Genomic DNA, 144,179 nt, shown 5'->3' on the forward strand with positions numbered 1-144,179 from the left:
GCTCATCTGCTTGAGCATGACACATCTTGTCATGTCGATTCTTTCACTAAGGGGCCGGAGAGATGGCTCAGTGGTCAAGAGCACTGGCTTCTCTTCTAACTCATTCCCAGTACCCACATCAGGTGACGACAACCACCTGTTTGGTTTTTGAGACAGGATCTCTACACAGGCCTGGCCATCCTGGAACTCAGAGATCCGCCTGCCTCTGCCTCCCGAGTGCTGGGATTAAGTGTGTGCACCACCACACCCGGCTTCTGACAACCACTTGTAAGTCCAGCTCCAGGGAGTATGTATGACACCATCTTCTGGCCTCCATAGGCACTTGCACCACGCTCACATAGTATATGTATACATATACATGTTTTTGTTTTGTGTTTTTTGTGGATTTGTGTGTGTGTGTGTGTGTATGTGTGTGTGATTTTTGGTTTTTGGAGGCAGGGTTTCTCTGTGGCTTTGGAACCTGTCCTGGAACTCACTTTATAGATCAGGCTAGCCTCAAACCCATAGAGATCTGCCTGCCTCTGCCTCCCAAGTGCTGGGACTAAAGGCATGCACTACCACCACCACCTGGCCACATACAAGTTTTTTTTTAAAGACTTACAACCCAACATGCTCTCCATCCCAATGGCCAGGGTCACATGATTCCCTGTCTTTGGCACAGGTCATTCCAAGTGCCCAGCATGATCCTGTGCAGCTTTGAGAGAAGAAACCAGAAACTACCAGGAAGCCCATGCAACACAGTACTCATGCTCCCAAGGACCAGGATGAGGGCATGTCTTTGGGAAGCCATCATTCCTCCATGGCAGTGGGATGGGTCCTATGAATCTATATGTATCATGTGCTAAATCTCTCTCGGCTTCACAGCACTGAGGTTTTTCTCTGGGTCCCCAAGTCAGTGCACCGAGAAGTCCACTATGGCCTGTGATGCTCCCTCTATTTGGAGGGAGGGTCCCCTCGCCCTTACCTTCTCCTGTGGTTAACTTGGCTTCCTTCCCCAACATTGCTTCCCCGGTCTCCGTGTGTGCTAGGTAGCAGAACCCTGGGAGACAAGGGGACAGACACCGTGCTCTGCGTTGCTACTCCAGCATCTGTGAGAACCAGGAGTGCAGAGGTCAAACTTCACTTTCTTAATGGAAATATAGCACCCCACCCCCACCCCCACCTTTTTACCCCCCACCCCCCGTTCTGTTGGATTCCACCAACCCTGTCCATACATATTCAGTGAGTGCCAGGGAGGCCCTGGCTCACTCACCACACAGAGAATTACTGAACCTGTCCCACACACTAGGCACTGGGAATCCACAACAATCCTGGAGCTGATTGTGTCACATGGAAGAAAAAACCCACACAAGATTAACACGGGGGCTTGGGGACCCAGGGAACGGTCCTAAGCTGACAAACGCTGTGGTTGCCTGGGAGCTCACCAGACACCTGTAGCACGTGAGCATGCCTGGGTGTGCTGCCTCACATTTACCCTAGAAAAATGGAAGTTATATGTGTAACTCCTTCAAATTTCTACCAGAACACAATACACATATATCCCAAAAATCTGAAAGCAAGAAAAACGATAAAGCACAAAATGAATTCCACTAGTAAGTGTAATTCCACTGGTAAGTGCAGAGGCACATATATGTTAACCATTATGTACAAGTGTGTGTGTGTGTGTGTGTGAATGTGTGTGTATCTGTGTGAATGTGTGTATGTGTTTATGTGTGTTCATGTGTGCATGTTTGTGTGCCTGTGTTTGTATGTGAGTATATGTGTGAGTGTGTGTCTGTATCTGTATGAATGTGTGTAGTGTGAGTGTGTACATGTGTGTTGTGAATGTGTGTGTGTGTAGGCCAGAGGACAAGCATGGTGTTATTTCTCAGGTGCTATTGAATCCCTCCATGCACGTTTTTAGAGGGGAGATCTGTCATTGACCTGGTGATTGCTAAGTAAGCTAGCCTCCCCAGCAAGCCCTAGGAATGGATCCTCCTGTCTCCATTTCTTCAGTGCTGAGATTCCAAGCATGCCCACCATGCTCATGGTATGAAACATGAATTCTGGGATTTGAACTCAGCACTTGACTAAGTTATCTCCTTAACCCTCTTTTCTTTTTTTCCTTTCTTTTTGAGGCCAGCTATGGTCCTAGGTCATCCTTGAAGTTGCCAGGTCTTCTAGGAGGCTGGTCTTAAACCACAGTTATCATCCTGCTTCAGCCTCCTGAGTGCTGGGATCACAAGCATGCCTAGCTGAGCCCATCGTAGAGTGCATGTGGTCATTTGCGTCCATCCAGCCACTCACTACTCTAACAAGTATTGCCATGTGATGGGGGTATGCAAACGCTGGGAGAGAGGGCGCTCAGGCCTGGGAAGTCTTTCTGAAGGAGCCAGTGACTGAATAGTTTATTAGTGGGGTAACAGCTAGGAGACAGAGGGGCAGAGGGAGACAGAACCACATGGCACAGTTGGAGTGGACACAGCATGGTGCATGGAGACATCTGTTGCTGGTTTAACACATAGCGCACAGAGAGGAGCAGCAATGCCGCCACACAGGGGTGATCTCACCAGCATGGGCACCCAGCTTCACAAGCTCCGGGACTCTAGGCCTGACTACAGGGAGCCAAGACCTTGGCAAGAAATCAGAGTTACTTTCAGGGTCTTTTCTACCAAACAGGTTTTTAGAAGGTTACTTTAACATTTGATAAGCCATATAGATTATCACTTGCTACTGTGCCTGACCAAACAGGAATTCCTCTGTGCTGGGCCTTTATGATTCCACAGAAAGGGACAAGGCTGAGTGGGAGAAGAGGTGGGGGGGCAGGAGTGGGAGAGGCTGCTGATGCTGCCAACCATGAAGAAAAGGTAAGTGTACTTCAGCCAGTGTATGGAAAGGCCAGATAGCTCCCAACTGGGACACAGCTCCTGGAACACTGAAAGAAAGCAGCCACTGGGCAGAGAACATGCAATGTCTTCAAAATACTGCAACCTGGGTCCCACTCTGAGCAGAAACTCTAAACATACCCAGAGCTGCAGTACCCAGGCAAAGATCCCAACACGAGGTTCTGAGGGTCCACCTTTGAAGCATGGGTCAAGGACCAGATGGTTTGGAGCCTGAAATTAGGAAATACATCCAGAAGGAGGAGGAAGAGTTAAACTAGAGTGCTGGAAATCCACAGGGTAGGTAGGATGTACCTAATGCATAACATGTGTCTGGTGACGCTAACACATGTTTGTTGACTGAATGACAGAAGGAAGGAGAGGACAGTGGTGTTAATTCAAGAGAGGGTCACAGTACCTATTGGATTTAACATTCAAGAGATCACCTTGTATCCCAGGTGGGATCCGTTGCGGGTATTGAGTGGCAGCAAGTGAAGGTGTGGGTACAAATGATGGATAGTGACGGAAGAGGACAGACTGTCCAATCAGAAGTCTGGCCACACCTTAGAAGCTACATCCCAAACACAGAGTGTGCTGCTGGAAGTTGCTTCCCATGTAACACGTTGAAAAGCGGGATGTGAAATTCAATTCCAACACTTTATATATTTGAAGCATTGAGAGCCGAGTTAAGAAAGAGAAAGCGTTCATGCTTTGGATTGGGATGACAATAGCTCCATTGGTAAAGTACCCTATGTGAGTCCTCCAGAATCCATAAAAAAAAAAAAAAAAAAAAAAAATGCTAATCGTGGTACTGCTCACTTGTAACCCCAGAGCTGCTAAAGATGAGGCTAAAGGTGGATTCCTAGTGGGCTGCTTTGCTTAGTCTATTTGGTGAGTTACAGGCTAATGGGAGACCCTCTCAAAACAAAACGAATATCAACTACCAAAACCAGGTAGATGCCACCTGAGGAATGATGGCCTGTATTGTCCAAATGCTTGAATTCATGTAAACACATACCACACACATATATGTATATAGCCAGACTTCCAGGGGTGATCCTCAGACAAGCCCACTGATCCCATAAATATTCATGGGAATGTCTCTCAGTGAATCAGGGACTGCCTGGTACAGGAAGATGTTAGTTATGATTATTGTTTGGTTTTATGAGATATGCACTGATTATGTAAACCAGGGTGGCCTTAAACTCTCCTTACTTCTGTGGTAGCCTAGGAGATAAGCCATTGTGACTGGCTTAAAGGGTCAGTTATTCTATGTTAGACGTGGACTGAAGCAAACTGAAGCAAAATATCTTTGGAAAGAGATAACAAACACAGTGTCTGAGTTGTAATCTTTCTCACCCTACAATATTTTTTCATTTTCTAAATGTTTTTTAAAACATGTATTACTTTCATAGTATGAGGAAAAAGTTAGGTCTACCTAAGGACATCTTTAAGCTTGGTTGTTCAAGGAAAAAGAAAAAGCGGGCATTTGAGTATGTTTTGCACTATTGTCATGGAATATTATGGGCTGTGAGATTTCCAGGGCTGCGAAAATACTGCTTGATGTGGGATAATGATCTTGTTCACTGTAAAGATTTGCAATTCCTATTGGTTTGATAAAATGCTGATTGGCCAGTAGCCAGGCAGGAAGTACAGGCAGAGCTACCAGACTAGGAGAATTCTGAGAAGAGGAAGGCAGAGATGATGTCTCCAGCCAGACACAGAGGAAACAAGATGAGAATGATACACGGAGAAAAGGTACCAAGCCACATGGCTAAACATTGATAAGAATTATGGGCTAATTTAAGTTGTAAGAGCTTGTTAGTAAGAAGCCTGAGCCATCAGCCAAACGGTTTATAATTAATATAAGCTTCTGTGTGCTTATTCGGGACTGAATGGCTGCAGGACTGGGCAGGATAGACACTTCCATCTATAATTTCTTCCACTTATAGATCCTGAGAGCTCAAGATTCAGAGTCCTGAAGCAAGTCAAAATGGAAACCAGGATATGTGTTACTTTGGAAAAGATGTTTTGCTTTTGTTTCCTCAAGAGAAGAAAATCTATGGATATGGATTGATAAAGATTGGATTCAAACAGGAGAGACCTCTTGGTTAGGAAAGGTAAAATTACCTCAAACAGTTTGGTCATTCAGTCTAAACTAACTTATAAGACTAACTTATAAGACATAACCTGTCAAAAAGGAAACTCCCCAAAGTTAGGGTTTGGGCATGGTTTTGTTTTTGTCTTCCCAGGAGAATAAAAGCATCCAACTAAGGAATCTCAGGACCACTGAACAAATGAGACATGTGAAGAAGAAGAAGAATGAATCATCCAGACAAAATGTCCCAAGAAAAAGAGTAATTTGGCTTAATGATCTAGCACATTTCCAATAGGAAAATTTCTTAAATCTTCCCAAATGTTTGTTTCTGCTGTAATATAAGACAAAATTTTCTTTTTGTAGTCCCAACTCAACTAAAATTGAAAGCTGGCTTGGAGGTAAAGCATGGCTCTTTCTTCTCTAAATCTAAGCATGCTTGTTAAAGGAAAATCTATAGTCTTTGTCTCATGTCAGAAGAGCTGCCTGGTATTGGACAGAAGAAAACAAAAATTAAGGGACTATTCTATTGCCTTTAATCTCATAATCCTTTGGTTTTATTTTGACTGTTTAAAACCTTTCTTAATGTATAAATATTATCTCAAAATTATATATATACATACATAGATACATACATATATATATTTAACTTTCTGTCATATTAGTGGTTATATTGAGTACTAATTCTAGAAATAGACTTTATCTAGCTTCCTGTACATGATTTCAGGTTTGAGTCTAAAGCAGGTAACCAGGAATCAAGCTTGTGTACCTTGGATGTATTTAGTAGTTTTTGGTCCTTTAACCTCTCTGAGATCTACTGCATGCGACATTTAAAATGTGTAAGTTTTCTACAGTGAACCTTGACCATTCCTAACAGAAACATTTGAAGCCTCCAAAGGGACAATGGGGCCCTACAATGATGATTCCATCTGAATTGTGGTACTGCCATTAAGCTGACAAACACCACCCAAAGATCAGCTTTGGACTACAAACTGCTCAGGACAATTTCAAGGCAGTTAGCTGAGATGGTCCAGCTTCACAGCCTACTTCAGCCAGGACTTTAGATAAGCCCTGGAATTTTCTATCACACTGAGACTGCACAACAGCTAGCTCTCCCAGGACTTGACCATTATCTCAATTTTCTCAGGGTCCCCTAAAGATGCTGTCACCCCCAGACAACAGAAAGTAATTTTAAGAACACAATGTTCACATTCCCAAGAGGTGGGATGGGTAGTTTTGGTTATTATGTGGGTTATAAATATTTCTCTTTTAGGAGGGTTGGTTGTAAATTGTTACTGATCATGTAAGGGAAGAAACTAAGCAAGTGAGGCTAGATTCAATAGTCTCTTTCTAAAAACAAAAAAAGGGGGGATACATAAATAGTAGGTTAAAAGGGTAGATTACTGAATCTACTTTAAACTAAAAAGCAACTATTAACCTCAAATATTTTACATTGGTATGGTATGATACAAATTTAAGGTTATTTTGTTATTATATGTTTTACTCTTGTTAAAGGTGTTGTACCTATGTAACTTATTTAAAAATGTCATGTATAATTAAGAAATACAGGTTAGTAGTATGTCAAATATATAACAATCAAACTTGTACTCGTGTTAGGTATATTTTCAACATTAGACAGAGATATATTTTAGATAGGTGGTCTTCAAACACTTTAGAAACCTACAGAATATGGCATTTAAGAAGTTTTAGTAACATAAGGCTTCTCATAACAGTGAGACACGTCTGCCCCTGGCAGCACCAATTTGCTTCAAAAATGAATGATGAGCATTGAAGAACCTCCATATGGAATTTGCTTTCATTGTGGCAAAGTTAGCCACTGGACAAGAAACTGTCCTTCTTGACTGCTGACAGTATGTTGTCCAAAATGGATAAGCAGGACACACACAAAAATGGTGACTACTAAATTTTGCTAAGACAAGATAGGACAGTCCTTCAAAATTCCTGCTTCACAGAAAGGTCTGTCAGATATTCTAGGCCTGTAACCCTAAAATGGGTGCCCCAACATTACAGAAGAAACTTGGGTGACTGTGCAGGCAGCCAGATGTTTCTGTCATTTCTATAGTTTTACAATTTGTTTACTCTACATTTCTTGTTTACTCAAGCAATATTATATCCTCCTCGGGTGTATGATGAAGTAGAAGACAAGACAGTTACAGTTACAGTTTTTGTTGTTACCAAATTCAAAATAGAAACTCACAAAAGAGATGTAAAGTGTATGAGTTTGAAAGATATAAAAGCTTAAGTTGTTTAAGAAAATGTTTTGATGTCTAAAAAGATACTTTTTGTTTGCATACAAGTTAGGATAGAAAGTGAGTTAGGTCAAAACTTTGAACTCACCAGGAGAGGATATGTAATAGAATATTGTCTCAGAATTTTCCGAATGCAAATAGACTGGACATTGTGAATGTAACTCTTACCTTATAATTATTCTTACTGTGTATAGTTTTATGATGTTACAGTTAAAACCTTTCCTTTTTTACTTAGACAAAAGGAGGAAATACTGTGGGAGATTTTGATCACACTGGATACTCTCAAGACTGCCAATAACATGCTTTGAATCAGAGGGCGAAGCTAGCTACTAGCTGACCAAAATTAGCCACAGGGGTTTTGGAGGACTGAGCACATCCAAAGAGACATGGGGAGTAGGAAGGAGACACAGAAAGGAGGTAGGGAGAGACTGAAAGGTTCTTGGCCCTTTTGGGTTGAGGAAGAAGAGAGAGGAGGTCATGTGTCACTTCTCTGCCATTTCTCTGATCATTCAGGTTCTTACCCTGATATTTGACTCCTGAGTTTTTATTGATGAGGAATAGATAAATGCTCTGCTTCTTTTTCCTCATTACTTACAGAATACGGTAATACACTGCGACCCTTTAATACAGTTCCTGTCGTGGTGAGCCCCAACCATAATATTGTTTTTGTTGCTACTTTATAACTGTAATTACTAGTGTTATGCATCACAATATAAATATCTGTGCTTTCCAATGGTTTTAGGTGACATCTACAAAATGGTTGGTTGTTCAACCCCTGGGTGGGTCGTGACCCACAGGTTGAGAACTGTGCTCTAGATGTTTCCATAATCATCTCTACATACTTAAAGATTAGCTTATTTTTATTCATGTGTGTTTTTCCTGAATAGATGAATATGGGCTGCACATGGTGCTGTTGGAGACCAGATCCTCTGGAACTAGAGTTACAGACAGCTGTGAGCCATCATGTGGGTTCTATCCTCTTACAAGAGCAGCCAGGGCCCTTAACCCCTAAACTGCTACTCTGGCCCCCAAATATTTAATATAGTGCCTTACCCTTATAAAAAAATGGGGGGGGGGGAGAATCAGTTTTTGGTTTTTTTAACATTTTTGAGCCGATAGGGTTAAAAGCCCCAGCCAGCTCTTGATAACAGGAGACACAGCCAGGCAAGAGTATCAGGCAACAGATAAAGGTTAATGCTGTTTCCTTTTATCATGGTTTTAGGAAAGAACCTCAAAGGGATTGAGGGTGACAAGCTAGGGTGGTATATGCATGAAGTTCGGGGGTTCAGCTGGCACAGAACAGCTGTATTGACTGGGCAGGAAAGAAGCCATGGTACAAAGGGTTCTTTTGTGGGTACAGAAATGGCTGGGGAAGAGCTTGACTGAGCTCTAATGTTTCTCACAGATACTGTGCACGGGGTGCTGCACACAGCCATCACAGGGCATGAAGAAGGAAGCCAGCCCATAGCTGCACTGCCTGGTGGCCTCCAGCGCCATGGCCTGGCGGGTGTCACCTCCAGTGCAATAGATGCATGCATGGTTGTCCTGTGGTTCTGGCATGCTGGTGGCCTCACGGATTTGCTTCCTGGGTGAATCCCACCTCTCTTCACAAGTACAGAACTCTCACTGGGGTTGGTAGGCCCAGCCCAGCCTTACTGTCTTTTTAGTTCACCTCTTTAGGTGTTAATTTATCTAATTTGCAGTGGGTTTCCTAGAACTCCACGGTACCTGCTGAGGAACTTGAGAAGGCTCCGTCTCCCTGGGCTCTCTGATACCTGTGCTCTTTGATCCTGACAGAGTCATCTCGGGACACAGGGCTTGCCTTGGAGCTGCCTTCCTGAGGACTTTTGGCTGGGGGCCAGCATTATCCTTGGTCTGCACGGTGCACATGTGCTTCCTCCTCTGCGGCTCTGAGCACTTGAATTTACTGGAGGGGAAGCACCTGTAATCCCCGTTTGGAAAAATGTCTGCCTAATGGCAATTCTCCCGGATACGACACTCTTGACAATGGAAGGCGCAGTGGGATTGGGTCTCGACAAAGCCTGTTTCATGTGCAGATACAATCAGAGATTTGGCCAGCTATTTGGAAATGCTGGGTCCTCCAGATAGCTTAATCACTGAGGTAGCGCTTCTTTGACTTTTTATCAAGATCTCCGTCTCCATTTGCTACCACCAGGCCTCCTGCCATGCTTTATTCTGAACCCTGCCTGATACCCAGGGTACATCCTTAGGCACCCTCCATAACCATACTCCCCCTTCTTCCTTCTATCAGATTTCTAGTCCTGGGTCCACCTCCCAAGGGCATGGAACCCCATGTAGGTCTTCATCACTGGCTCCAGCAGGCCTGTGTGGGTTGGTGAGGCAAAGACACAGTCCTGGTGTTACTGGTGATCACAGGGACAGGAAGAGCGGGAATGGCCCTGGGGTGGACAAGGTACTGGCTCCTGACAAGAGGCTTGAGCAAATATATAAACTTGCTGAGTGTAGTAAAAGCAATTCTCTAACTGTTGGGGTTAGAAATAGTGAAGAGAGGAGGCTAAGACAAACCTGTGGTACTGGGCTGAGACTGGACAGGTGTGTGTGAGTGTGTAAGAGTGAGTGTTGTGTGAGTATGTGTTTATGTTTGTGTGTGTGAATGTATGAGTGTATGTAAGTGTGGTGTGTGTGTGTGCTGGAGAGTGAGAGAGTGTGTTGTGTGGGTGTCTGAGTAAATGAGAATGTAAATGTCTATGTGAGTGTAGTGAGTGTGAATGTGTGACTGGCTATGTGTGAATGTGTGCTCTCGTGTGTGTGTGTGTGTGTGTGTGTGTGTGTGTGTGTGTCTTATTACATAGGACCTAAAGGCTACTACAAGATCTTTATGTTTTACTATAAATTAAATGGAAACCATTTTTCATATTCCTAAGCAAATGTTAATTTTAATTATCTTTGTGACATTTTAAATATGATTTTACCAATTTAACTGTACTCTTTGTGAGTTTTTGGCACATGTGGAGATGTGTTGAATCTATCATCTTTTAGAATATCTCCATGGCCTGCTCTGATTCTACTCTGTGAAAAACTGGGAAATGTGAACTGAGAGATGGGTTGGAAGACAAGAGTCTAAGTAAGAGAAAATGATGTCTAGATGGGCTTAGAAAATATGAGGGGTGGAAACATTCTGAATGTATATTGAAAGAATAGCCAACAGGTTTTTCTGGCAGTTTGGCTGTAAATTGTGACTCCAAGGTTTGGCCCATGGGATGTCTGTGATAGAATGAACAGGGGTGTGGAGGGAGCAGGCTTGTTGGTAGAATATCATCTCAGATGCCTCGAGCTTAAGATTGTAAGAGATATTTAAGTGTCGATGGGGGATAAACAACTCTGAAATGTCCAGTTTATGGAACAGTACACCAGGAGAGTTCTGAGTGAGGGGATTTGGGGGCACACACTAGACCCAAAATAAGCTTAAGCATTTCTAACGAGAAGGCATGGTAAGACTTCCTGGATTCTTTATGATGGGAACATCCAGAAATATTTCTAGGATTTACACTGAGTAGTTACCATGACCACAGGACCTCAGGAATATCCCTCACCACATGATCAGCTGTGACTTTGAATTTGCTTTTTACTGAGTCTGCACACTTTACCATAACAGGCCCATGCAGAATTCATCAGTCATGGAGGTAATGACCACAGAGTCAGAGAGTCAGAGCTTGAAGACATCAGAAGTCATCCCATTACAAACTCACACTGAAGTTCTTCAGTCACATCCAAAGGATAGTGTCTCACATGCTTAGGGCACTCTTTCCTGCATGGGTGGCTCAATTAAAAGTTTTGTCTCACTGGGCAGTGGTGGGGCATTCCTTTAATCCCAGCACTCAGGAGGCAGAAGCAGGTGGATCTCTGTGAGTTCAAAACCAGCCTGATCTACAAAGCTAGTTCCAGGACAGCCAGGGCTACACTAAGAAACCCTGTATCAGAAAAAAGAAAAAAGAAAAAAAGGAAAATTCTATCTTGCATAGGACACAGGCCCACTGTCTTAGTAATGAGTGAAGAGATACTATGACCACTGCAACTCTTAGAAAAAAAAGCATATAATTGGGTGACTTACAGTTTCAGAGGTTTAGTACATTATTATCATCATGATGGGACATGGTGGTGTGTAGGCAGACATGGTGCTGGAGAAGGAGCTGAGAATTCTACATCTTAACGCAAAGGCAACAGGAAGTAAACTGAGACACTGGGCATAGCTTGGGCATATATGAGATCTCAAAGCCCACCCCCACAGTGACACACTTCCTCTAACAAGGCCATACATACTCCAATAAAGCCACACTTCTTAATGGTGCCATTCCCTGTGAGCTTATGGGGGTCAATTAGAGCCAAACTACCACACCTACCTTGCTATAGTTCTTTTGTTTGCATCTAAGATACCTGAATAAATACTGAACTACATTTAGTGAATGAGATACAAAGTACAAGTTTCAACTTGACAGCAAGGTTTTCATTACTCCATGGAACCAGTCAAATGGTTTAGGTTTCAAAACTTAAACTCTTTTGTGCTTCACTAACCCTTCCCAATCTCTCTGTCAAGAGGTTTCCTGGATGTTGGAAAAGAAAGTAAACCAAATGGGCGTTTGTTTCCCATCAGTGAAAGCAAAGTGCTTGGGAGAGGTGCTCTGTGCTATTCTTGTCCTTTGTTAGTGGCGGGTTGCCAAGAACAAGCAGAGGCGTTTTCCTGTAGTCAACACCAGAGTTCAAAGATCAGGATTGGTGGTGCTGGATCTTGATGCCGGAGAAGGAAGACTGAGGAGTAGGATTTAGAATCTGGGGGCTGTCAGGAGGGTTTTAGCTGCAAGTCCAGACCCCTTATCCTTCACATCCCCGAGTCCTCTTCCTCCCAGGCCAAGGACTGTGGAGCGTTCATCCTTGTGCCAACAGGAAGTAGACAGCAAGCCTTCGTGTGAGTCTCGCAGCATCTTTCTTTCCCTGTGATGCTGGTATTCTGAATCCTAAATGCAGAGGGCAGGCTCCTTTTGGCTGCGTTCCTCTGATGGAAAGACATACCTAAGGGTCAAAGTTAACTCAAAGCATTTGGGGACTGTCCCAGATTCAAAGGTTGACGACACTTTAGAGGAACACTGCTTCTGCAGACTCAGAGTTCTGCGTTCCAGAACTTTGCCTGTGGGACCCAGGAGAGCAGGGATTAAATGAAAGCAATTTGGGGAATAAGCCATCATGAGGTCCTGGATTATTTTAGCATTTGTGTTTTCATTGGTGATCCACTGCAAGTGTGAATTCAGAGTGCCTTTTAAAAACTAATGTATTTAATGCATATTTCAAAAATCAATATAAAATACAGATTTCTCGGTACTTGAACATTTTGCTAACTGACTGCTGAGCACTTTAAGAGAAGGGGCGTGGGGCAGATGTTTGGCTGCTGACACCTGAACACCCTGTCCTTAGTGTAAGGACTGTATTGACAGTCTTCTTGCCGAAGAGGATAACACTGGGCCTGTCCAATCTTAGCAGATCCCCAGGGCTGCTGAGGGAGTGAGCTAATTGCAGTGTGTTTAGTAATCACTCAATAAAAGCCCTCTGGTGGCGATTTAATGTACCTGGGCTGTGTGTCGTAGCATGGGTCATGCAATTGGGTCACCCTCCTGCCTGCTAATCTCGCCTCTGTCCTCCCCAGAAGCTTCCTGCTTGTGCCCTACTAGGTTCTGTGGGCGCCAGTCTGACCTTCTTAGATTTGCTTTCTACTCTTTTGGCAGGCTGTGGAGCAGGTGTGATTCCCTTTGTGTTTGTTTAGAAATGCTCTTGACCGCTGAGAGGACTCAGGCCTCCCCAAGAGTGGTTTCATTTGCTTCCGTTCCCTTGTGGCTGTGTTTATGACTGTGTTTATATGGTGCGACTTCTTGGAACTGAAGTGTGTATTCTCTGGAGACATGAGCACTGGGTAGACATAATGACATTCCTTGGGTTTGGAGGTCTCCAGAAAGTAGCAATCTCTCCCCAGGCAATTTTATTATTAAATAATAATAGGATTTTATTATTAAAACTAGAAAAAGGGCCAGTGACACAGCTCAGCAGGTCAAGGGGCTTACTGCAATTTTGAGTTCAATTCCCAGAATCCACATGGTAGAAACAAAGAACCGATGTCCATATACTGTGCTCTGGCCATGTGAGTGCTGTGATACACATACCTCGCTCACCAGACATAAAATAAATACATAAACTAGAATGAAGATAAAGGGGACATCTACTTGTTCTTCAGAAGAAAAAATTCTTTTGGTTTTTAAAGACAGGGTTTCTCTGTAGCTTTGGAGCCTGTCCTGGCACTCACTCTGTAGACCAGGTTGGTCTTAAACTCACAGAGATCTACCGGTCTCTGCCTCCCGAGTGCTGGATTAAAAGCATGCACCACCACCACCATGCAAAATTCTTGGTTTTGTTTGTTTGTTTGTTTGTTTTTGAGACAGAGACTCAGATGTCTCAGGCTGGCCTTGAACTTCTGATCCTGGGACTATGGGTGTTTACCGCTGTGCCTGGTTAATGTGGTGCTAGGGGCTGAGCCTAGAACTCCACACATGCTAGACAAGTACTGTACCACCTGAGCTATATCGCAGTCCCTGTGAGAGCATCAAATGCACCTTCACTGCACGAATGCAGGGAGGAACTAGCAGCTCTGCCAGCCCAGCCCAGATCACCGTTGTCACCTCTGCACACCGTCTGCTTCACACCTTCTGGTGCAACACAGCCAACAAAGTGGTTAACCTTCATTGACACTTAGGCACATTCCCGTGGGCGTGTTCCTAGGAAGCTTTAACTGGAGAGACAGGACTCAACATGAGTGGGGGCAAGCACCCTCCCTCCAGCTGGGGGACCAACCTGAATGAATGAAAAGGAGGAAGTTAGCCGGGCACCAGCACTCATCTTCCCTGCCTCCTGACTGTGGATGCCTTTCCCACCAGGATGGGCTGTATGCCTGGAAGTGTGAGCAGGTATAAGCCCTTCTTCCTTTAAGTTGCCTATTGTCAGGACTTTGGTCACACAATGAGAAGAGCAATTTAATGCAGCAGGCTAACCCTTGCTTATGTAAATCTCTCTCAGCTTTTGAATGCTTAATGTTTATTAGGCTAAGGTGATGGTGGGTGTGGTGGTTTGAAATAAAATGTCCCCCAAAGGGAGTGGCGAGGCATTACTAGGAGGTGTGGCCTTGTTAGAATAGGTGTAGCCTTGTTGGAGAAGGTGTGTCACTGTGAAGGTGGATTCCAGCCAAGCCTGGTGTCTCAGACCACTTCCTGTTGCCAGTGAGTTAAGCACCTCATCTGCCTGCACTCTGCCATATTCCCAGCTGCCAATGCTCCTCACTGTGATGATAATGGACTAAACCTCTGATCTGTAAGCCACCAAATTAAATGTTTTTCCTTTATAAGAGTTGCCTTGGTCATGGTGTCTCTCCACAGCAACAGAACCCTGACTAAGACAGTGAATAAAGTCCCTATCTCAGTAGCTCACAGTTTGGGGATTAAAGCAAGGTCAGAAACAAAGAACTGTCATATTTCAAGTTCTATTGGAATGAAGAAAACAGAGTACTATGGCTTAAGCAATGAAATCAAGATATAACAGAAGTGTGCCCAGGAATTAAATGTACTTCCAATGAGTCATCCATTCACTGAACATTTGCTGCCTGCTTCCTAGATGCCTGCAGCTGGGCTCAGAACAGAGAAATGCACGAGAGTGAACTTCAGAGAAATAAGTTCACAGACCTCCTGCTGTCGGCTCTGTGCCTGAGCCTCACATTCCTCATCCAGAATGGGAGAATTCCATGCGGTTCTCTGATCTCCACACACATATTCATGCATACGAACATACAATATTAATTACAAAGAAAATTAAAATGGAGAAAATAATGTCTAACATACAGGATTGTTGGGAATGGCAGTTCTATTTTAATGTTTATTTGTGAGGAAGCACACACTATGGTGTGCACATGATGGTCAGAGAACAATTTTGTGGACCTTTGCAAGGGTCCCAGGGATTAAACTGAGGCCCCTAACCTTGCCAGACAAGTACCTTCACTTTACTTGCTGAGCCATTGCTCCAGGCCTAGCTCCATCTTCCTGAGGAGTTTCCACATAGCGTATGGCTCTCTGCACTATCAAGAGTGTGAGCTACAGTGTCACCACCCAAAGTGGTGACTGTTGTGTTCCGTGTTTGTCTGCTTGTTGGATTGACTGTCCTGACTCACATTGGGTTTCAAAATCTGTAAACTCAGTGCCCTCATTCCAGGGGCCTCCAGCAGGCTGAGTTAGTTCTCATTGCCCGGATACGGGGCGGGTGCCACTGCTGGTCAAGCTCGCTCCTCCAGGTTCGTAATGAGTTCCTTTAGTTTCCATTCCCACCCATGCCCATGCTCTTGAACTTGCCTGGCTCCTGCCTCTGCTCTCGTTGTCCAGGTCAGCACTGGTGTGTCTGCTTGCCACTGGCTTCCTTCCTGACTTTACTGACCATATCCAAAGCCCACATCTGTTTTGTGGCTTGATAGATACTGCATTATCTGTTTTAGAGGTCACCACTAATCTCCATCTTTCTTGCCTTGACACAGCACTTCTTATCTTCTGCCCCAACCAGACTGTGTGTGTCCCCGCCCCGGACTCATTCAATATGCACTGGAGTCTGAAAGTGCACGGGGAATATGCAGATGCATGGCATGACCCCTTCTATGAGACACTGGCACTGTCTTGTCTTCACAAAAACTGCTATTGTTGGGTCTGGTGGCATATGCCTTTAGTTCCAGCACTATGGAGGTAGAAGTGGGCTGATTTCTGAGTCTGATGACAGCCTGGTACACAAGTACCAAGCAGAGATTCAGTGTATCTATCTTCCAGAGAAGAGACCTGAGAAGACCTGGCCTGGACTCAGAGAGATGGACTTATGCAAAGAGTTCCTCAGGTTGGCTCCTTGCCTCAAGTTCTCTGCTTGGATAGGGATTTGACCAAGAGTTTTAAAATCTCAACAGTGGATAAGTTATGGAATATTCATCCATGGGATATTATACCTCAATTAAAAGACAAATACCTTTCACAGAGCCTTGAGACAGTAATTTTCACTACTGGGAATTTATGAACCACACATGTTCTCCTAGAAGTTCAAAGATGTCTGTACAGGGAGGTGCCCTGAGGAAGTGTTTCTACTAGTTAAAAATTAGAAGACGGAGCTGGGAAGATGTGATAAAACCTGCCACCAAATCTGATGACTTGAGTTCAATCCCTGAGTTTCACATTATGGAAGAAGAACCATTTATCTTCTGAACTGTACATGTGCACCATGCATGTGCACATGTGTGTGAGTACACATGTATCTGAGCATACATACGCATATTCACAGTATCTGAGTACACACACACATGCACATGTATCTGAGTATACATACACGCATATGCAAGAGTATACACACTCAAATAAATAAATAAATGGAATCTTACAAACAATGTGCTCCATAAAAAGAGTGATTTGGCACTTGTCTGTTTTAATTGTGAGGCACATGGCACTTTGTGTGAGGTATGTTCTCTCAATCTTTCTTTATGTGGGTTCCAGGGATCAAATTCAAGTCACCAGGTTAACGTGGAACCTCCACCCACCCACTGTCTTAGTCACTGTCCTATTGCTGTGAAGAGTCACCATGACCTAGGTGATGATTATAAGAGAAATCATTTAATTGGGGGTCTTGATTACAGTTTTAGGGTGTTGGTCCATCATGATGGGAAGCAGACAGGCATGGTGTTGAGCAGTAGCTGAGAGCATCACACCCTGACCTGCAGGCAGAGGGAAAGACTTGGCTTGGTGTGGGCTTCTCAAAACTGACCCCAGTGGCACACTTCCCCCAACAAGGCCACACCCTCAATCCTTTCCAAACACCTCCAATAATCAGAGACCAAGCATCCAAACCTATGAGCCTATGGGGGCCATTCTCGTTCGAACCACCACACCCACCAAACCATCTTGTCATGTTTTTTTAGGTGAAAAAGCATAATGCCTACCTATGTAGAAAGTGATTTCTCCAGTCAGTCTTTTCCTCTTTTGGAAAAAGAACACATTCTTATAGCCATATATGCACAAACACTTTTTATTAAGAATTAAAAACTGCTGTTGGAAACAGGGTAAATGTATCTGGAAAGGAAATACCATATTATATTCATTTTAGAATCTTCACTGGGAACTTAATTTTAGTATGATGGTTCTGGGATTGGATCCAAGGTCTTGTGCATGCTAGGCAAGTGCTCTAACCACTGAGCAACACCCATAGTGATTACGTTACTTTTATACTAAAGATACATGTTCACTGACATACAGTTGCCATAGCAACACATGATAGACTAGGTGACTCCAACAAAAGAAATTTATTTTCTCCCAGATCTGGCTGAATATCCCACATTGTGGTATCAAGATTGTTGGTCCTGTCTTACAGATAGGTGACTATGTTCCCTTCAGAAAAAGAGTAAAACAAAACTCTAGTCTCTCTCCCCCAACCCCTCTTCTTATGGGTCCCTTGATTTCAGCAACACTCTTAGAAATGTATTTATCCTTGAAGACTTCCTAAAGATCCTGTATCCAAATACACAGTGGGATAGATGTAAGCAGGTCTACATGTAAAATGGACCATCACAGAATACAACTCTGCCTGGGTACATTCATCACTTTCACAGTAACTGAGAATTCAAAGCTTGACCAGTAGCTCAGTGTAAGCGGTCTGGCATGTCTGGCTTGTTCAGGGTCCTTAGTTCAATTCCCAGCACAAGAAGGAAAAGCAAAGCAAAGGTCTGGAGAGATGGCTCAGTGGTTAAGAGCACTGACTGCTCTTCCAAAGGATTGGAGTTCGATTCCCAGCACCCACAGGGGAGCTCACAACTGTCTGGAACTCCAGTTCCAATGGGACCTGATACCCATGGCAGAACACCAATGCACATAAAACAGAATAAGCAAAATAAAAAGTAAAAGACAAAACAGAGGAAAGTGAATTTTTTTGTTGTTGTTTTGGTTTTGTTTTTCAAGACAAGGTTTATCTGTGCAGCCCTGGTTGTCCTGGAACTAACTCTGTAGACCAGGCTGTTCTGGAACTCAAAGATCCATCTGCCTCTGCCTCCTGAGTGCTGGGATTAAAGGTGTGGGCCACCACCGCCTGGATGAAAGTGAGAACATAACAGCTCCAATAGTTGAGTATACTTAATTTTTAAATTTCTATTTTTAATTGTGTGGGTGTGAGAGTGTGTGCACCTGTTCCCATACCTGTGTGTAAGTGCCCACAGAAGCCAGAAGAAGAGCTGGGGTCACATGTAAATGTGAGCCGCTGGCTGGCTCCTATGGGTGCTAGGAACCCAACTCTGCTTGTCTGAATGAGCTGCTTTCAACTGCTGATTATGGGGCTGGAGAGGTGGCTCAGCAGTTAAGAATGCTTTCTGTCCTTTCAGAGGACCTGCAGGGCTTGAATGACAACACCCTCAATAAGCTCCTGTGTTTGAATACTCTGTCCCCAGTTGGTAAAACTGTCTGGGGAGGACTGGATGATGTGTCGCTGGAGTCCAGCCTCGGAGCTTCAAAAGGCTGGAGCCTTCCCCACTGCACTATCTTCTCATGCTTGCAGATCCAGGTGTAAGCTCTCAGCTGCATCCTTGCTCCGCCCACGGTCAGGGGCGCTAACCCACTGGAACTGCAAGCAAGCCCCCAGTGAGATGCTTTCTTCTATAAATTGCCTTGGTCAACTTATAGTGTTTAGTTACAGCAGTAGAAAAGTAACTAAGACAGGACCCAAGTTTGTTCCCAGCACCATGTCAAGTGGTTCACAACCACCTGTAACTCTAGTTCTAGGGATTCTGATGCTCCCTTGTGGCTTCCATGGGCACACACGGACACATAGTCACAAACGAACACATACACATAAATAAATATAGATCTTTTTTTAAGCCAAAAACTTTCCACTCAGATCGGAAGAAACCGGTGACAACTTTTAGAGAATAATTTTCCTCCATGAAATAAACCTCACTTGGATAGTAAGTCACTCTCATTTTTTTTTTTCTCTCTCTCTTCTTCATTTAAAAAAAAAAAAAAAAGTTTTCTCCTTTCTGATAAGTTTCTTCCAAGAAGGGAAAGGGTGAATTTCAGGTCATTTGTCCACCCACTTCCCCACTTCCTTCCTCCTCACGGTGGACCTGCCTGAGACCAGGGGAGGACCAGGGCCTCACGTGGGGCTTGGCGCTTTTGTTAAACTGCCTCAGAGGGGTCAGATCTGTGTAAAGACCTATTGATTTCCGTGTTTTTTTTTTTTTTTTGTTTGTTTTTTTTTAATCCTTAAACAAACTGTCTCCCAAGGAAAAGGAGGGGGATAGAGATCCAGGGTCATGGACAGAGAGGGTGGAGGCAGCTGGATGACTTCCACGAGTAATTTAATAGGAAGAAAGCCTTCAGACTCAATTCTCTCCTGCCTTTCCCTGTGCCAGGACCACTTATCTCACAGCAAGAGGCAAGAAAAGGAGACTCAACAACCACAAACTGCTGGTCTGCAGTTATTTGTTTGTTTTTGTTTTTGAGACAAAGTTTCACCTGTAGCACTGGAACTCCCTACCTAGACTAGGCTGGCCTGGAACTCTGAGGGATCCACCTGCCTCTGCTTCATCAACCGGGGGATAACAGGCATGTGCTGTCATGCCTGGCTTCTGCTGGGTTAATACAGGACAAGGGGGACACAGAGGGGCCCTTTCATGTTCCACATGCAAAGACACACTTGTACTCTATAAGAAAGACTGGATGTGTTCATTATTACCTCTCTCTCTCTCTCTGCTGGTGGTGGTGGTTCCAAGTTAACTTCCAGATGCCACTGGAAGAGTACAAGGCTGACAGCATCCTAAACTAATGAGACTACATTTCATTTAGAAAGCCTCCCTCGCTCAGACATCCAGAGAATGAAGGTGGTCACAGGAAAGGCAAAGAGACTTCACAAGTCTCAGACTCGTGGTGACCACCTGAGCGAATAGAATGGCTAGAGATGACAGAGACACAGGCAGTTCTTTGTGTGTGACAGGGTCACTCTACATAGTCCTTGCTGTTTTGGAACTCTCCATGTAGACCAGGCTAGCCTGGAATCCAGAGATCCGCATACCTCGGCCTCCAAATACTGGGATCAAAGGTGTGTGCCATACCCAGCTCTGAGGCAGCTCTTTAAGGACTTGGCCTACAGCTTCTCAACCCCCTACTGTTTGAGTATAGCAGCCCAACCTCTGCTCACTAGTTTTTGTGGTGACAGCTAGAGAGTTACAGTTTACCCAAGCTGCCTGCTTCCAGAGCTGTGGGACCCCATGAACTGGCCCATCCCGTCCCTCAGTACTCCCTCAGGCAGAACCTGAACACCCTGCTCCTCCCAGCTCCTCCCATCCCTCCACATGACCCCCTACTCCACACTCCACCCTCATCTTCTCCTGGGAAACTCCCTTCCAGGCCCATCTCTTCCATGAAAACATCCCCAAGCATTGATACTCTAAAAAAAAGGGGGTGGGCCTTAAGATGACTTTAAAAACAGTAATGTACATGGGACTGTTGTTATCATCACTGATATGACGGATGCTCACATTCAAGCCCAGTGGCAGGCCCAGGTGAAGTCACAGGTCACAAACTGTGACCTAGAACAGAGGCTGGAGACTGGGACACCTGCCACCTCCTGGGCCAAAGCTGAGCCAGTCTAAACCAGCCCCAGGGTAGTAGATGTGATGTGAAATAGACTTCTGTTTGCATACCCAATCCCAAACTGTTTTGCTACCAACACTTAAGCTTCCCATGGGGAGGTCGGCCTTCTCTGCCTCTGCTGTCCCCCCTAACTGCTGTCCCCAAAACAACTGTCACAGCTTTTCAGAGCACAGCAGGGCACGCAGTTTGTGGTCTCAGGGCAGAACCCAGGCATTCATCTGGTGGGCTCCTGAGACCCACACTCATTGTGTTCCTGTGGAAGTCGCCGGAGCTGTGAGTTACCAGGGGCTGGCAGTGTAAAGATGCTTGTACAATTGTTAGGATCAGAAATCGGTACCCAGCCCCCATGTAAGGAGCCAGGCAGATTGACCTGTAACCTGTTCCTCGAGGGGTGGTGACAGGAGGGTTGCTGGTTTCTAGCCTAGCAGAGAAAATATGAGCCCTCAGTTCAGGGAGAGAGCTCTGCTCAAAGGAATGGGCAAAGAGTCATAAGATAACAAATACCTTCTTCTGGCCTCTATGTGCACACAACTGCAATACACATGTGTGCACACACATAACCACACACATCAATCACAACACACACACAACACAATACACACATACACAACATATACACAACAACACACACAACACAATACACACATACACAACAACATACACACAACACCACACACATCACAACACACACACAACACAATACACAACAACGTACACACAACATCACACACACATCACAACACACACAACACAATACACAACAACGTACACACAACATCACACACACATCACAACACACACAACACAATACACAACAACATACACACAACAACACACATCACAACTCACACATAACCACACACACATAACAACACACACAATAACATGCACACAACAAACACGCAAAACACACAATAACACACATACATAACAACATACACACAACACACATAAGCACACACACACAACACACATACATAACAAATACATATATAACAACACACATACAACATACAACACAACAGCACATACAACACAACAGCACACACAACAACACACACAAATAAACAATTTACCTTTAAAGAAAGGTTAAGAGTTAGTGAGATAAACCAACGTCCAGAAAAGTTTTAGAATTAGATGCCAAGTAGTAACCCTGATACTTATCTGTACAGAAGGAGGAGGAGAAAATATAGGGAGGGGGGGGGCAAGCTGAGGTGGGTCCCCCGAGGGTGCCCACACTCGGGTGCCTCTGTTTCTTTCCTCTGAGCAGTACCATTGGATGTGCCTTGTCCTTCATTCTCAGGACCTCTCTCTGTTTTACCCCCATGTTACAGATTTCTTAAAAATATCTGTTCCTAGATTTTTATTCCTCCTAGCCAAGGAGACAGGAAAGGTAACTGATTTCTGATCTTGGCTTCATATTTTCATCTGTGAAATGAAGGGTAATAAAACCTACCCTGTGTGACGGAGGAACTATGAAGCTAAATGAGACATAGAGGAAACATGAGTTGGCGTGGTCCTAGAAGAAGCCGATTGACTGGGAAGGCTTCCGGCAGGGTATTATTTTGAAGTTGGGATTCCTTTCCTGGGGCATCCTGTACTCAGGTGACATAGGACATGGAAGACAGAAGACTGGAACTGTAACAGGTGGAGCCATGCTGCCCCAGAAGTCTCTCCCAAGGCTCCTTCCTGTCTCCTGAAGCTGCTGGTGATCTTGGGTCACCAGCCTGTGGCTTCAGCCACCTTCTCCCTTATGCATGCCTGCCCCTTTCAAGACAAGAGTCTCCTGGGTTGGTGGTATCACTTATTCCCATGTGGCCTTAAGTCTATGTTATATGCTCTGGTCATCCTTCCAGACAAAGTCGTGTTCTGAGGAGCTGGGCTTTAGGGGTGCAGTGTAGCTTTGGGGACACATTCAGAACTCATACTGTCTGGGAGGATGCTCACCTGTTCTGACTTTAGGAAAAGCAATATTTTCCTTGCCTTCCAAGAAGAAATGCTGAGGCACAAGCAAGGGGGACTTGCAAGGGCAGTGTGCTGGAGGGGGAAAAGCAGCTGGTTAATAAATACGTGAAGTTCTTGGCTCTTGAGATGGGGTCCTTTGAACAGGGCCAGATGGATGTGAGAGGCAGCTGCATGAAGCACTTGCTGCTGGAGAGTTTGCTGTAGAGTATGATGCTCCCCAAAGAGACACAGGCTCCGAAACTAACCTTTGGGGGACTGAAGCAACACTGGTCCGATGGGCGCTGGGCTCCACTCTGCACTTTGCCTGAACATACTGGATGGGCCCAAATTGAAAGGACACCAGTGTGATGTTTTCCTACGCACACCAGTGTGGTGTCTTCCTCACAGGCCTCTGCCTTCCTCACAGGGGAACCTTCCAGTTTGCATGCTGACTCAAAAGCTAAATGCAGCTGCTATCAGTTCTCCAGAGGACTGGGGCAGAACAGCGTACAACAGGCATTCTTCTCAGGCCTGGCTCTGCCTCCTGAGTGCTGGGATTAAAGGTGTGAACCTGTTTTTGGTTTGTTTGTTTGTTTTGTTTACCATACATCTTTTAGACTTGGCATCTCTATGGTCCTTAGCTATAGTTTGAATAAAGTTGTACACCTCCAAACTTGAGCCGGGAGTCTGATCTCCAGAACTTTTGTTAATGGTATTAAGAGGGTGGAAACTTCTACTGATTGCTGTCTTCAGAGGCTTTGGGGCTGTGATTGCGCTGCTGGGGTGTGGCTGACTGCCCTTAAATGGAGACTCAGAGCTAAAGAAGCCCCTAAAGACTAACTGAGTGATAGGCATGCCGTTTCTGCATATGGGTAAAATGTCCCTGTCTCTCTCAGAAAATACATATAAATAGCACCTTTCTCTGCCTGTTCACAAGCCTGCCTGACAAAAATTGTCTCTCACCTCCAGGTGTGGAGGCTCATAGTTGGAATCTATCACTTAGGAGGTTGAGGCACAACGATCACAGTGAGGTTCCAGACGAGCCCAGACTACAGAGTGAGATCTTATCTCAACACACACACACACACACATGCACTCCCCCCACATATGAATACACATACACAACACATACACACATTCATATACTCACACACATATACATACCACACACACATTCACACCACATGTATATGTGTATATATGTATATATATATATACCACATACACAACACACTACACACATATACACTCACCCCCCACATATACATACACAGCACACACACACACACACACACACACACACACACACACACACACACACGCTCCAAAGAGACTGTTATCATTTTAGAAATCACCAAGTCTAAATCCATGAGGTCCCTCTTGGGTCTCCTTTCTTGGAATGAGTGCCAGGGGATAGATAACATAAGCCTTCAGCTGTATCCAATATGAGGGCTTGGGGTCTTGTTTCACTTATCTAAGCTCAATTGAAAACTATTTTGTGTGGCATGTACATGTGTATGAATGGATGTGCTCATGCCACAAGCACATGTGTGGAGGTCAGTGGACAACTGTGTGGAGTGAGTTCTCTCATTACACATTTACATGCCAGGGATCAAACTCAGGTCTTCAGGCCTGTGCAGCCATCACTCTAACAGCTAAGCCATTTGTCAGCCCCTCCAAGGCCATTTTGTAACCAACTTCAGTTTCACATTGTTAAGTCATCATCTCCGCTAACTCCTTTATCAGTCGACTCCCAATGGCAGCCACTCCTGAAAGTGCTGGACAAACCTTAGTGTTTTAAAGAAGACTGCTCACTCTCCATAGTTGCCACTGAGTAGTCTTCACAGGCAGCTTTTGTCTCTGGTATACCATGCTCAACAAGAGTACAACAAGTGCTGAACCTATGAGAGAGCCACAACACAAGCACCACAAAACAAAACAAATGAGAGAGGGCACACAGGCATCAAACAGAAGGGCCAGTGCTGCCCCTAAACCCAATGCTTCGCTTGAGCTTGGTAAGCACTTCAACCGGCTTTAACTACAAAGCTGGGGTCCAGATAAGCCCTTCTCTTCCCAAATCCACACAAGGCTTTCAAAACTCCTCTCTTGGACATTGCATATTGCCTGACCACCAAATGGGGGCAGTGCATGGAAGAAGGCTAAGGACATCTTAGAGAATCAGAGAGGCTCTCTTTAGTCCTTAGGGAGAACTTGACCCTGAGTTTGGACTGAGGGCTAGGATGAGGACAGAGGAGGCCCTCAGCATCTTAACAGACCTTTTCATTGGCACAAGGAGAGAAGACTTGACACTTGGCCTGTGGTGGGAATGATAAGGACAAGCCCTTCATTGTACAGATATGGTAAGAGTGTGCTTTCACAAACTTTGATGGTGGGGTCAGTTCACAGATGAGAAAATTCTTTGTGTTCTAGTGCTGCACTGGAGACTATGAGACATGGTAACAATCATATTTGCATATTCAAACATTAGAAACATACAACAAAAACACCAGGTAATAGAAAAATTTAGTTCTAGTCTAATCTCCACTGTCAATTAGACCACGCATGACACTGGGCAGAGTCCATGCATACTTTACCCACTTCCCTCCTATAGTAATGCCTTTCAAAACTACAGTATATTGCAGTCAGGATAAGATGTACTTGACACAGTATACAAGCCTAGTTAGGTCATTCCAATTTTATCATGGCTGTGAGTCTATATATCCATGTCACAGTCAATGTACACAGTATATCCATCTCACATGGTCTCTCTGATGGCTTCATAATCACACTTAGCTTGACCTCCCTTACAGATGTGTCATAAAATGCCATTCCCCAAACATTTGATGGGGGCTGGAAACATAGCTCAGCACTTGCAGAGCTTGTAAGAACCCTGGGTCCGTCTCTACACAACAAAGAGAAGCTAGCAGAGAGCTGTTTTTAGATAAGATTGTACAGTGCATGTACTTTTTGGAATTGTCTTTTCAGGTTGGACTGTTTTTCTGAAAATTCATCCAAACATCTGTGTTCATCAACAGCTCATTGGTTGGTACACACACATCAGTTTGTCCCACACTCAGCTGCTGAGTGACACCTGGGCTGTTTCCAGGTTTGACACTATTCCGAACAAAGCTCCCCTGAACATCTATAGTCAGGTTTTTATGTGAACATTTCTCTGGGACAAATGCCCAAGAGTACATTTGCTGGTACTTGGTAATTGGACATGAGGTTAAAAAGTGCCACATTGTTCTTCAGAATGGCCACACCCCTTCGATGCTCACTCTTGATGTCTAACTTACTCTCAAGTCTTCACCTGCCAAGTGTCGATGTTATTTTAGCTCATTATGGCTTCGGTTTACATTTCCCTACTACTGACACTTAATTGCTTTCCGTCATCTTCAGCACAACGTCTATTCATAACTTCTGCTGTTTTCTAGCTAGACAGTCTTTAAAGTGTTGGGTATTAAGAGTTCTTTGTATATTTCAGGTTCTAGTTCTCTGTTTTTCAGGTCTCTAGTTCTCTTGTGCTTTGCCAAGTTGTGTGTGTGGTGTTCACACACATGAAATTGATGCCAGGCGTCTTTCTCTATTCCTTTCCTCATTTGGAGACAGGGTTTCTTGTTGATGGAAGTTTCTGTACCAGCCCAGTCCTGCAGCCATTCAGTCCCAAATAAACACACAGAGGCTTGTATTAATTATAAACTGGCTTTCTGCTCAGGTTTATTACTAACAAGACCTTACAACTTAAATTAACCCATAATTCTTATCTATGTTTAGCCACGTGGCTTGTACCTTTTCTCAGGAAGGCATTCTCATCTTGCTTTATCTGAGTCTGGCTGGCTACTCCTTATCTGCCTTCCTCTTCACAGAAGTCTCCTAGTCTGGTAGCCCTGTCTGTATTTCCTGCCTGGCTACTGGCCCGATCAGCAATTTATTAAATCTTTACAGTGAACAAGAGCATTATCTCACATCAGTTTCTCACTGAACCTGGAGCTCACTGACTAGATCGGCTGGGCAGTAAACCCCCAGATCCTCCTGTTTCCACCTCCCACAGTGATGGAGTTACAGGTGGATGCCACCACACCTGGCATCTTATGAGGTTGTTGGGATCTAAACTCATGTCCTTAAACTTGCACAGCAAGCACTTTAACCCCCAAGCCCTTTCCCTAGCCCTGCAGTCTTTTCACTCTTCACTCAAACCAAGTGTCCTATTTGACAGGTTAAATTCACCAAGCTTTCCATTTGTGTCTCATATTTTGGTGTTGACTCTGCCTATCCCCTGAGCCCAGGCATTTCCTTATACTTTTTTTTTCTCATTTTAGTTTTTTGAGAGAAGGTTTCTCTGTGTAGAAGCCTGGCTGACTTGGAACTCATTTTGTGGATAAGCCTGGCCTTCAACTCACAGGGATCCACCTGACTCTGTCTCCTGAGTGCTGGGGTTACAGGTGTGTGCCACCATATCCAGCTTCTTATATATATTTTTTCCTCTAAATTTTTCATTACTTTACATTCTGCCTGTAAACTCATGATCCTAATCAAATTCATGTAATGTTTTAATTTCAGATCAGATAAACTTATTTTCCCAGGGTAAAGAATTCTAGTGTCAGCAGGGCCAGCTGGGAGGCAGCACGTGGGAGGCAGAGGCAGGTGGATCTGAGTTCAAGGTCAGCTTGGTACTCAGAGAACAGAGCTGTTGGTGAACCCTAAAAGGACGGCCTCAGATAAAAGCCCAGTGTCATCCACCAACCCACCAAGTGGCTGACTTGCCTTTTGGAGGCCCAGTGTTATGCTGGGAACTGCTGGGCAAAAGTATCTGCTTCTGGCAGGTGGGACAGCACAGCTGCAATTGCTGGGTGAGTGCTTCTGAGTAGGAGCCAGCACCACTGTGGCTAGTGGGACAGGAGAGCAGACACCAAATTGAGTCCTCCAGTCTGCTTGGTCCCACAGCAGATACTTCCTAGTGGGTACCATAGAGATGTCCTCACTTCAAACTGCATTTGCATCCCTCCTGCAGACATCCTTGTGCCTTTCTAATCTTCCCTCTGCCAAGTCCTCAATCAGTGACCCAACCCCTTCACAATTGTCAATCTTTTTCCTTTAAAAAATTATTTGTATGTTTGCCTACATGAGTTTATGTGCACCCTATTAATGCAGCAGCCTGGAGAGACCAGAAGAGGGCTTTGATTCCCAGGAACTAGAGTTACAGGCAATTGTGTGGATGCTGGGAACTGAACCTAGATCCCTTTGAGAGTGGTCAGTGCTCTTAATCTCCGACCCATCTCTCTGGATCCCATTTCTTTAGCTCCCTGTGATTTCTCTTTCCTTATCTATGAATGGTAGCCATGAGGCTCAGATGTCCCCTCACCCTTTCTCCAGGGTCCATCTGAGAGTCAATCCATGTGAGGCCTTTTCCTCCCCCAGTTCTCCCATGGAGCTTTCAGGATCCAGAGATCATCCATGTAGCCATAGGTGTCAGCTGAGGGAGAGGTGGTGTAGCTCTGGGTGTGTGGAAGCTTTGCAACCTCTTCTGGTCTAGCCTCAAAGCTGACACTGCATCACTATGTACTGTTGGTGGAAGCCATGATAAATCATGGTGAAAAGAACGAATGGGAGAACAGCATGTGAAATAATACATGAAACTGGAGATGCTGAGCCATCTTCGGAAAATACTGTCTGTCACAAGGTCTCTCTACTCTGGTTAGTCAGAACAATGCTTCCAGCCAGTAAGTTCTCTGGACTGTTTGCTACTCAGCACTGTCTTCCGAGGTTGCTTTTTGGCTTGTGTGTGGAGTTTCACTCTGTAAGCACAGACCGGCACTCAGTCACATGCAATGTTTTACATGGAGATCCTTCTCCAGGTCATTTCCTCCTCTTTGGCATTTTATCTAGTAAATTCCAGATGATGTGACTTCTCTAAACTTTTCTGTTGTTTCTCAAACTCAGTAAAACTTTGATGTTTGGGTTCTCCGTTCTGGCACTGCTATCTGGAAATTAGCTCCACAGCTGTACTGTGTCTTCATCTGGCTCCCTCCCCTCTTGTGCAGCAAGAAATTCTTGTTTCCTTGACTCACTTTCACAGCTATTTATGAAAATGAGTCCTGTATTCCTTTGTTGATAGAGCAGAGCTGGAATTCTGAAGGTAGACCAGTAGGATATGATTGTTGGATTTGGGCTGTGAGAGACATACACTGGAGAATGATCAAGTATTTGGTCTGAAATTCGGAGGCTAGATCAGCTTTTTAAGGGTTTAGTTAGCTGCTGAATATCCAAGTGGGAATGCCTACTGCTTAGGAGTACCTAGGAGGGACAGGGACTAGACCACCTAGCAAGGAGTAAGGTCACTACTAAGGTCAAGAGAGCAAAGCCTCCTCGGATAATTTCATCTCATTTGATACTCCAGTACCAACGCTGTCCTGAAACTAGTTCCTCTTGGCTTTGGCCCTTGGCTTCTGTGACACTCAGGAGAATGATAATAGGCATCAAATTTCCTAGGCTCCTAGCTCTTTCCCCAAACATTTTTGTTTTGTTTTGCAAGACAGGGTTTCTCTGTATTGTTTTGGAGCCTGTCCTGGAACTCACTCTGTACACCAGGCTGGCCTCGAACTCATAGAGATCTGCCTGCCTCTGCCTCCCTAGCTAGTGCTGGGAATAAAGGCATGTGCCATCAACGACTGGCTTCCTCCACATTTTCTAAGTGCATTGATGTCCTGCCTGCATGTATGCCTGTGTGATGATGCTGAATCCCTTGCAATGGGAGTTACAGAGTTGTGAGCTGCTATGTGGGTGTTGGGAATTGAACCCAGGTCCTCTGATAGAGCACTAAGCCATCTCGCCAAAACACCCCCACTCTTTTTTTTTTTTTTTTTTTTTTTAACATGATAGGGTTTCTCTGTGTAACAGCTAGCTCTAGCTGTTCTGGAATTTACTTTGTAGACCAGGCTGGCCTAGAACTCAGGAGATTGGCCTGCCTCTGGCTCCTGAGTGCTGGGGTTAAGGTGTGCACCAACTAGCAAGCTCCTAGCTTTTTATCCAAAGAGGACAACGAGGGTGAGCAAGCAAATTACAATCATACAGGAATGTCATTCCTAAATTGGCTGCCTGGAGGGAAGCAGAGCCTGCAACTGAGGCTCCTGCTGCCTAAGGGAACACAAATGTAAGTCTGTAAATCAAAGGCTTTCTTGGAAGCACTAATTCCCACTGGACACATCCAAGGCATACCAAGGCCCTCACTGGTTTTCAGTACCTGAAGTGCTTGTAAGCTATTACAAATCCTATTACGTTGCTGTTCAGTAATTCTTATAAGTGCTGGAGGTGTAGCTCAGTGGCAAGTACAAGGCACTGAATCCTTCAATGCCGAGCAATGCAGAGAATAAGGAAGAATGAGAACTTCAAATAATCCTTGGAAAATTGTGTTTGTGCATTTTGGAGGAGGCAGTAAGGGAGAGATAAAACCAGGTGTCACACACAGGACTTGTACCCAGGTGATGAATAAGGGCAGGTGAAGTGGAAAGCCTTCCAATCAAGGCATTTTGTAATAAGCCATTGCTACTTAGTCCACAAAATTGGTTTGATTACAAATTTACAATGTGAAAAGAGAAAAGGACATGTGGCAAGTTAGAGAAATCAAACAGAAATGGATACAAATGGAACATTTCTGTATCCTTGAAATTCTTTCCTGGCTTAGCTTTGAAATTAAGCAAGCCTCTCTACTTATAATAGTGTCCTTGGTTGTATTGATGCCTGCTACAAGTACACTCAGAGCACAATATGCTGCTAATTTTCCTTTTAGCATGTCTATGTATGTAGAGGGTATACATGTATACATTTTCCTATGTGTGCATGCACATGTATGTATAGAAGTACACGGGTGACATCAGTAATCTTCCTCAATCATTCTCTACCTCATTCTTTGAGGCAGGATCTCTTCACTGAACCCACAGCTTTTCCATTAGACCAGCCTAACTAGCTAGATTGCTCTAGGGATCCTGTCTCAGCCTTCCTAGATTTGGATTGCTACAGGAATGCCACATCCAGCTCACATTTGCCAACAACCCAGCAATTGTGTGTGTTCTGGGGATCTGAACTCTGGTCCTTATGCTTGAAGCACTTAATTCACTTAATCCTCCTTCCAGCCAAGTAATTTTTTTCAAGATTGAAGTTTATCCCCCAGCATTCTTTAGTAACCGCTACACTAGCATGCACATTCAAATATTGTCCCACATAAAAATAAGGTTTTCTATAATTTCAGACAACAAAATGGCTATCCTAGACTTGGCATCAACATTAGTCAAACATCACATTCACTTCAAGTTCAACAAAATGTGTTCAGCCTGCCTATAACATTTAACCAGTATCTAAAGGGCAAGCCCATCAAGAGTTTTCCTAGTTCATTATCAGTGGCCCCTCCCCATACTCATGGTGAGATGTTATTTCCACTTTCTACTTGTGAGCTGGTTCTGTGAGACTACTTGGCCTTTGCTTTGTGAGCAGTTCGAAAGGACTAGGGGGAAGCACAAAAACAGCCAAGAGCACCCACCAGTGTATTGTAAGCTCTCAACAAACACGTTGACCAGATATGTGATCTATTTAAGAATATGGTCACAGGCTACTATCTTTTTTCTTAAGGAAAAAAGTGTGTTGAGAATACACATGAGGATCAGTTCTCATTTCACCAGGAGGGTCTTAGAGATGGACTCAGCGAGCCACCTCATTGCCCCCATACACATGCTACTAGAGCATGTGTCTAAGTATGAAGCCACACACTCACTCACTCAGTAAATATACCTATCTTCAATATCCTCAAAGTCTTAGTGCAGTTTTGATAAGGAATAGGGGGGAAAAAAGTCATGGGCCGGCACCCTTCTCAACACAAGGCTGCCACAATTTGTTATCAATAATATGTGCAGTCCACATTAATTATTCAACTACTGTTATGATATGTGGTGCCAGGTGGGACCTTTGGCAGATCCCGTGGCAGGTGAGAAAGACCTACAGACAAAACTTACGTGGAAAGTTTATTGAGGGGAGCTAGGGGAGTAAAGGAATGGAAAAGAGGAGAGAGAGAACATTGGTTCCTCAGAAAAATGGCAGTAAGAAAAGAGAGGAAGTAGGCGGAACTTGTCTCATAAAAGGACCTTTACACCTGTATACAGACCTCAGGGTACTGTCCGACATTTGTGCCAGGTCCCCAAGGGATCAGGGCCAGATTTGCCTGGATTATAACAACTACCACAAAAGAAACTGGGAGGTGGTGGCACACACCTTTAATTCCAGCACTTAGAAGCCAGAGGCAGGTGCATCTCTTGAGTTCCAGGCCAGTCTGGTCTATACAGTGTGAGTTCCAGGACAGACAGATAAGGCTAGAGAGAGAGAGAGAGCCTGTCTTCAAAAACAAAACAAAACAAAAAAAGTCAAAAGAAACTATTATCAACATAACCACACTGCTTGGAATATATCCAAATGGAAAAATTTGGGATGAAAATGCTTATTTAGACAAAGAACTAACTACTTTACCCATGCTTCTTTACTAAATGCTGTAGTCACTGTTCTATTGCTGTGAAGAGGCACCATGACCAAGGCAAGTGTTAACTGGGGGCTTGCTTACAAGTTTCAGAGGCTTGGTCTATTACCATCATGGCAGGAAGCTTAAAAGTATACACAGAGCTGGAGCAGTAGCTGAAGGGCTCTACATTGTGATCCACAGGCCAAGGGGGAAGGCAGGGAGACACACAGGTCCAGTAACACATTTCCCCCAGAAAGGCCACACCTCCTAGTCCTTTCAAACAGTTCTACTCCCTGGGGACCAAGCATTCAAACAAGAGACCATGGGGGCCATTCTTACTCAAAACAGAAATCAAGTAACCCAATACACCTTAAACATCCAAAGTCTGAGGAAGACATTTATTAGAACCTCTTGCAGCTTGGATTGCCTTTGTAAACAAACATTTTACTCCATAAACAAGCAAAAGGTACTCTAGATTACCACTCCTTTTTGTGTAGATTGCTTCTAGGTCAGTGTAAAAAGCTTGGGAAAGGACACCAGACAAGATAAAGGGCTAATTATTCAGACTCAGCTCAAAGTCTGACACTAAATAAGGCAGGGATAATCACTCTGTTACACGTGACCTTTGACACCCACTGTGGCACTAGTTTCCCAAACAGAGCCTGCAATTTCTGACAGCCACTTACCCTGGCTTCACTACACAGTACTGCCAGATACGGCCACAAATCACCTGTTTAACTGACTACCACCACTGGCTCTCAGAGCAAGAGGCATTAAACATTATTGGAAGGTATGTACCATTAAAAATACCCTCCTACTGCCTAATAGTCAACAAGCAAATACCACTGCGGATTCCTCAATACTCAGCTTAAGCTTCGATATGTGTGCTTTTGATTGCAACCTGCAGAGAAAACCAATGCTTATTCCTTATCCAGTCCTGCTTGTTGTATAAGCTTAATTTACAACCTCAAAGGAATTAAAGCTTTCAATAAAAGATTTAAAAATCACAAAAATAACGTTTAACCAGCCCTCAGGGATTTGAAAAACTCTTTCCTAACTAACTGTAAGGATACACCTTCCCAGAACATAAGGTTTCTTTCCAAGAGGCTTCCAAGGAGGCTATAATGACACTCATTTCATGAGAACTGCCATAACACGTAGCATTTAAGGAAAAGAAAAGTTAAAGCACTTTGAATACTATTTAGTTAGCTGACACATCCTCTGCACTAACCATCTAGATAAAGTGTTGCCTTTTTATTTTTTTTCTTTTTGCTTACCAATATACTAGAGAGCCAGAGTTTTTTTTTTTTTGTAACATTAAAAATATCAAGGTTTATTTTCCCTGGTTCTGGACTTTCAGTTCAGAGCTAATAGCTGTCATAAAAATACCAGTAAGAAATTATCTTAAAAATCTGATGACATAAAAAGGAAAAAGTCACAAACCCTAGAGAACTGAAAAATATATCTAAATGCCCCAGTTTCAGTGTATAATTACTGATTTTATAAAGCATCTCTCTCAAGAAAGTGCTCAACAACTCTCTATCCCACCCCAAGAGTGATGCTGGTTTGTGATAGACATCTGTTTTTTTTTTTTTTTTAAACAAACAAAACAAATACCCCATACATGCAAAACACTGGACCTCCAGCTTTCATAGAAATGGTCCATTTTCTGTTGTTTTGTCCTACTTTCCCAATTAGATGACATTGATCACTGTATTCAAAACAATCATGACTTCAACTCAAGATACCATGTTTTAACAAGGAAACAATGAATACACTTATGTCAGCATCACATTTTATACAAATTGAAAAACACACACACAAAAGCATAGTGAACAGATTATATATTTCACATAAGAACCTGCTCACTCACTGAAGAGGATGTCTTCAGACTGCAGACAAACCTCCACAGACAGGTCCTGTGCTGGACTCACAGACACTCTTCACTATGCACAAGTTTAGGATAACAAGAGGCACGCCTTGCTTTCTGCTTCTATGAGCAGGGTGTCATTATCACAGACTGCTAGAAAAGACTACAGATGACAAACCATCACATGAAATGGAAACAGCATCCACCCCAGGAAGGTGTACCCTACACAGTGTCATCTGACTAGGTCTGCTATTTTCCAAAATGAAAAGATGATCATTTTCTTAAAGACCAGACTTATAAAGTCACTTTCTGCCCATCTTCGCAGACCCAAGTTCAGCGAGCTTTCTGATTAGAATCTATAATTCAGTCGAATGTTCAGGACTACAGAAGTCATCTTGAGACTTTCTACGAAAGTATGTACAGATCTTCCTCATGGAGCTGGGAGTAATGGTGACCTAGAAGAAAATAAAGAGTTAGAGAGACATCCCAAGTTAAAGTTCCAAATTATCTCACCAAGTGTCTAGGTTATACCTGCCAATCTTTTGAACAAATCAGCCCTCTCAACTCATAAGACAGCACTTTGACATTGTTTTTCAATAAAAGAACATTTTTCTGATAAAGAAACATTAGTTGTATATGGTGGCACACTCCCATAATCTCAGCACTTGGGATGCTAAGGCAGGAAAGGTCCCAAATTCAAAGCCAGTATGGAACACACAGTGAGAACCTGCAAGACAATAAAATGTAAGAAAGAAGAAGAGCCCCAAATGATTAAGATTAGTACACTAGTCTTACATTATTAGTGAAAATAATTTACACCTCACCGCTGGTCATAGGGGTCAGGTAAGAACCATGGGAGAGGGATGCCGATGACAAATTTTTTGGCCACGAGCAAAGAGCACTTGCTCTTCTACTTTTGAGAGGAGGGGAAGGAAATTTTTCCTTCTCATTTTCTGTAGTAAAATTTTGTTTCAGCTTGCACAGTAAGTAGCCTTTATATATTCCTCAATCCCTTAGCACAGGCTAGGCTAAGGCCATTAAATGGGCAGGACACTCAGCTCACTAGTACTGGCCTAAGGATACCTAACTTCTGCTCTTAATTATGGATGTATTTCCATCATCTTCCTCAATTCAGAACAAGCTTTGTGGGCCACAGTGGAGCTGAATGCCCTTCTTCCCCATAACTGCACATAGAGTAGCAGCAGCACTCTATCCCTCTGTGGTGTCCATGGCTCACCGAATGCTCAGCTACTTCTGTCTCCACCATCCTAAGTCATAATCTCATTTAAACGTCATGTCAGTCAATGAAAAGCGAGTCTTTTAAAAAAGGTAAGAAACATCACACTGAACTGCTGAATGTTAGGAGAGCAGACACAAGTATTCAGAATATTGGTGTATGCAAGACAATCACAAACTTGGGGAAAAGCCATAAAAATTAAGGAATCTGTAATTTAATTTAATTGCTTTGAAATACCTAAGCTTCATTTTGACCATAAAATGCAATTACAAGTCAAAAATCTACTTATAGATGTTGGCAAGTCTCCCAAGAATATCAACTATAAAAAAAAAGTCATAATGTCTAACAGAAGAGATATTTGTGAACTGACACCCTGGATGGTGAAAGAGAAAGGCTTAGGTAAATCAAGCAGGAAGACTGAGGAATATGAGCAGATGAAGGGTTTACTGGAGTAACAGGGCGGTCAATTAATTCAACACAAAATTTCTGAGTCCCCTTCAAATAGGACATCCATACATCCATCCTCCCACACTGAAGGCTTACCGGGCCTGGTGATGTCTTTCCACTCTGTCTCCTGGAACTGGGTGTCTGGGATGATGGACTTCGCGGTGATGAAATTTCAGCCTTCCGTTTGGCTGCCATGGCCAACAACCAGTTCTTATTTTCTGGGGAGCTATTCTCTTTGCCCACCATCTCAGACCCTTCTCCACAAGGCTGTAAAGGAAGAGGCAAGGTTCCACAGCCTTCTGAAGTGTAAGGACCAACAGGAGAAGGAGGCTCCAAGATGCCTGCACCAGTGCCTTCAACCTCACTTGATTTGGTAGGACCTGTAGAGTCCTTGCTAAGGGTTTCCTGGTTGCTGGCAAGGCAGCACAGATCCAAGTGAAGACTCTCCACTTGGCCATCAAGCTCAGTGACACAGTTACAACTCTTCACACACTTTTGCTTCACACTCTCCAGACAGCTTGAATCTAGACGCCTCTTCACTCTATTTCTAGATTCAGAGGAAGCATCTGCTTGTGATGACTTCTGGCTCACAGGAATGAGGGCTTTTCTTGGAGACGAGCCCTTTGTCTCAGAAGCAGGTGGAGTCACGGGTGGTGATGAGGAAGGTGTTCGGGTTACCCAGTTTCTAAGAGACATCTTGAAGGACGAGAGTGGCTTAGGAGACACAGATGAGGTGGGGCCTCTTCTGCCAACTGGAGACCGGGTCTTGGCAGGAGTGGATTTGACTGAGAGCGTGGGGGTATTTGAAGGAAGAGGGAGGTCTCCAGAACAGCTTGGAGTACAAGCTGCTGATGATGGAGAGGAAATGGATGGACTGCTCTTGGCTCTGGGGGCTTTGGCAGGAGTAGTCTGGCTACTTGCTACCATTACTGAAAATGAAGAAGAACACAAAAATCAGAAAGAAAATGATGCAAAGTTCTTGAGTGCTTGCTTACCAAGGGAAATCATATCTAACATGATTTAAGAGTTGATTTGCCAGTAAGTAGGTACTCAAAAAAAAAAAAAAAAAAAAAACCCCAACAATCCATTTCTACTATACCCTCCTAACATTTGTCCTACCTTTCTCTAATCCCTTGCTCCCTAAACACCCTGAAGTAAACATATATTTGTAAAACCTAGGAAAGAAAATCTTTAAGGCACTAGCATACCACTCCAGTTTCCATGTGTGCAAGTGTGACACAGCTCTAACATGTTATACAAAACTGATATCAAAGGGCATAGTGTTTCATAGTCTTTTACATCTATACTTTTTATTGTATGAATTTGAGGATAAATGTGATACTCTGGCATATGTACATATTATAATAGAATGACTAAATAGATCTGACATAATTGATCACCTCATAATAAGTATTTAAAAATATATACTAATTAGTGACAACATTGCTGTATGTTTATCCAAAACCTTTTTTCATCCTCATGTATGCATACACACAAAATTTTATATCCTTCAAATAACATCGCCCAACTGGCCCTTCTCGCAAACTCCTAATGGCCACCATTCTACTGTATATGTCTCCTGAAACAGTGTCTAACATGTAGTCCTGGCTATCCTCAAACTCAGATATCCACCGGCCTCTGCCTCCCAGACTTTGGGATTAAAGGTGTGCATTACTACACTCAGCTCTTTAAAATTTATGTGTATGGGTGTTTTCTTGTATGTATGTTTGTGAGTCCCATGCATGCATCCATCCAGGTGGAGAATAGAAAAAGGTGTCAGATCAGATGGCTGTTAGCCAACATGTGGGTGCATGGTGGGTGGGTGCTGGAATTTGAACCCAGGTCCTCTGGTAAAGCAGCCAATGCTTTTAACCACTGGGTAATCTCTCCATCCCTCTGTTGTGTTTTGGTGTTTTCTTTTTTCTTTTTTAAGAGATGGGGATCCTGAGTTGGACAAATGGTTCAGTGGCTAAAAGTACTTGTTGCTCTTGCAGAGCACCTGAGTTTGTTTCCCAATATCCATGTTGAACCCATGTCTGGCAGTTTATGACAGCATGTAAATCCTACTCTAGGAATCTGACACTTTCTTCTTGCCTACACGGGCAATGGCACACATGTGGCATACACTCACACACAAATAGATAAAAGTAGATCTTAAAAACAAACTTAAGTTCCTTATCTTCATGACAGAAGTACTATGGACAGGGCCTCAAGCCTCTCAGGGTGGTTCTGAATTCTTGATTCTCCTGCCTAACTCCAGTTTCTTTAAATTCAGTGTTTTTGAATTCTACATAGAAGAAATATAGAGTATATATACTTCCTCCTTGTGCTTGATTTCTCTCTTTCCTTTTCAAGACAGGGTTTCTCTGGGTATCAAAACTCTGGCTGTCCTGAAACTTGCTCTGTCGACCAGGCTGGCCTTGAATTCAGAGATCCACCTGCCTCTGCCTCCTGAGCGCTGGGATTAAAGGTGTGTGTCACTACCACCACCATATGGCAGTGCTTGGCTCTCTTAATGACCTAAATTTATCCTTTATAAAGGCTGAACAGTCCAGGTATCATAGAATATACCTGGACTCCCAGCACTTATGTGCTGAGGGTAGGAGGATTATGAATTAAGTAAAACCCTGACTCAAAAGTATCTGGTCTCTCATTCCAATCTAAAATTTGCCACTAAGCAGTATTCTACTGCTTATACCCAAGCTTCTTTATTATTCCTCTGGTGGTCACACTTCTACCAATTCTGTACTTGGACATTAACACATAACCCACAGTGGCTATGTACATGCACACGCCTCTTCCACACACTGACCATCTCCACTAGCTACACACTCCAGTGGGACTGATGGATCACATCAAAATTGTTTTTAATTTTCTGAGAAAATGCTGCACTATTTTTCTAAAACAGTGGAAATAATTTATAGGAATACCTGCAGTGTAGCTCCTCACCCATTCCTGTTACCTTTCCTGTTTACTTGCTTTGGGGCAGGGTCTTACCATGTTCTCAGATTGGCCTCAAACTAGATACTTTCTCAGGCTTCTAGGATGTCAGATGTCTAACACCATGCCTTTTTGATACTGGTCATTCTAAGAGGTGAAATGACTGTCACTGTGGTTTGAATTTAAGCCCTCCTGTTTATTGGTGGTATTTGACATTTTTCTACATGCCTTTTGACAAACTTTTACCAACAGCTTTTGCTCATTTAAGATTTTCTAACCTTATAAAAGAATTAACATGAGATCCTGTCTCAAAAGGAAAAGAGAAGAAATATAACCTACCTTTTACTTTATCACCAACACATTAACAGATCTCACTGACATTTCTGGCTGCACACTAAGGAACTGATGAAATACAGCATGTAACACGCACCACAGTGCACTGCAACAGGAATGCAGGCTATTAATGGCATTTCATCCCTATGTGACAATGCCTTTCCTGTAAACACTTGACTAATTTGAAGGTAAAGAAGCCCTCACATGGTTCTCAAACAGAAACACATAGACCTAAAACTTGGCAAATCACTCAGTATGTGACTTGGGCATAACTATCCATCCAACATATCCTTCCACATCTGTTAAATGAAAAAATTTTCCCTACAAGAAGTGATCCTATTGCGATTATTAGGCCTCAATGACTTTCCAGATTAATTTAAAAATAGCTACTAATTTCCACAAGTCAAAGAATACCAAAGAACATTCAGAATCCAATGACTGCTTTTGGAAAGCAATCAAGCTTGTGGAGAGGTCTCCTCTGTGTCCTTATTCCATTCACACCAAGTCTTTCCTGAAAATTCTTACAAACTTTATGCTTCAGCCAATACTGTATTTTCCCAGTTATTTTCGGAGCTTTCCAAATTAAATAATAAGAACCATTGACAACAGTCTTAATTACTGAATTGCATCTATACAAAGTGAATTTTGATGGACTGACAGTAAATGCCAACTGAGTTGGAGAGATGCTCAGGGTGAGGAGCACTGACTGCTTTTGTAGAGGACCTAGGATCAGTTCTGAGCATCCACATAACATCTCACAACTGCCTGTAACTCCCAGAGCACCCAAGGGCCCTCTTCTGGCCTCTTGAGGCACTGCATGAATGTAGTACACATCTCTATAACTGTTTTTCAGGATTCAGGTGCACTGCACTCTCCAACTGTGCATCACAATACTACCAATACATTAAACGACCTACCATTTTCTATTTCATTTAGGAACACCAGTCTTTGACAAGCCATGTGTGAAGTCTGATCACACATGGTGGATTGAGCTATTGCTCAAAGCCTTTCTTTTCTCCCGGGGCTTTGGGTAAATTGGACAAGGTAGATAAGAACTCTACCATCATGCATGGAGCTATATCTCTGTCCTGACAACAACGCCTCACTCTGCCTTTTTTTTTTTTTTTTTTTAAAGATTTATTTATTATGTATAGTGTTTGCCTGCACATATCCCTGCAGGCCAGAAGAGGGCACCAGATCTCATTACAGATGGTTATGAGCCATCACATGGTTGCTGGGAGTTGAACTCAGGACCTTTGAAAGAACATAGCCAGTACTCTGAACTCCAGCCCTCACTCTGGCTTCTTCAAGATAGTTCTTTGAAAGACTTATAGAGTACACTACTCTTCAACCTGTAGCTTCTTTCTGTTCAAAGGTTAGCCATTTGGTCACTACGTTTTCAGTCTTACGCTTATTACTTTAAGATCCTGCAATAGGCAGGGGACAACTTATGGCTTTCCTCAACAGTCTGTGCACTATTATACCCTGCCTCAGGTCACATGTACTTTTGGCCCCTTCCTTACTAGGCAAAAAAAAAAAAAAAAAAAAATCCCTATGTTTCAAGGATCTGGTAACCCCACACTCATAAACATTTCTCAACACAACTGCCCTGTCACAGAAGACATGGGTTCTCAGAGCCCTTCACCAGTGTAGCTATGTTTACTGTAGTTACTATATAGTGTTTGCATCTGCTTCCTCAGCTAGCTAGTGAGCCCAGGAGGGGGATGAGGATTTAGTGTTTAGTAAGGAATTATTAAACAACGTGAAACTTCAAACTTCATGGTTGCTAACAGTGAGGTGATGACAGAGGCATTAGGAAACTGACAACAATTATCCTGCTGTCTAACCAGATAACAAACACTTGAGCTTCAAGAGAGAGTTCCTTATCTTTGCAATTAGGATAATCATTCTGCCACTCAGTGCCTAGACCAGAGAATCTCAATCCTGGCTGCATAACAGACTCACCTAGAACGTTATAAAAATGCAAACACCTGACCTCCACACAAGACTCACAAAATTTACGACTGGCAATGTACAAATGTTTGAAAAGCTGCACAGGTGTTTCTGAAAGCCTCGAGAGTGCTGTGAGGTCTCCACTGAAGCACAGCGTGCAGCAGAACAGGTGCTGGTTGGGCAAAGCACATCAGAGGGGAAAGGGTTATGCCTTGCAATTAGCATAAAAAAGCCAGAGAGGGCCTGTCTGAAATGTCAGAACATCATAACCTGAGAAAACAGATGAACAGAATCATTAAAAATGGCACTGTTGTTAATAGCAGCCAATCTGTTCTGGAAGCTGGCTTACAGGGTCAAAGGGCAAGGGAATGAGCCTGTGTCTCCTAGGTCAGGTTGGCAGTACACTTTGGAGTAATGTTACCACCACCTAAAGATGGAGAAATCACTCTAATCATCCAAGACTGGTCTCAATTTGAGCTTCCCTTGCTGTGTTGGGTCCTAAAGAGGACAGCACAGCAGAGCAGACCATGTTCACCCGCTCTACGACTACACTGAAAGCCCTTGAGTATTGGCTCAACTACAGCCTCACACTGTAAACCTCACCAACTCTTGCTTAAAAATAAAGTAGCAAATTCCACCCTATTTACTACCATCTTCTTTTGACACCTCACTTTAGATGTAAGACAATGCCATGTTACATCAAAATCAAACTCTAGCTTCCTCCCCAAATCTGCATCAATTCCTATCTAGGTTAAGACAGCTCCATCCTGTAGCCCCAAGTAAAAATCCTGAAGTCATCCTTTAAAATTCCCCTTATATCGTACATGTGATCCTTTGGCATATTATTCTGTGGGCTCTTTTTTATACCCAAAATTTAAATAGATTTGAAATTTTGTTAAATATATTCTCTGTTTTCTTGAGACAAGGTCAGGCTAACCTTAAATGCACACTCTTCCTGAGTGTTGGGATTACAGGCAGGCATGTGCTATCACACAGGTTTTGATGACTCCTGTCATGCATGAAACTTCATTTTCTACTAGTACTTTCCTGCTGTCCCTCACTGGCTTTAGCACTAGCCTTCTGGAGGCAGAGAAAACATGCCAGGTGTGCTATGCTGCAGTGCCTTTGCCTCACCATGTTGCCTGCTGGAGCAGTCTCCCAAATACCCACATGGCTCACCAAATACTTCCCTCTCCCTAGACAGGTCAGTGAGGCCTGTCTATCACAGACATTTGACAGCACATTTCCATTCTTCTCTCCTGTTACTTGATGTAATCTACTTCTTTAGACACTCATGGGTAAGATGTTTATATCTGAGATGAGTCTTCTATTCATTGCTAAACAAACTAAGACTACACAGCACATGACAGTCCATGAATTTTTGCTGACTAAATCCATTATTCTTTTTGAGCCCCTTAATAGATGACAAAGAAGTGGTCAGTTACAGAGGACAGTTCTCTTTAAGAAATGCCAAGATGGCACTTTTCTTTAAAAATATTACAAAACAAGAGCAAATCTAGCCTCCCATAGTACACATCAGGACTCAATCCACCAAGGAAACCAAGAAAACCATGGAAATGCATGCTATCTTACCTAGGCCAGATTTTGCCTCTTTTTTCTTCTGAGAGGTCCAACCTACTATGGAATGTTTATCGCTTCCCGGCTTCTCCTCTAGACCTCTATTCAAGCGCCAGATTTTTAGTGTATTATCATCAGAGCAAGTAGCAATCTAAGAACCAGGAAAAGAATGGTAAGTTTCTAAGATTCACAACAAAATCAAAAGTAGTTATGCCCTAAGGACTCATGAACGGTGACTTACTTTGTGTACTATAACACAACACAGAGAATATCTGAAAGATCATCTACCCCCACCTCTTGTTGTTTTAGAGACTCACTCTAAGCTTTACAATGACACAAACTTCAGTTTAAAAAAAAATTTTTTTTTCTACTGAGAAACTCATTACAAGTAATTGCATTTTAAAAAAGTTTTAACTTTACTCCATGTGTTTTGAATAGTGTTTACCAGCAGAGAACAGAAAAGAGCATTATATCCTATGGAAATGAAGATGGTTGTGTGTGCTTGAAACTGAATCTGGGTCCTCTGCAAGAACAGCAAAGGGCACCAATTCACTATCAATTCTCACATAACCTATATAGCTTTACAATTACAGGCTCATTTCCTTTTGGTCTCTGAAGCCAGGCAACTCATGTCTTTATCACTCTTTATATAACTAAATGTAATTAAGACTCCTTTTTATTCTCCTTATGTGAAATGGTTGATTAGTACTTATCATTACTATTCAATTCCTTCTAAATTCTATGTGCTTTATCTTATTGCTTAAGCAATGACAACATTTCCCAGATCAGATTTAGCCTGTATCCTCAGCAAGCCATGACAAGTACAATAAACCCATTCCTTTGAGATGCTTTTTCAGATAGGTAAAGGAGCAATCCAGGAAAACAAAAAGTTCACTAGGCTGAAAGAAGTTAAAAATAACCTTTGCCCCTTTAAAAATATCCAACCATTCCTGATCTTGGTCCCAAGCCTTTTATGGCAGAGAAAGCCCAGCTTGAAGAGCTAGAGGCAAATGGCCACTGATGCCAGAGCTGTTCCCCAGCATTTGTTTATATAATTTCTCTATTTCAGTCACTAAACAGAAAGGAAAAAAAGAACACATGTTCTTTTAAGTCGTGGCCCCCAAGAGACTGGCAACATTTTCCTTCCCTTACTGGGAGGCCAAAAGAAGACACACACTTCTCAACGAAAAATGTTGGAACCCCACAAATGCTAAAGTGGCAATAATTATATTTGTAGGCATTTATTATACATATGGCCCTTTACCTCTCCCCTCCCTGCCCTTGGACAGGGTTTCTTTATGCAACAGTTCTTGCTGTCTTACAATTCATGCTGTAGATCAGGTTGGGCTTGAACTCACACAGATCCACCTACTTCTGCCTCTGGAGTGCTGGAATTAAAGACATGTGCCACCAAAGCCCAGCTTCCTTCACATTCTTTTATCTCATTTAAAAACCCTTGAAAACTGGGCACAATGATATGCACCTGTAACCCTAGCACCTGGGATAACAGGGTAGAGCAGGAAGATAGTGACTTCAAAGCTCTGAGATGTACAGCAGCAAAGATGTTCTTTTCCAAAAACAAACAAAACTCCCCCAATACCCGAAAATACAATGGTATATCTGATAACCCGTATACAAATCAGGCATTCCATTAGAAATTACATGAAATTTTGGAGAGAATGTCACCAGTATGTAATTATAGACAAGGAAGGAGTAATGCTTTAAGTACGTGATAGTGAAACCTGTTCCTGTGTAAGCTTATAAAGAGGAGCTTTCATGAAGCTAACCAAAGAAATGTAATAGGGATATAAACAAACCAAACCTAGGCCAGATCCAGAGCATTTCTGAAATGCCAATAGTATGCCAATGCCAAGCATAGGCTAGATATAAAGTTTCTGAAGGTTAGAGAACAGGTAAAGTTAAGAACAAGACAAGTGACAAAACTTCCTATATACAAACATAGTTTCAATTTCTGGTCTTTTTACATTTTAAAATGTGGATTTTCTTTTAAGAATGACATAAATTTTCCTTTAAAAAAAAAAAGATAAGAAAAAAAAAAAAAAAAAAAAAAAAAAAAAAAAAAAACCTATTTTTTCTTTTTAGAGCATTTAAAACAGTTCTGACCTTACTCCTTACAGTGACCTGCCCTGTTAGGACCTCACAATAGCACTGTCAGTTATACACAAAAACTCACAGTAGACTGTATGTAGCAAAACAGCCAGTTGTTAACTGTTCATGTGCACTGGTAATATGTAGAAAGAACAAAAACTTTCAGCTCACTTTTTCATTTTTCTCTTTCTTGAGACCAGAAACCCGTACCCACTGCAGCTGGGCAGGCTGGCTGGTCATCAGGCTCCTGGCATGCCCCTCTCTAACTCCAGCAACAAGGTTACAGATGTGTGCAGCTTCTTAAATTGGTACTGGACATTTGAATTCAGGTCCGCATGATTGTATATCAAGTGCTCTTACCCACAGAACCATCTGCCCAGCCACCTGCCATTGTTTTTTAAATTTAACTTTATTTTTTTTTATTTAATTTATTATTTTACATGTTGATCCCAGTTCCCTCTCCCTCCCTTCCTCCCTCTCTGCCCTCTCACATGCATCCTAACTACCCTCCCCTCCCATCCCCCATCCCAATTCCATATATAGGGCAATGCCATCCAGTTGGGGTCATGTAGATCTGACAGGTCATGTGAAATAGGGACTAGGGCTTCTCTCCTGTCTCTAGGTCAAGGCAGTTATCCTTCCATAGTTATCCCTCCATGGGGGATGTGTTAGCAAGGTCCTTTTGTGCACCAGGGATACATCCTGATTCCATTGTCTGAGGTCCCTTAGACTGCTCAATCCTTCTGGCTGAGACCCATATTCAGGGGGGCCTGAGTCAGTCCCATGCTAGATTCCCAGCTATCAGTTTGGGGGCCTGTTAGCTCCTCCTTGTTCAGGTAAGCTGTTTCTATGTGTTTCTGCAGCCTGGTCTTGTCCTCTCCATCTGGGTTTTAGTTCGACTCAGTGTTTATACCACCTGTCATTTTTTTCATACTAGACTTAGTTTTTACAATCTATTTTTAAGAGTGTGTTGTGTGCGTGTGCACACCTGAGCCTGTAACAGCAGTCACTCATGAAAGAGAGAAGCATTGGTTCCCCTTGGAGCTAGAGTTTTAGGCAGCTATGAGCCACCTGATGTTGACATGGACACTAGGAACCAACACAGGTCCTCTTTAAGCTGAACCACCTCTCTAGACCTTCATTGTAGATTTCAAATTGAATCTTCAGTTCAAAATTTCATTTTATATTTTTAAGAAAAGGAGTGACTTAATGAACTATAAATCCAGCTTGTATATAATAATCCTTCATATTGGGGGAAAAACCGTGAGTGTAATACATACCCTGGATTCTTTTAAATGTCTAAACATAAAAGTCTGTATAATTTTCAAATAAACCTTGAGAAAAATGTACAAATCTAGAATCCACTTTTTAAAACCAATTATGGAGAGCATCCACAAACCTTGGTGAAGTCCGATGGACACCAGCACACAGACGTGACCTCTTGAGAATGACCCAGGAGCACGGTAGGAGGATGCCAGGGCATGGAAACCTAGCCAAACCAGAGAGAACAAATAGCACAAAAGTATTAGACCCCACAGAGGTCTGGAATCTCCTTATCTATGTCTTAGGGCTTTAGGGTTGTCAACAAAGGTAGAGTTGTCTGATTCAACAGTCAAAGTCAAGACTATGAGTTCAAACATGATAGTTCCTATTTCAACTAAACTGCCATGCTGGCACTGTCCCTCAGCCACTGAGCTTTCTGGGCCGAGGTTCAGTTCCAGGTACTCTCTTCATTCCAATCCTTTTTTTACATTATGTGGACACGTCCAGATCTTCTATAACTAGCCATTTCAGGAATATTAAATTAACTGAATCCTGAAGGTAGCTGAAATGGGCAACCAAATACACTATGACCAAAATCCAAAGTATCAATCATTCATTTTGAATGGTATAACCTTCAACTTGAATGGAGAGACATAGCTATAATTTATACTTTTTCATTCAAACTTTTCAGTTAATTTGTTTGAAGGACAATTTAAAATTTCAAATAACCTCACATTTTAATATACCTTTAATGTATTAAGAAGTCAGATTGTGAAATTCTGCACATATTATTAAGAACTCTATTTTTCCATCCTTAGATGCTTCCAGTGACAGGCACTTGATAGTGCTGTACAGCCATTCATTACAGAGCTAGCTATCAATAACTCTCACAGCACACAGAAACTCCAGCATAACAGGGAATGCAAGCTCACACTGCTATTCTTAGTCATGTATTTGAAAAGCAAGGCTCTTGGAGAACACATTCTCTACTTTCCCAAGGCTTTGAATCATGAATCATTTGCATGAAGTGAAGGCAACTTTAGAAAGAATATTTCTGACACTTACTAAGCCAGCTGAACAGATTCTCCAAATTACAGCTGAGACTCAACACTGATTCATGGGATTATCTAACTCAATCATTGCTACTCTTATCTCTGCAACGTGGCAAATGTACAATGATTAAAACGGCAAAAACAAAGGGCAGAGTTTAATTTGCCTTGAAAGTTTAATGTACTAACAGATAAGGCAGCCCCCAATCTACATGGATGTTATTGCCTAGTTCTACAATGCCATAAATCGCCAAGTCATTCTTTCTAAGAAAAATATACTTTAGAAAGGACTTTAAAGTTATAAAGTCAGCATTTATTCACTGAATTCATACACCAGGCACTTTACATAATATCAAAAAACTAGGTGGAAGATACTTCATACAAAAAGACATGTAATTAAGTATCATATGATCTACCAACTCTATTCTTTGGTATATACCCCCCCCCTCAGTGAACTGCAAATATGCTCAAGCAAAAACACACAAATGGTGACAGCAGACTAAGAGTAAAAACATTCTGAATATATAAAATGACCATCAACAGATAAGCAGATAAAATATGGTTTGCCTATAAAACAGAACATTCTTCAGTATTTGGAAGGATGAAGTACTGTGCAAAACCTAAACCTGGATAATATACTAAGGTCAGACACTAAATGCCATATACTATGTGACATTATTTATATGAAATGTCTCAGAGAGAGAATATACAACGTGGCAATTGTTAGGGGAGTGTGATATATTGTACACTTTAAATGTATTTGGTGATGCTAGGGAATCAAGTGCAGGGTGTCTCTAATGCTAGGCAAGCACTTAACACTGTACCTTACTCTCAGCTCTTAAGTAGATCTTTGTATTTTCTTGTAAATATAAGCTTGTCCTGCCTAGGCTCACCTCAAACCAAAATCTTCTTGTGTCTAATTCCTAGGTGCTGCAATTACACGTGTGCACAACTATACCCGACCCCTAGATTCTGTTTTAATAAAAAAGAGAAGGGACAGAAGCCAATTGCTGGTAAGTTTTTTTTGTGAATTTTGGTGACAAGAACTTTAACAGCTCAGGACTATCTTAGGTAGAATATTTACTTTTTGACTACTTTAAATAAGATGATTTTTTTTCCTCATGAAACCCAGATGGCTTTGAAACCCATTTTCATTACATTTCAATTTATTATATAAAAAATTACCATAATTATTTAATTTTTAAAAAGCTTTCATTTTGAGTAGGAACTTAAAAAGAACACAAAAAAAATCTAAATATTTTGGGGTGTTCAATACAGAAAACTGTCCTCTTTTACATATTCTACTTTTTATAGAATGTTTATGACACAGGAATCCAAAAGTTAAAATTATGAGGCACCTCTTGAAGTAAATGGCTCTAACCTTTAGACCTCATAAAGCACTTTGAGTACTTAAGCACACAAAAAAAAAATCATCAGCACTTTTCCTCGCAAAATCTCCTTACTCTGCCCAATTGGAAACCAAATCTAATCTTTATTTTTGCCATGAGATCATTTACACTTCCTTAAGTGTCAGGCTCAGTGTCCCGCCAGTCAGCGGCAGAATGGCCATGCCAAATCAGTTTATTTATAACCACTTTAATACTATTCAGTGGCTGTATCAGAAACAGACAGAAAGAGGAGGCAAAAGTACGGGTGGGTCGAGGGGTAGGGAATTAAAAAGCAGAATGTTCAATGCATTTTTCACAATTTTAGGTCTTAGTATCATGAGGATTCTATAAAAAGTCATTCTCATTTTGGCAGAAGATACAAAATTCCTTCCTTTTGTTCTTTCCTTTAGCACAGAATGAATTCAATATGAATGTATCTAACTCATTAGAGATGAAGCAGGTTAAGAGATACCTCAGTAGTCTGTACACTCAGCTTACATGAAATCCCTTTTAAACTCCTCCACTTTTAATAATGGAAAAGAGAAACTGAGCCATCTCACTGGACAAATTCAATTTTAGGAGTAGTAAGCTTGCCAAGATCTCAAGTATCAGGGCCTGCACACTGAGCTATGTGCAAACAGGCAGGAGAACATCCTGTCTAAACCACGTCATTCAGTGGTGACATGGAACCAAGCCTGGGAATTCAGTTAGGGTCACTCACAGGTATGGTGGCCACAGATAAGGTTTCTAAGAATGGGTTAGAAACACCACCAAGTAAGTACCTATGCGCAGCTCCGCAATTCTCATTTACCAAATTTAAAATTTTAAAAGGATCCTGTGCTAGAGAAACTTTAATATTTGGCAAGAAAATTTATATGTATATATTTAGTTACATATATAATCATGTGTACTTTATGGAACTAGCCATTCTATTATGTTATCTGATATGTCTAAAATTTCAGTTGGTGTTTTCTTTTAAGAAGGAAATCTCAAATGACACAGACTTGTGAAATGAGAAAACTCCTGTAACTAAGTTGGGAGTTAAAGTAGAGAAATAAAAGTAGTAAGGGAGTTAGGAAAGAAACAGAAAACACAAAGAACAAAACTTTCAAATCCAAAATTTTAAATATAAGAGAAGCATTTGTAACTAGTAATACAGTTTAAAAACTCCAGGAGTAAAGAAAGTAGGTAAAGACAGCAGTGTGTGCTTGTACTAAGCACACCTCATACTGGACAAAAGTTGACACTTTACCTTCCAAATGTAGGCAGCTTCATCACTTGAACCACTGATTAAAAACTGGTCATCTGGGCTAAGACTTGATTTTACATAAAAGGTAGAGTTCTGGTGTCCATTGAAGACAGCCACTGCCAGAAGAGAAAACCAAATTACTTGGCTCTTCTCATTTCCAGTATCCCAACAAATGCAAATGATATGCACACACAGTAATCACACAAGCATTATCACCGCTTCAACTTGCTACCAAATAATAGGGAGCTAGATGCTAAAAACAGAACAAAACACATTACAAAGAAAGAAACCCTGTCTTGAAAAAGAATGATAAAAAAAACCCATATAATAAAGAGGCTCCTTCATTCTGAACACTGTTCTGAAACAAGAAGTGTTCAAATTATTCATCCTCTGTGTTGAACTATGAATGAAAAATTATAAATTGAATTCCCCACTAACCCTGTTTTTATTGCCCTCTGCTGGTCTAGGAAAAGCTGTTATAAAACACAATGAAATGTTTCAAATATGGCAAAAATTCCCCTAAAATTCTCTAATAGCTTTAATTATAATTAGTCCACTTTGTTTTTTTGTTGTTTTGAGGTGGCGACAGGATCTCATTATGTGGACGTGAACTCCTGGCCCTCTGCCTCAGTGTCCCATAAGCATATGATACTATGCCTGGCTTCAACTTAGTTCTGTGCTGAACTGGGCATGGGATAAAACTTAGTATATTATGATATTATGAATTTAAATAAAAATTACTCTGATCCTTCCCAAAGTCTTAAAAAGGCAAGTATTATCAGATGATTTTTATATGCAGATTTAACTCTCACACACACTTCATTTTTTGAAGCAGGGTCCCTTTATTATGTGGCTCTGGCTTTCCTCAAACTCAAACATCTTCCTACCTCTACCACCTGAGTGCTGGGACTAAAAGCATATGCTATCACACCCAATTAGCATTCTAAAAAAAACAAATCTATCCATGAGAACAATTTTAAAAGGTTACTAAATTATTAGCAAGCGTTTAATGGCAAACTAAAGTCAAGACCCTTTTAGTGCTACACTATAGGAAAATATACATATAAGAGAAGTATACCAGATTAGATTTTATCTTGTGCATGTGTCCTGTATACACTTGAGGCCAGGTCAATGATATCAGATGTCTTCCTCATTACTCTGCCCTCACCCCTAGAGAAGTCTCTCTCTCTCACTGAACCTGGAGTTTTTACCAATTCCATGAGACTACTTGGCCAACAGGCTCCAGAATTCTCCCACTTCTACCTCCCCAAATTATATGTGAGTACTGCCATGCCCAGTTGTCACATGGGTACTAGTGATCCAAACTCAGGTCCCATGTCTGAGTGGCAACCACTTTAACAACTGAGCCATCTTTCCAAGCTATAGCGTAGTTTTCTTTTTCTTTTTTATAGTACTGGGGATTGAACCTAGGAGCTTATGCACACTAGGCAAACACTGTACCACAGAGCCCCTCACTGATTTTAAAGGCCATACCTCTTATAGCACTACTACAGATCAAATAATCCTTGAAAATGGCTAGGGGAAATATTTGGAAATTTCTCTAAAATCACAGCCAAATGCCCCAAGTTCCTTAATATTACAATATTTCTTGTTTATTAGCTCATTCGGGAACCAAGGGGTCCTGGGAATGTAGTATGGAATTCAAAGATTTTTAACCAAACTAAGCTATGAGGAAGAACCATGGCTCTAACACTGATTATTTTAAAAAATGTAATCTGTAACCCCTTCAAGTATGCTTTAGAAACATTAGTTTCTTATACAAATATTTACTAGTCTCAGATTCTATTCTTATATTCCTTAAAAAATATTTAAAAAATATTTACTTATTTCTATTTTAGTGTGTATGGGTGTTTTGCCTGCATGTTTGTATACCTTGTGTATGCCTGGTTTCCTACACAGAAGCCAGAATAGGGCATCTCTTGACAAATATGAGCTGCTCTGTGTGTACTGGGAATTGAACCTGAGTCCTCTGCAAAAGCAGCCAGTGCTCTTAACTGCTGAGACATCATTTCATATCCCCACCACACCGAGCCCTCTAATTTTATATTCTTCAGGGAGAGGGGGAAAAAACGCACATTAGGGAAGATAGACCTTAGGAGATAAATGGTCTTCACCCAACACTGAGAAGGCAAAAACTACCAGGAAAGTCTATAAAATTCAATCCTCTAATTTTAATAGGACAAAAAGTCAAGAAGTTTTATTTTGCAGATTTTTAAAAGAGAAAAATCAAGATAACCTTAGGGGCTAGAGAGCCAATGGCTTACTACATAGGTTCTTACAGAGGACCCAGATCTGACCACCAGCACCCATTTGGTGGCTCACAACCATCTATAACTCCAGTTCTAGGGAATCTGATTACTGTCCCCTTCTAAAGTCCAGACACTAGGCATGTAAGCAGAAAACTCATACATATAAAGTAAACCTTAAAGAGATTAATGATAACCCCAAACAGGCCAAAGAGCATGGCTTCAGGAGACTCATTATTCATCACACAGAGTATGAGTCTGTTTACTTGTGAAATGGTCACAGGAACATATACTAAATAAAACACCACAGGAACTAATTAAAGATGGCAGAGTCTTCCCTCATGTGGCTAATGCTTATTTTAGGAAAACAAGACAAAACACAAAAACCGAAAACCACTACTGAATTATCATTAGCAAAATAAGCAAGTATTAATTATTTTCTCGATAAGAGAATTTGAATGACTCATATCTTACCTGGAGAAGTCTTTAAGCCAGTCATATTGAACATATAGATGTTATCATCTGTGCAGTTCGCAAATAAAGTAGAGCCAGTAGAATCTAAAACCAAACTTGAATACCCTGGAAAAAGTTAATGAATGTCAGTGAGGTTACAAATGTCAGTGGGGACAAAAAGTTCATGCCATGAGATAATTATTTCTAGAATATATAAAAATAAAAAAATTGAAATTTTATGTTTACAACCATATACTTTGTTTTTGAAGTCTTTGCTGAAAATTAGCCTGGTACTAAACAATTTTTTTTTTGTTGAAATTCATAACCCCAAATCCTATAGATAAAAGCAAAGGCTTACCTAGTTTCCGAGTGCTGGTGCCTGGGTACAGGAAAGATTTGGATGCTATGGGTTCTTGTCGATAAGCAGTATAATTTTTTCGTAAATCCCATACCTTGATTATCCTAAAAGCCAAGGTAAGTATTTTATAGATTGTCTAGACCAGTGGTTCTCAACCTTCCTAATGCTGTGACAGTTCAAGTTGTGGTGACCCCCCCATCATAAAATAATTTTTGTTGCTACTTACTAACTGTAATTTTACTAATACTACGAATCATAATTTAAATATCTGATATGCAGATAGTTTTAGATGATCCCGTGAAAGGGTCACTTGACCTCTAAAGGGCTCACAACCCAAAAGTTGATAACCAATAATCTAGATCTATTCCAACAATTTTATTTACAGAGTGTGAAATGACTTTTAATCTATCTTGTCTGTCACACTGCCCCATTACACTGAGGACATGTCACTGGGAATTCAACAGTATTGTTTCCAATGTCAAGCTTACAGTTCACACAAAACGGAAACAGATGTGATCTGACCCAGTGATGAGTCACTGGCACTTCAGGGTAGCGGGAAAAGGAAGATGGAGGTTAGATGCCGATAGTCACTGTTCCATTGTTCTTCCAGAAAAAAAAAAAAAAACTTCCTAAGTCTTTAACACTGCACACATATGTCCCCTGAAATGCAGGGGACATGCTTTATTTCTATACATAACTCCTTAACTCTTTCCTGTGAAAGGAGAAAATGTTTTTCACTTTATCTATTGGGATAATTGTCTAAATCCTTACTTCTACTTTGTGGGTAATCTGAAACTACACACTTGTCATAAAATGGAAGCACTTTCACAGTCATTCACAAACACAGTAATAACTTTGGAAACTCCCCATTTCTGCTTGAGAACTGGATTCATATAAGGATTTTAATGCCCTAACAGGAAACAACCAAAAAACCCAATTAGTAAAACATTTTTAAAATAAAAAACCTGAATGAACCAGATGGTGGCACACACCTTTAATCCCACTACTCTGGAGGCAGAGAGGCAGGTGGATCTCTATGAATTTGAGGTCAGCCTGGACTAAAAAGTGAGTACCAGGACAGCCAGGACTACACAGAGAAACCCTGCCTAGAAAAAAACAAACCAAAACCAAACAAAATAAAACTTGAATACAATAATGCATTTGGAAATACAATAGGCAAAGAGGTACATTTTAAAGAGTTCCTGCACATAAATAATCTATTTTCCACAGTACTCAGAAAAAGAATAAACACCAGACTTACCTGGCCATCAACATTTAGATCAATCATAAGTACATTAGCCCTTAACTGTACTATTAAAAGGCAAGCAAGTCCCCACCCCACAGCAAGAAACATTGTTCCTATGAGTTAGAAAATTGTGGCAAGCACAGCACATATATTATCTTAATTATTTGAGTTCTGGCTGCTTTTTTTCCATTGTGACCTCTAAACTTCTTTCCAGCTACAGCACCCACTGTGTTGAAAGTAAGGCACATATATAATCAATTTAATGAGATTAGGTACTATAGTAGCTCTTTCTCAAAAGGCACTGGAGAAAAGTAGAGGAAAGAAAGTCTTTTTACCCATCCACGGCTCCTGCTGAGACCAACGTGCTCTCATCCTGAAACAGGACCACAGTAACACTCTGCTGGGAATCCTAACAGCACAAGATAGAAAAAGAAGGGATTCTGTTTTAGTCATCACAGCCTTCACTAGTAAGAGAACAAAGTACTTAAAACTAGCTTTTCTGAATCTGCTGTCAGAATGTGTTTTCTAGAAATGCCAGGAAGCTTCTCTGATGATACCTTAACAATATGGTTGCCTAAACAAGACTCAAAGTACCATATTCATATATATGCTAACACAGAAGGGAGAAATCTCATAGAGCCCCACACATAGACAAAGAACTTCAGACAATTAAACAGTGTCAAGGAGAAATAAGTCTCTCTCCTATGGAGGACTCCTTTTCCAGTTATTCAATACCATGTAATCAGCCCTGAAACCATATATATATTAAACAAACTGAACAGGTTATACTTACATATTTAGGCACATATACATGTGTGGGTATGCAACAATAACAAAGACAAAGGAATCACGATTTTAAGAGAGATCAGGAAGGGGTAAAAAGAAGGCAAAAAGGGATGTCATATTTTAATAATAATAAAAATTAAAAGCCATAGTGGCACATGCCTTTAATTCCAGGTCTTGACAGGCAGATCTCTTATGAGTTTGAGGCCACTCTGGTCTACATAGTAAATTTCAGGACAGCCAGGGCTATGTAGAAACACAATCTCCAAAACCAAATACACACAAACCAAAAAACCAACAAACCAGTAAAACCCCCAAAACAAAAACGACAACCTCTCCCCCAAAACAAAGACAGACAGATGCACACATGCGCTCCCAAGGTTGGAAAGGTGGCTCGGTGGGTAAAGGCAGCTGCTGCCAAGCCTGAAGAGCTGTGTGCAATACTCAGCATACACACGGTACAAGAACTGGTTCCCTAAGTTCCTCTCATCTACCCATGCATGCCATTTGTTACATGTGCAGGAAAAGGGCAAGTTAGGAGAACTTTATCTCCCAAGGGCTGCTAACCTCACAAGTTCTCTTGGAATCCAATGAAAGATGCAGCCTTTAGTCGCAATAGTTTGGCAGTTATATAAACTTCTCCGTAAATACTTACTCAACCCTTACATACCAGGAATATCAATCAGAAGACTGCATTAATGAAATCAATCTTTTTCTAGAAAAAAAGATGTACTATGGGCATGGCTTGAGCTTTTCTACTTCATACACTGCAGCAGTGTCTGGCTCTAAGATGGTCATATCCTGCCAGGGTGCCTGTGCATCTAAACACAAGGCCAGGCTGCCCTCAATGCTCTAAGAAGCATCTACAAGCACTTTCTACAAGCATGACAGTTCCCCCACCCCAATACCACCAGCTACTGAGTGACTATAGCTGGTGACATCCAGGAGCTGGGGAAACCCAGGTATCCCAGAGTAAGCAGCAGAGCTGCTGGCCATCCTCAAAACATCGAAGAGACCAGACTTACACACTCTGCAGGGAGCAAGAGTGCCAGGAGAGATAAAACAGGGTGTCATGCACACCTGAGGATTGGATCTGAGGGGTGTGGCTGAAACAACACAATGTTATTCAGCCTAGTTTTTAGTTCTGATCATCTTAGATCAAAAGGTAGAACTTGCCTGTTGAGATAAAACGTTCTCAGAATGTGATAATTCATTCACTTAACCTCTGGTTTATTAAGCTCTAAACCTACATTCTTCAAGATTGGGAAGAGATCTTGCAGTTAATTAAGAGTAGTTAGTAATGCCTCAGTATTTATTTAGTTTTTTTTTTTTGAGGTAGGATTTTCCTGTGTAACAGCCCTGGCTGTACTGGATCTCTCTCTGTAGATTAGGCTGACCTTGAACTCAGAGATCTATCTGCCTGCCTCTGTATGTACTGGGACTAAAGGCATGCACCACCACTGCCCAGCTTGTTTTAGAGCAGTAGTTCCCAACCTTCCTAATGCTGCAACCCTTCAACAGTTTTTCATCCTGTGGTGACACTCCCTACCATAAAATTATTATTTTTGCTACTTAGTAACTGTACTGGATGAATGCTATGCAACTGAAGCCATGTGCCTAGTATTCCAGGCCAGACTAAGCCTATGTGGAGATCTTGTCTCAAAAACAAGCAAATACAACAACAAAACCCTATTTATACATATATACCTCTAAACTCTTACCACAGAAGGAGCAAGTCCTTTTGAATTTTGTTTCTTCTTGGGTTTTGAAGGGGTCTGCTTGTCTGCAGTGTTGTGAGCGCCACTGATCTGATTCACTTGTCTATAAAACCCATCTGAAAGGTCCAAAAAAATTGATTTTAGGGTTTTCTGATTTCAAGCTCAACATAACATTTGAACATTTTTTATACAGGACCTCAAAATTTTTGATTTTTGACTGATACAATATAGTTAGTTAAACCATGAAGACAGTTTAAAAAAAAAAAATCAATGGTAGCAAGGCTTAGTGAGGAAGTAGGTATGAACACAGGAGCATACCCAGTTTAGGGCAACGAACTATTCTATGTATTATAATGGCAGACACATATCATCTACTTGTTAATATCCTTATCATGTATAACACAAAGATAAACCTTAATGCAAATTCTGGATTGGGGTGATCGTGTGTCGAAGAACATTTACCAGCTGAAAAATCTGCGAAGGGCACTGATGGGGGAAGACTGTTTATGTCTAAGTGCTGAACATATAAGCAACTCTCTGCACTTCAATGTTGCTATGAGACTAAAACTGCTCCACAAAATACAGTTTATTAATATTTTAAAACCAATATATAAATTAGCAGTAAACACATCACCATGGTACAATACAAGCTTATATTTAATTTAATGAGTTTCCTTAAACTAAAAGTGATTTTTTTGTTTTTCTTTTGTTTTTTAGTGGGGGGGGGGTGATGGAGCAGAATATAGTCCATGGTGTTAAGAGGACAACCTGAGGGAGTTTGTTTTCTCCTTCTGCCATGTGGGAACTGAACTCAGGTAGTCAGGCTTTGATGGCAAGCCTGACCCAAAAAAAGGAAAATTAAAAACAGACAAAATATCAAACCTAGCTGGACAGTGGTGGTTCATGTCTTTAATCCTAGCACTTGGGAGGCAGAGGCAGGCAAATCTCTGAGTTTGAGGCCAGCATGGGCTACAATTCTACACACACAGAAACCCTGTCTCAGACAAAAAACACACACCACCATTAAGTCCCCCCAACTCAAACCTTTTTCCAGTGAACCTATGCATTAGTTTTCAATTCTACCAACAATTTAGGTAAATGGAATTATAATTCAGAGATAATTAAAAATGCAAGTCAATAACTTTGTAATAATCATTACCTTGAGAATTGAAAAATGAACAGAAATGTAGATTTGTGAACACAAGTGCCCCCTGGTGGTATCAGATGAAACCACTAACCTTTCCATTCTATTTTGAGTATCATAATTATGTTACTAAGAGAGAAAACTAGCTTACCTTTTTTGTTGCACCTGGTATCCCAGATCATAATGTTGCCATCTCTCCCACCTGTACAGAATACAGCTGTGGGAGAAAGAGTTCATCAATATATTGGCAAAACTAGTCAAAGATATTTCCATTTAAATTTCCCAGAGAATACATTTTCCCAAAAGTACTGAATGTGACACTAGAAATTCTAGTAAAATGATAATCAAGCAACTGTTAACACAGAGAAGCTTACAACCTCAAGTAATGCTTTTCACACATTATCCCAATTTTTCCTATCAATCTAGTAGGTAGGCATTACTCTTCCTGCTTTATAGATGAGAAATGGGCAGAGAAAAGATAAATAACTCCTAAAAGTATTCTTAGCAGAATGATTATAGAGCCCATACTGCACTGTGGCAAGCTGTATTGTCTGAACAGAGACTATGCAGTCTCATGGAATTTGCAAAAGGTGGGGTGTTAAAGATCCCAAGTAGAGGAAGAGCACAACTAACAGGGTTGCTTCACCAGTTAAGGCACACATAATGGCAATACCAGCCAATAAGCCAGCACGGCTAAGGAAATTTCACAAAGCTTCACCCTTAGATGAAGACTACAGGAAAATAAATGGTTGTAGAGAGGGGAATCAATTTCCTCAGTGGACCAGCCCCTGATAAGTTTCTAATCCCCAGGGGTCAGTCTTAAGTACATGCACAAACAAGCAATACAAAATGGACACAGCAGGTTGTACATACATACTGTCAGGTCCAAAAGAAACTCCATTTCCCAAAATTTCCACAGGCAGGTGAGACATATGGCTACCTGTGGTGTCTGTTAGCACACTAAAGCCCAGGCTGGCCTCCAGGCCCTCAGTATCACACATTTCACAGTCCATGCTGGCATCCTAGCTCTGCTCACCTCCTCCTCTACCCTAAAAACTCCCCCAGCTGCTCACTCTCCTTTACCCCTGCTACTTCAAGTGTGGTCTCTGTCCACCCCTTACTTTGTCTCCCCCTCTCTCCACTCTGCTCCTGCTTCCCCATGACCACACTCAGTTTACCACGTTCCTTCTCCGCTCTGGACTCTTCCAGATCCTCTGCTGTTCTCTCTCAATATAAGCCTTCCCTTTAACCATACTGTGCATGGAGTGGTCATACTGTCAGTTTGTGCATATACATATGCTAGTGTGGCCCACTTTCCCTGAGTTTGCCAAAGTTCAAAATTCACAGCAGTTTTACTTTTGGGTCTTGCCTCCAAATGACTGTGAGCTTTATTATACTCCTGATTAGTAATGAAGAAATAAAATTGTTGGGAGATTTGCCCATGATTAAGCAGAAAGCAACTGCAAGAACAGCAGTATCCCCACAGCCATAGAAACTTAACAAATACATAGTTACATGTGTGTAAGCAAAAGTAACTTAAAAAGTTGTAAGTTTTAGAATGTGAAGTTATATGAGAAGAACTGGAGGGGAAGGGGTAGAAATGGTATAAATACAGCTTGGATGAGGATGAAAAATCTCAAAAGTTTAAAAAAATCCAAAACAAACAAATGAAACAAACAAACAAAAACGGGGCAGTGGGGGTGCCTTTAATCCCAGCACTCAGAAGGCAAAAACAAGTGGATGTCTAAGTTCCAGGCCAGCCTGGTCTACTGACTGAGTTCTAGGACAGCCTCCAAAGCTACAGAGAAACCCTGTCTCAAAAAACAAACAAGCAAACAAAAAACTATTAAAAAACAAAACAAACAAACAAAAAAACCACTCCTCAATCTTAGCTTTATACTGGAATCCCTAGATGAGATTTAAAAACAAAAACAAAAACCACCTGGCTCACTTCCCAGAAGTTAACATTTAATCAGCATATTAAAAAAAATTCTTCAGATAACCAATGTTCACCGGGGTTTAGATAGGAGAAGGACTGGCTTCAAACAGAAGAATGAGGAAGGTTCAAATATAAGCAAGCCTTTTAGGAGACAGAAATTTATAGTCAATATGTCTAAATTACCAATCTTTAGAAGGCAGCCACTCAGGGCAACAAATTTCATTAGTGTCACCATGCCCAATTAGGATCACTTGTGTCTAGTCCACACAGAGGGGAATGACTGGACCAAAGACATTTTCTACTATGCTACTATAAAACTAAAAAATCCATTCAAAAACTGCACCAAGCATTTAGTCTCCAGGTTTAAAACAGCCCACTTTAAACCCATGTCCAACCCAGTCTCTTTCCTTTTTTTTTTTTTTTTGTTTTTTTGAGACAGGGTTTCTCTGTATTGCTTTCTTTGCAGCCTGTCCTGGAACTCGCTTCAGGTTGGCCTCCAACTCACAGAGATCTGCCTGCCTCTGCCTCCCAAGTGCTGGGATTAAAGGCACGCGCCACCAATGCCAGGCCAGTCTCTTTCCTTTTACACAAGGCTGGCACAAACTTATCCACATGTACACTTTTCAAAATTAAGCAAAAACACTGAAAGACATGGTGCTTCCCTTTTAGGTAAATTTTCATGGTCATAAATTATTCCCATGAACTTTATATAAACTTAAATCTAAGAGTACAAATCAGAACACAGGCACTCTTAATTTCACATAATACATGTTAATGATGTTATATGCAATGGAAACTTATACTATACACTGCCTCTTCAGAACTTCACCTTAACATCAACTACAGCAGGGTAAAAGAAACTCTGTGACCTGGGAATGGTGGCACATGCCTGTAACACCAACTTGGCAGGCAGGGTGGGAGGATCAGTTTCTGGGTAGTCTGAGAATCTGTCTCAGAAAAATAATACAAAAAATTTTAACTTTGCCAAAAGCCTAAACCAATTCAAGAGCTCACTTTAATATTCCTGAGTATTTGTGTGAATAAACAAAAATATTCCTTCTAAAAACAGGGTATTTTGCCTAGAGCGTATGCCTTTAATCCCAGCATGTGGGAGGCAGAAGCAGATGAATCTCAGGGAGTAGCAGGCCAGCCCACTTTACATAGTAAGGTCTATAGGACTACACAGAATGAGACCCTAGCTCAAAAAATTCAAATTGGGGGGCGGTAACTGGCTGGCTGGCTGACAAGATGGCTCAGAGGTTAAGAGCACTGACTGCTCTTCCAGAGGTTCTGAGTTCAATTCCCAGCTACCACCTGGTGGCTCACAAAAAAATTCAAATAGCTAGCAATAGTGCTATCTCATCCATCTTCTAAGTTGGCCATAGAAAAACCAAAATTGCTTTAAGACTTTTAACTTCCCAGGACAAGCTGGAGATAATGGCCTAGGAAAGAACACAAGGGGCTGGAGGGATGGTCAGAAGTTAAGAGTGTTGCTTTTCCAGAGGGCCTGGGTTTGATTCCAAGCACCCTCATGGCAGCTCACAACCTTAACTCTAGTCCCAGGGGAATCCAGTGCCTTCTTCCAGCCTCGGCAGGCATAGCATACATGCAGGCAAAACACCCATACACATTGAAACAATTTTTAATAGGCCATAACCATCTTAACTGCAGTTACACTAAAACCTCCACTACCACTTCAACAGGACAAAGAAGAAACAATTAGGGCAGAGATGAAATGATGAACACCAACCTACCTTTCTGAAACTTGGAAAAAGCTACAGACTTGAGGCTGCACTGATGGCCTTTGCAAGTTCCCATTAGCTCACCAGCTTTTACATCCCAAAATTTGGCTGTTTGATCACCTGCTGCTGTAACCTTCCAAAAATAATATAGTTAAATTTAAGAAAGAAACCTTTTCTCTGATTCTACTCAGGCCTAGTAAAAGTAACTTACAAGTTTAAGTTCACCGGGGACCCAGGCCAGGTCAAAGACAGCATTCCAGTGAGCCATCCACTCTAAACAAAGAAAACATAAACAGAACATATCCAGATAGGTTCTATTACAGTCATACCAGCAGAAGTCTAAACACCTTGAAGTTTTAATTATAAAAAGGTGGCTAGCACTCTACTGTCAACGGGCCAAAGAGCATTATGGAGTCTTAGACATCACACATCTCCATGACAGATATGAAGGCCACCATCTAAAGCCAACTGAGGGCTGGGAGCACAGTGGGTAAAGTACTTGCTGCACAAGCTTGAGGACCTGAGTTCAGATCCAGCATCCATTAAAAACCAGGTGCTTATAAAACACCAAGCATAATGAAATTAATGAGCTCCATGAGTCCTTGTCTCAAAAAGTAAGGCAGAACATGCTACAGGAAAACACACAACACCAATTTCCAGCCTCCACATGCATCCCTCTGATGGGAGATGTCATTCTGTATATTATATATATGTATATATATATTCTGTTATAGTTATAGTTAGTTTTCCTTAGTTAGGATTAATGATACGTTACTTAGACTTTAGACACACAAAGCTAGAATAGATGATGGAATATTTTCTTCAATTCTTGCTAAATGTTAATGGACTAAATATTGTTAACTTTGATTCTTACTTTTTATTTAGACAGAAAAGAGGAGATGATGGGAGATGTCATTCTGTATGTTTCTCATACTGGTTAATAATAAAGCACCATTGGCCAATAGGAAAGGAAGATAGGAGAGACAAGGAGGAAATAGGAAGTAGTAAGGAGGAACCAAGATGGAGGGTCTGGAGAGAACTGGACGCCAGCCGCCTCCCCGGTAAGAGAAGGCCATGTGAAAATACATAGATCAGCAGAAATGGGTTAATAATTAAGACAGAGCTAGCCATTAGAAACTAGTACCTGGCCAACAGTATATCAAATACAGAGTCTCTGTGAGTTATTTGGGGCTGGCTTGGCGGCGGGACAAGACCAGGCGGCGGGCGGAAAAACCCGTACTCGTTACATCCCTCTCCTTGAAATAAACTAATAAAATTTTCTCTAAAATAGAATCTTCTTGAAATATTCTCTAGGTCTAAAACCTCCAAGTCCTAACAAGGAAATAACTGTAGTCTGATATGCTTTGACTTTAGTCTTGCATGCTTTGACTCCTATTTCTGTGGACCTTATGGTTCACTGTTCTTATTATGTTCCTGATTATCTATCTTACTCAAGCTGGATCACCATCTTAATACTGTGCCCTATGCTCACTACATCTGTATTAAAATAGAAGTTTAGCAAAGGCTTTATGAATTAAAAATGTTACAAAGTATAGACTCACCCTTGAAGCATGTCTTTCTGCTGGTTTGCGATTCTGTGTTATACAATCTGACGAAGCCTTCTTCATTGGCAACTGCTAATATATGCTCCATAGTGGGAGCTGAATACAAACAGAACACACAAGAGCTTCTAATAAGTAAAGATACTGAATGACTGCAGGGCTGCAGAGGTGGCTCTGACAGACAATGGGGGTTTGATTCCCACACCCACATGACAGGTTACAACTGTCTGTGCCTCCAGTTCCCAGGGATCTAAAGACTTGTTCTGGCTTCTGCGGTGCAGACATACACACAAGCAAATATCCCAAACCATCAAAATTGTCTTCAGACACTCTGACCTGAGAAAGGCTAAATCAAGAGTAGTACTGGCCCATGGCAAAGACAAACAAGACACAGACCAGCAGCTGATCTAGTCTGTTGGTTCTAATCTTCCCTTTTATAACATTTCCTCTATTAAACTCTATTAAAGACTGGAGAGAAGAACTTCTATTTCTACTTCACATTTTTAAAATGACTGCTAAAAAATAAAACAAACCCTTCATTTTAAAAACATCTACCTTAAAACTCACAGGAGAACAATTAGAATAATTTTAACTTCTACCTATGTTACTTTTTTTTCAAAGTGTATTTTCCCTTTTAGTAGGAAATAAAGTTCTGTTCAAGCCTGGTGTAGTCATTCTCTTACCTGTACAGAAAGTGCATCCAAAAGGAGGAACAGGGACTCCTGTTTCTCCGTAAGATGTGTGCTCATCATTACAGTTGCACTGATAACCACTTAGAAGGGATTGTAGAGGGTAATGTGAAGACCACCCTAGAACAAGATAATTCCTTTGAGAATTAAAGTATAAACATTTTTGCATTTCCCACAAAACTGGAGATAAGTATCTTTGTTGCTTGTTTTGAGTCACAGAAGTTGCAAACGATCCTGTTTCTGCCTCCCAAGTGATGGGGACAATTGGTGAGAGCTACCATACCTGGTTAAATATTTGTTTATATAGAACTTTACATATTTAACTCACTACTATAGTTCTCCAGAATACCATTTGTGATACTTTCTTAGGCTGTTCTTAGGAAGAAATCAAAGCACACTCCCAACAACATCTGTTGAAGCCACTGGGTTATCACACACACACACACACACACACACACACACTTGATTTTTGAAACAGAGCCTCACTATTTAGAGCTCTGGATGTCACTGAACTCATTATGTAGTCCAGGTTGGCCTTGAACTCATATAGATCCATCAGTCTCTAACTCCCAAGTGCATGTGCCACCACACCCACCTTGGGTTTTATCATCTTAAATGTAGAAAAAAACTAGTGTATTATGAATAGCACCTTGTACATTAAAGAGATCCGACTCTTCTAGCAAAGAAACAGCTACTAACGCATTACCAATTAAATTGTTCCTTCCATGACAAGTTCAGTTTGGGAGTTTCTAATAAAAAACTCAAGTAAATTACAATCATTATATACAATCAGCATTCAAAGGGTTACTATATCAACCTGCCTATTGTAGTTAGTATCATATTGACTAACAATTTAACTTTCTTTTCCCTAAGAGTGCTGAAATTCCTACAATTCTAATAGGAACCCATTAATAGTATCTTAACATATATGACAATGACTTAAAAGTGGCACTTACCTGCCCCCAAGAGTAAGGTCAGGGAGGCTTCAGAGAACGACTTAAAAGTAAATTTTCATTTCATCAAAAATAAAGGAAGTTCCTAATGTACATGGTCCTAAGCAGTAAGTCACCATCCACAATTTGGTCTATATTAACATGTAGGTTGGCTCATTTTAAATACACAAAGGTCGAATATTCTTTATTTTTTGTTCTATGACTAGTTTATTAACTTTTTAAACTTTCTTTTTATTTATTCACCTCACACACCTTGATTCTATTCATCTCCCTGTCCCTTCATACCCATCCTTTGCCCCTGCAGCGACCCCCCCCAAATAAAACAAAATTTAAGAGAAAAAAGAAACTCAGGGAAGTTGCAGTGGGACACAGTGAGTGACACTGTAAATCCCTTTATCCATATACCTTTACTTAAAAGTGTTTGTTGCAGAGTCATTGGTCTAGTTTCACTACACTATTGATACTGGGCCCTCCCTAGGACTCCTCCTGGATGTCCTGTTCTCGCCCTGTGTTGTGGATACCCTGCGGCTTTGGGTCTGCAGATCAGGTCCCTTCACACGCTTCAACAGGTCATAGATTCAGTGTATGTTGGCAAAGCCCAAATCATAGGTCTGGGCAGCCAGCTGCAGGGCTCATCTGACCCCCAGCTCTCCCCTGCTAATTCACCCCTGTAGCAATGAGTGGGTCCAGTCCTGCTTTCAGTGCAGTTGAGAGTAAAGGTAGGTGTGCCCACCACTCTTCAGATTTTTAGATTAACACGCTCAACCTCAGTAAGAAGCATTCATCAACAAGTAATTATGACTAAGGATCTGATGAAGCAATGAGCCGACAAGTTGAGCACTGCAAATGTTAAACTCACATCTTAGGGCACTGCCAATTCTCCCATTTTTGTTTATTTAATGTCTGTAAATCTTGAGACATGGGAGGTCTAAGAAGGGGACAGGAATGCTTCCTTCTGCAGAGTAGAAGTGATAAGAGCAATGAGAAAGGAACCTCTCTGACATGTTAGCCCAGCAGAACCTCAGCCAAATCTAGTCTGAGAAGGAATGAGCAGAAAGAAGAAAAGGAACTTAAGCTAAACTATTCATGGGGACAATGCTCCATAATTTTAATTCCAAATATAGTAAATAATCTGCGAAAGACCACTAAAAGAATGGTAGGTTCACAAATGTCCACCTAAATGAATAAACTGGAAAACAAAAGGTGCATCTAAAGAAGTGTAAATGTACATGTGTGGTGTGGGATTTAAAAGCTTAGTGACTACAACACACAAGTCAAAGGGAAATCAAGTAAGTAAAACTGAAGATAAAACAAGCTCTGGTGAATTTCACAATTAAGCTCAATTCTGTCTCTTTACCTGCAGCTAATATTCAAACTGATACAGTGTTTAAAGTGATCTCCTGAGCTTACTCCAGATTTCTGCAGCCCCCCACAACACACTTTTGGATCTTTACTGTGCTATAAATATGATCCTGTAGTATTTCCCAGCCCCCAACACTCACTCATCTGGAAAAAGCCCATTCTTTACTCAATAGAATGCTAACAATCCATACTCACAAGAAATGGCTTTTTTGTTTGTTTGTTTTCAGAGGATCAGCACCTTGACATTCTACAACTTCCACATGGCATTACTTCCCAAATTGCTGTCTGACAGGGCAGAGGAACTCCCTTTCTTACCACCTTCGACACTTCCTTTTTTCTACTTTTATAAAAGGAAGGTATTCTCACATCTGCATCTTACTCCTTGCATTGTCAAAAAATAAATTTATAGTGGTCCATTACATATTTTAAATAAAAATTGGTGCCCTTAATTATGAGCCTGTTGAGATCACAAAGCACCAGATACCATTTCTTTAAAAGATGCATTTTTCAATATTGTGCTTTTTGCCTAAAGCATTATAAAACATTATTTAGCTTCTAACAACTGCTCACTATTCATATCTATCTATGGTGATAATTCATCCCAAAGAGGATTTTCAGGAGTCTCGGGCATTAAAATCAGTTAACAGCACTTTACACTTTTCTTGGTGGGGGCTTGGTGGTAAGAACTTTTCAAGGACACATTAAATTACAATAGGATAAATTTGGGGGGAAATAAGATAGAAGTAAATTTAGAAGAAAATGCAACCATGTAGTTAAAAGTCTGTTTACATTTAACAGAGACCACAACTACCAAGTTGCTATAGTGTTTGTATTGTCACGTGTAGTTAAAGGTTAGGAGCATTTTAAATCTCAAGACGCTAACATTCACAATAAGGCTAGAAATTACATTTTTTCCTGTTTAAGAGTATACTAAACACCTTTAGATTCTGATTTAAAATCCACAGAAGAGTAATCATATTTCTAAAGCACATCTTGGGTCCAATCTAGGGCAATGGAATGGTGGAAAGGGAACAGACTCAGCAGGTGGGGAAGAAAAGGAGGTGGTTGTAAGCAACTAAGGGAACTCTTTGAACATGGAAATGAGTCTTTGAGAGACTCTCAAGGCTTTGGCTGGGGATACCAGTTTGGGGGGAAAGCCAACTCAGTTTGGGGCATTAGAACTTTAGATGCTTGGATGTCTGGCTGTGTGAAAACCAACCCAGAATGCTTTTTCAGAAGCTAATCTAAAATACAGGAAATGGAAGAGTGCAGGCAGCAGCATTAGGATTCCTAGTTACAGGGGTAAGCTGCAATACTGCAGGGGAAGCACTGATTTCAGGAGGTAACAATAAACGAATTCCAGTGCCTATCACTGAACGATTATCTGCAAACAGGAGAGGCTGATAGGTGAACAGACAAAATGTCAAACACAGAAAGTCTGAACAGCCTGCCTTGACTACATAAAAAGGAGGTGGAATCGAAACTCAGGCGCTCGCTCGCTCGCTCGCTGGCTGGCTCTAAACAGGGCTCACAACCATTGTGCTGGACGGCCATTCCCAACACGGGAAGAAGTTACTTGTGCAAAGTTCTAGTATGAAAGAGACAGAGTTGTCCAAGGAAGAAGTACGAATACAAAGTTTTTAGACGGGAGCAGGCCTACTCTTCCATTTAACGACACATACAGCCAATAGCGTCTCTGATTGCTAATGTTCTGTACGACTGCCTTAAGAACTGCAGGAACGAGCTGACTTTGTAGACGCTAACAAGAGAATATGGCCGAATTGCACCGTGAAGAAGGGGGGGGAGGGAAATCAATCCCATCTCTGGATATGACTCGGGCATCAAAAACCATATCTGGAACAATGCCCTTCCATCCATTTATCACCGGTGGTCACCTCGCGGGTGTGGCTATAAGCATCTTTTAGTCTGTACTTGAGAACTAACCCTAACCCCGTGGAGGTGGGGGGAGGGGTGGGGGGCTTCGGGGCTGGAAAAGCAGACGTCGGCGCGTCTTCTCCGCCCGACTGGGTTCCTCAACCGCAGGCCGTGCGCGCTGGTGCGTGACATCAAACTTGCAGGGCTGGCGGAGGCTCTGCAGGAGCCGCCGGGACACGGGTCCCAGCGCGCGTCCCCTACCCCCACCCCTACCCCCCCCACCCCCGCATGCATGCTTTCTCTAGTTAACGCGCGATATTGACGTAAGCAGCCCGCCAGGGGCTCGGGAGGCCAGCTAACCCCCCGTCCTAACTTCGGGCTCCGTTCCGATTTTAAAAAGCTCGACTGCGGTGGGAAGTGCCCGAGGGGGACGGGGGAGGCGGAGGGGGAGAGGGGGAACCAAAGCACCATTCTCTTCGGCGCTGCTCGCTCTCCCGGGTTCTGTGTTGCCGCGGGAGACCTCCAGGCCCAGAGTCGGCAGCCATCCAAGGCGCAGAGCGCCTGGGGGAGGTGGTTCCCGCCGCGACGAGCGGCCGTTAGGACCGTTACTCACCGTTCCTCAGGACGCCGAGCTGGGGCTGGCGGAGCACCGAGTTGAAGAGCATCTGGGCCCGAGGAGAAGGCTTCCGCTGAAGGAAACGCCGAGAAGATCGCCCCCAAAGTGCCACACGAGCCGCAGCTCGCACTCTCCAACAACGCCACCGCTCTCGCCTCCCAACTCCCGCCACTGTAAGCCCCGGCCGCCAAACTCCGCGCCAAACTGACGTCACGCGCGCTGATTGGCTCTAGCCGCCGCGCCCTGGCGCCTGGGAGGAGCTTCCCCTCCGAAGCTCCGCCCCCTCCGCGCCCGGCCGCGGGAAACCCAGGGTCCGGGAGCTCCCTGAGCGCCTGCGCGGTGGGGGGGGCCCGCAGAGGCGCCGGCGAACCGCGGGGCGGCCGGAGCGCATGCGTGCAGCGCCTGACAGCGCGCGGAGGGAAAAACACTCGAAACCGCGCGGCGGGGAAGATGGCGGTGCTCAGGGAGGGTTTGCGAGCTTTGTGACTAGGCGAGTCGGGTAGCTGTCACGGCCATGGCGTCGAACTCAACCAAGTCTTTCCTGGCCGATGCCGGCTATGGCGAACAGGAGCTGGACGCCAACTCCGCTCTAATGGAGCTGGACAAAGGTATCGGGAAGGAGCGGGCAAAACGTCCGGGGAAATGGGAAGTGGCGCCACCCTGTGGCGGCAGCCGGAGAGGCCGCGAAGGCGCATGCTCCGATGTGCGCGGCTCCTAGCGCGGCTGCTAGCCTGGAGGGCGGCTGGATTGGCCTTGCAGGGCTGGCTGTACCAGAAACCCGTGCTGGCCAGGACGCTTTTGGCCACTTGGTGGCACAGTCTCCCTATTTCCCAAACAGTAAACGAGATCATTTGTAAAAGTAATAAATCTTGAGATTCAATGGAGATGAGGTTTTCATCGAGACAGCCAACAGATTTCGTGAGCATCATACAGCGATCCGTTTCTTGTGACCGCTAACTGCGACTCCTAAAACGGGCTCCATAAGGCTGAGAACATCTGAGAAGCACGGCTGGATGCCCTCGTTCTCTGCCTATAAGTTCCGAGAGTTAGCTTTTCTTGTACAGGCAGCCAAGAGAAGAAACTTTGGGGTTAGGAGTTAAATCCCAATTCTGCTGATGTGATTGTGGAAAGCGGCTTTGTCATCTAGCCTCCCCTTGTCTGCACAGTAGTAGGTCAGAATTGTCAGCATGGTTGCAAATACTAAATGACCGACCGCGTCGTGCCAAAGCGTTTATTAGATGCTGAAGAGGTACGCCTTTGAGTTGAGACGTGGATGAGAGAGGCAAGGGCAGATAGTTATCCATAAGGAACTTATGGATAATGTTAATGTGTTAATGTGAAGTCTTTGCCTCGGTGTACTGAAAGATTTTTACAGCTGATGTATGTTTCTGGCCTAACTGTAGCCAGGGTATAACCTGTGGAGGACTGGACTAGTTAGTCTTAACGATCTACCCTCAAGTCCACTCCAGTCCCTTTGCAGCTCCGTGCCCTGAACATGCTGGTTGAACCTTTAGGGACTTTTACAGCAGAGTCTCATGAAGTCCAGGTTGTCCTGGAACCCTGTGTAGCCAAGGATAACTTTCTACTTTTGATCCACGTTCCTCAACTTCCCAAGGCCTAGAATTACTGTTCACCGTCACAGCTGGTTTATTCAGTGCCATCACTTTACTAATGGAGCCACACCCCTGGCCCATTCTTAGATTCTTTTTTTCCCCCCAGAGACAGGGTTTCTCTGTGCTTTGTATACCTGTCTGGTCTTGAATTCACAGAAATCCACCTGCTTCTGCCTCCTGAGTGCTGGGCCTAAAGGTGTGTACCACCACACCAGGCATCGATCTTAGATTCTCCCCCCCCCCCAGCTGAGGACCGAACCCAAGCGCTCTACCACTGAGCTAAATCCCCAACCCCCTCGTTCTTAGATTCTTAAAGAAAGCCTTTATTTTCTTTTGATATAAAACAAACAAAACCATGTCACAGCTAAGCTTGTGATTTGTTTTTGTTTGTTTGTTTTTGTTTTGTTTTTCATCGTATCAAGCTATACATCATTTTGCCTCTAAAATATAAAGTTACAATAAAATTTTATTCTTTAACATTGTATAATAATTTCCTTCTCAAAGGTACTTTCTATCACTGATTTTGTTCCATGCTAATGTAGGACAGGGATCAGGAATGGGACATGGAAAAAAAAAAGAGGTATCTAGAGTTACCTCCAAAAAGTATGCAGTTGTGGGCCAGTGAAACGGTTTACCAGGTAAAAGGGCTTGTTGTGCAAGCCTGACTACCTGAGACCCTTGGGACCCACTGTGGATGAAGAGAACTGACTCCTGCAAGTTGTCTTCTACCTGTGGTGCCCCTGTGCCTGCATTCACATACATGCACATGTGCACATATGTGCACGATAATAATAAAATAGGATTTATAACTTTAGGAAGATTGCTGGGGCTGTAGGGACAACTAGGCCTTTAAGAGGCCACACTGCTTTTCAGGGAACTGGAGTTCAGTTCTCAGCACTCACACTACACCTCACAACTGCCTGTGACTCCAGGGAATTTGCACATGTATCTCCTCCTGCCTCCCAGGTACACATAATTAAAAGCAAGAATCCTGAAAAGAAGAGTTGAAATAAAATATATTCATGTAAGAATGGTGCATGTTTCTCAGATGAGCCACAAGCTCAGAGAGATCCACTGTACAAGCCAGGGGCAGAGCAGTGTGACACAGACGGGAGACATTGCTAAAGGCAGATCTCACATATTACTCTAGTTAGTGTAGCTTTTCCTGATACAGATTCTTATCAGACCAAAGATTTTTCCCTCAGCTGATTGGAAGCTGTCCAGATGAAAACAAGCAAGATCTCCTTTGCACAAGAGAAAGTTTAAGTGATGACATCACTCAACCTATTGGCTTTGGAGAGAATAAGGAGAAAGTGGGGAATGGAGTGGTGACTCATTCCCTTTCATGCTGCACATGCAGTGCAACAGAGGGATTGTAAGGGTGAGTTTGCTTCTGGAGAGGCTAGTGAACTTAATGCTCTGTGAAAATCCTGAGAACTGGGTGAGGGTCAGGACAGAACCCACTCACTAGGATGTCCTCTGGGATGTTACTTTCCACCCAATTCTGTAAGAAGTACGGTTTTCTCCACCCGCCGCCGGTCTTGTCCCGTCGCCGCGCCAGCCCCAAATAACACACACCGAGACTCTGTATTTGATATAATCTGTTGGCCCATTACTAGTTTCTTATCGGCTAGCTCTGTCTTAATTATTAACCCATTTCTGCTGATCTATGTATTTCTCTTACCGGGGAGCCGGCCGGCTTACTGCTTTCTCCAGACTCTCCATCTTGACTCTCCTTACTACTTCCTCCTTCCTCCTTGTCTCCTAGTCCCTCCTATCTTCCTTTCCTATTGGCCAACAGTGATTTATTCATTAACCAGTATGAGAAACATATACAGAATGACATCTCCCATCACAATTCCACACATCTTAATTCTCCCCATGAAAAAGACTACTGCCTGTGACGTCACGAATGTAGTTGGTGTTAGGGTTATTGAGATGTGACTCCACAGTCCTGAGAGAATGGCTTCAGCCACGAATATATACCAGATGATTGACTCCAGGTCATAATTGGTGGGTTTAGGAGTAGACAGGTGAACAGTCTGGTATGGTAGTACAGGTCTCTAATCCCAACACATACATAGGCAGAGGCAGGCTGATCTCTGTGAGTTCTAGGACAGCTAGAGTTGTTACACAGAGAAACCCTGTGTGTGTGGGGGGGAGGGGTAGACATACAGACTGCATTATTATATGTTAGTGTGTTCATTTCCAATGGTTTCTGGAGTCTGGGGAAAGGATATTCAGTAATTACATTATGAAGTGACTTCCATTTCTGTTTCTGATTTCTAAATATGAAGTGCCCTTTGTTGTTACCTGATTATTAAGCTGTGGTGGATTGCCTTCTGTTGTATAGTTATACTTGGTTTATTTCTTTGTAGTGTTGGGGTCTTGTTTCTGATGTTCTGCTCTGCCATGGCACTCTGTCCTAGCCCTGTATGGTGGTGCTTGGGTTTGTGTTTCTATTCTCTGTTACAACATAAGCACCTTAAAAAAATGAATATGTGAAATGAGAACATGTTAGTGGTTCAGTTTTGAATCATGTTCGTCTCAGCTAAAGAGAGTGTACACAAAGATTTTCTGAAATGTTCTTTCATGGTAACACTCCATTCTTGGTGCTTTTAGTGAATGCTAGTTGTGTTAGTGGTTACTTAGTATCTCATGAAGAGAGGCTGGCCTCTATGAGCCCCTTCTCATAAAGGTGCAAGCTAAAACTCAAGCTTGTCTTTCATGAGTAGCATCTGACTTATTTAGGCCCTGCCAATCAGACACCTGCTTCTGTTTAGCATCTGGAGATCCGAGGGGAAAAAGCTCACAAGTCCCTATGGCAGTAGCCATGCCTGCTACATTTGTCCCAAATGACATAGCTTACTGTAGCATCTCTTGTTTCTTAGCAACACCAGGTGCCCTCATCCAGTTAGTTTGGCAGTATGATGTTAGGTATTCTCAGAAGTTTGGTATTTTTAAATGCCAGGTGTGGTGACACACTAACTCCAGGGCCAGGGAGGCAGAGTAGGATAGTCACTTGAAGTTTGAGATCATTCATAGTTAGTGCCAGGACAGCCAGGTCTGCATAGTTATGAGTTCCAGGACAGCCAGGGTTTAAAAACAAGCCTGTACCTCAACAATCAAAAACTAAGAAGTTTAGTCTTAAATGTGTGTAAGAGATTAACTGACTAACCAACCAGGTAGCTTTTGCTGATTTATGCTAAGAAATTCCAACTTGTGTTATCTGACATTTATGTTGTTTTAAAAAACATATGGGGCTAGAAAGATGGCTCAATAATTAAGAGCACTAACTGCTCTTTCAGAGGACCCTGGTTCAGTTCCCAGCATCTACATGGCAGCTCACTCACAACCTTGGTTATCAGGTGATCTGATGCCCTCTTGTGGCCTCTGCAGGCGCTGTAAGCATATGCTACATAAACATACATACTGGCAAAACACCCATGTACACAAAATGCACATAAGTAAACTCAAAAGCTTCATAATTATAGCTCTTACATTTAGGTTCGTTTAGTATCAGGTTTTTGTTGTCATTGTTGTTTGTTTGTAAAGGGCAGGCTAAGGTCAAGATTCATCCCCCCCTTAGGTGTTTTTAATATTTTCTAGAATCAGTGTTAAAATGGTTATTCTTTCCACATTGAGTTTATTCACTGTTCTATTGCACTATGACCAAGGCCCTTATTAAGAAAGCATTTAATTGGAGGCGTGAGTATAGTTTTAGAGGGTTAGGCCATTATCATCATAGCAGGAAGCAGGCAAGTACTGTAACTGAGAGCTTTGCATCCCGATCCATAGGCAGCAGGCAGAGGGAGAGATCAGAACCTCAAAGCCCACCCCAGGGACACATCTCCTCCAACAAGGCCACACCTCCTAATCTTTCCAGTAGCTGGATACAAAGCATTTAAACATAGGAGCTTGTCGGGGTCACTCTTCTTCAGAGCCCCTCGGCTGTGTTGGTACATTTGTGATGCATAAATCTAATCTTATCAATAAAAAACAGAAGTCAGAAATTAGAGAAAAAAAAACTGAAAGATCGGAGAAGCAGAGTAGTCATAGTCGCTTCCTATTTTTGTGGTTCCTCTGACCAAAAGTTTTGGGGCTTAGATCCTCTCTCTTCCTGTCTCTTCTCCGTACAGACCTCCAGACCTCTATGATTTTAACTAGTGACTAGCTCAACCCTCTGACTCCAAGCAAGCTTTAATTTGTCTGAACACAAACTATCACAATATATTTGTTACAGTATAGATTTTTGATTGGAATCTCTTTCTTAACATGAGTATTTGATATTGTAATTGTTCTTGAAATACTATGCTAGCCATGACCCACAAACTGCATTGTCATTTTCATTCAGTTGAAAATAAATTTTCTTCTTTAGAGTTGTTCTTTCCCCTGTGGTGGGTTACTTGGCAGTACATTGTTCGATTACCAAATACTTGGAAGGTTTCTAGATATTGTTCTCTATCTGATTGTTAATTCAATTCCATTGTGATAGAGAGCATAAATTATGTGTGTCTTTTGCTTGCTTGTTGTATTTTATTTTGTAGTACCAGGTGTTGTACCTAGAGCTTTGAGAGTGCCCAGCAAGTGCTCTACCATTGAACTATGGCCTCAGTCCCCCTGCCCCCCCCTTTTGAGACAGGGTTTTACTAAGTTGGTTCAGCTGGCCTTGCACATGCTCTACACAGCCCAGGTTAGCCTTTAACTGTGAGCCTCTTGCCTCAGCCTGAGTATCTAGGACTATGGATGTATAACACTAAGACTATCTGACTTCAGTTCTTTTTAATTCACTGATACTTTATATTCTTGAGTAGTATTAATCAACTTAAAACATTTTAAAAATTATTTGTTTTTCATTGCTTTGTGTCTAAGAGAATCAGTTCAAGAGATGGCCAGCAGTTAAAAAGCACTTGCTACTCTTCCAGAGGACCTGAATTTAGTAGTTAGCACCCATGTTGGGAGGCTCACAACCACCGGTAACTCCAGCCCCAGGGATCCAATGTTATCTTCTGACCTCTGCAGCCACTCACATGTACTTGGCTTGTACTTGTACACAGGGGGAAAAAAAAAAAACTAAATTAAAAAACAAAATGTTAGTTTGTGAAATTGCTTCAGTATTGGTTTGGGAACTATTTTGTTTTGCTTTGGAGGCAATTTTATATTATAGCACTTATTTGTGTTTTGCTTTGTTTTGAAACAGTCTTATGTAGCCCAGGCTGACCTCAAACTTGCTATGTAGCGAGGAATGGCCTTGAACTGATTCCTTTGCCTCTGCCTCCCATGTGGTGTGATTTCAGGCTCATGCCATCATGCCAAGACTCCAAATAACAATTTTGTATGCCATTTTTATTTATTTTATTGTTAACGGTTTTATTTTGTTTGAACTGCAATCTTCCTTCCTTGGTCTCCTGAGAGTCAGGGTTATAGGCATGTGCCATCTTGCCCAGCCTTCCATTTTTCGTTGTGAATAGGAGTCATAGAGGTGCTTCTCTTGATTGTTGAATCCTGTAACTGTATAAGTCAGTGTTTGATGTTTCTGCCTGGAGCTACAAGTTTGTGATTTCTCAATAGGTTTGAGGTCTGGCAAACTCGGGGAACAGTGTGAAGCAGTTGTCCGCTTTCCTAGGCTCTTCCAGAAGTACCCATTCCCTATTCTCATCAATTCAGCATTCCTAAAGTTAGCTGATGTTTTCAGAGTCGGGTAAGTCGTTTTTTGTGCTGCCTCCAATGCTAAAGGCTTTGTACTGTCTTTTCTTCTGGCCATTAGGACTTCTTGCCACATATGTGCTCCTGGTGGACGAGTTGCATTTCACCACACTTTGGTGTGCAATTTAATGGCATTTTTAGCAAAAATGAAAAGTAAGATTCAGAGAGTGATTAATTATTTCCTTAGGGAACAACAAGTGGATTGCAACATGAGGTACACGTATGTGCAGTCTTTGAAACATGTGAGCTGAATAAATGCCCATTTCCTCATTTCTGCCCCCACTCTTTCCTCTCCTGCTTCTTTCTCCTGCCCTCTGTACAATCATGTACTCATATATATGTCAGGTCAGACCTGAGGGAGGAAAGTAGTGATGGATTACCTGGGAGAGGGGTAGGTCACCTGATGCCCTGGGCGTGGCTGTGATGTGTCTTGGCCACTAGGCATCTCACTGCAATGCTACAGGTATTGCAACAGCTACTGCTCGGGATGCACCACATACAGTTTAGTGGCTCTTAGCAGAGAGGCATATAATAGCAGGAAAAGCATTTGGAGCTAGTGCTGCTCTGACCCTGTTACCCTTTTTTTTTTCCCCCCTAGAAACAACTTCCTGAGATTGTGTGTCCTCAAAGTGACACAGCAGAGCGAGAAGCACCTGGAAAAGATCCTGAATGTGGACGAGTTTGTGAAGAGGGTTTTCTCAGTGATCCACAGCAATGACCCTGTGGCGAGAGCTATCACGCTGCGGTACTGTGTCACCGGCATTGTGTGATGAAAAAGGCTTGTTTTTCTCTAAGACTAGAAAACAGTGGCAACCACCCCTATCTGTCCATCCAGACTAATATCTGTAATGCTGTTTTAGTTGTACGTTGTCTTGCTTCTGTCTCAAGCATCCTACTATGTAGGAGCTCCGATCTAAGAACGAGGTGGGTTTCAGTACCCCATAGCCTTGGCTCCCCACCCAGGCACTGAACTTGGGATCCTCCTGTGTTAGCCTCCCAAGTAGCTGGGATTCTTGTGTATGCTACCATGCTTGTATTCATTCTCTTTCAATTCTGCTTGTATAATCACATGTATAGTTAGTTAAATTACCAGGTAAAGGCTTGAGCTGTAGGGGGCATCCTCCACCTCTGGAAAAATCTTTTCTTAATGTGGTAAATTAAAAAAGCATCATAGCAGTATTTATTGATGCAGGATAAAGAAGCTGGGAAATCTGTTGTACGTTGTAATTCTGCTTAATGGCAGATATGTTGTATTCCTAATGCTTTGTTAAAGTGGACTTCCTTATGCAACATTGGAAAATTGATATTGGGATGCTTTAATAATTCAGAAGGTTCTTTTCTGGGCTCTGATACCTGATATGTACTTCACGGTGCTTCTTTGGGAGAGCAGCTTGTATGTATCAGGCAGGGAAGAGGGCAATGGAGGTGCAAAGCCCAGAGTTCAGTCTCCAGGGCCAGGAAAGAGGGAGGTGGGAAAGGGGGAGGAAATTCACTTTATGCTAGGTGAGCTACTTTAATATTCCTGATGTACTTAAGCATATGATGTGCTTAGAATAGAGTCATACTGGATTCCTAAAGTTAACCATTCTTAACCTGAAGTTTATAGAATGACCTAAACTTTTTGAGTTGCTAATCTATCACGCCTTCCTTGTCCTTCACTATGTTTCTGATCTTGGTTCTCTCTTTTTCTGTAGGATGTTGGGAAGTCTGGCATCCATCATCCCTGAGAGGAAGAATGCCCATCACAGTATTCGACAGAGTTTGGATTCCCATGATAACGTAGAAGTTGAAGCTGCTGTTTTTGCAGCTGCGAACTTCTCTGCACAGTCAAAGTAAGCCTAGGCCTTTTAGTAATTTGGCTCCCGGAAAGTTTTTGAAAAAATAACGAATCAATATCTATAGTCATTAAGGTATATAAAAAGGTGTAAATGATGAGGTGTATTTTCCAAGAAGTCTTAAAACATGTTAGGGGAAGAAAGTACAAATGTTGGTCACAAAAAGACAAGGTCCTCATAGGCTCGTTTGGGGAAACTGCCATTGATAGCTTTGATGTTTACTGAAGAGCCTTCTACAAACACTTCCATGGTCCACAGTTACTGACTTCTGATTATCAGCTGTTTTACCTTAGACTCTGGACAGTTTGACAAAGAGAGTTACGGAATAAAACTGACATATTCAGGATGTTGTGTGCTACACTGCTATCTTAGAAGTATGTGCATGTGTGTGTGCATGTATATATGTAGGTGTCTGTGTGTGTGCGTGTGTAGGTGTCTGGGGTGTATGTGTATGTAGGTTTCTCCATGTGTATCTGTGTGTGTATGTGTCTAGGTGTCTCCATGTGTGTCTGTATGTGTGTGTCTGTGTGTAGGTGTCTCAGTGTGTGTGTCTGTGTGTGTATGTCTATGTGTCTGTGTAGGTGTCTCAGTGTATGTGTGTGTAGGTGTGTGTGTGTGTGTGTGTGTGTGTGTAGGTATGTGTATATAAGCCAAAAAGAAGAGGTGGCTACCTTGAGTTAGAGTTCAGATGATTATGAGATATTCAGTGTGGGTCCTGGGAACCAGACTCAGTTCCTTTAGAAAAGCAGTAAACACTCTGAACTGCTGACCAACTCCCATCCCCATCTTTTTTTGTTACTGAGAGTGAGTAATTGATGCAGTGAAAACTTGTATTGTATAAGAACTATGCTTTGAACAGTTACCATCTGATTAACACTAACAGGTTAACTGTGTACATCCAGTGGCTCTAAAAGCACTTTTCTAAGTTCATCTCTCTATTTGGATAAATAATTTAGTGATGAAATTTATGTATGAGGATCATTTTTTACTGAATATTTATTCACCCCAAATAGGACACTGGTGACAGACAAAAAAATGTTTCATTGAGGAGCTCATTGGGGTTGTGTATAGACACATGAGTGAGGGATTTCTTACAAGAGCATAGGGGCCTCCGCTGCTATATCCCCAAGCATGGGTGATGACTCAGGAAAGCTGCATCCCCAAGTACCCTGAGCCAGTAGGAGATCAGCAAGTTCTGTTTGTATGACCTTGATGTGTGTTTATGAATTTTCTGAGTTTCAGGAACTTCCTGACACTTGTCAGTTGTGCGCCTCCTGAGCTTTGTAGGTTTTATTTACTTTCTGAGTCTTAAGTGGTCTTAAGGACAGAATAGCTCAGTTCAGAGGAAGTTACTGTATAACAGTGTTCTCAGTAAGATATATTTGTGTCTGCATTATATAATACCAGGTTAGTCTAATAGGAAAGCCTGAAGGTCTTATGTAACAGAGTGTAAATTAAGGAAATATATAATTTTTAGACCAGTTTTTATATCTTGAGATCTTGTATCTCCACCAACATTGGTGGTTCTGTACTGTTTATGTCAGTTCTAGGTCTTGCTGACATCAGAGTGACTGGCCAAATGATATCTTAATATTTTATTTGGCCGGGCATAGAGTGCACACCTTTAATCCCAGACCTCAGGAGGCAGAGGTAGGTGGACTCTGTGAGTTCAAGACCAGCCTAGTCTACATGGCAAGTTCCAGGCCATCCAGAGCTGCATAGTCTAGAAAAAAGGAGGAGGAGGAGGACTGAGTTAATCTGTGCTGCATCTTCCTTGCTCTAAGAGAGTTAAGACAAGTATTGTAGAAGAGCTTGTCCTGGCGCTGGAGGAGGAATGGCTAGCTCAGGTCTTCTACGGGTGAGGTAAGCATAGTAACAGTGGTGTCCTCTTCCTGACCCTACCTAAAGAGCCTGGCTTCATCAGAAAGGGGCAGCTGTCCAATGACATGAGCCCACTGCTAAGGTGCAGGAGTGTCTGCCCTGCCTGTCAGACCTGATTTGATGGGGATGGGGGTGGGGTGTACAACTAGGCCAGAACATCAGATGACTTCCTTTAGTCGCAGCAATTTCAGTATTGACACCGAGAATTTATTATTAGACCAAAAAAGAAAAGTCAGCAGGCTCCTACTCTGCATTTTTTGGGGCTCAGAGGACTTAAACTTTGGAGTGTTATAAAAATGTTGGTATAGTTAATTCCACAGTCACTGCTCTAAAAGGGGTGGGTCCTTTTAGCTGATAAATGAGATGGACTAGGTCTCATGCAATGGTCAACTCTATTTAGAGCTTTACACAATTTATACAATGAAGGTTAAGGAAGGTCATCTGAGTAAAGTTTCCATGTGTTCCAGCTGTGTACAACCACAAGAATAAATCATACTTAGCAAAGCATGTTTTTCCATAGAGGCAAATAAAGGATAGTTTAGGCATCTAATTGAATAACAATAGAAAGCAGTAATGAGTAATTTGAAGTACTCTCAATTCCTGTCTGCTGTACCTGGGAGGAGCAGGAAAACGTCATGGTTTGAAGACACTGAGGTCACATGACTCTTGTCTCATTTCTTGGAGTTTTCTCATAAGCACTCTGAATTCCCCTCGCACAACTCCATTCCTGGACCATGATCCAACAGTCCACCATGTGTAGATATTCTTCTGAACACTAGTAATAGGTAAATAAATAAATAAATAAATAAATAAATCGAAGATCTTGTTAGCGCCTGTAGAGGGAGGTTTCTGTCCCGCCTGGTCCTGCAGCCGTTCAGTCCCAAATAAACACACAGGCTTATATTAATTATAAACTGTTTGGCCTATGGCTCAGGGTTCTTATTAGCTAGCTCTCTCTTAATTATTAGCCCATTTTATTACTGGTGGTCTTGGCTTACCAATAATGTCTGGGCCTCCCATAGACCAAACAGATTTTACTACAAAGCAAGGAAAAGTGTACTGCAACAAGTTCCTCCCTGGTGAGGTGAGGCAGCATCTGCCCTCCTAAAAGGTCCCAAAGACAATCCCAAGTTCCATTTCACCAGTTTCCCCTGAGGAGCCACTTATCTTCTTGGGCTTCCTTACATAACCTGGTGATAGCTGTGCAGGAATGTGGTATCCCCAGAGGGCCCACACTGAAAAGTCTTCATCCCGTGTGGATGATAGCGGAGTCCCCTTCCTCTAATCTTCCTGCATATACTCTAACCCTTTCCTGAGATTCCAAGGCTGCTTGCAGTTAGGATAGAATTGCATATAACTATTTGGGTGTGGTGGCTAGATACTCGGGTAAGGATGCCATGTACGTCCCTGTCCCTCCTCTCTATGAGGCACAGCAGGCCCAGCTGAATTCTTGAAGATGGCAGCTCTGGCTACAGTGATAGTGCTGTACAACTTGGTATGTTTTTGCATTGACATGGGGAAAGCTTCATGTTATCAAAGTCTTGATGGATTTGCACCTATCAGGGCTATGTGGATTAGGATGTATTATCTAAGATAATACAGGTGTACTTGAAGAATTCGACACACTGGACCAATCATAACCATATAGCATACTCATTGCCTAAGATATCTCTAGGACTAAGGATGCAGCTGAGTGGGAGATACCTTGCTCATTGTGTGTGGGATTTGATTCCCAGCACCACAAAATAACAAAGGAAAGCAGAGGCAAGCACACATTGTATTAGCTGTGAAGAGATGATGAAGTCTTTCATTGTCTAGTGTGTAGAGAACTCCTGTGTTGATTTGAATTTGGCAGAATTCACCTTAGCAGCAGGGAAAGCCTTGTATAGACTCACACTGAACTGCAAATGGTGCCCCATGCCTGGCACATCACCTAGTCTGGCTGCATGCGCCAAGTTTGATGATATCTCCTCCCGTATTATATAACTTTTATCCCAAATATGTTAAGCTTTTGGTATTGGGTGATATTTCTGTTAGTATCAAGAAGTAGTTTGGGGTTTGAAGAGTCTATATACATTTCCTAGTGCATCTCAGCATCACTGCTCCCTGGATATTACTTATGTAGTAGAGCTGTGTGTTAAGGTATAGCCTACAGCCTGTGGTAGTAGTGATACTGGTTCTTTCAGATAGGGTTGCTGAGTCTTAGACAGAAGCAGCATCTACAAGGCCGCATCTCTCCCTCCATGCAGGACTGGAAGATGCTGCCAGAGCCTACAGTCTTAGTTGTGATTTTGGAGTATTGCTTCTGTGATACCTGTGTTCTTTGTATTTAGGAAACTTAATCACATTTAATTTTTTGATTTTTTTCAATGTGGCCAATTGTTTCAATTTTCTCTTTCCAAAGGGATTTTGCTGTAGGAATATGTAACAAAATCAGTGAAATGATTCAAGGTAGGTACATTGTATTTGATAATATGAAGAGACTTAATAGGTATCTTGTTAATAATGGGTGTTCCTGTTTATTAGGTATTTACTGTGTGCTAGTCATTATTTAAAATAATACTAAGTATCTTCTATATGCTAAAAGTGCCTGAGATACTTAGGGTACAGAAATACAGCCTTTCTGTCATGTGACCTGAGTTCTAGTCTGGAGCCCAGTGAGCCTTAGTCGGGACATGTCAAGGGCTGCATAGGAAACTGCTAGGGCAGTCCCAAGTGTAGGTGACATGTGGAAGGAAGGCAGTAGGATGTCTGCTTTACCTGAGTTGATCACAGAGCCCTAATGAGGGGAAACCTGAAGAAAGGGAAGGTGTGGCATGCAGAGAGGGGATAACATTCATTGCCAGTGGAACCCAGAGCCAGGAGTTCTGCTTGGTAACATCCCTCAGCTAAAATCAGGTCCCAATTCTGTATCACGACTTAGTTTCATATGAATGAAACAAAGCTCATGTGTTAACCCCATACCTTCTTTACAGCATCTGTTAAAGGCAGCTTTGGCTACAGCATTGGGCATTCTGAGAAGGGGGACTGCTGTACCCTGTAGTTTGGTGATGGGTTAGATCTTTCCACATAGTAGAGATCTGTTCAAAGTCACACAGCTAAGGAGGATTGAGCCCAGCTGTGCTAATTGTTTTTAAATGAAACTTTACTAATTAAGTTAGACCTTTCTTATAACAGTGTGTTGTGTTCAGGCTTGGCCACCCCGGTGGACCTAAAGCTGCAGCTGATCCCCATCCTGCAGCACATGCACCATGACGCTATCTTGGCCTCCAGTGCCCGGCAGCTCTTACAGCAGCTGGTCACATCCTACCCCTCCACCAGAATGGTCATTGTGTCTTTGCACACTTTCACTCTGCTGGCAGCCTCCTCTCTGGTTGACACGCCCAAGCAGGTAATCTCCATTTCCTTTTACTGCTTATTTGTGAATGTGCATATTTGGTTTGTGATTTAAAAAAAATAGGAAACAACCCTAGTTTTAGTCGTGTTAAGGTCTCTTTGATAAGGGTCAGTTGGCTTTCCCTTTTCTCTGTGTGAGCCCTGAGGACACAGAAGCACTGGGGAGGATGTGGAAGGATGAGCTGTTGCTAGGAAAGAAAGGATGGGAGAGCTTAAACCCCAGGTCCTCTGCTGGGGCCCCACAAGTTAATGGTACCATTGTGCATCAGGATAAAGAGGTCCAAACCTTACTCCATGACTGATAGTGAGAGCCCTTATTCAAAGGGAGTCTTTCCTGTGATCTAAAAGTCTGTCCCCATAGACAGTCTCGGGAATTAACCGTTCACAGAGTGACTTTGCTGCTTTTGTAGATTCAGCTTCTGTTGCAGTATTTGAAGACTGACCCCAGGAAAGCAGTGAAGAGACTTGCTGTTCAGGATCTGAAGCTGCTTGCCAATAAGACACCACATACCTGGAGTAAGGAGCACATCCAGGTACATGATGCTTAAGAAAAAGAAACACTGGTACCCAAGCCAGGGTGGCACCAGGTCAGATGAAGTTTCTGCCCCTATACTTCACAGTCTGATTTAAATTTCAACAAATGAAACCTCCAGAGACTCAAACCAGAGCAAAGTCCTAGTGAACTTGTATCCTGCTGTGTGTACTTTAGTCCCTGTCATCAGACAATTACCTTGTTTGACATCTGAATATGTGTTCTCATGAGTGCAGATGATATCCAAGGCCAGAAGGCATCAGATCCTTCTGGAGCTGGACATACAGGAGTTTGTGAACCATTGAGTGTGTGGAACCAAATACATGTCCTCTGCAAGTTACTCTTAACTTCGTGTCATCTCTTCAACCCCTACCTGTAGATGAAGTCCTGCAGCCATTTAGTGCCAAATAAGCACACAGAGGCCTATATTAATTATAAACTGTTTGGCCAATGGCTTAGGCTTCTTCCTGGCTAGCTCTCTCTTATTAACTCATAACTATTAGTCTATATATTTCTACATGGCCTTATCTTACTGGAGAATGCCCAGCATCCTATCTTCCTGGTAGCTACACTTTCTGCCTTGCTACTGGCCAATCAGTGTTTTATTCATCAACCAATAACATATATACAGAAGGACATCCCCCATCACCTACCTCTCTCCGACAATAATAAATAAATAAATATATATATGTGTATATATGCGTGCACACACACACATACATATATATATATTTTTTGGGGGGGTTGTCTGTCTGTTTTTTGAGACAGGGTTTCTCTGTATTGCTTTGGAACCTGTCCTTGAACTCACTCTGTAGACCAAGGCTGGCTTTGAACTCACAGAGATCTGCCTCTGCCTCCTGAGTGCTGGGATTAAAGGCCTGTGCCACCAACGCCTGGCACTATATATTTTGTAACAGAAAAGTGAAATGCTAAGACAGTGGATCTCAACCTGTGAGTCACAATAAATATAAGAAAACACAAATGTTTATATTACTTTCCCTAAACAGCAAAATTATACTTACAAAAATACCAGTGAAAATTATTTTATGGTTGGCAGTCACCACAACATGAAGCAGTAATAAAGGGTCACAATGTTAGGAAGGGTGAGAACCATTGCTCTAGACTTTTGCCTTCCCTAAATGGAATTGCCATTAGAATCAGTAAAGTGGAGTCTCGTTTCCTGAATGGAGGAGTGAGAGTCTGAGATGCCAGTGTAATCTTGAACATACAGCAGCCTAGGCTCCATGCACAAGAAATGCCAAAATAATCCGGCAGGAAAGTAGGAAGGGGACAAGTTAGGAAGGATGTCTATAGGCGTATAGGGCATAAGGGAGGGTAACAGGTGAGTATTTTCACAGTGTATTGTGTATATGTATGACATTATCAGACAGTAAAAGAAAAGAAAAAACCTAAGGAGAATATCCAGATGTAGTATGCCTACAATCCCAACTCAGGAAGTAAGAGGCAAGAGGATCATTGTTGACTACATAGCAAGTCTGAGGCCAGCCTGGGCTGCATATATAAGACACTGAAAGAAAGAAAGAGGCATCCAATTGGAGAAGTTAAGGACATCTGTGTCTGGAGTTCAGAGGGCAGATGTAGCTGATAGCATAAGAGACACCAGGGTATAGATGGTGTTTAAAGCCTCAAGACTGGGTAACTGCTAGCAGAACATGCAGACAGGATGTGGAGAGAGACACCAGCTGGACAACATGATAAGAGCAGCTCATGGACACTGAGTGCTGAAAAAGATTGTAAAGCTGTTTACCTAGCCTTAACTCCATCATGGATTTTCAGTGTTTGTTGGTGGAGAAACGCTTAACAATAGATAGTGACAATGTAAAACCTAATGTGGAGTTCTGCAGCTTAGAATGACTGTTGGAATTGAAGTTCATTGAGCTGTATGAACCTTGGATCTGCCTAATACAATGGGGATTGTTTTATTTGAAAGTTCCTTGTAGTAAATGTTTACAAATTAGGAGTTAGTCATGAGGTACTGTTGCTCCTGGCCTATTAGCTGAGAGTCATAGAGTATAGAGTCATACCATACTGCACCTCCATTCTCCCAGAGCACTGGGGCCCGTCCTTGTCTTCACCAGCATGTAGTGGTTTTGCTGTGTGTTATCAGCTGGAAAGAGTGGAAGTGGCCAGGAAAGGAGGCAGACCACAGATGAGTCCAGAAGGGGTCTACCTGTTTCACACAGGCTCAGGAAGAAAGGGCAGATGGAGCTAATGGAGGTGGCAGGTAAGTGGTACCAACTTATAAAAATAACAAAAAATACCTTGAGATTTTACTCACTTGTTTTAGTATTTGTCTGTTTGGGGGTTGGGGTGAGCATGAGACAGTGACTTACAGGAGTTGATTCTGTCCTTCCACTATTAGGTTCCAGGCATTGAACCCCAGTCATCAAGCTTGAGGGCAAGTGTCTAACCAGTGAGCATTTCACCAGCCCTGTTAATTCATTTTAGTTAGTTAATTAGGAAAAGATAATGATTGCATGTAGATGAGAGTGAGAGAGGAAAAGAGGTTTGCAGAAGCAGAAACAAGGCTACACCCAGAAGCAGAGGATTGACAGGGAGTTGAGAGATTTGGGAGCAGCAGTGTGTTGTGATGTCTGTCTGTCTTCCTACCTTTCTTTACTTTTTTTTTTCTGGGGCCTTTGTGGAAAGTTGTTTTGAGACAGCGTTTCTCTGTGTAGTCCTGGCTGTCCTGGAACTCACTTTGTACCAGGCTGGCCTTGAACTCAGAGATACACGTGCCTCTGTCTCTGCCGGGACTAAAGGCATGTGACACCACCACCTGCTTATAGGTAAATGTGTTTCTCAGGCTGTCTGAAAAGCTAGGATGGGTAAGGTAACTTGGGGCCTTTCCTTTTTTTTTTTTTTTTTTTTTTTTTTTTTTTCCTGGACATTGGTAGATCTTAGAGTTGGAGCTACACAATCTTATTAAAATGAACTGGGTGCTTTCTCTTTCCATGCTCTGGCAGCTGGAAACAGTCATAAAAGTTTTCAGTTCCCTGAAGGCATGACTGATGTGCCATAAACCCAACTCTGAGGCTATGGAGGAAGCATTCTGAGACCATTCCAATGACTTTGGTCATTGCTACGGCACCTTCTGCCTCTTTGTGAGTCAGTTCTGTGAACATCATTTCTCTGAAAGCTCATAATGTTCAGTTTATAGTACATTTACTTTGTTCTTAATATTTTCTATCTGTGTATACCCTCCTGTTGCCTCCTTTCTGGTTGGTTTGTTTTGACAGTGCTAAGGTTGGATTTAGCCCACACACTCAGTGCCCTGTACTGTGCTCCACACACTTGCCAGGAACTTAGCTTTCTTGTGCTTTGCGAGATTTTTATTTTCATCCTTCTTGCTTAATAATGGAAACACTTAAAACTATTAATTTCCTGTTTCACATATTGACCATATCCCATACATTATGCTATCATTGCCATTGATTTGAAATGCAGTTTTAAAATTTATTGTGGTATAATTTATTTATAGGTTTTCTGGGTCCACAATTTGATGACTTTTTATACACATAACTCATTTCTCTAACCACTGTCACAACCTGAAATAAAGCACATAAAGCTTCCAACCGGTCTTTCTCCAGCCCCCGATAATACCCAATTTGATTTCTGCCCCAGTGCATAAAGGAGTTGACTTATAACCCTGACAACCTGAGTTCAATCCCTGGAACTCACATAAAGGGGGAAGGAGAAAATGGACCCTACCAAGTTGTGACATACCCATCCTACCCGTTACACACATATGTATGCACATATTAATAGTAACAAAGACTATATAAATGGGATTATACGAAATGTAGCCCTTTAAAAATATGCATTTATTTGTTGGGCAGGGGTGGGAGGCTCATATGCCATGGCAGGAAAGTGGAGATCAGGGGCAGCTTGCAGGAATTGGGTTACCTCCTTCCACTGTGTGGGTTTTGAGGACTGAACTCAGGTCATCGGCCTTGGTGGCAAGTGTCCTTCCTAAGCCATCTCAGCAACTTGGATTCTGATCTTTTTATAATGTTTCTGGAACACATCCCTGGTGGCCAGTCCCATGCAGAATAGCAAAGAAACCTGTACTTATAGAAACTGATGCAGAGAGCAACAGATCCCACAAGGGCCTCTGCTGGAACAGGGGGTTGAGCCGGAATCGGAATCGAGGGGGATTCAGACCAGACAATCAGGAGGAAGGCATTAGGGCAAGAGAGACTCCATTGAAAGATGTTTGTTTGACCCCTTTGTAGATATTAAAAATTATCCTAGTGAGTCTTATAATAAATATTTTTTTAAAAAAAACCTTACTTATGTTAATAGTTAGAAAGGTTAAATGTCTTCTATACACAGACAACCTTAGAGCATACCTTGGATACATATAAAAACAAGATGTAGTCCATGTATCTTCTGGCACCAGTTGATAGTGGATTAGTCCTAACCTACAGCTATTGAGTACAGAGCAGGACAGTTTAGGCAATTAAAACAAAAAGTGAAAGTGGTCTAAGTATTTGAATAAATCAATAAAAGCTATAGTTTGAAGCAGTAATCACTTTTAAAAGTATTTTCATTTGGACTTAAAAAGCAGTATTTGTAAATTACTTTCTCTTCTTTCATATATTTGCATTTAGATCTGTTTCCCTGTTACTTTTTTTTGAGACATTTAAAAGACCACCAGTGTTCTTAGTACTATGTCATCTTTTCCTGCCTTTGTCACTTTAGATCTTTAGTACGTTTGACATAGCCAACTTCCTGACACTGACCTGTTATGGCCACACACTCCTGCTATTCATTCTGTGACCTGTTTCCTCTGCACCTCTCACCCTTTATCCAGTATGGAGTTCTGTGGTTCTGATGTTCCAATACCAATCTGTCTAGCTTCCCACCTGGCTGTCCAGCCTGCTGAGCTCAGCCTGTGTGAATTTTGGAATCATAGTTTCTCAGGTTGCAGAATACTGGCTTCAATTCTAATTAACATTCAATATCTAATTAACATTAGATATTGCCCTATTTTTATTTTGAATTTTACTTTTATTTATTTTGTGGTATTCATGTAATTCATATGTGGTTTGTCACTGAGCCACATCCCAGTCCTGATTTAGTCTTCCTTCCTTCCTTCTTTCCTTCCTTCCTTCCTTCCTTCTCTTTCTTTCTTTCTTTCTTTTTTTCTTTCTTTCTTTCTTTCTCCTTTGGTTTTTCAAGACAGGGTTTCTCTGTGTAATTTGGAAGCTGTCCTGTAACTAGCATTTTTTTAAGTTGTAGTATGTATTTGTATCTATTTCTTGCCAGAACTTTTCTGGATTTAAAAAAAAAAATTTTTTTCCATGCTGAAGTACTAGCACACACCTTTAATCCCAGCACCCAGGAGGCAGAGGCAAGCAGATCTCTGTGAGTTCAAGGCCAGCCTGGTCTATATGATAAGATCTAGGACATCTAGGGCAATGTAGAGAGATCCTCTCTCTCAAAAAAAAAAATTTTTCCCCCCATGTAATGTTTGTAATCAGATGTTTTAAATCACATCCTTCCCAAAATCCTGTTAATGGTTTTATTGGGACTGTACTGCATTTGTGATTTCCAAAATTTTTATTTTAATTTTTTCTTGTAAGTTTTGCTTATCTTGTGAGATTTAGGAATTAGTTTAATTCAACAAGACAGTCCTCTGTGATACAAGCTCACACTATCCAGAATGAAGTAGAGTCCTTGTGCTCTGGGTACATGCTCCTAGTCCACTGCAGTGAAAAAAAGACCTGTATCATGTTTGTACAGTACCTCAGGCTGCTGCTGTCAGTGGAATGATGGCCAGACAACCAGAGGCCAGCAAGTTTTATATGTATTGAACCACTGAGAAGGTAGCACATTTGTTAGGAATGGGCCAGTGTGGAGTGAGAGTCAGAGCTCAGTGGTAGAACACTTGTTAGGGATACACTGGATCCTGACCTCAGCAGTGGGAAGATGCCTTAAGAAAGAAAGAGGAAAGGATAAATGAACTAATACCATCGAGTCATCCTTGCTACCACACTATAATGCCTCTGGTTTTTACCCTGTCATTTTTCCTGTTGTAGAACACTACATTATGTCTGGTTATCATGTCTTCAGAGAGTCCTCTAAGGAATTTGATTGTTTAATCTGTTTTTTTGTTGGTTTTTTTTTTTTAAAGCTAATAAACTTAGATAAGTTTGAGAGTATGGAAATATGTATGTGTTGATGTGTTAAATTTGATGTTCTTTTCTCCTTTGCATTTCAGGCACTCTGTGAATGTGCCCTCCAGACTCCTTATGACAGCTTGAAACTAGGGATGTTGTCTGTCCTTTCCACGCTATCAGGGACCATCGCCATCAAACATTACTTCAGTGCAGCCCCAGGTAAAAAGATAATGTGAGGGTTCCTTTATCTGTGCTCCTGTGTTAGGTTCGTCTGTAAGCTGTGAATAGGCAAGGCTTCCCTTTGGGAACCTGTCGTGTACTGGTGGGCTACTTGGGGGTGTCATCTTAACTGCATCCATGGTAATAGAAGCAAGTGTGTGCTGGGATCAGAGTTACACTTATCAATATTTGGGAGGGATTGCTTATCCAGTATACTTAAGGCTAAAGTTTTTTTCTTTTAATAAAAGTTTTGTTGCATCTCTGTTGCTACCTTTTCCAGTCAGTTAATTTGAACTGTATTAAATAACTCTAATGTCCTTTTTTGTTCCTTTCATGACTACATGGAATGAACTTATTGAATGCAGGGAATTTCTGCCCTGTCTTGATGGGAACTAGGAAGCATGATGTTTCTGTGGCTCTCTTGTTATTCTGCATCTTTCTTGCCATGAGGGTCCATATGTGGTTTGGACTAATGGTTCCCACAACAGACTGAATTGGGAACCGGTTAGGGTTCGGTGGGAGAATCCACTGTGGTGATGGACATTGGGTTTCTGGAAGGAACTGACATGGTGGCTGTGTGTCATAGCTGGTCCCTGTGGTTTCTGTGTAAACTGTGACCTAGAACCTGTAAGGCCACAGTGTGTTGGGTGGATTACATATGGGTCTGAGGCTTTGATCTTGGCTGTTCTTGGCCCTGAGTTCACATTCTGACCTTAGTGTTGCAGTTCTTCTACTAACCCTGTGAGCTGCGTGCTAACTGTTATCTATTCTCTATAACAAGGTGCATAAGAGTCCATGGCTCTTCTGTCATCCATTGGTTTTAATTGAACTCCACTAGCGGTTCTGGCGTCCCCGGAGCCCCTCATGGCCACAGTCCTCTGGACACTTGACAGAACTGGGTTGTCAAAGGTCACCTCTGTGCTCTAGGGCATTGATTCTCAACCTTCCTAATGCTGTGACCCTTAATACAGCTCCTCATGTTGTGGTGACACCACCCATAAAATGATTTTGTTGCTACTTCAGAACTATAATTATGCTACTGTTATGGATCATAATGTAAATACCTGCTATGCATGATGTCTGATATGTGATTCCTATATAAAGGGATTGTCATCCACTGGTTGAGAACTGCTGGTCTAGAAGGGGAAGGCTTTTAGTTGAGGTGCCTAGGTGTTTTTCTCCTGTGACTCTCAGGGAGCTAGTGTGGGCTCATTCTCAGGATGCTTGGTACTGCTAGGTAAAGCCCATTCTGTTTCATTTGTGTCTTATTAAACAAAGTAAGTCATATGACCAAGCCCAGCTAAGTGTGAAAAAATAAGTAGCCCTTGATAAACGGGGAAAGAAAAAAAACAAACAAACAAACAAACCACATGCACACACACACACACACACACACACACACACACACAGGATACACAGGATGGGAGAGGTTGTCATAGCTTTCTTTATGAAGGGTACATCCTTCATACCCAGTGTGTTTCCAATAAATTATTCTTTTGTTTTTCTTTGGTCTTTCAAGACAGGGTCTCTCTATGTAGCCCTGGTTGCCCTGGAACTCTGTAGACCAGGCTGGCCTTACACTCAGATCTGTCTGCCTTTTCTTCCCAAGTGCTAGGATAAAGGCATGTCGAATTATTCTTTTCAAGTCAGTTACTGTTAGTTTTTTATCTGACAGTTAATGTCCTTGCTCTGGAACCCTGTGACTCTATCTTAGGAGACAATTTCAAATGACTTATAATTAAAAGTTTTTAAATCACCAGGCATGATGGTGTATGCACCTGGGAGGCAGAGGCAGGGGAAATCACTGTGAGTTCAGGATAGCCAGGAATAAAGAGGCAATGTCTCAGAAAACCAACAATAAGTAAATAAAATAAAAAATTAAAACCTTATGCCTTAAAAGCACAATGTTGGCCACTATCTACGTATCCTTATGGTGTATAAGATTTCAGGTTGCACTGATGTTGCATAAAGGGAAATACTTGCACAAGGGATGTTCTAAAAATGCACAATAGTTTATGCTGGCTTATGAGACTTGGAAAAATTTCTGTTTCCTTTGGGCTTTTCTGCTCTTCTGCCCCACAAAATTTCTTACAGTGAATTTTAACAGAGGAAAAAAATACCAAGTTATAAAGCATCACATGAGCAAGAAAAAGAATGGCTATACCCTAGGAGTTTATTTTCCACAATTCTGAAAAAGAACTGTTGTATTTTGTTCATCTTCAAACACAAGGATTTTATCTAACTAGCATTGTCATATCCAATCAGTGCATGGTTATATGTCATACGTGTCTGTAACTGTCTTGGCTCATGCTTGTTGTAATTTTCAACAGTGTCAACTTCATGCTCAAACAGTAAAGTCTTCTTGGTGTGAGACACAGGTTAAAGTGGACAGGAGTCATAAGAAGAATGAAAAAGGCACAGAGATCTGAATCTTCTTGAGGCTCACCCACTTACAACCAAGAGCCTCACCTTATTAAGTAGCTGTAGCATAGGACTTACATCGAAGACTTGGAAATCTGCCTCTAAGAGACACTGTAGAAGAGACAACATAGTTAGTTTCATGACCATGACAGTGCCCACTGAAAGTCTCTGAACAGGTTTCTTCTGTAAAAACAGAGTTGACTCACAGCATCCCTGCACACCCTTGAAGCTGTGTGGTCGTGGGTTCTCTTGTCAGCCTTCTGAGGGAAAACCAGCGACTTGGAACAAGAAACAGCGTGTTCTTTGACCTTGCTTTTTCAGACAGGAAGGTGACAGTGGGGTCATCCATTTGGATGAGAAGCCATCGGCTCCTGAGTTATCTTGGCTTCTATGCTGTTTCTCGGTCAATTTTCATTAATGTTTTTATGGGGAAAGTCCTATATTGATTTTTAAAACACAGTCATTGAAAAGTGGATGGCACACTCCTACTTTACCTTCACCAAGGAAGAGGAAATTGTGGTGTTGTATTATTAATGGAATCGAGGTAGAAAATACTGCTAACTTACTAGAAATTTTCTCATAAAACAAAATTGAACCTCCAAGATACTGCTTTCTTGAATCATATGAATGAATTGTAATCTGTGTTGCTTTTTTTTATGCTCGTTTAGGAAATGTAGGTTCTTCCCCTGGATCTTCTGATTTAGTCAGATTAGCTCAAGAATGCTGTTACCATAGCAACAGGGGCATCTCAGCTCATGGAGTGAGAGTGCTGACTAATATAACTGTGTCTTGTCAAGAAAAAGGTAAGTGCACCGAAAGGACTTCAGGAACCTATTTCCTATGGAAGGATATACCCTTAGCCTAGAGACACAGGGGAGGGCCTATGCCCTACCCCAAATGACTTAACAAGACTTTGATGATCCCTCATGGAAGGTCTCACTCTCCCTGGGAAGTGAATGGGGGGATGAGATGGGGAGGTGGTGGGGGTCATGGGAGGATGGGAGAGAGAGGGAATTGGGATTGATATGTAAAATTTAAAAAAAATACTAAATAATAATAATAATAATAATAAAGGTAAGTACACTCGGGACTAGTTTGTGGCTACTGAGTACAGCTTGGGTTGTTCAGTCCATTATTTTTAGCCTATGTGCACTGATCTATAGGGTTCTAATGCAAGTGTCTTAGGCATCCTGATCTGTGTGAGCTCTTGTGAGGTTGAAATATCTTGTAGGGCATTGCCTGTTTCCTCCCTCTGTTCACTGTGGTATGTGTGGTGCTGGGGACAGGGATAGCCTACATAAGATATATATTACTCAGGTTATCCAGATAGCTAGTGGTAGTTCACTTAGAGATGGTTGAGCTCTCAGGAAAACGATTGCATTTTCATTGAACTCATCTCTAGATACATGTAACATTGAGTGGACTTGCACAAACAAGGAGGATATATTTTATTATCTTCTGACATCTTTTTAACTAGTCCCAGTGTTGGTTCACACTGTTTGCCAAGGTCCCAAAGTAACTTGTAAACATTCTTAAACATTTGATTGGTTTGAATACTTGAGCCTAGTAAAGAGCATTTCTTTCATGTGGTTTAGGAAACTACAGTTCATTCTTAGTTACCTGTGATGTTTGCAGCCCCAGGGACCTTCAGACATTTGGCAGCACAGTGCTGCAATTGCAAGACACACCCAGAGCTTGCTCTTAGAGCCAGTGCTTTGTAAGAGGAGCCGACTTTCATGAGAAGCTGAGGGCTGTAAGGCCAACTGAAAATGTACCTGCATGGTCTGTGTCTGATGTGGCACAGGTTTCTGCTCCTAGTGTTTTTCTTAGCTGAGCTGGTAGTGATATTTCAGTTTCTCTTTATTTATAACTTCATGACTTTACCTGTTGATTTAATGTGAATATTTTATAATCTTCATTAATGTGCTAGAGTTAAAGGAGGTATCTGAAGCTAACCTTTATATTTTAGAAACAATATTGTATGTGCTTTTACAAAGCTAGTTTTAAATTTTAATACAAGGTATTCATTCTTTCCCCTCTCCAGGAAAGTTAGAATTACATCTTTGTTTCCTGTGTTAGACTTGTTGTATCTTTCTGTCTGTCTGTCTCTTTCTGTTGTGTGTTAATCCTCTCCTGGTCACCCTAAAACTTAATATTTCCTTCCAGATCTCTTGTCACTGGAACAAGATGCTGTCTTTGGCCTGGAATCCCTACTGGTGCTTTGTAGTCAAGATGACAGTCCAGGTGCTCAGTCCACTGTGAAGGTGAAGATGACATCACATAATATACTGCCTGTTTCCATAGCTTAAATGGGGAGTGATCCCTGGGATGCAGGCCATCTGCTCTGCCATAGCTCCTCAGTCATACCATGACAGGGCGGAGATGAGTATGACTGAGAAAATATCTGGGAGTGGGTATTGAGTCCTTTGGGAGTGATATGATTGGGTCATATGGTAGATTTATTTTTAGCTTTTTGAGAGTATTCCACACCAATTCTAGTGGCTAGAGCAGTTTGCAGTCCCACCAACAGTGAGTAAGGGTTTCCTTTTCCCTACGCTATGAGTTTGAGGCTAGCCTGGTCTGCATAGTAAGTTCTAAGCCAGCCAGACTACATAATAAGAGTCTATCTTTAAAAATAATTTCTTTTTTACTTTTTTTTTTTTTTTTAACCCACTTATGTAGGCCAGGCTGGTCTCAAACCTACAGAGATCTGCCTGCTTCTGCCTTGTTTTTGTTTGCTCAGATTTAAGGTGTGTGCCATCATGCCTGGAAATTTTCATCTTAAGTACAAAAACCACTAAAAATATATTTAAAGTTCAAAAATATGAGGTGAGACCACTATTGAAGTCAGACATGAAATACCTGTAATTGTGCTAGGCAATCACTCTCCTAATAGCTTCAGCCAATAACCAAGTGTATTTTCTCTTTGTGTGCAGATTGCTCTCAACTGTATGGTGAAGCTGGCCAAGGGCCGGCCCCATTTGAGCCGGTCAGTGGTTGACACTCTACTGACTCAGCTGCACAGCTCTCAGGACACTGCCCGGGTCCTCATGTGCCACTGCCTGGCAGCCATTGCCATGCAGCTGCCAGTACTAGGTGATGGAATGCTTGGTGATCTTGTGGACCTCTACAAGGTGATTGGACGATCAGCTACTGACAAGCAACAGGAACTTCTGGTAAAGAACTACTTTTAAACCTGCTGTAAATGCCAGGAAGTTAAGAATGCCAGTACAACTGATTGACGTTAGTTGAAAAAGCCAAGCAAGCCAACAGCAGGTTAAAGTAATCACATAGGACTGGGGATATGTATAGTGCAGTGGTATAGTGCTTGCCTGGCATATGAAAGGCCCGGCTTCCACCATAGCACCACAAACGTGTTTAAAATAAGACAGTACTAGTAGCTCTTGTTTGTTTTCTTCTGAGACAGACTGTGTAGCCCAGGTAGGCTGTTCTCTTGCCTCAACCTCAGAAATGCTGGCCGGGTTTACAGTTGTGAGTTCCTACACCCAACTACCAGCATCTTTTTCTAGCACCTGAGCTGCCCAGAAGCAGAATTTGTAAGCAGCATTGGATTACTGAGTAAGAACACTGAGTGAGCAAAGTCTATGCTAAAATTCACAGTATCTGAAACACATTTGTTCACAAGCATTTCAAATAAAGACACTGAGCCTGTACTTTCATTTGGTTTAGAAGCCATGTCTAGTTTAGGTTTAAAATAACAAGCCAATAATTTTAGCCCTTTTGGAGGTGGAGGGCTGGAGTATTAGGAGTTTAAGGGTAACCTCAGCTGCATGCAGACAGACAAAAATATTATTATGAACTTAGAAAATGTTTATAGTTCAGTAATGAACATAAACTCAACCAGATTAGTTTACATTACAGGACCTCTATAGCTGGTTGTCACTCAGTTCAGGCTTTTATGTCTTGATACCAAGACCGAGGAGACTTAGGAAGACCAGAAGCAGTGGCAGTCTCCAAGCTGAGTGTTGAAAGCTGTAAGGGGGGCATGAGGGAAAGCAGAGCGAAATGGCTCACTCGGGTCTCCATAAAGGGTTGAGGCCACTTCACCATGTGCTGTCTGTCACACACCATTACCCTGTGAACGTGGTGTACAACCACACCAGGGATCAGTGACATAGACAAGCATTTAGCCAGGTTGGTTTGGTTTTCCTTTTATTGAAAATAGATTTTTCATTTCCCCTCACAAAATACATTGTTTATGTTTTTCCTCCCTCTACTCTTCCCAGTTCCTTCCCCACCTCCCCTCCCATCCAGAGCCACTTCCTTTCTATCTCATTAGAAAACAAACAGCTTCTAATGGATAATAATATGATATGTTATAACATATATGATATGGTAATGATAAAAACTACCACATTGGAGTTGGACAAGACAAACAAAAAGAGCTCAAGAGAAGATATAAGAATCAGAGGCCCACTTGTTCAAACAATCAGGGATCCCATAAAAACACTCAACTGGAAGCCATAGTATACATGAGATCCTCTGTGTGCTTCTTCTGTCTCTGAGTTCATGAGCTTTGACCATGCTGATTTAGACAGCCTTGTTTCCTTCATGTCCTCTATCCCCTCTGGCTTTTACACTTTTGCCCCCTCTCCCCAGGGTACCCTGAGCCCTATGGGGAGGGATTTGATAGACATCCCACTTAAGGCTGAGTGTTCCAATGTCTCTCTGCAGAATGTCTTAGCCAAATTTGTTTCTTATTGAAGTGGCATTTGAATTAATAATCTCTGTCTTTTTATTAGCACTATTAAAAGCAGAATGAGAGGGTATTTTTTGTTTTTTGTTTTTTGTTTTTTTTTTTTTAATTTAAGAAAGAATACAGTAAAATGTGTGTATAACTTAGCTGAAGAAAACAGTGCTATTTGGCTTCCTTAAGGGAGTCAGGACAGGAACTCAAACACGACAGGAACCTGGAAGCAGATGCTGATGCAGAGGCTATGGAGGATACTACTTACTGGCTTGCTCCCAATGGCTTGCTCAACTTGCTTTCTTATAGAACCCAGGACCACCAGCCCTGGAATGGCACCACCCACAATGCGCTGGGCCCTCCCACTCAATCACTAATTGAGAAAATGTTTTACAGGCTTGCCTACAACCCTATCTTATGGAAGCATTTTCTTAATTGTTGTTCGTATGACTTTAGCCTGTTGAGTTGACATAAAACCATCCAGCATACATGGTGATTCTTAACAGTCAACAGTCAAGGTTAATTGTCCAATTCCCTGTGTTAACTCCTCTGGGGAAGCAACCAACTCTCTGTATGCTGTAATTGGTAATCTCAGTATGTATCCCTAAGTGATGTATTCATTGTTTTGCATATCTTAGCTCTGTGTAAATGTTATACTACAATTCAGCTTTCTCAGTTTGCCTGTCTTGCTAGTAGTTTTTAATGATCTCTATGCATTTCACTGATAAATCACATGTATATGTGATCATATCATAATTTATTTGTTCTCAGTTATGGCATTTTTTTTCTAATTACTTGCTTTATAAACAGTGCTCTAAGTTAATGGAATAAGTTGCTTAATGACTTAAAAATGATAAATGAAATAATGTCAACAGGAAACCCGTTTTGTTCCTTTTTGTCATGCTTACTTACTCAGTTGCTATGTGTAGGTGTACACATGCAGGTGTGGCAGTCTGAGGGTCCCTTTCAGAAGTCAGTTCTCCTTCTACCATGTAAGGCTTGGCAGTGGGCATGCCTACCTGCTGAGCCATCTCACTGGCCCTAAGTTCTGTTCTATTTTGGTGATCTCTAATTTTTGTCTTTGTGTTTGAGTAAAATTACATGTCTTTCTTACTTGTTTGTTAGGTAAGCTTGGCTACTGTGATTTTTGTAGCCAGCCAGAAAGCACTGTCTGCAGAAGTAAAGGCTGTAATCAAGCAGCAGCTTGACAGCGTCTCCAGTGGGTGGAGTGTGTACCGGATTGCCAGGCAGGCTTCCAGAATGGTATGGGCTTCCCTTCTGAATGAGGGTGCATGGTGGGATGTCAGAGCATGTTCCTTAAATGATGTGGCCATTACCATCATCAGAACCCAAAGTAGAGATAGAAGTCGTCTTAATCACTGTTCTGCTGCTGTGAAGAGACACTATGACCAAGGCACCCCTTTACAAAAGAGAGCGTTTAACTGGGGTTACAGTTCCGGGGGTGGGGTTAGTCCATTGTCGTCATTGTGGGTGGTGTGGCTGCAGGCAGGAAGGGAAGGCACTGAAGAAGAGGCTGGTAGCTTTCTACCCTGATCACAGGCAGAGAGACACCAACCCTGGTATGACTTGTGAAACCTCAGAGCCCACCCCCAGTAACATGGTGTACTCCAACAAGGCCACCTCCTAACACTTGTAATCTCTTCAAACAGTTTACTCCTAGAGACCAAGTGTTCAACATAGGAGCCCATGGGGCTGTTCTCAAGAAGTGCTTGTTGCTCATGCGCTTTTAGGATGCCAAAGAAAAGGACCTAACTTAGCTTCATCATGAGCTGTGATCTGTTTGTTGTATTGGTGCTTGTTGATGGGATAAGTCGGTGGTGATGAAAACTGTCTGGGGATTGTTGGGATCACTTTGTTGTAGATTGTGGTACCCAGGGCCCCCTGCTATTTCTTGTCTTATTAGCACACATTATTTTCTCCAACCTGATCGTTGAATTACTGTTTTTTTGTTGGTTGGTTGGTTGGTTGGTTGGTTGGTTGGTTGGTTGGTTGGTTTTTCAAGACAAGGTTTCTCTGTATTGTTTTGGAGTCTGTCCTGGAACTAGCTCTGTAGACCATGCTGGCATTGAACTCACAGAGATCTGCCTGCCTCTACCCCCCCCCATCCCCACCCCCACTCCCCAGAGTGCTAGGATTAAAGGTGTGTACTACCACCTCCGGGCTGAATTACTGCCTTTAAGAAATATAAAATGTAGTTGGTCCAGACACCTGGGGCTAAGTGCAGAGAACAGAGTGAGGAGTGCAGCTCTGGTCGTTGAAGTGGGTGCTCTCTTTGCTGCCATCATCCATGGGGAGGAACACTATTAGCTGGACTACCGTTTATTCAATGGCATGGTGTACTGGCACAGCAGTCTTAGGTATGGCTGTCTCCAAGTCACTAAATGGTGTTCACTCTCCCAGTTAACTCTACGCCTGGAGTTCCCTTCACTTCCCTAAATAGCTCCTGCAAGATGACATACACGTACTGAGACTTTTTGTATTTTAGACTAACATTCTAGACTTGAGTTACAATTCACTCCATTTATTTTCTCGTTGGAACTGTTTTAGTAAAGAACTTGAGGCGTTATGTTATAAAAGCAGCTGGGCATATTTTTTCTGAAGAAATATTTAGACTGTCTCAAGGAATTATGTAATATGACATGTGATATTTGGGCTTGTTCTAGGTTTGTCTTCTTACTGTAGTAACAGTTTCAAATGTAGATCCTCACTCCTGTCCTCTTCCTTTCTCAGGGCAATCATGACATGGCCCGAGAGCTTTACCAGAGTTTGCTGACTCAGGTTGCATCAGAGCACTTCTACTTCTGGCTGAACAGTTTGAAGGAGTTCTCACAGGCAGAGCAGTGTCTGACTGGGCTGCAGGAGGAGAACTTCAGTTCAGCACTTTGTTGCATTGCTGAGTCTTTGAAATTCTACCACAAGGGGATCGCCTCCTTGACAGTGAGTCCCCACCCTACTGCAGTGATGGGTATGGGTGTGGTCCTTTCTGCTTTGGACTGTTCTCTTTTGACAGCTTGTGAGACCTGGTGGTAATATTGGAATAGGCACAGAAATAAAACTCCCGTTAGTGTTCTTAGGTGGATGAAAGCTTATGATTTGCTTTTTTATCAATATTGGGTACCACACATATAGATGATTGCTGGATCTAGGCAGAAAGAGTAAGTGGAGTGGGATTGCTTTCCTCCAGTTTCTCAGTTGGTAAGTAAGATGCTAGCCTGGTCCACTGCCACCACCAAGCACAGACCCATTCTCCCCTGTCTGGCTGCTCACTAAGTAGAGGTTTGTAGGGTGTTTTGTAATGTTAAGGCTTGAACCTGCGCCTTTTGCCTGCTTGGTGAACGCTTTGATTGAGATGACAAAGGAGTCTTTTACTTTGTAACAGTGGTTCTCAACCTTTCTAATGCTTCAGCCCTTCACAATTCCTCATGCTGTGGTGACCCAATCATAAGTATTTTCTTTGCTACTTCATAACTGTAATCTTGCTATTGTTATGAGATGTAATGTAAATGTCTGTGTTTTCCAGTGGTCTTAGGTGACCCCTGTGAAAGGGTTGTTCAACCCAAAAAAGGAGTTGTGACCCACAGGTTGCTGTTTTATAATAAAATGTTGAAAATTTTAACATGCCACTGTTTTAACCCTCTGTGGTTTCCAAATTAACAATCACTTACAATGCTTTCTTTGTGTGCCAAGGAAGGATTGTAGACCCTTCATTTTTCTTATTTCTTGAAACTTTCACCAAGTTGTTGAAATGAGCTGCATCCCTAAATAAGAACTTCCTCCCTAAAACAGTGCTCTCTGCATTAGTCCAGAGGGTGCTTCTCCATAAGTGAAGCGGTGTGTATTCAACATCAAACATTTTTAAAGCATTGTGACACAGCTTAAGAAATTGTATATATTGAGCTGGGGCCTATTTGCATATGTTTATAACGTATTTTAACTATTATTGAGACTGGGCCATCCCAAAAGCAATGTTCCACATGAAACTAAAAATAAATGTTCTAGAGACTATGCAAACTATGTGGTACATTTGAAATCCTACTAAAATTGATGTCCGGTATTTAAAACAAGCATACATAAAGTTTCAAAGCTCTTCACCCTCCCAAACCTCCCTGTCCCTCCTGTCCTTCCCTGTCACATCCCAAACCCAAACGAAGCCTTGAGCAGCCTCTCTGTTTTAGAGGGCAGCACTGACTGCCACTTTCCTCCTGAGGTTCTTGAGAAGCAAAAGGTTGCTATGCTTTTATCAGGCTAATAAATGCCTTGGAAAATTAAAGGTAAAATTACTGGTTTGGATCAGTAAAATTGTTTGATTTTCTACTTTGTGTAGAGTGGGGAGATTATTCACCATTCAGTAGTAAAAAGCGCTGGGCAGGGGCTCGATGCTCAGCCCTGGCAGCTCTTCAGGAGGACCTAGCTGTGGTTCCTAGGACCCACACAGTAGCTTCCAGCCCTGTGTCATTCTAGTTCCAGTGACTTCACTGCCCACTTCTGGCTCTGCAGGTGTTAGGTGCACACTCACACAGTGCACACAACATGCATGTGGGCCTAATACTCATTCACATAAAAATAATTTTTTAAAAATCTGCTGCACAGCTAGATTCACATAATGGTGAGGTAGATGGAAATAGTTTTGTAAAAACCAAAGTATTTATCATGTTTCCGTTTTTTATGATGTCTGTAGTTGCCAAGGCTTGCTAGAAACAGGACTGGAGTTTTAGTCAGGGAGAAAGCACTTGCCTGACTTAGTTTGATTCTGTGTTGATCCAGTGCTGCTGAGGTAGGGCTCTGGGCCTCAGATTTTCTCCTGTTGAGTGGAATTACTATATTCAGCACATTACAGACACTTGATAAATGCCAAGCACTACTCAGAAGATAAAAACAGGAACTAGAAAGCTGCACATGCTGCCTCATGTCTGGTACTTGGGAAGCTGAAGCAAAATGGTTGTCCTGTGTGTAAGTCTAGCCTGGACTACCTAGTGAGATATAGGCCAGCATGAGCTACACTGCAAGACCCTCTCCAAAAAGAAAAGATGCTACACTACACCAGAAGGGGGCAAAGTGAAAAGAGTTCAAAACTCTGTGCTTACTATGTCCTTTCTTAGACTCCAGCAGTAGTACAGTATTTAATTCCCATTGTAATACCCCATAATAGGGGAGCTTGCCTTATGGAAGTGAAGAGATGATGTCTTTGAACCTCCAGAGGTGGTGTTTCAGTGATAATTTAGCAAGCTTCTTGCTAAGTGCACGCAGTGAGGAACCTCTGAATGTTAGCAAGGTTTTCAGGCGATGCTAACAACAGTGAGTTTCTCAGATGTTGTCACATCATTCCCATTGTAGTATAGGGATTTACCCTGACTTGTACATAAACTGTGACAAATGCAGTCCTCCCGTGGCCTCTGGGAAGACAGATTCCAAGACACTCCAACAGCCTCAGATGTCTAAATCCTTAAAAGGTGCAGCTTTTGCATATACAGCATGCCCTTTCATGCTGTGAATCATCTCCAGGTTACTTACAATCCTAGCACAGTGTAAATGATGTATGAATAATTGAGATGCTGTTGTGCTGTCCTGTGAAGTTCTAGGGAAAAGATAGGAAACAGTCTGTTGGTGTTCCATTCAAGTGCATTTTTTAATTAGGCTTGGTTGACCCTAGAGTGGCTGGTTACTTTGTATTCAACCTCTTTCTTTATTCCAGGCTGCCAGTACGCCACTGAATCCTTTAAGTTTTCAGTGTGAATTTGTAAAACTCAGGATTGATCTTCTCCAAGCCTTCTCGCAACTTATTTGTACATGTAACAGCCTAAAGACAAGTCCTCCCCCTGCAATCGCCACCACAATTGCCATGACCTTGGGAAATGATCTTCAGAGGTGCGGCCGAATCTCCCATCAGGCATGTCTTAATTTCTCTCCATTGTGGATGTTATATAGACTTCAGAGGTTTTTGAAGATGAAAGGTTGTACAAATTAAATCAATGGTATGTGTCAAATACTTAACTCGTCTGTGTGACAGAATAGGATGGTATGTTATTTAAACAGCCTTGGAGCTGTGTAGTATACAAAAGAGAATGGAATGACATTAATAAGTTAGAAATATCTAAAATAGTATTGGTTATCTTAGTGAAACTTGAAGAAACTAAAATGGTAGTGTCTTTTTCTAGACATCATTAGTAAATTATTATACACTGAACATTTATAGTTTCATTTGCCATCTTTGTTGATTTTATGTGATAAAATTATAAAAATGATAATTCAGTTTTTATTTGAACTGTTATTGAGGATGAGTTTTCTGTGCTTTAATTTTTGTTTCCCCCCTCTTTGTAGATGAAGCAATCCATGGAAGAATTCCGAAGCCTTGCTTCTCGGTACCGAGACCTCTATCAGGCATCCTTTGATGCCGACTCAGCAACTCTGAGGAATGTAGAACTGTATCCTCTGTTGCTGGGAGTCCTGTTCTTGGAAGGTGTTCTCTGAAATGTAGGGTAAATTTGCTCAATCAAAAATACAGATTTGATAATCCTTAATTAGTGATTTCTTCCTTTGAAATTTAGTAGGGGCAAAATAATTTTAGTCTTAAATTTAAAAATTAGAAAAAGACTAAAAGACTGGCTTATTTATTATGTATGTAGTGTTCTGTCTGCATGAATCCCTGCAGGTCAGAAGAGGGTACTAGATCTCATTACAGATGGTTGTGAATCATCATGTGGGTGCTGGGAATTGAACTCAGGACCTCTGGAAGAGCAGCCTGTGCTCTAAACTGCTGAAGGCTTTCTTCAGAATTGCTAATCAAGCTCGGGTCCCACCAGCTAGCAACCACAGGCAGTATATGACTTGTGGCTAACAACCCTAGTCTATCCCCTTTGTTATGAATGTCATCACCACATCTGTTCCCTCCACCTTCATAAAGCCATCCATATATTCTGATTGGCAACTTCCAGTCTTATTGGAAAGAGCAGGAAAAATATTCTTAAGTTGTCAGTTAGTAGTTAGTCAGTTAGTAGTTCCTGGAGTTTTGATTGATTGATTCAGTCCCTTGGGGTGGGGTGGGGTTTCTGTGAATGAATAAGGGGAGGGAGTTCCCATATTGGGCTCTAAAATGCCCTGCCTGGAATGCGGTTTAAATTACTGGTAGACAGTGTGTACCCTTTTAGAGGGAAAAGCACCCCACATCGTGGAGTGGATAATGTAAAAGTGTGTGGTGGGTCTTTTATGTCTCCTATGTGACTTAACAGTGCTCTAGACAGCAGCAGAGCTGCTTACTGATAGCCCATGCCATAGAAGCCCTGGTCTTGGATCCAGAGTCAGCAAGGTGAGTTGAATGATGCTTGCTTTATAAAATTTCAAATGCATTGTTACAGGATGATCACAATAGTGTTTGGTAAAAGAAAGGAAAGACCAAGTGCTCTTCCTGGTTGCCTAGGGTCACAGGGCTAGGACAGAAGGCTGGAGAGGAGCCTCTTCCCTCTGCATTTACAGCATTGACCTAGAAAGACAACTAAGAAAAAGTTTGGATATGCTATGCTGGGAAATTGAGTTAGTCACACGGAGTTGTGTGTGTGTGTGTGTGTGTGTGTGTGTGTGTTGCCTACATGTGTGTCTGTGTGGAGATGTAAGATCCCCTAGAACTAGAGTTACAGACAGTTGTGAGCTGCTGTGTGGGTGCAGGGAATTGAACCCTGATGTCTGGGAGAGCAGCCAGTCCTCTTCTGCTGAGCCTCTCTCCAGTCCCTCACAGTTGAACTCTTTAATACCTGGTTTCCCCAAACCAAAAGATGTCCTTGTTTGCTTTATGAAAAATTCCTCTTCCTTCTCCCAGTAAGTAATTGTAATTGTTGTGTTCATTAAAGAAGAATGAGAACATTCTGTTGAGAATTTACGTTTCACTCTGCGTTTCCCTCTGTGCGAAGCCAGGGAAGCCTGAGACTCCATGAAAGCTTGGCTTGCCACTTCGTGTCAGTCCACTTATTGCATCCATTGTAATATTTTTATTTCTTGTCTTAATAAAATTTAAAGTGTAGAACAGAGCCCTGGAGTCAGACAGATGTGACTACAAATGTGGCGTTACTGAGTGCTAACTCTGAGAATGTGTTTGTTCTCACTAAGGCAGTGAAGATTAAATGGACAGCCCACATGTGGTGCCTGGTGGAACGTACCCGTCAATAGTAGCTTTGGAAGGATTTAGAGGAAATTAGTGTGTGCCTGGTGTAAATTACCTGCACTGCACACAGTTCCAGATAGCCCTCTTCAAGTTAATTTAGGATTTGTGAGTTTTGCTTCTTGTCTCTGTTAGAAATTTTTCAGAGGAGGAGACAGGAAGGAACCTAGGCTAAGCTTTCCTGGTGTTCTCTGGCCCAGAATCCCCTGCTTATTCTGTGCTTTTCACCTCTTGGCTTTGTGCTGACACCACTTCCTCAGCCATCTTCAGAGTGAGTGTGATGGCATGCTGATCTAGTGGTCCCTTAGCCTGCCCTTCTGTCTGTACTCCCCTCTGTTATTTATGTGGTGTCATATGTATGTTACTCCTGGCCCCTTCTCGAGTGTCTTTTCCCCATATGGTGACATTTAAAGACTTTCATTTGAGTAGTTAAGAGTTACATCATTTGTAGTCAGATTTGGGTTTAAATTCCAGCTTGTCAGTTAATAGTTGTACGACTGCAGACAGATTAGCTTTACCAAGTCTCAGTTTTCTTATCTGTAATTGGAAATCACTTCAGTTTTTAAAAGATGGAATGGGAATGAGGACCATGTTTGGCAAACATGTGGAGCGGGTATTGAAGGGCTGCTGTCTCTCTGCTCTAGCTTCCAGGAGTATGGCTCCACTGGGGCCGCCCATGCTGACAGTGAGTACGAGAGAAGAATGATGGCCGTGTACAGCCATGTCCTAGAAGAGGTGGAGTCACTCAACCGGAAATACGCCCCTGTTTCCTACATGGCAAGTGGCATTTGTTTTGCTAAGTTTTCATCATTGAAGAAGTGTGGTTTTTTTGTTTGTTTGTTTGTTTGTTTTTTGTTTGTTTTTCCTTTAAATACATCTCTTGCACTTTGTTTTATTAAAACTTAATTGTAAAGAACATGCTAATTAAAAGTGGCACACAAGGAGATCAGTCAAACCTACATTCTGTGCTTCCCTGCAGGTAGAGGAGCCATTCTGAACTCTCAGCGCTCTTGCTGATTTGACACTCTCACTATTGAGTGCACTCTATGCACTTATCCACCACACACATCAGTGATAAGGGTAAAATGAACCCATCTGTGGCAGCCCTTAGTCCATCTCTTAACTGCATGACCACACTAACAAATCAAATCTTACCCTGCCCAAATGCAGGCAGCTTTTACCAAATCTGACTTGTCTGCATATAGACCAATTTTTGTCTTGTTTTTGTTTTACTCTTTTTAAACAATCAGGATTGAAGTTGTAATTCTTAACTCCAAACCAGAATCACTTTGGGAGCTTTTTAAAAATTATATCAGTATCCAGTCATTTCTCCCTCACCACCACCACCCCCCCCCCTCACACACACACACACACACACACACACACATATCACCCCAAGAACAATTGACTCTAAATCTGGAGTGGAGGCCTGGTCCCCATACACAGTGTTAGGGTGGAGGCCTGGGGCCAGGTATGGTAGTACCAGAGTTAGAGTGGAGGTCCAGTGCATGTACAGTGGTACCAGAGGCTGCGCCACCCATGTCATAGTCAGTACAGCATTGATTGAGTAAGCAACACTGAGTAAACACTCACTGCTTCATTATAAAACAGGCTTGTGGTAGATGACTGGTTTTGCCCAAATAGTGGCTAAAATAAGTGTCTGGGCATTTAAACATGCTGAGTGCAACTTGGGCTTATAATACTTTCAGCCTCTGGTAGGTTTTTTTGTTTGTTTTTCTTTGTTTTTTCAAGACAGGGTTTCTCTGTGTAGCCCTGGCTGTCTTAGAACTCTAGACCAGGCCAGCCTCAAATTCACAGAAATCTGCCTGCCTCTGCCTCCTGAGTGCTAGGATCAGAGCTTACCTCTGCCCACCTACCTCTGGTAGGCTTAATCAGAGCTTAATCCTGTCATAAGACAGGGGACAGCACTTTTTAGAAGATTCCATGTAGAAAACACATAAAAAATAAAACTAGTAAGTCAAAAATATTAAAAAAATAAAGTAGAAATCTATAATTGCAACTCCCTTTTTAAAAAATTGTATGTGTGTGTGTGTGTGTGTGTGTGTGTGTGTGTGTGTGTGTTCGTGTTCTAACTGAATGTTTCTGTACTACATGTGTGCCAGAGCAGGATGTCAAATCCCCTGGGTGTGGAGTTTCAGATGGTTGTGACTTGCTAGTTGTGCAGGGAATTGAAACCTGGTTCTCTGTAGAAGCAGCCTGTGCTTTTAACCACTGAGCCATCTCTCCAGCCCACTGATTGCGTTTCTTGACATGGGAGATTGCGTTCTTATGTGGTTGTGGTTGTTGGACCTTTCTTTGAATGGTGTGCTCTTGGAAGCGAACGTGTGCCCTGCACATGCTGTCTGTTGGTAAGTTTGCAGGATTCTTTGCAACTGACTGTCTCTCTCTCTCTCCACAGCACACGGCATGCCTCTGCAATGCCATTATCGCTTTGCTGAAAGTCCCTCTTTCGTTTCAGAGGTACTTTTTCCAGAAACTGCAGTCCACCAGCATCAAGGTAAGGCAGGAGGAACACCTAAGGTTTAAAAACCAGCCAAGTGGGGCAAGAGATTTGGCTTGTTGAGTAACAAATGGCACCTGCCATACCACCTGAGTTCAGTCCCCAAGGCCTGCACGTGAGAATAGAGAATGACTCAAAAGTTGCCCTCTGACATCCACATGTGTGCCACGGCACCCACACCCCAACACAGACATACACAGAATACAGTAAAAATCAGCTCAGGTTTAGTATCTTTGGCATAGATAAAATTTAGTTGGCTGCCTTTACCCCTTTCATTGGATGAGTTGAGGAAGGGAATGGGGCTTGAAAATTACTGTAAGGCAGGCATTTGGGTAACAGGAGTCCATCCGTTGTCTCTTACCTCCAGAAATAAGTTCTTGTAAGTCTATTGCACTTGCCTACCAGGGTCTTGAACTGAGTCTATGTGAGAGCAGACCCAGCTTTGACTGCATCAGCCCAGGGCACCATCACCAGTCCTACCTTCTGGGCACTCTTGCCTTTGAAGTTTAGGGGACTAACTTCCAGGGAGAGTTAGTGTATTGAAATCCTTTAAGCCACTCAGAATTCAAAAGCTGTGGTGGTAATGAAGGGGATTATTCCCCAAGAGAGATAGCTTGGGTTCTGCCTGTCCATCAACTTTTGCATTCACTTCATGCTTTTGGTTGCAATTAACATTTCAGAAAGACCTTAATTATCAGGGAAGTGGTTATGGAGGGGAGCAGTCCTAGGACAAGCGGTCTCACAGTCAATGGCAAGTTCAGTAACATCAGAAAGCTCACACTCCCTTCACCCTTAGCCAGAGTGAGCTTTCTACAGTTGAGGTACATCTGGGATTTGCAGTGCATTTCAAAAGAAAAATTACAAGTTAAAATGTCACTCAGCAGCCTTGAGGCCTCAGGATTGGTCCCTAACACCCCCAATTGTTTTTGGGTTCTTTGTGGAAACTGACCTTTTTTTTTTTTTTTTTTTTTTAAATGCCATAATAACCTTGTTATGTGAATTATCTTAGAATTTTAAGTTTGTTTGCATTTGAATCAGTCTATTTTAAATTACTTATGAGAATTGTACGCGCGCGTGCGCGCGCACACACACACACAGACAAAACTTTCTTTTCCTAGAAGCAGAGATATCCAGTAGACATGAAAATTTATGCATAGAATTTTACTTGAGGAAATAGTTCATTGCATCCTCCCCCTCCCTCAGCAGAAAGCTTCCCCAGGAGATGGTGCCTTTGCCTGGTTCCTCAAACAGCACAGGTCCGTCTGCAGGGTGGGGCCAGCCCAGTAAGTCCTGGAAATCGCTTGCTGCCAGGGACAGTCCCATGGGACATTTATGTGCTCCCCGTGATGAGCACAGCCAGGTTGTTGGAGGAATCGTGGTTTGGGTTGTCAGCACTCACTCTGTTGTTCCATCCCAGCTGGCTCTGTCACCGTCTCCCCGGAACCCAGCAGAGCCCATTGCTGTACAGAGTAACCAGCAGCTGGCCCTGAAGGTAGAAGGCGTTGTTCAGCACGGCTCTAAACCAGGACTCTTCCGCAAAATTCAGTCTGTGTGTCTGAGTGTTTCTTCCACACTGCAGAGTAAATCTGGCCAAGATTTCAAGGTAACTTCCCTATTCTGGCAGCTTCACCTCCACACAGATCAGGGGTCATAACAACAGTACAACTGAGGCCTGCAGAGAATGTTAGTTGGTGTTTCTCTTTTCTCTGCTGGGCAAAGCATTCCAGCAGAGATCAAAACATGAATTCTGTGATTCTTGGTGCTGTATGGAATCTATCTGAGGTCTACACAGCAAGAGGTATGTGACCATGTGCCTGTGATCGGGTTTCCCACCCCGCCTTGTCCCATGCAACTCAGAGCTCACTGCACCATTCGTGCTTCCTTTCCTGAACCCTTGTTTCTAAAATCCACCTCCCCTGGAGCCATCGCAGGGGTCCCCCTCCTCATGCGGAGTGCTGCCTGCTGTGGCACATAGTGCACAGTTCAGGTGCCAGCATCTCTGTCCCAGGGGACCTTGGGAGTTTGCTTCCGTGAGACGTCAGGAGGTAGGCCAGTGTTCGCCAGCATAGTCAGGCTATGTGCTATGTGACCATGTGCCTCTGATCAGGTTTCCCATCAACATTCATTGCATATGTTCCATGTAATACCACTCTCTCTTTGCTTAGACATGTCTTTCCCATTTTGTGATTTGATCCACAGAATGTGCCCAGGTTACTCTGGCATATTTGAACTACGTCCAAGAAATAAGGTGAAGGTTTAAAAGAAGCATTGCAAGGCTAGGGAGGATGCTCAGTGGGTAAAGTGCATGCTTGCCATCATGAGGACCTGAATTTAGACAAACCTACATCCCCATCCCTGAGTGGATGCCTGAAACTCACTGGCCGGCCACTCTGAGGAAGAACATCCAGCATTGACCTCTGACCTCCACTACACACACATACATGCACACCCATACTAGCAAGTGAAATGTGAGCATTTCATTCTCATTGTGGTTCTAGGCTAAAAAGCTGGTCACCATCATCACTTCATTTTCTTTGAAGATGTCCTCTCACCCTGTACTCTCTGTCTTTTGATTGATGACACAGAACATGGTGTCTTTAACCACTCAGTAGATACTTAGGGAATGATGAATGGAGGGCTACATGGACCGTGTTGAGAACACCACTGCTTATGGTTGAGTGGTGTCAGATGTTGCTGGAAACTGTAATGAGAATTCTGTAGCCTGTCCCCAGATAGGGCCTGCCTGGCTTCTAGACAACACGGAATAAGCAGCTCTCGTTGGTATCTAACAATTCCTGTGTTCCAGACTCCCATCGATAGCATGACCAATGAGATGGAGCAGAGGGTTGAGCCGCATAACGATTACTTCAGCACCCAGTTTCTGTTGAACTTTGCTGTCCTTGGAACACACAGCATTACAGTGGAGTCGTCAGTGAGAGACGCCAATGGCATTGTGTGGAAAACTGGCCCCAGGACTACCATGTTTGTCAAATCCCTGGAGGACCCCTATTCCCAGCAGATTCGCCTACAGCAGCAACAAGCCCAGCAGCCGTTACAGCCGCAGCCGCAGCCGCAGCCGCAGCCTCGAAGTGCCTATACCCGGTTTTAAGTGTGCTACAAGCCCACTGCACACTCCTACACTGCACAGCCTTGCAGTCTGGTACTGCAAGAAGATTCTGTATCTTCGTGTGCATTAAGTAAATGTCACAGTGTGAAATCCATCACTCACTAATATCTGTAATGTGGCATTCTGGAGATTGTTTTAAAAAAAAAAAATCTCCTGGCTCTCATTTCTTAAACCTAACCTCCTGCCTCACACTTAACATTTTAGTTGTGTTCTTTCTGGTTGGTGAACTTTTCTGCCAATAATCAGTCACAGATCATTGGTAGATTTGACTGTGCCTCTACCAGAATTATTGTGCTGACCAGCCCAGACCTGGAGTTCTGAGACAGGCAGTGGGAAGTCTTTGGCACCTGTGGTCCCCAGTTCCAGCGTCCCATTTCATTGTTGCCACCTCTTGTCTCTCTTGCACTAGAGCAGGGTTAGTTTATTGATTTGGCCTTTAATAGACCCAAATTTTAATTTCTGTGTAGTAGCTAACAGCTACATAGAACAGTTGGAAATGAATAGTGTAGTTTTTTGTTGTTGTTGTTTGTTTTTGTGACTGTAATGTAGATTTTTTTTGTTTGTTCATTTCTAGAAGTGGCTGACATATAATGTCCTTGCCTTTGATTTAGAGGGGATATATCCTTCCCTCTGGTTTCTGCTGGACAAGGTATGGACTCTGCATGGCCAGAGTGCTCAGGGAACAGAAATTTACTGTTTCAGTCCTGGTTGAAAACTATGACAACATGCTTTACCCTTATACGTGGTATGGTCTAGGTGTCCTTTTTGTTATTGCTCAGTGCTTGGAGACCACAGTTAGTAGAGACCTGAGCACCGCCAACAGAAGTGTGCGAGGTCAGTGGGAGGGGTGCAGTTCGTGAGCCCTGGATTTCCTTATGTAAATAAATCTCTTAATTTCTACGATTGGGTTTTACTTTTTTCTCCTCAGCATCATACTGATTCATAAGAAGACTTGAGTTGTTTTGTTAAATGCTGTTTTGGGGCTGTTTGTTTTCCTGTCACCGTCCCTCTGGGGCTGAGAAGTGATGGGCAGCTTTGGTTCCCTGGGGTCACTTTGCTTTATGAGGTGTTGCCCCCAAATAGCAAATTCTGCTTGTCATAGCATGTGCAAGTCTACAGTTTCCACTGTAAGTGGTGTCCCCCAGAGCCAAGTTGCACACAGTGCACAGTCTGTACTTGGTCAGCGTCTGGGGACAATTTCTAGAGTGCCAGGGAAGACCAGTGTGGAGCCTGCTGTTTTTTGCTGGATGTAGAAAGAGCTGAGTCAGTGTTCCACTTTTGGCTCTACATAAGTAGAGCGGCTGTCTCTATAGAGTCAGACTTTAGTCTCTTTACAAAATGACTGAATTAGGCTAGATTTCTGCAGTCTAATTCAGTTTATCAGGTGACTGGAAAACTAAAGATGAAAAAATTGGGGAAATAATGTCTTTAAGACAGAGATTCAACGAAGGGCCAAGGATCACTATCCCACTTACTCTACCATGAGCCTGGCTTAGTTCTCAGAGGGGAAAAAAGACTTTCTTTGTTGTTTGTTTGTTTGTTTTTTTGAGGCAGGGTTTCTCTGTGTAGCTCTGGCTGTCCTGGAACTCACTACATAAACCGGGCTGGCATCGAACTCAGTACTGCAATTAAAAGTGTGTGCCACCATACCTGACCTCAGAACCTCTTTTTAATAACATAAAATTTGGGGAGGTCACAAAAGAAATTGGTGGCCTACTAGATTTGTTTTTTTTTTTTTTTTTTCTGGAGAATTCTACCATGAAATAGTGGTAGAGACCTGAAATTAATAATACAGGTTACTTAAAAGTAAAAGGGATAGGCTGGGAATGATGGTATATACCTTTAGTCCAGCATAGGGAGAAGGGGAATGGAGGCAGGTGGATCTCTGTGAGTTGGAGGCCAGCCTGGTCTACACAGAGAGTGCTATGACAGCCAAACTGTCTTGAAAAAAAAATAAAAAAAAAAAAAAAAAAAGAAGTGTTGATAGTTGTATTTCTTGGAGCCCATACAAAGTTGGAAAACAATTCAAATAAAAGCAGGTCCTGGTGTTTCAGAGAGCGGAAGTAACTGAAGCAGACTAGACTCATTAAGCCCAAGAGTGGGATAACCTGGCTTTATGTTCAGTGTGTTGTGCGGGATTGTTTATAATTTTAACAGTGATGAGTGAAAAGATTTTTTAAAAAGTGAGCATGCTAGTTAGGAAAAAAGCAGGTTTCCTAGTTTGGTGATGCCATGAGTGACTTTCAGAAGGCAGCCCTGCTTTTCCTTAGCACATAGGAGTATTGTGCAGCCTATTTAGATTTACTTTACCTAAGTCTGTGGCCTTACATTTTGTAAGCAACTAGAGAGGAAAGGGTTTATTTGACTTACTTGTACTGAATCACAGTCCATTTAGGGCAGCCAAGGTTGTAACTCAAACAGGACAGGAGCCTGCAGATAGGAGCTGAAGCAGAGGTCATGGAGGGGGGCTGCTTACTGGTTTACAGCCTACTTTCTGTAGAACCCAAGACCACCATCCAGGGATGACATCACCACAGTGGGCTGTGCCCTCCCCTGTCAATCACTAATTAAGAAAATGCCCACAGGCCTACCTACCTACACACACAGATGTTAGTGTGTGTTAGGATGTCCTGAGAAGTTCGCAGCTCTTCGAAGTGGCTTGGACTTCCTGCCAGCAGCCCTGCAGCAGTTCACCCTCTCCCGTTTCTTGCCTGTGAACACAGACCTTTTGCATCAGAGCTGTGTGTTTCACTGGCTCTGCTTGACCCAGTTCCTCATCCTGCGGTAGCTCAGTCTGAAGTGCTGCAAGCACCTGAGCTTTGAGTTGTACCTGGAATGGAAACAGCAGCTAACATCTTTCTCCTCAACACCACAGCGGATAAACACTGGCTTCCAAAGACTATAAACAATCCTAAGTGTTGTGGATTTACTTTTTAAAAACTTGGTTACAGCTGGGCTGAAGGGCTTAAGAGCACTGGCTCTTAAGGTTCAGTTACCAGCACTGCATGGATACTCACAGCCATCCATAACCCAGCCCCAGGGGGTCTGATGCCCTCTTCTGGACTCAGCGGGCCGTGTGTGTGTGTGTGTGTGTGTGTGTGTGTGTGTGTGTGTGTGTTTGGTTCACATGTATGTGGTTCACATGAGTCTTCAGGCAAAACACTCATACACAGAAAAGCAAGTCTTCTCAAAACTAAAAATCTTACAGCTACAAAACACTTTTCAGTCTAGATTTGTCCCTCATTCGTCCCTGCCTATTTGTTTATCTCCCCAGAACAATTCTCTTTCATGCGGACAGATTTGTTGTGCAAGAAATAATTGTTCTCTTCATTATTTATTCTGGGTAAAGACTGACACTTGGAATAAAGTGTGAGGAGTGTCTTCCTTATAGAGCTGTCTACAGGTCAGCCTTTGTGTACCTTTCTGGCAAATGTAGACTAAAAATACTTTATTGCTATGTCCAGGTAGGTCTTTTGTGATGGGGCTGTTGCTACTCTTGAGTCAATAAAATTATAATAGCAAGAGTTGGGAAAATCGGGGCCGAAATCCACCACCGCCCTCCAGAGAGGACCAAGAGTGGTGGAGAACAATGCCAGCCCTCTTCAGTTTCTTCAGTGATTTCACTTCTAAGGTTTATTTTGTGTTTGTTTTTGAGACAAGGTCTCACTGTGTAACCCTGGCTGTTCCAGAACTCTCCAACTCACAGAAATCCACCTGCTTCTGCCTGGCTAATGCTAGGATTAACTGTGTGCACCACTATGCCTGACTTACCTGTGCAATTTTTGCTGAGGCTTGTTTGACAGGGTTGACAGGGTCAAGAACAAAAGGTGTATGGGGGTCTGTAGTAGCCTGAGAATTGTAGAAGGATTCCAGTGTCTAGGTCCTTGGTTTCCAGGCCACCTGGAAGGCAAATGGGCTGCTGTATCTGAGGTGCCTACCACCCATGGAACCATGGAGCAAAGGCATTGTATCTGTCAGCATCTCCCAGACAGTGCCTGTGGGGATGGGGGCCTGAATGGTGAGAGTAACATGCTAAAGCTCCTGTGGCTTCCTGTTGTCACTCATCAGCAAGGGCAGACACTGGGTGATGGGGATCATTGAAAATGCTGGGACTAGAAGGATGTTCAAGGCATGACTATGCATTGTTAGAGAATGCATAGTCACGGTTATTTTTTATTAGAGAAAGGGGGTGCCATTTTTGCAACTTCTTATTTCATGTGTGCCACAGAGGCTGGAAGAGGGCACTGGGACCCCTGGAACTGGAGTTACAGATGGCAATGGGCCTCTGTGTGAGTACTGGGAATTTAATTCAGGTCTTTTGGAAAAGCAGTCAGCTCCTAACGATTGAGCCTTCTTTCCGGTTTCTAGAATCTTAATAGTACCCTGTATGTAGCAGATGACCATGGGTCATTAGGAAACTGACATTCTCTCAGCACTTGGAAAGTATCCCTCTGAGACAGCTGGGAGCCCTTCTCCTGATGCAAGACATCTGGTGCTCTTGCCAGGCTGCTGGGTGACTGTAATCACAGGATCACATGAACATCATCAGATTTGTCAATGTTTTCTGTGTCCTATGGGATGGTCGAGTGTATTATGCCTGGCTAGGATTGCACTGTCAGGGAAGGAACTCATCTGGGCCCCTGAAAGAGTCTGCCCTGAGCACTGCCCCACCCCCACCCCTAAATGGCTGATGGAGAGCACCTCTCCTCCCACTGAGAGGGAAAGTAGCTCACTGACATCCCAACTCTGTAGGCAGCTGCTTTGTCCATGCAGAAGTTTGTGAGCTCGGCTCATCCCCAGATCATGCCCATAGCTTGGCCAGCAACACCACAGTGTTGAATTCATTAGCTACTGATCATGTGCCAGGTGCTGGAAGTACAGTGATGGACAAGTTCCTTGTGTTCAGGGCCATGTCTTCTTGTCTCTCACCCCAGAGTGTGAGCCAGGGGCTAATGAGAAGCCACCTCTGGCCTTGACAGCTGGATAAACCAGCTTCCTGGAGTCTTCCCTCCTCACCCTCAGACTCATGGTGTCATCTGTCACATGTGGCAGGTAACTACCCTGCCTTATTACGCTGTGAAGACTCACATGCTAGCTACCATGCAGAATCCTGGTGTTTGGCTAGTCTTCACCTTGAGTCACCTTCCCCATGTGGCCTGGTGGCCCAGGAGGCTTCCTGGAAAGAAACAGCAGCTGCATCAAACCATGGTGCTGGGGGCGGCTCTGCCTCTTGAGAACAATGTGCTGGGCCATTTGATGATCCAGGGTTAGAGAGGAATGTACTCTTTCCTCTCCAGAGGGAGCTATTTCCATCTTACAGGCTTAACTGTGGGTACAGCCATAGGCAGGGCCAGGGACAAGAGAGGCTCTACCAGGACAGCCAGCTAACCCAGGCTTCTATCTACAGATACATAAACTTATACCCAAGGCTAGTTTGTCATCAATCATCAGCACAATCCTCATGACTCAGGAGATCCTGCATTGCTAACATTGTAATAACCCTGTTCTCGTGATGTTCTAGAGTTAGACATTTCTTCCTGACAGCATGAAAGGAGGAGACAGTTTCTGCAGAGAAACAGGTTGAGGGTGAGGAAGAGCTTGAAGAGCTATGAAGATGGTCTATGCTGAAGATCATGTGTTCTTGAAGGACCTCAGGACAGTTCTGTCTGGGCACTGAGGGGTTTTCTCAAGGTCCCTCAGGAGGGACAATGACTGTCTCTCCTGAGGGACCTATAGACCTACAGCTCTGACCTACAGACACAGATATAAATAACCCAAGAGACTGCCTACCCTTAGAGCAAGTGGCAAGGGCTGTGTCCCAGAAGGGAAGGAAGGACCCAGAGAAGATGTACAAAGGAGCAGCCCTAGGAGTTGGGTAGAGTGTGGTGGGGAGGGCCCCTGACAGCTGAGGAGGGTAAAGGCAAAAAGGGTGTTCTTCACTCAGTGCAAGCTTCTGCGAGACAAACCCCGAGAAGCACAGGCCTACTTGTGCAAAGAAGGGGCTGCCCACAGCATGCCACTCCACCTCCCCCACACCCACCTCCCAGCACCTGCTTCCCAGCCTCACACCTTCCTGGAGTGCAGCTTTTTGCTTTAGCCTCTTTCAGCAAACAACTTTCTATTTTGTTCCAGTCCATTCCAATTTGGGGTTGGGGGATTCTGCCTACAGGTCTTTGAAATAATTATTATTATAAAGACAGGTCTTTGAGTAGCCTGCATAGCAGCCACACTAAGCTCTAGACACCCTGTGTGTAAAACCCACACTGTAGAAAATAGCATCTTGGACATCGCATGAGCATCCTGTTATGTCTTTTTTCAACTCTCCTTCCAGCCCAGAAACGCCAGGTCATTTCTTCATGTTTCTCCACAGCCAGCTTTGTTCACTCTTGCCCAAACTAGTCAGGTGGGCTGGCCTTGAGGTTGGCCTCACTGGACAAAGTGGTGGCTAATGTCACCATTTCCTGTTATTAGGGACAGACTCCTTCTCTGGCTTTCCATGTCCCTCCCACCCCCACCCTTCATGCTGGCTGTTCTGTCCCGAGTGAGCTGCCAGCTACTCCCTCACACAGAGATACAGAGAGACAAACCTACTGTGTATTCTGGATCCTACACAGTGTAAAGATGAGCGTGTGGCCCACAATATCAGTGGCCAGTGCAGTCCTAGTGTGCCAAGGCGCTGGTCTGAGTCTGAGATGGAGAGAAGTGAACCAGTAGTGAAACTAGTCCTTACAAGAACGTTTTCTCCTTTAAGCCAGATGTAATGGTTCACACCTGTACCCAGCACTCCACAGAAGCAGGACTGTGAAGCCAGCCTAGGTTATGTAATAAGTCCTTGTTGAAAAGAAGGAACGAAAGAGATGGGAAAGGGGGCTGGGGAAATGGCTCAGTCAATAAAGTGCTTGCTGCCCCCTCCCCTCCCCCCCCCAGGCAATAAGGACCTGAGTTCAGATCCCCAGCATCCACAAAAAGCCCAAGTCTACCAGAATTACCTGTAGGTCCCCGCACCATGGAGGTAGAGACAGAGGCAGCCCTGGGGCTTGCTGGCCAGCCAGTCTAGATAGCTGTTGAGTTCCAGTTTCATTGAGAGGTCCTGTCTTCAAAATGAAGGTGGGAGTGAGTAAAGAAGAAAACCGACATTGCCCTTCAGCCTCCACAACCACACACAGGTATACACAACACATGCACACATAAAACCACATCCAAGAGAAGCAGCAAGCACTGCTGTGTTGCTCTGTCCCCCTAGTGACCCTCACTGCCCCCAGCAGCAGTGTCTTGTTCACAGTGTAGAATGTAGAGTCTTTGGAAGACCAGTCCTGTTCTCATGAATTGACCGAGGCCGCTACATCATGTGACTAGGTGACACACAGAGTCCCTTACGGCACCCCTGACATTGGGGGAATCTGTTCATCATGGTGCTGAGGTCTGGGAGGCATGAGAATGACATCAACCAAGAACAGCCTGGTGTGGGCTGCACTCCCAACACAGGATCTTTCCAATCCGAGGGGTGTTGGGGGAAAGTGGAGGGTTAAAGCAACAAGGCAAAGAAGGAAAAACTGCAGTCAGCACTTTAACATCCAAAACACCGAGAAATGCCAGGAATAAGTATTGCTGTAGAATAGGATGGCAGTGGCTGACCATGGCCATTTGTGACATGCTGACTCCCACTTCATTCCCAGAATTGCAGGACAGTGCATATTCCTGAGCCTCTGGGCCACTTGACCCTCAGTGTTCAGGGGTGTCTCCCTCCAGCTCTTCCCAGCACACTGTAGCAATTTTTTCCAAAAACCATTCAAATGCCCCCAGAGCTGGTGCCACCCAGCCTCCCTTCCTTGACACTTCCCTTTCCTAGGCTATCCCCTGCAAAGATGTTGGGAGGCATCTTTGCATTCTTGGTGTCCAATATGGTATCTGGCATATAGCAGGGCTGTTGATGATATTTAATTACTTAGTTAGGGGTCAGATTCAAATGGCCTAGCCATCAATGTAGCTTCTGGACCTCCATGCCAGGCCCCTGACAACTGACTATAAATGTAAGAGCTATTATTGCCCACCCATCTTCTAGTATTGCTCTGCTCAGTTCTCATGTCAACAGCAGCTGATTCCTAAGCAGGATCACAAAGTGACATCATCCCCTGCTGTGGACCTGGTAGTCTGAGAGGCTGCTTCTTGATGAACAGCTGGATTCGGCTTGTCTCCTCTGTGAGCTGCCTCTGCTGCTCTGCTCTGCTGCTGCCTCTAGGTCTCAGTGCCTCCTCTGCCCTGAGGTTGTGGGTCTTAATTAGAAAGCTCTCAGAAATCCCTGAAAAGACCTGCATTGTACTGCAGGACAAAGGGCATTATGTCACAGTGGTATAAGAGTGAGGCAATTAATGTGAACGAGGAAATAATAAGGGCTGATTCCCAGAAGCACATTGATTTAAACCACAAAAGCTCCTTGGAAGGAGGCTTGAGAATTGTAAAAGTCTGAGCAATCAGCAACCCCAAGGGAGGGAGCCACACCAGGCCCTGCCTGAGAGCTCACTCTATGTCCCTGGGGGCGGGGTTGTCCCTGGGGTGTTCTCAGTAGTGTCAGTGCCCAGGACAACTGTGACTTCCATCCCTTTTCATTCTTTCTAGAAGTAGCAAAGAACTGGCTACCCCACAACTCGATCCCTTTTCCATTCTCTGCAGGATGAAGACATCTTCAGGTAGAGGAAGCCGCCACCAAGTTTGTCTCTGCAATCTGCAAAGCAGACATGAGTTCCCATGCTGCTCAGCAACCCAAGGGCCGCTTGGATGCCCTGTGTCTGTGTAAAATAAAATTCACTCTAACGGTCACGTCACCCTGGACAGCACACACCCGATAACTGCAGTCTCCAAGCATGGCTCTCACAGCATGTAGGGCAAAAATTGTAAGAAAAGAAATAAAACTTTGTGGCAGCACAAAACTATAATTCCAGCACTTGGAGACTAAGACAAGGAAGACACTCTTGAGTTCAAGTCCAGACTGAAAACATAGTGATGTCCCGATAGCATGAGCTACCTAGGGAGACCCTGTCTCAAAAAAACAACAACCACAACAAAATTCAACAATAAATACATACAGCCCAACAGAAAAATAGGCTGAGTGCAATAAATGGTTAATAAACAGACTGTTTGAGTGAGTGTATGCACATGAGCACACATGCACAATAGAAGTGCAAAATTTGGATGACAAATTTAATTTTTAATTATTAATGAGCTCAATTATAATTATAAATGATAATCTTCTTAAAAGCAAGTTATCCACAGAACATGTTAAGTATGGTTCTGTTTTTATAAAGGACACTAAACCACACATTGTTGAATGTGTCCAAAGAAAAGAGGGGCTGGAGGAGATCCAGTTCCAGAAGGTGGATCTGAGAAGGGCAGATGGAGCTGGACAAGCCACAGGGGCTTCAGGGACATCAGTGGTGTTAAGTTGTATAGTGGCTTTATAATTCTTGTTTGTGGGTGGGTGTCTGTTTTATTATGTAAGGTAAAAATATTATATTTATTTAATACTTAATGAAAACAATTTTTGAGTTATTTTTAAAATTTCAGCCCTGGCCATGTGTGGTGCATACCTTTAGTTCCAACACTCTGGAGGCAGAGGCAGGAGGATTACAGGCCTGGTCTACAAAGTGAGTAGTTCTAGGACAGTCAGGGTTACACAGAGAAACCCTGCCTTGAATAATAAAAACAAAACCTCCAGTTCTGTAGGAGTGGCTTATAAATTAGTAAGTGTTTTCTAGATGGAAGAGTGGCTTTGTGTAAACAATCTTATAACAATTATACTTTTGAGATATTTTCCTAAAACAACAAGCATATAAGAAAACCAGGGAGTAGCCGAGCGTTCATATTGTTTTCATAACAGCCAGGGATATGTACAGACTCTGTCTTAAAAAATAAGTAAAATAAATAATAATAAATTTTCAAAAATAATAATGTAAACCTTAGTGATATATATATATAGATATAGATATGTAAAGAAAACATTAGATTTCATTTTTAATAGGATTGAAGTAATGGACTGACTTCAGCTGTTTACTTCCTGAGATATGCCACAGGAATGGAAAAAGCATGTGTATATGTTTCTTACAACGAACACCCTGAAACAAATCGAACCCCACAGCGTGCTGGGCCCTTTCTATAGATGGGCACTTGGCAGAGCCCGCAGGCCAAAACAGGCTTACAATTGTTTGATGTGTCTGGGGCTTCCCTTTCTCCTCGGTACAGCCTCCTTCTGGGATGCTGTCAGTGGGGAAGGCATTTGAAGCCCACAGCCCTCAGCCACACCTCTGTCAACACCTCCCAGCTGTCTTCAGGGTCAGGCAGCCTGAGAGGATGGACAGAGGAGCCATGCTGGGACATGGAGGAGGGCACAGCCTGGCTGCTCTGAGCATGACACTCCTAGTCTTTTCTAAGCCTTTCCCTTCTCTCCAAATCCATCACCCAGAGCTTCAGAGTGACCAACGGATACCCTCAAGAAATGCCCCATGGCCTGAAGAGCTCTACGGAAGGCCTGTGAACTGTGGGTCACCCCATGAGCTCATCATCGTGGGCTGGGTCACATGGTCCGCTGGTTCCTGTCCCCTTGTCCCTCTTCTGCGCCCTCTAGATGCTCCTGTGATGTCCACCACACTGTGGTCCTCTAGAATGCCGTCCAGTTGCTGGGGCTCTGATGCACATGAACTCCATGATAAGGTGTCTAAAGAAACAGTGTGGGTTCCTCTCAGCACCCTCTCCAAATGCTGCCATTCTAAGATACCTCTCACAGTCTCTGTTGTCAGAGGGTCTTGGAGAGGGCTCATCCTCACCAGTCTTTTATTTCCTTATTCTGGATCTGGGGACAGACACAGAGCCCAGACAACTAAGCTCTGGCACTATCATTGAGTTATACCCCTAGTACTTTCTTCACTTAAAAAACAAAAGCTGGAGAGGTGGGTCATGAGCACTTGTGCTTTTCTAGGGGACTTGAATTTGGTTCCCAGCACCCACATCAGGCAACTCACACCTGTAACTGCAGCTTTAAGGGATCCAACTCCCTCTTCTGGCCTGCATGTGTGCGCGTGCACGTGTGCACACACACACATTCACATGCACACAGGCACATACCTGCACACATGTGCACACACACATACTCACACATAAAAACTGAAGAACACAAGGTCTGGAGTGCAGCTGATTGGGTAGAGTATGTGTCTAGCATGCACAAAGGTCTGGGTTTGAGCCCCAGTGCTGCATAGACTAGAGTGATGGCCCAGGCTGGAAAAGCCTCTGTATAAAGGCAGTCCAGACAGGAGGTCATGAGTTCAGGGTCATTCTTAATGAGTTTGAAGCCAGTCTGGGCTACAGAAGTCCCTATCTCAAAAATAATACTAGCTAGCTAAATAAATAAATAAGTGCACGCCTTTATTTAATGCCTGTTTCCTAAATCATAGCAGTGCCTGGGTTTAAAGAAGATGAGTGATCCTGGAATATCATCTAATATTTACTCCAGCAGTTTGAGCATGTGTCTGTGTAGTCACTCCAATGTAAGCAGTACCAGTGTAGGGAGAGCCAGACCGGAGGGAGGCCTCTCCCAAATCAACAGTGAGGAAGGCATCGCATGCAGGCAAAGGACAGTGACAAATGGCCTCAATGTCCCAGCTTAATGATGGGGCAAATGCAGCTAGAAAGGTTAGATGGAGACAAACAAGGGTCAGCTTCCCCAACTAGCAAAATCCATAAAGTTGCTTCCAAGCCCAAGATGCCATGACTTTATACTCTCTGTTTACTGAGTTCACACTGAGGGTATGGGTTTCCTTCCCTGATGGTATTTCATTCCTTTCTTTCTTTCTTTCTTTCTTTCTTTCTTTCTTTCTTTCCCTCTCTCTCTCTCTCTCTCTCTCTCTCTCTCTCTCTCTCTCTCTCTCTCTCTCTCTCTCTCTCTTCTTGTTTTTGTTTTGTTTTTAGAGACAGGGTTTCTCTGTGTATCTTGGGTTGTCCTGGAGCTCACTCTGTAGACCAGGCTGGCCTTGAACTCATATAGATCCACCTGCCTCTGCTTCCTGAGTGTTGGGATTAAAGGTGTGCACCACCACCACCACCACCCAGTGCCCTGGAAATCTTATCTAGGAAACCATTCCTGACAGCCCTAGCTAGGTCCAACCTGTGTCATATCTTCAGACCGCCTGCCAGACACAGGGAACGGTGTGGAAGTGAACCAGGCAGAGGTCAGAGGGGTGAGGAGCGCAGACTGAGCACAGGTGAACCAGGCAGCATGCACCTTCCCACCAGCACACACGCAGGGGAGGCGGCTGGTAAGAAGGGACAATGGATGCAGAAGGCCTAGTGCCCGCAGAAAAGAGATGAGGAAGCTCTCCAGCAGGACCCAGCCAATTCTGCCGGAATCAGTCAGCACTGAACCTTGGGAGCAGAGCCTGTGTGCCACTTAAGTGTCAGGAGGAAAGGGATTTAGCACAAGAAGTAGATGGTATGGTGAGCAGAAGCTGGGGATGCAAAGGTCTGAGAAGCGAGGTGAGGAGTCACACATATGAGTCATCATGCCCAGCCTGGCCTGGGTGAACATTTCGCAACAGCAAGACAGGGCAGGTTGTCCTCGTGGGCCTCCTTGGGAAGGGCATGCTCTGCTGCCACTGGGGGGGGGGGGGGCTCCAAAAGGCATCTGGGGTGGCTGTGGGGTCATTGTCAATGAACAGGATCAGGATGGCAGTCAAGATAAAGATCTCTCACCCAGTAACCCAGACATGCCATGCCTGGCTTCCTGCTGCTTCCCACATCGTATGCCCCTTCATTTTCAGACAACTGTAACCCACAGCCTCACAGCTGAGCAGTTCCATATAGTGGAGTCTAACACAGCTAAGGTGACAGAGAACAATTTGATGCCAATGGAGGGAAGATGGAACAGAGTCAATATTTAGGGATAAAAACCAGGGAGGGGAGTTCTGTTTGTTTCTGAGGCCTTTTCAGTTGGGTATAGAGTATACCATATAGAGGGAGGCTGCTGGAGTGGGGCATTGGTTCTGTTTATTAAGACTCTAGATTGGGGCTGGAGAGATTGCTCAGTGGTTAAGAGAATTGACTGCTCTTTTAAAGGACCTGGGTTCAATTCCTGGCACCCACATGTCAGCTTACAACTGTCTGTAACTCCAGTTCCAGGAGACCTGACACCTTCATACAGACATATATGTAAGCAAAATACCAGCGCACATAAAATAAGAGTAAATGAATCATTACAAATATATATTTTTTAAATGCCTCTAGGTTGGTAGAAACACTGAAAGCAGGCAATGGGGAGAAAGAGAGACAGGCAGACAGAAGACAAGTGGGGGACTCTGGAGTAGATCAACGTGAGAAGGGTTGGTGAAAATGGTAGCCAAGACAGAACCTGAGAGCACACATCTTTCCTTGAGTCCAATTAGCCTCTTTCTGTTTTCCTTTTCTTTTATAGTTCCCTCTCTTTAAAGACAATGTTTCATTATGTAGCCCAGGCTGACCTCCAACTTATAGCAATCCTCCTGCCTCAGCTGCCTGAATGCTGGGATTTACAGAAGCGAGCCACCACACCCAGCTCACTAGCTTATTTCTTTTCTCTAGGCGGTGCCTTACTTTCCCAAGGTCTCTCGAGGTGGTCCTTTGTGGTCAAATTCTTACAACTACTTGACAAAAAAAGTAAAGAATGTTTTCCCACAAGCTTTGCTGAGAGGAAAAATCAAAATCAAAAACAAACAAACAAAAAAACCAACCTTGACTTTTTCCCACTTTGGCATTGACTCTTGGCTGAATCTCTAGGCCAATCACTGGCCAGATGAGTAGGATGCTAGTATGGTTATCGTGGATGCCCTTCCTACACACCAGGGCACTGTGATCAGCAGCCTTCTCAGAACAATTTAAAGGAGAAAGGAATTTCTCCCACGGAAGAAAGTGTTGTCTCCAAAAGGTTGTGACAACATCAATTTTCAGGTGACAATTGCTAGTCCACAGAGCTGTCACACAAGAAGGAAAACTCCTTACAGGTGGTGATATGAGAGACCCCAGTCTCTAAGAGACCTGGAGAGATTAGCTCTGGGTCACTCAGTTATTAAGAAGGAAAACCAGAACCCTCCCAGATTATCCCCATGGAATAAATTAATAGTCTGGCTCACAGACCATGCTGAAGATTTGAGGTATTAGCTATCTGTCTTCCAGGGCACAACTGGACTGTTTCCCTGGATCAAAAAGAACAGACAGGAGCCAGGGAGATTTCTCAGAGGTCAAATGACAAAAGGCACAAGTTGGAATCTAATAAAACCTCAGCATGCAGGAAGAAGAGGGAGTGTGTGTGTGTGTGTGTGTGTGTGTGTGTGTGTGTGCGTGACAGAGAGAGAGAGGGAGAGGGGAAGGGAGAGGGAGAGAGAGAGAGAAATTGCTAGGGAAGAGAAATAACAGGAAGTAACATCTCTGATGATTGGCTTGACCTTGGACTAGCATCTTTTGAGGTACCTTGGATGGGTCGGTGACTTGATTTGCCTCAACCCTTTGCTTTTGCCCCATCTTCCTTCCTTCCTGTCTTCCTTCCTTCCTTTTTCTGGTTAGCCTACAGATTTTCTCTCCAGTTCCCATCACTCCAAGTCCAGTAGTCCATGGCCACTGGTATGCTAAGAGAATATAACAACACCATTGGCCTTTCCAGCCTGGCTACAGAAGCTGCAGGTTGGGAACTGAGTGTGAAAATAGACCCAAACTCATAAGAACAGGTCAGAAAAATCAAAGCTCCCACAGAGGCACCCCAGCCCGTCAACACATCCAGGGCAAACTGAGACAACTGTATCATGTTCAGACCTAGAAGATGGGCTAGTCCCACAGCTGTGGAACAGCACTGAGTGAACAAGAGCCAGGCAGACGTCATTTAGCTTTCCAGCTCCTAAGGCCATGCCCTCTTCCCACCATTGAAGGCACAGAAAGCCCCTGAATAGACAGGCTGAACATAGCCTGGTGCACAGAATGAGTCTCGAGGAGGAGGAAGAAGAGAAGAAGGAGGAGTAGGAAGAGGAAGAGGAGGAGAGAGTGATGAAGAGACCCTCTTCAAGCCAAGATGGTTTCTATTGCTGGGAAGAGACACCATGGCCACAGCAACTCTTTTTTTTTTTTTTTTTAAATAATTTTTTTGAGACAGAGTTTCTCTATGTAACAGTCCTTGCTGTCCTGGAACTCACAGAGACCTAAATTCTAGGATTAAAGGCATGTGCCACCACCACCCAGCGACCACAGCAACTCCTATAAAGAAAACATTTCACTGGGGTGGCTCATTTCAGTTTCAGAGGTTCAGTCCATTATCACCATGATGGGGAATGTGGTGGTGAGCAGGCAGATAAGGTGCTGGAGTAGTTGAGAGTCCTACATCTTGCAGGCAACAGGAAAACCACTGATAGAAATACTGAGGGAAGCTTGAGCAGAGACCTCAAAGCCCATCCTTATAGTAACACACTTCCTCCAACAAGGCCACACCTCCTAATAGTACCACTCCCTTTGGGAACCATTTTCTTTCAAACCACCCCAGTAGGAAAGATCCCAAGAGGATGTGCTATCGATTCAATACAAGTCAAATGCCAGTGTGGTCAGTCCCCTAGAAAACACACATGGAAATTGAGGGCAGGAAGTGTTAGGCATGCCCTTGGGGCTGTTACAAAGGACTAGAGGGACAGCAGAAGGATTGAGTTTCAGTGAGAGACCACAAAGGTCTCAGGTGAGCTTCACAGGACAACTCTTTGGAAGTGTCCCACCTGAGACCAGGGGCTGAGTCCTGAAAAAAACCTCATTAGGCAGAGGCTGCACAGACTTTACCTCCTGGAGATGACATAAAGGTGTTTCACCTGTGACTGCCAGCAGCAAATGCCTCCCTCCAAACAGGTTCATGAACGAAGGATTCGGTGTGAAGAAGGGGCCACATCAGTACATCATAACAGAGCTGTCAATGTGGATGAGAAGAAATGGAAGCTAGAGTCTGCTTCCCCAGCCTATCGTCAGAGCCACTCAGAAGACAGAAGACAGATTCTGGGCCTGTTTCAAGGATTTGTTACTTGAGGTCTGAGGCAAAACCCTTAAAATCTGTTCTTGAGCAAGGATCTAGGTTATCCATGTGTGGCAAGTCTTCAGCCTGTGGCACCCAGTGACCACAGTGACAGAGCACTGTGCAGACTGTCAGACAGGTGTGGCAGCATTCAGATGTGATCATAGCACTTGGGAGTTTGAAGTCAGCCCTGGTGGTATGGAAGATCTCAGGAAGAACCCAATGGGGCCCACTGTTCAAACTTCTGTCCATTGATAACATTGATAAAACATATATCCCCTGAAGGTAATCTCCAAAGTGAAAAGAGTAATACTACTTGAGGTGTGCAGCAATTTCAGCATCCTTGCTGTTGTAAAAAGGGTCTCACTATGTAGCCCAGGCTGGCCTCAAACTTGAAATCCTCCTACATTAGCCCACATTGTGCTAGGATTATAGGGATGTGCCATTATGTCTGCCTAGACTGATATTTATGGTTCTAAAAGTATTCTTTAAAATTATTTTACATGTATGGGTATTTTGGCTTCATGTATGTGTGAGTACCATGTGCATTCAGTGTCCACAGAGGCCAGAAGAGGGCATTGGGTACCCTGAAACTGGCATTACAGAGGGTTGTGAATTGCCACATGGGTGCTGGGAACTGAACCTGGGGCCTCTGTAAGAACAGCCAGTGCTCTTACCTGCTGAAACATCTCTCCAGCCTGTTTGTGGGTTCCTAAGACAGAAGTCAGCAGAGTCACTGGGTTGTTATGGTTTAGAACACAGATTCTACATTCTAATGAACTGTATAGGTTAAAATCCTCACCCATCACTCACTCACTCACTCACTACTTGACACCAGTAAAATTACTCCCCTATGTTTTAAGTCCTTCACCTGTAAAGTGAGGGTCCTGGTATACAATCAAGGTCAAGTGTTCACGTGAAAACATACTTTGAAAGTTATATCCATGTTGAACACATACTAACTTAACAGTCTTGTGTTGTTCGAATCGTTTGGTGTTAACTGTGTCCTGGGGCAGCTGGCAGGTCCCAAGGGTCCGCATATGCTGGGGTGATACTTGTGTCTGGTAACCACATGTGTGCTGAGCTGAGAGCCTGTCTAGCTGAGTCCTCCATGTGGAACCTCCTGTGTGGCTGCAGGCCTCCTCAGGTGGTGATTGGGTTCCACGAAGAGTTCCACTACTTTCTGTGGAGCCATACAAGTTTCAGACCTTGCTCAGATAAAACTGGTGTGGAAGTGTGTTTCACCTTCCACTGGTAGGGGTGGTAAAGCATATTGCTATCTGTCATCAATCACAACTTGATACTACTTTTGTAGAAGTGTATGTTGGGGTGTGTCCACATGAAGAAAACATTTGATAGACTATATACTACTAACTGAATAAATAGTACATCCATAACAAGGAAAACAAGTAACTTTCCCTTCCTTTCTTTTTATTTTTGTTTTGTTTGCATGTTCATTTTTTAGATAAAGTCCCCCTAAATAGCCCTGGGTGGCTTAGGACTCACTACGTAGACCTGTCTGGTCTTGAACTTGCAATTATCCTTCTGTTTCTGTTTCCCGAATGTCCATATTCAGCCTAGTGATTTTCTTATTTTGAAAGATTACATGAAGATTAAAAAACTCTTGGGAGACAGAGGCAGGTAGATCCCTGTGAGTTCCAGGCCTGCCCCGGGCTACAGAGTGAACTCTGAAACAGTCAGGGCTACACAGAGAAATCCTCTCAAAAAATGAAAAACCAAAACAACAAAAAACAATGTAAGTTTTTTTTTTTTTTTAACTTAAGTGATATGGTAGTTCTACCAAGACAGAGTGAGAGGAAAAGAGACAAAGGACACACATGTAAATATAATAACTAAATGAACCTAAGAGAAGTTGGAGTATTGTATCTAAAAGAAAGAAGGAAAGAAACAATAACAGTCTTGTAGCTGCCTGCTCACTTCAGACCATACCTCGTGCAGTGCTGGACTCTGAATGCCGAGAATTACAAAGGGTGACAGGACATGTCAAGACACTGGTGGGGCCCAGGAGAGTCTGTAAACTGTTTCCCATGGACACCTTAGACAAAGAGCTTGAGACAATGGATATGCTCCTGGTTCCATCTCAAAAAGAGCTGCCCTGGGAGCGAGGCATGGGTTCTACTGAAAGGCAGCAATATGGCAGGGAGAGCGCCTCAGACTCTCCATACAAAAATAAATAAATAAATCATAATATAAATTATAAATCAAAGCTTGAGTATGCTTCCCTGAGAGGCCACAGCTTGCAGGTCACTGGAAGACCCAAGTCTCAGAGATCTGGGAAAGCAGGATCCTACCCCAAGGAGGTCACTGGCCCAGATAGCATGCCAACTTCCTTCCAAAGCCCAGGATATATCACGTTGGCTTATGTGGGGGTAGAAATAAAACACTATGTCATTTGCTTGGAGTCCCTGCCTTTATCTGGCTAAAGGCAGTGACCTGAGCTAAATGAGTTCTTCATATTCCTTTGATGATTCTACATGTGGATATTGCCCTTCCTGTGAAGACCTAACAAATTACAAATGTCCTTGGGAGAACTCTAGTCACACAGCGATATCCTGGGTGTTCACAGCCTTACAGTTTGAGAGCACAGATATATCCTCGCCATATGGATGTGTCCTAGTTAGCTTTGCCGACTTGCCACAGCCTACAGTCATCTGACAAGAGAGCTATGGTTGAGGAATTGCCAAGATCAGGTTGGCCTGTGGGCATGTATAGGGGAGATTACCTTAACTATTAATTATGCAGGAGGGCCCAGCCCACTGTGGGCAGCACTAGCCATAGGCAGGTGGTCTTAAGCTGTTTCAGAAAGCTAGTTGAGCAGGAGCCTGTGACTGAGCCAGAGAGTGAGCCAGCAAGCAGCATTGCTCCATGGCCCCTGCCCTGACTTCTTTCGCTGGTGGACTGTGACCTGGAAATGTAAGCAGATAAACCTATCTTTTTCTAACTTGCTTTCATTCACAGTGTTTTATTACAACAACAGGAAGAAAACTAGAACAAGACATAACCTTCCTAGATCTAATCATTACCATGGATGGGTGCCTGTGGATGTGGCAAAGCCCCAAAGAGCAAACAACAGATTCTTGACAGCAAGAATAGCTTGGGAAGAAGGTGGGAGTGTGAGCTTTAGATTTTGAGATATGAGAAAAGGAGTGAAGGAGGAAGGGGTCACCCCACGTCCTGTTTCTGTGCACAGCTTGTCTGGGGGATGCAAGAGAGCGATATGCCAGTCTTATGGGTAGAGCTTTTCTAAAAATAAATCATATTGTATCTTTACTGATGACTATAATAACTGCAATCATCCCTATCCACGAAGAACTTCCTGACCTATGCACTTACTTATCAGCAGTGACTTCTCTCCAGGGACCAGGGTCCAGAGATAGGAAGAGCTATGGCTGATGCCCTGTGCGGAACCTTATCCACTGCACCTCACCCACAGTGGTAGTTCCTAGCAGCCGCCCGTTCAGCAGGAACCCTGTTCCTTGCCCTCAGCTGGGTCAGAGATCACATGTGAAATTGTGTCCAAAGAGAGGCCCGGGCTTTCCATGGCATGGGAGTTGTCATGTGTGAACAGTGGGTGGTGTAGCCTGCCAGGCTGTGACAGAGGTGGGAAGGGGCGGGGGAAGGAGCAGGTGCCCAGAGAGGAGCTGAGATCAGGAGAGGCATCTTGGCTGGAACTTCCCTGGTTTTCATTGTTTCTGGAATCTGACACCTTCCTGACCCCTGAAATTAAGAGGCAGCCCTGTGTCTTTACATTCAATGGCTCTTTCATGTAGGGGAGACTGTGTGACTGGATTGTACCCAAATTCTCACTAACAGTGTCAAACCTCTGTTCAGGAAGGAGAGGCTTCTGTGTTTGCCTGAAAAGACCCGCTCAGGGGCCTCAGCTCCTTCCTGTCTGCCCTGCAGCAGCTTTGGGAACATGTCCCCAAGGGAGGTATGGCAAAAGCTGCGCTGCTTGCCTTTTCATTGCTGCTTCAGACCGGGTGCTCTTCTGAGGGTGTGCTGGGATTCTCTTGTGGAGTCCCCCATTGTCTCTCCTCCATAGCAAGGTGGGTAGAAGCCACTTTAAAGCTGTTTCCACATTGCCACAGAGCCAGTTCCTTGGACAGCTGGGGCTCAGACTCTGGCAGCGACCCAGCACTGCCTTCTACACCTCAGTCCCATTACTGCCCTGCACAGACTCAGCAGAGTCACCTCACGTCCTCTTCTACACCTCACCTTGGCCTCTGTCCAAAGGTTCTCCAGCTGGCTAGTATTACCAAGAAACTCGTACCAATGTCTGGGAGAACCCTTGTGTTGTAGTCCTACTTTGATTTGCTCAGGTGTCTGATCCCATGTCTATCTGAGAGCCTGGACAACTGTGTCCTGTGCCCCCACTATAGTGGATAGCATGGCTGTTCCTAATAAACTTCTGTGGAATGAATGACTGAGTGAACAAATTAAAGATTAAACCAACTCCTTTCCTTCCAACTCCATTTTCTTTATTGTTTTTCCAGTCTGACATAGTGAATATGCTGGTTTTCTTTAGTAATATTTGTGGGGAATGAGTCTATGCATGTGTGGGCACACGAGTGGGCACAGGTGCACACACTGTGGATATACATGTGGAAACCAGAGATTGATCTTTTCCTATTTCTTCTTAGCTTTGGGAAGCGTCTCTCACTGAGCCTGGAGCCCACAATTTGGGTCAGATTGTCCCGTCAGTGAACCTGCAGGACCCACTTGCTTCTATCCCTTAGCTCCAAAGTTAGACTCCTGTTGCCAAACTCAGCTTTTATACTGGTGCTGAGGATCTGAACTCAGGGGCTCTGGCTTTTGCAGCAAGCACTTTGCCCTCTCAGTCATTTCTCCAGCTCCTGGTGTTTCTTTTCCCTTGTTACATTTTAACATTGTATTCATTATGTGTCTGTGTGACGTGGCGGTAAGGTGCACAGCACATGGCATCTTGTGGAGGTCAGAGGATAGTTTTCCTGTTTCTATTTTCATGTGTGGTCCAGAGATCAGACTCCTTGGGCCTTCATGGCAAGTGCCTTTATCCATTTAGCCATCTCCCAGGCCCCTAATGTTTCCTTTATGGTAGTTGTATCTTTTGCCTTCCTTATGTGAAAGGCTACGAAACAAAGGCCTTTCTTTTGAAACCTACTAGCACCAGGCTGCACCCACTGGGTGGCCATTCTTAGGTATGTGTGACAGTGTGTAAGTGTGCATGCGTGTATATGTGTGTAAGTATATACGTTTGGTGACACTGTGTATGTGAGTGAGTATGTGTATATTGGTGTTTGTGTGTGAGTATAGGAGTGTGTGTGTGTGTGTGAGTGTGTGTGTACGTGTGAGAGAGAGAGAGGAAGAGAGAGAGAGAGAAAGAGAGAGAGAAAGAGAGATTTGTTATGGTCTTACAAAGCTTTAAATAGCAACCCTCTTTGCACTCCTTCCCCGTCAGAGCATTTCTCAAATGGGAATTACTTTTCTGATATGTCTTTGTTCCTTCTCTCCTGTGGCCTGTGGTCATCACCTCCTATCAGTGGACACAGTTCAACACTGGGCTTTAGATTTGACTCAAACAACCTTTGGCTTGGACAATGCAGAAAGGAACTTACTCAAACATCAGAGAGAGGCCGCTGCACACAGGAAGTCAGCCCTCTGGGGACACATTCCTGAACTTTCTCACTTGCTGAGAGGAGAACACATGGACTCAAGTGGCCGCTGGGATCTCACCAGTGTCCTGGCCAGTGAGGTGACAGGTGCACTTGGTGCTGTGGTAACCTCCCTAGAGGACATACACCCTGTCATTGCTGTCTCTGAGGCCATATGCTGCCTTTCCTTCCCACAAGGCATTGCGGCTGAGCTCTGGCACCAACACAAGGCTGTGGAGGATCGAGGGAGGAGGAGAGGTCTAGAAAGAAGCCGGGCAGGGCTGTATGGTTACCACCCTCTCACAACACTCAGGGCTCTCCCAGAAACACCACACAGCATGTTCCTCCTTCTCTCATGTCTGGTTTGCTGTCTCAAATATATATATATATATATATATATATATATATATATATATATATACATATATATATATACATGCATACATGCATGCATGCATACATACTTACATACATGCATACATACATATTTAAAATTAAACAAAAGGAGGAAATCCTGTCATTTGCAATAGCACCTTGGGAGTGAAACATGCTTCTCTTGTAAAATTCAAAACAGTGAAAAAGTGAAACTCAGAGAAACAGTAGAGGGGTGGATACCAGGGGGCTGGAGTCAGGAAGGGCAGGTGATGCCAAAGGATACCGACTTACTACATGATGAGTAAGTTGTAGATGTGATGTATGGTTTATGATTATAGGAGATGCCCGTCATACTTGAGATTCTCAAAGAAAAGTAGTTCAGAATTTTTTGTTGTTGTTTTTGGTTTTCTGAGACAGGGTTTCTCTGTGTAGTCCTGGCTGTCCTGGAACTCACTCTGTAGACCAGGCTGGCCTCAAACTCACAGATTCCACCTGTCTCTGCCACCCGAGGGGGGTGGGGGAGAAGAAGAGAGGGCAAGAGGAGGCCAGGGAAGTGAGCTAGCTCTATGTGAGAAGGTAATTGTGTTAAGTGTCTGGCTGTGATAAACGTGTCCTAATGTATACACATATGGAGAACTCTCTGTGTCTATCTACTGTGTTGCACTGCAACCTGCCCCTTCATGCTCCTGTCACCAGACCAACCTGCCCCCTGCTTTCCCTGCCATACAGACCATAATCCAAATGAAACTCCCCTCTATTAATAGACATTTAAAATATATCTAATTCTTAGTAGCCAGTTACACCTCTATAAAGCCTTGAAACACCGGCTGTGATGGCACATAACAGTAGTCCCAACTCTTGAGAGCCTAAGGCTAGAGGGTCAGGGATTCGAGACAGTCTTATCTACACACTGAGTTTGAGGCCAACCTGAGCTGAATGACACCCTGCCAAAAAAACTTAATGTAAAACAAAAGAGCAATAAAACTCCTTCCCTTTTTACCTTGACTCAGTGGATAATAAACACATACACAGTACAGAAAAAAATTAAAACAAAATAAATACATTGGTTTAATCATTTAAAAATATATGAAGTTGCTTGCATTTTTATAGATAAAACACATGACAGAAATTCTGTTATATTTCTGGTTGTCTAGCTAGCTCTGAGCTTCTAGTGACAAAGTCTCACCCTATTCTCAGAGCTGCAAAAGAACTTGGAACACGAGACTGAAAAGTTGGGGGGGGGGTGAATAGGACCTGGTGGCCCAGGCCTGTAATCCTGGCTACCAGAGAGGCTGAGGCAGGAAGATCATAGCACAAGGCTAACCTGGCCAACCTAATGGAACCCTGTCTCAAAATAAAAAGTAAAGCTGGGGGTGTAGCTCAGTGGCAGAACACTTGCCCAGCAGGCACAAAGCTGTGTCCAACTCCCAGCCTGCAGATAACCAATTAAAAAGACACTGCAGGATAATCTAGCTCTGACTGAGCCATCATACCCTCTTCCCTGCAGGTAGATATGGCTGCATGGGTGAATTTCCACTCATGGAATGTGCATGGATGTGAGTGTTACCTCTTGGCTACATCCTCCTGCCTGTGTCTCCTCCTCATTCTTCTTCCCCTTCCCACACACTGGGACTCAGCCATGGAGGTGACTCAGCCTTGGCTGCATGGAAGAACCACAAGAAGGAATAACTATGGTTCCTTCTGTAATTAGATACGACAGTGCACCTCAAGGCCTGAAAGGTTTATCTTGGATGATCCCATAAGAAAGAAGTGAACTTCTTATGGTGTGGGACTGCTGATGGGAGTCTGTCAGAGCGATCAGACTTACGATTATAGAAAATGACTCAGAAATGCTGTTGCTGTTGAAAAACCTACAATATGACATTGTCTCAAAGCTGGGAGACAAGAAAATTGGTGTTGTGTACTGGAAAGATGTCAGTTTTCAAGGAAGTCACTTGCAAATAACTGAAGGACATCCCACTTGCCTGTTAAGCTCTTAGCTCTAAATGAAGCATTTACATAAAAACCACATTGTTAATGTATGCCAGATGTTCCTTCCAACATTTTTTTTCCCCCAAGGTATTGCAGAAAGAGAGCAGGTTAAACTGACCAGAATGCAGTGTCCACAGATAATGTATTCAGGATGCAGGTCTCCACAGAGACAAGTCAATTGCTTCTATCACCTAAACAAGAAATCAACCAGGGTTGCCCAGAGCATTTTCCAAAGGCCACTGAAGCTTCCCAGCCAAACTAAGAGCCACACTTTAGATAAAGGTAAGACTAATGGTATAAATTTGCACTGAAAGCCTGAAGTTCCAGATGGGCTTCAGCCAATCCACTCTTATGGAAGGTTGCTTAAGAACTGGATCTGTGAAAGACCTGGGCTGTTGACTGAAGACTTTCCAGGGAATTTTACTGTCAAAGAAATTCTGTGTGTCATCAATTTGAAAAAGTTTGTACATGTTTAAGCCTTAAGGCATCTGAGGGACCTTACCATTACCACCAGAAAGCTGTGTGAAGTCTTTCCAACTCCCAGGCGCATGGCCCAAAGCTGGCTTTAAATGAAGCAAGAGGGGACAGTGGCACAGAAGGCAAACTATCAGCAATGGACAACAGACACACCTCCTTCATATTCCCCATATCCATAGTTCCATGACCACTCCAATAGGCCATGCCATTACATGTCATTGCTGGCCATTCATATTCACTGAAAGGAAGGTCCCAGTGCTCTGACTGTAGCTGGATGGACATTTCAGTGCACAGTGTGCACGTTTCCCTGGGTCTGTTCTGCCGAGTGCAATGATGAATCATGATGCGTCACTCAGAATGCCAGCCTCACTCTATGTCCCAGTTCCTCCTCTTCCCGTGCTGCATCTGTCACCCTTGGTTTCAGCCTTGTCCATATTTACCTCCAGATGTTTTGATTTTTCCAGTCTGTGGCTGTCCAATAGTATACAGCTGGAATTGAATTTACATCGTATTACCAATTTGAGCCAAATATTTTTTTCATGCTGTTTATTGGCCCCTTAAATTTTCTCCAGTGTGTCATTCAAAGCTTTTGTAGAAAGCCATTGTTGCATTACTTCATATCACTTTCTTCTCTGTGGCTTGTCTTCTCACTGTCTGGTCCCTGGGAGGAGTGCCACCACATAATCTGACTAACCCTATAAACAGTCTCATCAAAACCCCCTGTCTGAAACCCTTCCTGTCAGCAGTTCACACATGGCCTATAGAAGTGCACCTGGTTGGTTCCAGACACAGGATAGGGACAATGCAGTTGGGTAATACTTTCATATCAAAGAGTTTCCAAGATCAAGGCCACCTACAGATGTCTGCAGTAGGGGAAATGCCAGGCTGGCCCTATTGACTGTGACTAAGAAAGCCATAACAGAACAAGCAGTGTCAAGAGAAATCAGACAAAACCAAGAGACGGCACATGTAGATAAAGAGTATGGTATGTACACAAAATTGGATGCTACTGAGCCTTTACACCTGCCATTTGTGACAACACAAATAAGTCTGGAAGACAAGTGACATTAGAAGGTATAGAAACAAAACTGGCACATGACCTCATTTAGATGTGGGATTTAAACAAGCTAAACTCAGAAATGGAGGAAAGTGGTACCATAGCTAGAGTAGGACTGGAGTAATGCTGGTCAGACACATTTCAGACAGGAGGAACACACTCAATTGTACTTCATGAGACTATGATATATGAAAATACATTGCATAAAAAGTCAGGAGGAAGAGCCGGGTTGGGGGGGAGAGGGAAGAAGGAATGAACAAAGCCCTTAATCCCCATTCAGGAAAGACTATAAGCAGCAGAAGTTCTGGGCAGTGGTGTCATTCCTTCTTTGTCATTCCTTTCAGGGAAGACAATTTTCACCTTAAGTATCTGTTTGAAAATATTTAACAGCAATAACCCACACTATATGTAAATCACAGTTTATTGATTAAGGTGATTACAAACATCACCAGGAAGTAATAAACTTTAAACCCCATGAGATCATTCTAATTGCCATGCTAATTGGCAGTCCAAAGTCCGGAGAAAGGAATGTTAAGAAGTACCAAGAGTCCCTAAGAACCGGTCTGGCAGACATGAGCATCCCTGCCACTCAGGGAGCTGTTTCTGGCTGGAAACAAGAACTCCCACCCTGACCAGAGACTTGGAACTGGAGAGAGTGAACAGGGAGCACATAGGGACCTGTGCTGGATTGTGAGCAGAGAGGCTCTGCAAGGGAAAGCCAGAGAGCGAGAACCATGGGCTCATCAACCCAGCAGTCAGGCATTTCTTGACTGCCTGCTGTGTACCAGCCACTGTGATGGAGGTGGAATGGAAGACATTAGAGAGAATACTGGGCCCTCGGCTCTTATGGCCATGTGAACAGAAGGGCAGCAGTGGGAAGGGCTCCGCGTGAGCCCCTTCTATGTGTTGGTCTTGTCTTTAGGCTGGCTTCTGTCATTGTGTCCTTACAGCTCCTCTGGACATCAGTAGTTACAAAAGAGAATAGATACCTTTTATCCAAAACATCCAGCCATTTATGCCTTGTGCATCTGTGATTCAAAATGAATGCTATAGTTTGCAGATGTTTTGTTCCCCAAGAATTCATATTCAGGAGGCGGTAGTAAGAGAGGTAGAGCCTAGTGGTTAGAACATAGTGCAAGGTGGTCAAGGTTACTGGGGACATCATCTTAGGAAGGAATTGTTGTAGTTCTTGTAGGACTCTGATTATTAGGAAAAAGAAAAGGCTGATGTGGGGATAACACATCTATTTGCCTAGCACTCAAGAGAAAGAAGCAGGAGGATCAAAAGTTGAAGGCCAGCTTGGGCTATATGAGACCTTGTCTCAAAACAAAACAAAATCAAAAGGAACATGGTTCAGTAGATAAAGTGCTTGATGTGCAAGTCCAAAGACCTGAGCTCAGATCCCTGATACCCATGTAGAAACCTGGACATGGTTGGGCCCATGTACCCAACCAAGGGACCAAGTCACAGATGGATTTGGTTTTTTGTTTGTTTGTTTGGTTGGTTGATTGGTTGGTTGGTTTTTGGTTTTTCAAGACAGAATTTCTTGTGTAGCCCCAGTTGTCCTGGAACTCCCTCTGTAGACCAGACCTCTGCCTTCCAAGTGCTGGAAACCATCACAAATAGCCAACAGATGGGGTTTTGAAAGACATAGATGTTGAGGGTGGCTTTGAACACCTCATCATCTTGCCACTGCTTCCCAGATACTAGGATTACAGGTGTGTAGTGGTGTGCCCTACTGTGGTATCACTATTTCTACCACAGCTTTCCTAAAAAGGACATAGATAAACAAAAAACTTATTTACCAAAGCTATCCAGTCAATCAGTGTGATTCAAACCTGACACTGTAGAGCCTGGATTCTTGAGAGATGAGCTGGTTCAGGGATAGAAAAAGCCAGTTCCCAATCATTAGCTCCAAAATGAAGCAGTCCTCTGACCGTATGTCTGCTCAAAATTTGTTTGCTGTACACAGCCTTTTTCTTATGTCACATGGGGCCCTCCTGGTTACAAGTGCCTGGAAACACTGACTCATAAATGCTAAAACCATAATGAAAAATGCCACCATGTAACAGGAGTGCCAAAGTGGACATCTCTAGAGTTAATAATCCAATGGCTCCAACGTTATCAAGAACTTTGTCACCTCATCTACTCTGCATCCTCAAGCTGGTTATAAAAAAACAGCTACCAGAGTTCAAGTTCCAGTTGATCCTCGATGGACTGACAACACCCACCGGGAAAAGGTTGACCATCTCAGTCATGTCTTTCTTTTATTCATGAAGAAACCTAGAAGATCTGCCTTCATATCTTGCTGCCTGTAACTGTATTATACACCAATCCACAGTCAGTCACTAGCAAAACTGCCAGCAAAAGGAATGGGCTTAGTGCAGCTCACGACCATGTGGAAGACAACAAATCAACAGCAACAAAGTCAGAGTTCCTTAAGAAGGAGAACACTGTGGAGGGGTGAGGCAGGAGCAGGCAAGGGCAGAGGCATGGGTGGGAGACGAGAGGTTTGGTGGTGAGACCACCCTGTCAAGGGCCATCAGCTTGCTGGCTCCTGCTTGCTGTGTTCCCTGTCAGTGTCATTCATCCTCCCGAGGGCAAAGTGGTGGTGGCAGAGGATTCACTGTCTTTACATGCTTGGTGGTTTGAGTAAGAATGACCCCTTTGGGCTCATATATTTGAATGCATACTCACCAGAGAATGGCACTATTTGAAAGGATTGGGAAATAGGGCCTTATCGGAGTGGGTGTGGCCTTTTTGAAGGGAGTGTGTCACTGGGGTATTGGGGTGGGCTCTTCCTTTCAGCCTGCTGACCAGGATGCAGCTCTCTCTAGGCTACTACTTCAGCTCCATGCACACTGCCATGATGATAATGAGCTAAATTTCAACTCTCTGAAACTGTAAGCAAGCCCCCAACTAAATGCTTTCTTTTGTAAGAGTTGCCTTGGTCATGGTGTCTCTTCACAGCAATGGACAGTGACAAAAAAAAGTGTAAAACACAAATACATATAGAATCTGTGAACAAACTTGCCATATATTTGTAGTGTTAACATTTCATAGATAGATGGCTTAGTGCTTACGAGCACTGATTGCTCTTCCAGAGGACTGGGGTTCAATTCTCAGCATCCACATGGCAGCTCACAACTATCTGTAACTCTAGTTACAGGGGACCTGACACTACCGCAAAACACCAATGCACATTAAATAAAATAAATAAATAAATTTTTTTTTAATAGGAAAGTGGTTGTAGAGCAATATCTAAATAAGATCTCTGGACTCAGGAGTGCTAATGGAAAAACAAAGGTTAAGAAATTCTGACACACATCCATGCATTTGTCTCAGGTAGTGGGGGCACCAAGAGATATAACCTGTGCAGGGACCTGTGCTGAGCTTAGGGCAGCATTTTAAGAACATATAAGAATCACCCTCTGACTATTGTCCTCATGGCTCCAAACAGCATGCCCATGTTCATCCAATGTTTTGTCCCTGTCATTCAGCCTGCTGAGTATGTGGCAGGGGCTAACTGGCTAACTCTTCACAAGGGCACAGGACACAGTGACTGTCTTTCTTTGTCAGTGACAGGAAGGTCAGATGGTAGGAAAGGGATTGAATGGAACTTAGGAAAAAAACAAGACTAGTATTGATGATTTCAGTGATGGGAGTCTTCACTTTCCACAGGAGAAGAAGATTGTAAAGATGGCTGAATCCAGCCATTCTGAAACCAAAAACACGGTCCACAGTTGTGATTCCTAGGACACATTGCTTTTTAACTCTTCATTTTTCTTTTTGCTCAAAGAGTAAACATTCTTTTAGTGCTTATTATGAATGTACAGGGAGACAAAGAACATTTCAAAACCTAGTGCTAACTTAATTCATTGTAGTTTAAAACATTATAAACACTGAAAGGAAACAGCTTTGTTTGTTAAAAACAAAACAAACAAAAACTTCTCAGAAGCAGTTTGAATAGTGTGGTCCTATTTAGTTACAAGGAGCCAGTGGTTTTTCCATCCTCAAACTCCTGAGTTTGGATACATCTTATCCTCACACTTGGGGCACTGTGAATTGTCACCAGGGATGCCTGTAATGTGAGGTTTCATTTTGGTGTCACTGTCTCTGGAAAAATTTTGTGAAACAAAATGCTTTCCCCTATTAAGTCAGTGTATTGCCTCCCCTGAGCTCCTAGGCTGCATAGACGAGTCTCGGCCAATAATGGCAAAGCCTGCATTCCATAGCCAGTTAAGCTTGCCTACAATTCACTTCTAACATCATACTTTTCCTTGTTTTAGCACACTGTTGTTTTTGGAAGACTGATTCCACCTTTTAGAATATCTGTTTCTGTCAAATGTCACATGGATTCATCATGAGACAAAGGGTCAACACGGCAGGTTTCCTGTGTGTGTGAACTAGCAGGTGGATAGTGATCCGTCATCAGCTGGCAGACTGTGCAAGAGGTGACGGATAGCTGGTAACAATGTGCGTCTGGTATTTATGCAGCAATCTATGCACGGAAGAGCCTTGTGTACCTGGTGCAGTTAGTTGCTCAAATTGACATGCTTCAGAGGCTGAAATGGTGACACAACACTGTGCCCTATCAGGTTGCTGTTATTAACTAAACCATAGGAACTGAAATCCATGCTTTCTAAAACCATGCAAATTGAGGGTTGCTTGCATAGAAACAGGCAAATTTGTGTAATAACTACACACACCCTACCTGTGCCTGACATCCAGCTCCAGCCCTTCTGTACTCACAACCAGTCATTTCTTCAGTCCTGCACCCACTCTACCCTTCCTATAGTTTAAATCAAATCTCTGGCATTTCACATATAAGTATATCTATTCTCAATTCAAAAATTAGTGATCCAAACTCAACTCTGTCAAGTTTCAGACTCTGAGTTCTTAACTTTAAGCTCTGTAGCTAGTCAGAAGTGGTGACAGGTGCTCTGGTGACAGTGTGCACTAGTGACAATGTACACTGGTGACAAGGTGCACGGGTGACAGAAGCACTGGTGACAGGTACACAGGTGACAGGTGCACGGGTGATAAGATGATATACTGGTGACAGGTGTACTGACAACAAGGTGCACAGGTGACAGATGCACTGGTGACAAGGTGCATGGGTGACAGGGTGCACGGGTGACAGGTGCACAGGTGACAGGGTGCACGGGTGACAGGTGCACGGGTGACAGGTGCACAGGTGACAGGTGCACGGGTGACAGGTGCACAGGTGACAGAGTGCACGGATGACAGGTGCACGGGTGACAGGTGCACAGGTGACAGGTGCATGGGTGACAGAGTGCACGGGTGACAGGTGCACTGGTGACAGGTGCACAGGTGACAGGGTACATGGGTGACAGGTGCATGGGTGACAGGTGCATGGGTGACAGGGTGCACGGGTGACAGGTGCACAGGTGACAGGGTACATGGGTGACAAGGTGCATGGGTGACAGGTGCCCTAGTGACAGTGTGCATGTGTGACAATGTACACTGGTGACAGGTGCACAGGTGACAAGATGATACACTGGTGACAGGTGCACTGACAACAAGGTGTGCACAGGTGACAGAGTGCACGGGTGACAGGTGCACAGGTGACAGGTGCATGGGTGACAGGTGCACGGGTGACAGGTGCACAGGTGCGCGGGTGACAGGTGCGCAGGTGACAGGTGCACAGGTGACAGGTGCATGGGTGACAGCTGCACGGGTGGCAAGATGCACTGGTGACAATGTACACTGGCGACAGGTGCACGGGTGACAGGTACACTGATGACAAGTTCATTGACGAGTCCAACAACAACCCTGTAAGTGATTGTTGACATTTTTTTTCAGGTGAGGTGATTGAGGAACTAATAGGGCTAAGTGTTTTAATTATGATCACACAAGAGGAAAATGATTGTTTGAGGTGTCAAATTCAGATCTCCAGATTCCATATCCAGGTCTCTGTTGTAATCGTCACTACACAAAAGGGGCTTCTTGGCCATTAGTGACTTTCTCTTGTGCCCGCCTTCTGGCTCCAGCCAGCCAGGGTTCTAGCACATGTGAATCCATCCTTCTCTTCACCTCCAGCCTTACTAGATGGAATACACTTTAAAATGAAGGGAAAATGCAAACGCAAAGGCTCAGAACAAATCCTTGCCCTGATCTTACCTTCTCCTTTTACTATGGAGTTTTATGATTCCCATTGCACTGAGGGGGTGCAGAGTAGCCTACTCCACTGTAAGCCCTGCCCCAGAATGCTTCTCTGTGTCACCAACTCAGAGCAGATCATTGATTGCCTTGAAACCTGCCAGGCCTCCAGCTTGGCCCTGGCTTCAATTAGGCCAAATTATTCTGCCCCTGCTCCAAACCCCCTCTGTGCAACCAGCCTCCAGGGGTGGAACATCTGGCCTGAGAAGGAATGTTGCCTGCAGAGATTGGACACTGTGAAAACAGCAGGAGAGAATGCTCAAGTGGTTGGGGATGGGGTTGAAAGCAGGAGAAAGATCCAGCCTTTCTTCTGTGGGATTCCCTCTGGATAGTAATTCTGAAGGCTGGGGACTCTTCGAGCACCAGCAGAGGTCTTAGGATGACTTCTCTATGTCTGTTCCCTTCTTTTCTACCACAGCTTTCTGACTTTCCTGAAAGTCTTTTTCTATAAAAACCAAACTACGTGCTCTCCTTTCAGCCTTGGGCTGGAGTTCCCCAACAGTTTCAGAAGTGACTCTGCATGTTCCCAGGACACAGACATTCAAGGGAGGAGGTCCAAGACACTGAGAACAGTGGGAAGGAAGGGTGATCCAGTTGGCTGTTGACGTTGGTCCCAAGCATCATCCTGGCACTCCACAGCCCAGCACCGAAAAAGCAGTAGCTTACCTCCACTCTCCAATGCCTATTTCTGTGATAACATTTACACACTCTTTCCCTTGAAGAATCTCCTTTCCCCATCTAAATAACTCCAGGGCAACAGCCAGTCATGGAACCTTTCTCTCCTCACAGTGGAGGGCATGCAACTCAGAGCTGGCCAATCAGCTCCTTCTTCTTGGCCTTGTATATACAGGTACCGGAAAAGAGAAGCCTTCTTTCCCTCCAGGTTGCTAAAGAGAAGTTAAACTATCTGCAACAATTGCTACCCCTTGTATAGAGGTGTGTGTGTGCATGTGTGCGCCTGACTGTCTATCTGCCTGCCTGCCTGTCTGTCTGGACCTGACAACTTTACTTATCTTCTAGATTGTCATAATGTTTGCATATGGTTAGAACAACTTCCGTGAAACAATTCATGTGTGAGTGTGTAAGAAAGCTTTCTTGGGTTCTCATGGGCTCCTTCCACCCTTGCAGCAATCCTATGGGGCAGTTGAGGCACAGCCAACACAGGCAGCATAGAGGAGCAAGGGTTCATGGCAGACCCCTTGGATCTCCAAGTTCTGCAGCAGGTTCCTCTTCCCAGCTGCCTCTCAAAGATGGATGTCCCTGGTCCTACCCCAAAGAAGCACAGCTTGCAAGGAAATCTAGAGCTTGGTAGTGTCAGAGCAGCACAATGCTGTCACAGGTCCAAGTAAAGTCCAGTAGACTCCATTGGAGAGGGTTCTTTTATACCAAATTGTACCTTATTCACCCTAGCCCAATTTGGGGAAGTCGTGTTTCCTTGAATGCGAAAGGAAACCCCAAAGTGACCAGTCTTCCAAAGGCATGTCAGGCTGTTAGGGACAGTGGCCATTGTATAACAAACAACTTTCACAACTTTCAGCAGAAATAGCTGCATCATCTTGCCTGCTCCTGCAGAGCCCAGTGTTGTGTGCTCGTATCTGTAGTTGC

At 43.2% G+C, this 144,179-nt stretch overlaps 2 protein-coding genes across 3 annotated transcripts; one reads left to right on the plus strand and one right to left on the minus strand.

Moving 5' to 3' along the window:
• Positions 1-34,217: 34,217 nt before the first annotated feature.
• On the minus strand, positions 34,218-68,844 carry Dtl (denticleless E3 ubiquitin protein ligase homolog). 2 transcript variants are annotated; one of them, XM_051186651.1, is made up of 15 exons: positions 68,511-68,844; positions 63,702-63,844; positions 63,019-63,117; positions 61,668-61,729; positions 61,469-61,589; positions 57,927-57,992; positions 56,635-56,747; positions 54,466-54,539; positions 52,885-52,988; positions 52,548-52,652; positions 49,810-49,922; positions 46,257-46,346; positions 42,764-42,899; positions 36,041-36,873; positions 34,218-34,715 (listed from the first exon to the last, which is right to left on the minus strand). In XM_051186651.1, the coding sequence occupies exons 3-15, from the start codon at positions 63,107-63,109 to the stop codon at positions 34,617-34,619; spliced, it is 2,007 nt and encodes a 668-aa protein (XP_051042608.1). In that variant the 5' UTR covers positions 63,110-63,117; positions 63,702-63,844; positions 68,511-68,844; the 3' UTR covers positions 34,218-34,616. The 2 variants fall into 2 exon arrangements, with proteins under 2 accessions (XP_051042608.1, XP_051042607.1); XM_051186650.1 differs by having other exon boundaries at positions 63,702-63,827; positions 68,511-68,806.
• Positions 68,845-68,977: 133 nt separating this feature from the next.
• Ints7 (integrator complex subunit 7) lies at positions 68,978-111,688 on the plus strand. The gene is made up of 20 exons (XM_051186649.1): positions 68,978-69,121; positions 75,698-75,827; positions 76,431-76,577; positions 77,527-77,664; positions 81,953-81,999; positions 82,740-82,939; positions 83,355-83,477; positions 89,724-89,841; positions 92,931-93,065; positions 94,429-94,526; positions 95,199-95,438; positions 98,096-98,233; positions 99,722-99,928; positions 102,684-102,878; positions 103,310-103,413; positions 104,226-104,294; positions 105,785-105,917; positions 107,560-107,658; positions 109,079-109,264; positions 110,468-111,688. Exons 1-20 carry the CDS (start codon positions 69,028-69,030, stop codon positions 110,768-110,770), a joined length of 2,904 nt encoding a protein of 967 aa, XP_051042606.1. The 5' UTR covers positions 68,978-69,027; the 3' UTR covers positions 110,771-111,688.
• Positions 111,689-144,179: the final 32,491 nt, after the last annotated feature.

This window comes from Phodopus roborovskii, unplaced genomic scaffold (assembly GCF_943737965.1).
Source record: "Phodopus roborovskii unplaced genomic scaffold, PHOROB, whole genome shotgun sequence".
Lineage (NCBI taxonomy): Eukaryota > Metazoa > Chordata > Mammalia > Rodentia > Cricetidae > Phodopus > Phodopus roborovskii.

Bases quoted from the DNA above. Each gene is read 5' to 3' on its own strand.
- Dtl (XM_051186650.1), bottom strand. From the start codon at position 68,562: ATGCTCTTCAACTCGGTGCTCCGCCAGCCCCAGCTCGGCGTCCTGAGG. The intron at 61,730-63,018 runs GTGAGTCTATAC...TTCTTTGTTTAG, and splicing joins CAGAAAGACATGCTTCAAGG to AGTGGATGGCTCACTGGAAT. The intron at 42,900-46,256 runs GTTTGTGGATGC...CCTGGTTCTTAG, and splicing joins GTCCATCGGACTTCACCAAG to ATTGCTACTTGCTCTGATGA.
- Ints7 (XM_051186649.1), top strand. From the start codon at position 69,028: ATGGCGTCGAACTCAACCAAGTCTTTCCTGGCCGATGCCGGCTATGGC. The intron at 75,828-76,430 runs GTAAGTCGTTTT...TTTCCCCCCTAG, and splicing joins GCTGATGTTTTCAGAGTCGG to AAACAACTTCCTGAGATTGT. The intron at 99,929-102,683 runs GTGAGTCCCCAC...TCTTTATTCCAG, and splicing joins AGGGGATCGCCTCCTTGACA to GCTGCCAGTACGCCACTGAA.